This window comes from Beta vulgaris, chromosome 9, assembly GCF_026745355.1.
Source record: "Beta vulgaris subsp. vulgaris cultivar EL10 chromosome 9, EL10.2, whole genome shotgun sequence".
NCBI lineage: Eukaryota > Viridiplantae > Streptophyta > Magnoliopsida > Caryophyllales > Amaranthaceae > Beta > Beta vulgaris.
The window spans coordinates 3,109,171-3,220,635 of record NC_079210.1 but is presented as its reverse complement, the minus strand read 5'-3'; the positions used below and the strand labels follow the sequence as shown (position 1 = coordinate 3,220,635).

General features: G+C 36.7%; 8 protein-coding genes, 1 long non-coding RNA gene and 2 other non-coding genes across 13 annotated transcripts; 1 reads left to right on the top strand and 10 right to left on the bottom strand.

Annotated features, from left to right (window-relative positions):
- Nucleotides 1-7,993: 7,993 nt before the first annotated feature.
- Nucleotides 7,994-90,111, bottom strand: LOC130589973 (uncharacterized). Its single transcript, XR_008967488.1, has 2 exons — nucleotides 89,889-90,111; nucleotides 7,994-8,138 (listed from the first exon to the last, which is right to left on the bottom strand). It is a non-coding gene; the product is annotated as an uncharacterized LOC130589973 (long non-coding RNA).
- LOC125493903 (small nucleolar RNA R71) lies at nucleotides 11,124-11,230 on the bottom strand. Its single transcript, XR_007270229.1, has one exon. It is a non-coding gene; the product is annotated as a small nucleolar RNA R71 (small nucleolar RNA).
- On the top strand, nucleotides 18,647-24,064 carry LOC104902713 (3-hydroxyisobutyryl-CoA hydrolase-like protein 5). The gene is made up of 16 exons (XM_010690595.4): nucleotides 18,647-18,836; nucleotides 19,114-19,167; nucleotides 19,544-19,627; nucleotides 19,732-19,800; nucleotides 20,068-20,131; nucleotides 20,226-20,299; nucleotides 20,419-20,502; nucleotides 20,603-20,687; nucleotides 21,285-21,370; nucleotides 21,828-21,949; nucleotides 22,023-22,083; nucleotides 22,170-22,268; nucleotides 22,724-22,825; nucleotides 22,907-22,948; nucleotides 23,220-23,326; nucleotides 23,454-24,064. The coding sequence occupies exons 2-16, from the start codon at nucleotides 19,147-19,149 to the stop codon at nucleotides 23,509-23,511; spliced, it is 1,158 nt and encodes a 385-aa protein (XP_010688897.2). The 5' UTR covers nucleotides 18,647-18,836; nucleotides 19,114-19,146; the 3' UTR covers nucleotides 23,512-24,064.
- LOC104902712 (hypothetical protein) lies at nucleotides 24,625-26,496 on the bottom strand. Its single transcript, XM_010690594.4, has 3 exons — nucleotides 26,088-26,496; nucleotides 25,135-25,200; nucleotides 24,625-25,042 (listed from the first exon to the last, which is right to left on the bottom strand). Exons 1-3 carry the CDS (start codon nucleotides 26,317-26,319, stop codon nucleotides 24,747-24,749), a joined length of 594 nt encoding a protein of 197 aa, XP_010688896.2. The 5' UTR covers nucleotides 26,320-26,496; the 3' UTR covers nucleotides 24,625-24,746.
- Nucleotides 28,362-32,304, bottom strand: LOC104902711 (protein FATTY ACID EXPORT 2, chloroplastic). Its single transcript, XM_010690593.4, has 2 exons — nucleotides 32,026-32,304; nucleotides 28,362-29,381 (listed from the first exon to the last, which is right to left on the bottom strand). The coding sequence occupies exon 2, from the start codon at nucleotides 29,379-29,381 to the stop codon at nucleotides 28,617-28,619; it is 765 nt and encodes a 254-aa protein (XP_010688895.2). The 5' UTR covers nucleotides 32,026-32,304; the 3' UTR covers nucleotides 28,362-28,616.
- On the bottom strand, nucleotides 36,561-40,184 carry LOC104902710 (pentatricopeptide repeat-containing protein At3g16610). 2 transcript variants are annotated; one of them, XM_019251882.3, is made up of 2 exons: nucleotides 37,026-40,184; nucleotides 36,561-36,940 (listed from the first exon to the last, which is right to left on the bottom strand). In XM_019251882.3, exon 1 carries the CDS (start codon nucleotides 40,040-40,042, stop codon nucleotides 37,619-37,621), a length of 2,424 nt encoding a protein of 807 aa, XP_019107427.2. In that variant the 5' UTR covers nucleotides 40,043-40,184; the 3' UTR covers nucleotides 36,561-36,940; nucleotides 37,026-37,618. The 2 variants fall into 2 exon arrangements, with proteins under 2 accessions (XP_019107427.2, XP_048492570.1); XM_048636613.2 differs by lacking the exon at nucleotides 36,561-36,940 and having other exon boundaries at nucleotides 36,975-37,423; nucleotides 37,519-40,184.
- LOC104902709 (GDSL esterase/lipase At4g10955) lies at nucleotides 41,121-44,756 on the bottom strand. The gene is made up of 2 exons (XM_010690589.3): nucleotides 44,103-44,756; nucleotides 41,121-42,292 (listed from the first exon to the last, which is right to left on the bottom strand). Exons 1-2 carry the CDS (start codon nucleotides 44,258-44,260, stop codon nucleotides 41,302-41,304), a joined length of 1,149 nt encoding a protein of 382 aa, XP_010688891.2. The 5' UTR covers nucleotides 44,261-44,756; the 3' UTR covers nucleotides 41,121-41,301.
- Nucleotides 45,781-52,207, bottom strand: LOC104902708 (conserved oligomeric Golgi complex subunit 5). Its single transcript, XM_010690588.4, has 3 exons — nucleotides 50,890-52,207; nucleotides 47,636-48,109; nucleotides 45,781-47,089 (listed from the first exon to the last, which is right to left on the bottom strand). Exons 1-3 carry the CDS (start codon nucleotides 51,991-51,993, stop codon nucleotides 46,148-46,150), a joined length of 2,520 nt encoding a protein of 839 aa, XP_010688890.2. The 5' UTR covers nucleotides 51,994-52,207; the 3' UTR covers nucleotides 45,781-46,147.
- LOC104902707 (probable receptor-like protein kinase At2g42960) lies at nucleotides 54,006-61,773 on the bottom strand. 2 transcript variants are annotated; one of them, XM_010690587.4, is made up of 8 exons: nucleotides 61,129-61,773; nucleotides 59,841-60,588; nucleotides 59,642-59,746; nucleotides 59,371-59,493; nucleotides 59,000-59,170; nucleotides 58,783-58,912; nucleotides 58,357-58,566; nucleotides 54,006-54,711 (listed from the first exon to the last, which is right to left on the bottom strand). In XM_010690587.4, exons 2-8 carry the CDS (start codon nucleotides 60,497-60,499, stop codon nucleotides 54,571-54,573), a joined length of 1,539 nt encoding a protein of 512 aa, XP_010688889.1. In that variant the 5' UTR covers nucleotides 60,500-60,588; nucleotides 61,129-61,773; the 3' UTR covers nucleotides 54,006-54,570. The 2 variants fall into 2 exon arrangements, with proteins under 2 accessions (XP_010688889.1, XP_010688888.1); XM_010690586.4 differs by having other exon boundaries at nucleotides 59,841-60,585.
- Nucleotides 78,917-82,692, bottom strand: LOC104902705 (UDP-glucose 6-dehydrogenase 1). The gene is made up of 3 exons (XM_010690585.4): nucleotides 82,366-82,692; nucleotides 82,211-82,278; nucleotides 78,917-80,592 (listed from the first exon to the last, which is right to left on the bottom strand). The coding sequence occupies exon 3, from the start codon at nucleotides 80,581-80,583 to the stop codon at nucleotides 79,141-79,143; it is 1,443 nt and encodes a 480-aa protein (XP_010688887.1). The 5' UTR covers nucleotides 80,584-80,592; nucleotides 82,211-82,278; nucleotides 82,366-82,692; the 3' UTR covers nucleotides 78,917-79,140.
- Nucleotides 90,112-98,011: 7,900 nt separating the features above from the next.
- LOC125493874 (small nucleolar RNA R71) lies at nucleotides 98,012-98,118 on the bottom strand. The gene has a single exon (XR_007270201.1). It is a non-coding gene; the product is annotated as a small nucleolar RNA R71 (small nucleolar RNA).
- Nucleotides 98,119-111,465: the final 13,347 nt, after the last annotated feature.

Genomic DNA, 111,465 nt, shown 5'->3' with positions numbered 1-111,465 from the left:
GCCTAAAAATTTCAGTACATTTCTAACTATTCATTCTCTCTCTCCTCTCACTACAAATCTACAACCTATATTTTGAAGGAACCTAGCTAGTTCACCCAGTTCATCAAAGTATGCAATATACAATAACAAAATCAGGATATTTTCGAACAACATCAAAGAAATACATGCAATAGTAGATTTTCAAGTCAACATCAAAGAACAACATCAAAAAATCAAGCATTTCAATTCAAGTCTCATGAAGCAGTAGATCTAATTGGGTCGATTTTGTAACAAAGAAAGGTAATTTCTTAAATCATGGATTTTAGTAATTTTGTAACCGAAAAGTATAATACAATGATTTCAGTTTTTTTTCTCCTTTTCTAAATGTTAACACTTTGAGTTTCAATTATATTTGGAATAAAATTTTAAATTTTTCATACAAAATCTGATTTTGCATGAAATGGTCATTTTAATTTTTCTCCTTTTCTAAATTTTAACACTTTGAGTTTGAATTATATTTGAAATGAAATTTTGAGTTTTTCATACACAATCTACTTTCGCATGAAATGATCATTTTTAATTTTTCTCCTTTTTTAAATTTTAACACTTTGAGTTTCAATTATATTTGAAATGAAATTTTAAAATTTTCATACACAATTTGATTTCGCAAATTAATGTAATTTTATTTTTCTGAAAATGGATTTTTGGAAAAGTTGTTCGCAAAAAGGGGTATGATGCTTCAGTTTCTGATATGACTGTCAAAATCTTATGTTTTTCTCAGATTTGTGTTTATAGGTAATTTTTGTGAGTATGTAATTGTGAATGGTTTTTGAGAACAATGATTCGTAAGTGAATTTTGTGAATGTTTTGTATGTATTGACGTTCTACTATATTAGTTTTAGTTTGTAAGTTAATTTTTAGTTTTTTGTAAAGTTTTTGATCATGTGAGTGATTTGTGTGATTTCTTCAACATGATTTTCTCAATTCTTTGAGTGATTTGTAAAGTTTCCTGATATAAGTGATTTTTTAGTAATGTTGAAATTTAATTTCCGGTGGCTTTGTTTGAACCCCCATTTTGGTATTGATATATATTCTTTTTGTAATTTAGAAAGGAAAAGGGGGCAAAATAGTCAGTTCAAAAGAGGACACTATAGGTCCCCCCTTTCCCTTATGTAATAGAGATCACAGACCAAAGGCGAGCGTTTGCAATTGAAGTGATACTACAAGCAGTATATCGTCCAAGAAACTACTACCTAATTTACCTTGATCGTGATGTGTCGGATGATGAGGGGGTTGGGTTTGCTAAGTATGTTAAGTCGAGGCGGCGTGAGGCGGTTTAGGAATGTTAAGGTGGTTGGAAGGCGGATTTGATCACTTCTAAGGGTCCTTTTGCTACTACTTCGTGGAGAGAGGTGTTGTGGCATTTGCTTCATGGAGGAGGTGTGAAATAACAATTAACCTGTTATTACGAATGGTTGTAGGTATTACAGTAGCGGATCTTGGAACTTTTGTTATTGGGGCCAATTACCTACGTTAGATCTTTAGTTGATATATATGCTACACTGATAAGGGTGCAATTATTGGGTACCGATACAAATTCGACTATATGATAAGACCAATCCAAAGATGTTGAGACACCGACCTAAAGTAGGACATCGGTACACGTATACGGCTTTTCCTTTATAGATTTACAATATATATATATATATATATATATATATATATATATATATATATATATATATATATAATTCTTAAATAATTATAAGGTTTGCGATAAGACGAAATAGGGAAGGCAAAAGTTCAAAACTTTATATAGTGTAAAGTGAAAATGTAAAAAACTTGAATAAAGATAAATAAAAAATAATGAATGAAATACAAAGAAAAAACCCCCTTAAATAAAAAAAAGAAAGAAAGAAAGAAAGAAAAAGCTCAGCATTTGCACAACAGCACTCACGTGATTACAAAGACTAACACTCTAAACACATCATATCAAAAGCATCTTTTCAAAAAAGAAAAATAGAAACATCAAATGCAGTTACAGCGTGTCTCCTTTGAGGCCCATTTCCTCTTTCCCTTCTTTAACACCGGTATTCTACACATGCGATGCTATATATTTTGGGCTTTTTTTTCAGCGGGCTACAAATATGAAGCTGTTTATTTTTTCTCAAAAATCTTTTAGGGGCCAGGCCCAGTCCTGCCCCTGATAGGTTGTCGTACACCAGTCAAAAATAATTCCTACAAAACCTTCTAACAATGTAGTAGGGTAAGTAGGGTCGAATCCACAGAGAGATGGTCGTTTTAATCTAACTTCTAATATATGGAGAAACTAAACAAGATCAGAAATATGTGAATTAAGGTTCTAAACTAATAAATAAAGAAAATCAAACTAAAAAGGATCTAGGGTAATGGTTCACCATGTTTATAACTATAATATATCAAAATATCATCAATAGTTCAATCAATCAGATATCTAGAGCACGGTTAATCCTTGGTCAGGCATTAAGCTCTCAAATCAACATATGCTAGTACGGTCGCTCAACATAATCAGATTTGCTAATTGTAGGTAAGCCTCTAAAGAGTACTATCTCTCGATCTATGACTCGATATTAACAATATTTAATCAAACAATTGATCAGTTGCAAGATTAACAATAAAACACTAATCAATTAGAGAAATCAATAACTAATCAAACCAGAATAAAATATCAATCAAAATCATAGCATATAAACATGGATTCCCAAACCCTAGAAATAAAAACTACTCTATCATGAAATAAATAATGAAATCTAAATCTACAAAGAAAAGCATAATCAAAGAAATCAAAGAAAGAAACTAAAAGAAATCATGAATTAATGAAGGAGATGAAAAATAGGGTTTACTACAAAAAACTAGAGAGAAAAGAGGAGAGAAAACTAAAACCTAAGAAATGAAAAATAACGTGAAAGGGGAGGAGAGAAGAAAAGAATGAAAACTATCTAAATAATATTCTTTAACCTAATATGACTAGGAAATAATTTACAAGATAAGGAAAGTCTTAAATAAATCATTAATAGGCGGATTAGTGATCCGCGCGTACGCGTGGCAGATTCCAGCAGAAACAGTGAATCTTCCGAAAGGCATAACTCCTTGACTAGAAGTCTCCTCGGGGCGTGCCACCTATCGTTGGAAAGCTCTTCAAGTCTAGTTTTTAAATCTGCTGGAATTACTCGATTTTAAGAGCACATCAAAAGTTATGATCAGAAAGTAGACATGACTCTTTTTCACATTTCTTCTAATGATTTTCCGCTTCGTTTTTGCTCAAACTCGTACTATGACATATCCATACGATCCTTATGCATTGTAACTCCTTTCCAAGTGCTCCTAATCCTCAAGTTTAGCTAATCATACTCCAAATACGTCTTCAATGCCTGAAATTCATCAAAAACAAGAAAACATACCGAATAGAGTAGAAAGTATAACTTAAGAATATAATGCAATAATGAACCTAAATATGAAACTAAATGCTCTAAAATGCAACCTAAATGCACCTAAAAACTATATATAAAGACTTATCAAACTCCCCCAAGCTAAACCATTGCTTGTCCTCAAGCAATAAGACATAGACATTGGAAAAGTTAGACAACCTACAATATAGGACTATAACAAGGCTAAACAATCAATTGAGAACACGAGAGATATAATCACTACATAAACCAAGCATCGAAACAATCTCGAACAAAGCCGCATAGCATATCATGTATCGCAATCGACTCTCCAATCATACCAAAACCCATCTCCCCCAAGCTGGATTTAACAAAACCTGACAGACCTCACTATAGTTATGTGCACTCAAATCTCTCATGTGTTTAAGGGTTAAACAATGACTCTCAACCTAAATCAGTCGACTCAGATGAAGCAAATACTCTTTAACTTTGACTTTTTGACTCACTTAATACTCAAAAATACAATACATAATGATCAAGAGGACTTTTAAGGGTTGTAATGGGGCTGAGGTTAAAGGTATGGAAAATAATTTGGGAATTGTGGTGGAAAAACCGAGAAGGGGGAGCATCATATAACTGAAAACATGACCAAGATATATCACAACTCCATGCAACAACCAACAATCTCCAAAAATAATCAACAACCTTTTTCACTTAAGAAATTCAATCATAACCCTTTTATTTCACTTTATTCACAACTCTTTTTCACTTCTTTTTCATTTCATTTTTCACTTTTTTTTTCTTTTTCACACTTTCAATTCAATTTCAAAGCTCACTAAACATACTTTTCCATTCTTCTAACCACAAATAGAGCACTTTAATTCAATACAAACCAAACAAAACTAATACTCGCTCCCCCAAGCTAGGCTTGGGACAAGAATCCAATGAGGTCAAGGCTTGTAATGTAGGTATTAATCAAACAAAGTCAGAAAAGGCTCAGCGGGGCTAAAGGAAGGATAATATGAAAACAAGAATAACTCTGGAGCTAAGATAATCAAATGAAACGCCTCAATCATATCAAAATGTATGCACTATTAAATATCAAGGAGTACCAAGTCAAAGTCAAGATCAATGCAACAACGAGGAACTAATCACACATGAAAGAATAAACTGACACAGATACGTCAGTTTATAGGCACAAAACTCACTTAGGTTAAGGTGTCTGCATAGTAATGTTAAATCGAGTCAGAGAGAGATCAATCAATCTTACCACAAACAATCATTACGAAACAATCGTGCTATGAAGTATCATGAACAAGATGAGTGACACTCAACAAATGTAGTAAAATATCAACAAGGTTCTTAAAACGTCTTAGCAGTAGTCCCATAGATGCAACTAAAGTGAGATGAAATCTAAATGAGATAATATATATGTAGATGCAACTAAGAAAGCAGTACAATTTTTTTGGTTACACGTAAACTCCCACTCCTAATAAGCAGTACAAACCGTGCAACATCCTACGAAAGCAATGAAATCTACACTAGAAAGCAATAAAGGATAGAATATTCCTCCCCCAAGCTAAAATTTGCAGTGTCCTCACTGCAAAAATCAGTTCAGAAAAAGAACGAAAACCAACCCCTGGATCACCAAATCACCAAAGTTGCCCACCAAAAGCCACAATACCACAAAAATCCCAACAATCCAATCTTTCCAATCAATGGGTATAAAAGAATCTCAACAAGTTGGCAACAAAATAAAAATCCAAACAAAAACCAAAAAGTAGTATCAAGAGAAAGATCAATATAAAACATAAAAGCTTACTGTCCAATTAAATGTCGAATAAGCTTAATATATATCACATTGAAGTGTTTCTTTGAAAACCGACTTAAACCAATTTGTGCCCAAGTGCAGACGTCCTATAACAATCATTGGAGGGAAAACAATTAGGTGAATAGGTGTCATTAGGAAAAAGTAAAAACAAACAAAATAAAAAAAAATTAATAAAAAGAAACAAAACAAAACAAAAACAAAAGAGAAAAACAAAGAAAGAAAACAGGAAGGTCGAGAAGAAAGAAAAGACGAGGGAGAAGGGGGTTGGCGTGGCTGGTGCGAGAACGGTTGAAGGTGGAGAACCGCAGTGTGGTACTGGGCGGCGAACAGGATGGTTGAAGATGGCGGTGGAGGTATCGGCCGGTTTATGGTGGTGGTGTAGTGGGTGAGAAGCAGAATATAGGACGAAAGAAAGAAACAGGGGAAGAAGGGATTCAATGGTGGTCCGCTAGTGGTGGCGAATGATGCAGTGGTGGGGAGAAAGATTGAAACAGGGAAATTGATGGTTGGTGGTAGGGCAACTAGCGGAGTATGGGCGGCGATCAGGAGGCCGGCAAGAATTCCGGTGGCAGAAGGCGGGATGTGCGTCGCAAGGGTGGGAGAATCACCGGCGAAAATATGGAGGTAGGGGTCGCTTGTGGTTGTGAGTGAAGCTTGTCGTGCCGTGAAATCCGGCGGAAGTGGGTGTGTTGCGGCGGTGGGAAGCAGAAGGGCGACGGAGTAAAACAGGGGAAGGGGGAGCCTGATTTTTTTGTTTGATTTTTTTTTTTTTTTCCGTCAAGACTTCTTGAATTTTTTCTGCTTTCTTTTCTTAATCTCGGTCCACCTACAACAAGCACAAAAAAAATACACCAAAGTGAGTAAACTCACTCAAAAAGGAAGAAACAAAGAGAAAAATCATAAAAATAATAATAAAAAAAATAAAGAAAAGAAGAGAGAAAATAAGTTAATGTTCGGGTTGCTCCCGAGAAGCGCAAATTTAAGGTCGTGCATGACCGTTTAAACTAATAGATCACTCATAATAGTTCAATGCTCTAAGAAGTTTATCGTATGTTCCTGCAGACATCTCAGAGCATAATATATAAGAGTGAAAAGGAAAAATGAAAAAATTTAGTACTAAAAAATTACTAAAACTACAAAAAGAAAAATCAAAGGAAGAATTATATTTACAAGAAGAAGTAAAAGAAAAATTGTTAGTCTTTTTACATGACTCAAAAGAAGGAAAAGAAACTAATTGTACATTATTTATGTTATCATGTGAGTCATTCAAAAGGGGAGAAAGAAGGAACGATGGAGGATATAATATAGAAGATGAAGCAATAATGCCAAGTTTTTGAGAGAATGGAACATGAGACTCAAAAACAGTATCAGATGAAACTGACAAACACTCATGCACTATTTCACTCTCAACTTTAGACTCATATGCAGATGAAAAGTTTATCGAAAAAGTGTCAGACACTTCACTCTCAACTATGGATTCGTCAACATAGAGACACAAACTACCAACTCCACCAATTACACCCTTGCCTTCTACCAAATTATCGTGAGTCAAATCAATGCCTTTTTCTTCCGAATTATAATTCTCAACACTAATATCAGTATCATCAAGTATCACCTGTTGGTTAGTAGATTGTTGCACAACAAGAAATTCAATAGATTTCGCTATGTTTTGGTAATCATGAGCTAATTCATTTAAATCTTCATGTTGTTTAGCAATATACTCTTTCATCATATTAAAAAGTTCCTGGCGCTCTGATATTTCAGGTTGAAAATAATTATTCTCTTCAGGTTGATAACATTGGGTATAATCAGGCACATAAGACTCATTAGGGTAATGAGAATATTCAAAAGAATTCATGCACAGATTTTGTAAATTTTGACAATCATATGATGCATCATAAACATAATCATTCGCATTATAATACCCAGAATAATCATATTGCCCTTGATAATTAGAAAAAACATCCCCATCTGAACTATACTTATACGACTCCATAACAACACACTAAAACAGAGAGAGGAAAAAGATTATTCACAAAAGGAAGAAAAAAAATATATACAGTTTAGTATCACCAACAATAAAAACTAAATAAAACAATACCGTCTCCCCGGCAACGGCGCCAAAATTTGATAGGTTGTCGTACACCAGTCAAAAATAATTCCTACAAAACCTTCTAACAATGTAGTAGGGTAAGTAGGGTCGAATCCACAGAGAGATGGTCGTTTTAATCTAACTTCTAATATATGGAGAAACTAAACAAGATCAGAAATATGTGAATTAAGGTTCTAAACTAATAAATAAAGAAAATCAAACTAAAAAGGATCTAGGGTAATGGTTCACCATGTTTATAACTATAATATATCAAAATATCATCAATAGTTCAATCAATCAGATATCTAGAGCACGGATTAATCCTTGGTCAGGCATTAACACTCTCAAATCAACATATGCTAGTACGGTCGCTCAACATAATCAGATTTGCTAATTGTAGGTAAGCCTCTAAAGAGTACTATCTCTCGATCTATGACTCGATATTAACAATATTTAATCAAACAATTGATCAGGTTGCAAGATTAACAATAAAACACTAATCAATTAGAGATATCAATAACTAATCAAACCATAAATAAATATCAATCAAATCATAGCATATAAACATGGATTCCCAAAACCCTAGAAATAAAAACTACTCTATCATGAAATAAATAATGAAATCTAAATCTACAAAGAAAAGCATAATCAAAGAAATCAAAGAAAGAAACTAAAAGAAATCATGAATTAATGAAGGAGATGAAAAATAGGGTTTACTACAAAAAACTAGAGAGAAAGAGGAGAGAAAACTAAAACCTAAGAGAATGAAAAATAACGTGAAAGGGGAGGAGAGAGAAAAAGAATGAAAAACCTCTCTAAATAATATTCTTTAACCTAATATGACTAGGAAAATAATTTACAAGATAAGGAAAGTCTTAAATAAAACATTAATAGGCGGATTAGTGATCCGCGCGTACGCGTGGCAGATTCCAGCAAAAACAGTGTAATCTTCCGGAAGGCATAACTCCTTGACTAGAAGTCTCCTCGGGGCGTGCCACCTATCGTTGGAAAGATCTTCAAGTCTAGTTTCTAAATCTGCTGGAATTACTCGATTTTAAGGAGCACATCAAAAGTTGTGATCAAAAGAGTAGACATGACTCCTTTTTCACATTTCTTCTAATGATTTTCCGTTTCGTCTTTGCTCAAACTCGTACTATGACATATCCATATGATCCTTATTCATTGTAACTCCTTTCCAAGTGCTCCTAATCCTCAAGTTTAGCTAATCATACACCAAATACGTCTTCAATGCCTGAAATTCACCAAAAACAAGAAAACATACCGAATAGGAGTAGAAGAGTATAACTTAAGAATATAATGCAATAATGAACCTAAATATGAAACTAAATGCTCTAAAATGCAACCTAAATGCACCTAAAAACTATATATAAATATGACTTATCAGCCCCTTAAAAGATCTGTCCCTTGTAGGTAAGATCTGCATCTAACTCAATAAATGTTAATATAGGTACAAAGATGACTTGTTCAGAAATAATTCAAAAGTTGACTTAATTTGAAAAGATTGTGCAAAGGTTGATTTATTTGAGACAATTTTTCCTACAAAATTGGAGAAATGTAGATTTAAATTTCTATTCTTCTGATGCATGAATCATTTTCGGAGCATTGAAAGTAAAACACAAACCCATACTTATATAAGAATTACGAAGAAAAAGGCCCATTAATACAAAGGGAAACCTATCTGTTATACAAAGCTGATTTGAGATGACATTGAAGAACACATTCCAGCCCACTAAAAGGTACCTTAAAGAACACATATTAGTGAAACATGCACACATATAAAATCCACATGTTGAACCCAACAAAACACCCTTTCGATGGACGATGAGTGTGCTCCAAATCAAACCAATGATTCAACAGTCAAAGCCCTTCGTTCATCATACCAATTGCATATTTAGTCATCGTTTAGTATATATGAAAATTTAATTTTCATGGAAAGTTTCAATTTCTAGGAAGTTATTTTCCTTCTCTAATTGCTAGGTAATTGACTAGGCAACTATAACTAACAATATCATCCTCGTATTGTGACTAATTGTCTATTGTATTTAGCGGAAAAAACGTGATTGCGTTTGCGGTAAGGGTCACATTTTCGCGAGAACGGTCCATAACGGTCAATTAGAACGTTTCGCAGCCGTTGCGGCGTGAATTTTTTTGGTAAAATTCACATAATTGGCAACTTAATTTTGTTTTATGTTTTTTCTTTATATTGTGTCTAATAGTATTATTATAAATACACTGTTTGAGATATTAATATATTTTAAATATATTTATATATAAAAACGTTGTTATTTATGGAAAACCATAAAGGATGAAGAAGAAGCGAAAAAAATAGGCCCATGACCAATACATCTAACTTAAACTGAAAATTTAAATCTTACCTGATCATTAAATCTCAATTTCAATCAAAACCCCTCAATTAATTTCTTTGACATACTTCTTTTAAACCCTAAATTAGATCCCACTTTCATAGAAACCCTAATATGGGTGTGACACCGAGGGATGCAATTGACAACCACTAGGTCGTCAGTCAAGGAAGAATATGCCGGCAAGAGATGTCGGTCGGTTCTAGAACCATATCTGCTGGTGTAAGTTTCTTAGGTAAGTTCGCTTCTCCAACTCATATATCCATCTTTTCTCCTTCTCTCTCTTCTTTTTTGTTTTATTACTCCATAGTCTGTACTAATTGGTCATAGTGAACGCAGGGTGTCTATGGTTATCCCGTGAAGAGTTTTCTCCTTTTTCTCTTTTCTTTTATAAAACCTTTTTTCATAGTAATTTATTTTATAACTGTAACTTTTTAAAAACCTTACTTTTCTCCTCCATCTATTCAAGAATTCGACGCTTGTCTATTTTCCCAGAGTTTTTGAATTGGGTATTCTGTAAAAACAAAGGATTTTTTTTTTTTGAAAAAAGAAAGGATAGATTATCCAGTTTACTTATTGATTAATGAGTATTATAGTTTACTTATTGATTGGTTCTGAACGACCAATTCCGTGGATTTTTCCTGATCAGTAGATTGCTTTATTTTCTTTTGTTGCTTTTTGAGTTGCCGGATTATTTAGGTTAGTGGTCTAGTTAGGTCTTGTTTGACTTGTTCTTTTAGAATTGGGCATAAAAGAAACAAAGAAAAATGTGCAGTGAGATTGCCTCAATTAGGATTTGAAGTTCCAATGAGACAGTACAAATAGTTCAAATAATTAATCAAAAAGCTATAGAAACTAGTCATCTCCCCGACAACGGTGCCAATCTCCTAAAGTCAAACAAGACCTAACTAGACCACTAACCTAAATAAAGTGGCAAGCAAGGATCATTCTTCCTCAAGGACTAAGGAAAATCAAAATGTTTTAACTAATTAATAAGCTAGACCGAAAAAAGAGTGAGGAGGTGTCAACTACCAACTAAAGTCTATTAAACTAACTACCAAAGAACAAATAGGATAGGGAAAGGGATCCAAAACCAACCAATTATGATTTAGGCAATTAGAAGGGTGAAATATGAAGGAGAAACTCAAGCAACTAATTGAGGTTATTGACTCTTAACTAGCTTTAAGCACTCTCTCAAGGGTGCATAAGACTACCTAGATCAATTTACAACGATTTCAACAACTCTGTCGTACCGCTAAGTATCAAGGGGTCACTCCTGATCAATTGAAGGTCATGGTATTTGAGTTTTCTTTGAAAGACAAAGCGCGAACTCGGTTGAATAATGTCACAGAAACTGAATGGAGTGTTATTTCTGAAGCATTAGTGAAAGAGTATTACCTCCTACCAAAACTACAAAAATCAGACTTAAACTTACTACCTTCCACCAAGAACCTGATGAGACACTGAAAGAAGCATGGAATAGGTTCAAAGACCTGTAGAGAGAATGCCCACACCACAACCTTGATAAGTGGTTCATTACCCAAGTATTCTACAGTGGTATGCAACCCCATATTAAGAGTACAATTGACTCATGTGTAGGGGGTGTTTTCCTAGATAAGGAGGTGGATGAAGGATATGATTTTCTGGCCAACTTAGCAACAAATGATCATAGTTCTTCCAGAACTATTACGAAGAAAAAGTTTGATGCTGATGCATATGCACTATTGTCTTCACAAGTACCCCAGTTCAGCATGAAGATTGATGCACTGAAATCTTCGGAGTAAAGTACTCCTCCTATGAGTATCAACGCGATGTCTTCCATGGCACCTATCACCTTTTCCTACTGTGAGGTGTGTGGCATTCAAGTCCACTTTGGTCATGATTATTCCTACAATCAACCTGACTCGAATCAGATGGAGTATGCAAATGCTTTTCAGTAGAGTCCTCCGCACAACCCCTACCCCAAACAACATGGCACAACCGTCTTGGTCATCCTGACGACTAATCTTTAAGTTTTCTTAGGAGTAGTAATTTCATCGAATATAATAAGGAGCATGCTCCAAGTTTTGTTATACTTGCCTTATTGGAAAACACACTAGACTTCCTTTTACTACATCTCATACTACTACTTATTGTGCTTTTGATATTATTCATGCTGATTGTGGACCTCTCCAACACGGAATAGTGATGGATACACATATTATTTAGTTTTGCTTGATGATTTTACTCACTATGTGCGGACTATTCCTCTGAAATATAAATCTGAAACCTAGCCATCCTTTGTCAATTTCTAACACTATGTTATGACCCAATTTCAACGCCCTATTAAAGCATTGCAGAGTGGTCATGGTCGGGAATTTGATAATGACGCCTTCATTATTTTGCATTCAAAATGGTATTGTTTTCAAATATTCATGCCCTCATACATCCTCTGAAAATGGCATAGTTAAACATATGATCCGCACAATAAATAATGTCATTCGCTAACTTCTATTCCATCCTTCAACCCCCTCCTCTTACTTAGTTTATGCTCAAAAGACCGCCACATACCTTCTCAACATTTTTCCTACAAAAGCGTTCATACCATCTTATAACGATTGCCGCATTTTTGGTTTATGTTTTCCAAATCTCACGGTTACCTCTTAAAACAAACTTGCCCCTCGCTCCACACCTTGCGTTTTTTGGGGTGTCCTCATAACCACCGTGGCTACAGGTGTATTGATCTTGCTATAAATAAAACAATCATCTCCCTCCATGTGATATTTGAAGATTTTAATTTTCCTTTTGCAAATCATCAAAATTTACCTTTATCTCGCTATGATTTCCTTTGCTTTGATGATACTCCCCCTTTCTCACCCATATCCTCATGCGTCAGTCCCAATCCCCTGCACCATCTCCTCCTCACGCCAAGTCCAATGTCAATTCTCACCCCCTCCCTCTACTGCATCTCCTAAGACAAACCCTAGGCCCACGCGGCCAGCTCTAACATCCCAATCCCCTCCTCTACTCCAGCGCATACCCATCTGCTTGATTTATCTTTTGACCAAACCCCCTCTTCAGCCCAACAGAGGTACACCCCTCCTCCTCAACGTGGTCACCCCCTGCAACTCACTAGACCACCCCTTCCCTCCCCACGCATAACTAGAAGTCACCATGGGATTTTTAAACCAAGTCCTAAATATGGTCTAACTATTTTACCCTTCGGCCTAACCCTATATCGGCCTGCTTTGCCCAAAAAACACAAACAAGCCTCGTCTGACCTAAATTGAAATGCGGTTATGAATGATAAATATGATGCTATAATTAAAACAGGGACATGGGAATTAGTACCTAGGCCTCCAGGGGTGAATATTGTTAATTGCATGTGGTTTTTTCGTCATAAAGAAAAATCTAATGATGAACTTGAAAGGCACAAAACTCTTCTTGTTTGTGATGGCATGTCTCAGGAAATTGGTGTAGATTGTGATGAATTTTTTTGTCATGTTGTCAAACCATATACCATCCAGAATGTACTTGGTTTGGCCATGGCTCGCAAGTGGTCTATTCATCAACTTGATGTCAAAATGCCTTTCTTCATGGTGATCTCAAGGACATTGTTTATATGCATTAACCTCCGGGGTTTGTTGATGGAAAGCCCCTTATCATGTCTGCAGGCTCATAAAGGCTTTATATGGGTTAAAAGAAGCACCTTGTGCCTGGTATCAGCGATTTGTTGCACATGGGATTTGTTATTACTAAAAGTGACTCTTCTTTGTTCACCTACAGTCAGGGCCCTGATAGAGCATACTATTACTATATGTAGATGACATCATTTTTTATGAGAGCGCATGATTACTTATTTACAAACTGAGTTCCCGATGTCTGACTTGTGACATTTGAGTTATTTTTTGGGTGTTACTGTTTCCCGCTGTAACACCCTCAAAATCCATACACGTCTAAACTACGTTGCATCGACTTTGTGAGTGTTACCGCCACGGTGAAACGCAAAGCTTATCGAAATTAAAACATTAACTTACTCTTTATTATGAAAACTAAATTGCAGCGGAAATAAAATGTTAACTTAACTACAACTCGGGAATCACCATTGAACCCTTTTCATTTAAAATCATTAAATAAGTAAATCATAAACAAAACTCTAGAAAGTTCAACCAAAATACTTTAAAAGTTTATAAACCAAAGAGTATCCCATATATGTCCGAACTCATGCAGCATCATCATCATAACTAATTTTCTCCCCATTGAAATATCAATGATTCATAACATGTCAACAAGCAAATACAAATAACAAACGATCAGCTATGCTGAGTACGTACTTAAACAATTAAATAATACACTAAGCATAATAAAGATAATAGGAATGATTCCTAGACATGATACTACGAGAGTATTACATTTTGTTGCTTTTATAAGTTAATTGGCAACGAACGATCACTGTCATCTTTCTAGAATCATACGGGCTACTTAATCCTTAATAGACAACTTGGTCTAGTTGATGAAATATAAATGCGGTTTCGTTCTGCTTCACACCCATCACCTTAGTATGCATACCCCTAAGATCAGACGGAACCTTCCGCCTACTTGAGTTATCAAAATTTATAAGGACACTACTGTAGTCACAGTAGGCCTGCGTATGAGTGTAGAACAAGTCCCACACTCCCCCATTGTTCACTACTTGTAGGGATTCTAACTACAAGTTTTATCGCCAACTATCCTTCTTAGTGATACTCATTCATACAACATTTGACATATAATCATTTAATTTTCCTTTTTAGGTACATTGCTTAAGCCTTTAATAGGAAACCTCTTGTAACATCCTTGCTACAACAATTAATTATAAGATTCTAATTCAATTCTCGTTTCATGCTTGTGATACGATAGAGCTAATTACGCATTCCAATAAGAATTCATTCCAACTCACAAGTTATAAAACAAGGAAATACATTCAGATTTTCAATCGATTTCATGTTACCAAACAATCTCATCAATCATAACCATACGATAGTTCCCTATCATCATTCTAGGTTCCGATGAAAGAATTCATAACTTAAACATGATACTAACGTATCTAAGTGAACTAGTATGCGTACGTATCTTGTAAAGGAGAATCTTCGCTAACAACTTAAAACGTTCCGCCTATGAAATTGGGACCTGATCGAATAATAACAGTATTTCAGGGCTAAGTCCTTGATATTATTAATTAAAAAAATCAGCTTATCTAACTATGTAAAACATAGTGTTTCGAATAATAAAAATAATCAATCTTGTTGTTTTAACTTTCTGTTCATAATCTTTATCGAAACTAACATATTTAGGAACTAATAATAAAGTGTTTGTAAATCCGATTTCCTATAACTTATATTATACTTGTTCATAACAACAAAAACCTAAACTAGTATATGTAAGTATTATAAAATCAGAGTTGAGAAATAAAATCATCCTAAGAATTAATAGTATAAACATAAATCTTATTTCTTTTAACTTAAAATATGCTTTGTTTACAACAACAAAACTTAAACAGTTATATATACAAGTATTATAAAAATCAAATTTGAGAAATAAAGTTATCATATGAACTAAAAATATAATTATAAATATGATTTCTTTTACTTATTCTATACTTTGTTTATAATCACAAATATTAATCAAAGATTCATAAGAATTATGAAATCAAAATTTACATTTAAATTACATAGGAAAGAAGATAATTTTTATTTTTAGAGAGGTTATCGGACCCACTGAGTACGCACGGACTCCAGCGACCACTGTCTCGACTTACTAGGATTTGTTTTTCCAAATCAAATTCCTATTTCTTATTTTATTTATTTGGAAACAAAACAAAACCGAATTATAGTGTAGTTAGGTAAAAAAAAAATTAGGTTGTATAGTTAAATTATAACTGTAAACTTACCCAAATTATATTTCTCTGTGAATAATATTATTCGTTTAATAAAATTACTTTCAAACTTATTCTTTACATTTTCTTATTTATAAAGAATAACTCCCAAAAATACGGAGTATTACAGACTCCCCCCTAAAGGAAGTTTCATCCCGAAACTTTGAGGTAGTCAGTCTTAACGACGATCTTTTTGCATTTCTAATTAAGTCACAATATTTCACAAGCGCTTTCTAATTTTCGCAAGTCACATAAGCGATAAATACACATAAATAACAGACTCAACATACTTCGATAAACTTTAGTGTGGAAGCGCGAAATCCATACTATTATAAATCTGATTTTTTTACTTATTCTATACTTTGTTTATAATCACAAACAAGATACATAAGAATTATGAAATCAGAATTTACAATTAAATTAAGTAGGAAAGAAGAGAATTTTTATTTTTAGAAAGGTTACTGGACCCACTCGCCGGCAATAACCACCGACGACTAGGGATGGAAATGGATCGGATTCGGGGCGGGTGGAACATCACCCGCATCCACCACCCGCAATTGTTTACTCCACCCGCATCCATCCATCCTTCATCCATCGGATGAAACGGATGGGTCGGGTGCTAAACGGGTGATGATATTTAGTATATTTTTAAAAGAAATTAGTGACATAATATAAAATAATTATATCAAAAACATAAAATATAAGTAATTTACATGTAAAATTTAATAATTGGGTAATGAGTTGAATGTTAAACGGGTGATGGATCGGGTGACGGATGAAAAAATTCTCACCCACCACCCACTTTCCATCCATTTAAATTCGGGTTTTCATCCATTTAAAATATCGGGTTAAGCGGGTGATAGATCATCCGTCACCCATTTCCATCCTTACCGACGACAACGCACGAACTCCGGCGACCACTGCCTCCCGCCTCACACCACACGCACCACTTCGTATGACCACAACTCCCACTCGACCCCCTCAAGTCTCGCACGAAACCCTTCCAGCAGCACTGCCCTACACTCGCGTGACACGACCTGCTGGAGTAGTGAATAAGGTTTTTTTTCTTTTTGTTTCTTATTTATAGCATGAGAAACCTAGCTTTACTAGGATTTTGTTTTCCATATCAAATTCCTATTTCTTATCTTATTTATTTGAAAAACAAAACAAAACTGAATTATAGTATAGTTAGGTAAAAAATAGGTTGTATAGTTAAATTATAATTGTAGGCTTACCCAAACTATATTTTTCTATAAATAATAATATCCGTTTGATAAAAGTACTTTCAACCTTATTAATTACATTTCAACCTTATTATTTACATTTTCTTATTTATAAAGAGTAACTCCCAAAAATATGGAGTATTACACCCGCACACCATCTCATACGTTTCTTTCACATAAAAATGTGCACATGAAATATTAGAGCACGCAACCATGAGTTGTTGTAAACCTGCCGCTACCCTTGTGGAAACTAAGTCTAAGCTTAGTGTTGATTCTGGCCCTAAGTTTCAAGATCCTAGTAAGTATCGCAGTCTTGCAGGTGCTCTTTAATACCTCACCTTTACTTGCCCTCATATTGCTTATGAGGTACAATAGGTTTGTCTGTTTATGCATTTTGCGTTATATTCAAGGCACCATTGATCATGAGTTACATTTATTTCCTTCTACTTCTCTGAGTCTAATTACATATACTGATGCTGATTGGGGTAGGTGTCCTAATACTCGCCTCTCCATATCCGGATATTGTTGCTTTCTAGGTGACAATCGTATTTCTTGATCTTCAAAGCGTCAAGCTACTCTCTCTCGTTCTAGTATAGAAGCCGAATATAGTGGTGTCGCTGATGTAGTTGCTGAGTCTTGTTGGCTTCATAACCTCTTTCTCGAGTTACATTGCCCTCTCCGTCAGGCCACTCTGGTACATTGTGATAATGTCGGTGCTATTTATCCCTCTAGTAACCATGTACAATACCAACGCACCAAACATATTGAGTTGGATATTCATTTTGTTTGGGAAAAGGTCGTGTTGGGCGAGGTACAAGTTCTTCGTGTACATAACATGTATTAGTTTGGAAACATCTTCACCAAGGGCCTCCATTGACAACTCTTTATGGAATTCCGCTCCAATATTAGCATCCAACCTCCTCGTGCTACGACCGCAGAGGTGTAATAGAGAAAATATATCCAGGATAAATATTTTCTCTCCTAAGTAGGATATACTTTGTATAGTTTAGTGTTATATATTTCGGATTCTATTATGTTTAGGAAAGATAATTGTAAACGTTATAAATTGAGATCAACGGAAACACTCCATATTACGGAGTTTCTCATAATCCAACAATTTTGTTGAAATGCTTACATAATCCAACAATTTTGTTGAAATGCTTACCTCCTATAATGTCTACAACAAATATCAAAACCAATCGAAAGCCAACAAAAGAGAGACAATCAAGTAATCAAGAGTACACTACTATCAATTGCTTCATCTAAGAAATGTGCGTCGTTAATACTGTAATTAATCAAATATTAGCATATACAATTTATTTTTCTTATTTTATTTTCTTTAAAACTACATTGATACAAATGTAGAAAATCAAAGACCCATTCAATTCTAGAACTTACATAAATCGCAATAATTATTTTCAAAACCAATACAAAATCAAAGTTTGTTTTGAACATTCTTTGAATAAATAAACAACGTCCAGAACTTGTGGTATGTTCCACAGCCAAAGTTTAGTGTGGAAAAGTACACGAACTTACAAGTTATAATTGCTAGTTTGCTACCTCTTCTAGAAGTGGTGCATATAAACAAAAACAAAAAAGAAGTTGAAGTCTTGCAAGTTACAAAGGGGTGGCATTAAGCTGGGCCACGGACACAACAAGGTTTGGACTTTGCCACTACCAAAAAAATGAGATGTGGATGTGCTAGTACTAACTACTAGTACGTAGTAGGTACCGTATTCTTGGCTTGGTCCCACTAACAAATATACTATACTAATAATGACCCATCTACAAGTCTTTCTTCAATTACTACTATTTATTCCTATTTATATCACACCTCTTTTTCCCATCTTTCACTTCATGAAAATTGATAAAACCAGTTGAAAGTTAGCTGACAACTTCACCTACTTCAATTCATTTCTCATTTGCTATATTACCCAATTTTACTCTTTATATTGTTTGTTCAAAGAATCATCACTCTTCAGACTACCCTTGTGTTGGTTTCAGTTTCACTGGTAATTTTTTTGCCCAATTATTTTCACAAGTTCTGATTTTTTATTATGATCATATACATACGTTGGATTTTTGGGTATTCATGTTCTTTTCATTATATTGCTTCTGTGATGATTTGGGCACTTTTGAATTTCTGGGTGTTGTACTATTGCTATCTTCATTATTTTCTTGTGCAATAAGGCAATTGATCTGTGCTGTCAAATGTGATTTAAAAGCTCCAATTTTTATTGTGTTACCCACTTGGATTTTTCATGATATGTTTCTCATTTTCTTCTGCAGCCTTAAAGGTTTAGAGTTGAGTAATAATCAAAGATGGCAAACTCAGATGAACCAGTAAGTTCTCTGATTTTATGTGATTAGCACAATTGTTTGACATTATACTGCAGTTTATGTTCTTATATGCAATATGTCATTAATTTGAAGGACTTCTCTGAATCATTTTTTGTATGATTAATCAAGGACCATTGTAAAGCTTGAAAGATTGTTTCTTGGTTTTTATGGTTTATTAAGTCTGTCATGAGTTGAGTTGGAGAATGATTCATGGGTGTGCTACACTGCATATATTGTGTTAATGTGTTTTCTATCATCTTTGTGTAGATTTTTGTGTTATTATGAATTTATTAAGGGTGAATGAGATGGGTAGTCGTGTGATGTTCAATATTGTGAGGATGGGTTCTTATGCATTTGAATCTTTTGAAATGGTTATCAGGTTGTTATTGGAGAAGTAGCAGGCAATGTGAGATTGATTACTCTAAATCGGCCTCGTCATCTCAACGTGATTTCGCCAGAAACGGTGCGTAAGTTTTAGCCATAGCTAAGCTCAGTTAGTGCAGAATTAGGGTTGCTTTTGGGATTGTCTATTGAAGTGAAACTGAGATTATTTTGTGATCTACACAGGTTTCTCTGTTAGCAGGATATTTGGAAAACTGGGAGAAGGATGAGAATGTTGAACTTATATTAATCAAGGTTCTGCCTTTGAGGCCCTATTCTTGTTTTGAACTTTAATTTTAACTGCCGATATTATTTTCATTATATACCATAGAAGCTGAATTTCTTTACTCAAACAAGTCATTGCTCTAGTGGTTGATGAAACTATATTTCTTTGATACTGCACTTTAGTAATTTATCTTTGTAAATCACTATTCTTGAAGTACGAAAAGAGTTATATCTCTCTTATTAAACTATGATCATTAGTTGCTTCGATTATTGACCTTCTTCTATTGGCTTGCTTAGGGAGCAGGCCGTGCATTTTCAGCTGGAGGGGATTTAAAGGTGTTCTATGGGGGAAAGGATACAAGTAATAAGTTTGTACTTATGATTTTTTAGATGTGCTTTTCAACCTTGATGTAGATATTGGTAATGATGTTAGTCCTGTGATTTTCTGTTGGCAGAGGACTCCTGCCTCGAAGTGGTTTATAGGATGTATTGGCTTTGTCATCACATCCACACCTACAAGAAAACTCAGGTAGTCACAAAAAAAAAACGGTCGAGAGCCTAATTTAGTAGCTGAACAAATAGAATGCCCACTTGAGTTTGCTTATCCCAAATTATTTATTAGTAAGATTTGGTGAACATCTTATCCAGGTTGCTCTTGTTAATGGTATTGCCATGGGTGGAGGTGCATCATTGATGGTTCCGATGAAATTTTCCGTTGTTACAGAAAAAACGGTCTGTTCCTTACACTTAAAAAAATTGTTCTTTATGTACCTATTACTGAACTTTAACCTTGGATATTTATATCTTATTTAAATTAAACATCTTTGGATAGGTTTTTGCTACTCCTGAAGCTGCAATTGGATTACACACTGACTGTGGCTTCTCTTACATACATTCTCGTTTGCCTGGTCACTTGGGTAAGTGAAAGTATTTGTGAATTATTTTGCTAATATGTGTTGGAAGTTTGAGGGGAGCAATAGCATAGTATGTACGGAAGCAACAAGGGATGATATGTAATAAAGGGGGTAGAAAATCTGATTCGCCAAGAAAACATACGGTAAAGATGTGGGGCTTTAGGGCCTTATATATAGAGCCATTTTAACACAACCTTTTCTTTTTCTTAGAAAATAACTACTAGTATTATTTTGATGTTTTCCTACACGATCCTGCGGGTAATTGTATTTTTTAGTTCCATGTACAACTATGAGAAGGTGTTGTGTGCTAAGTCTTAACACCTGATAGAATCAGCTAAATATATAAAAGTGTATATACTTTCTTGGGTACATGTACGTCACATATAATTCATGTATATATGATCATGTACCACGCTTATATTATCATAAGTGTTGACGTCAAGCTTTCCATTAATATGGGGGTTGAGATGTTTCTATTAGCTTGGGCTGGAAATTATTATTTTCACAGAGATCAGTTACTATATTCCAATCCAATCACGTTTTTTTTTTAACTTATCTTTCTTGAGGCATGTGCTTGACATTCTAGCTGCATCTTTCCAGGTGAGTTCTTAGCTTTAACTGGAACAAGATTAAATGGCAAGGAACTGGTTGCAGCTGGACTAGCTACTCATTTTGTGCCTTCTGAGGTACATATATGCCATTATTTAGAGAATATGTTAGGACTGCACCCACATTTAAAGAGAGGATGCATGTTTTATCTATCAATGCTGGGATCTCAGAGAATTTCGTGGGTATATGAGTATCATAATGCTTAAAATACTGCCTAATGCGTATTTGCAAGTGTCCAATGCCTGATCTTTCCCCACAAAAAGAAGATATTCATATTAAGATATGCATAATGATCCTATTTATACCCAAGCGATGTGGCATATTACACTCCCATGCTGCGTTCTGTGATCCTTTGATCCTTCCATTACCTATTTGATTTAGCTACATGAGTTTAATTTCTTCTCTTTTATTAAATGGCTGTATGATATTTTCTGGAAGCCAATGTGTGGGAAGCAAATATCACGTTTCATGGATTTGCTAAAATTATTACTATTATATATTCGTATTGTTTACCAATGATATTTCTCAAAACAGAAATTACCTGAGCTAGAGAAACACTTGGTTAGCTTGAATAAGGGTGACAAGGATGCAGTGAAGTCATTGATTGAAGAGTTCTCTTCAGAAGTTCAGATTGATGCAAGCAGCATTTTGAACAAGTAACATATTCAACCTGCGTGTTTTTCTGAAACTTCTAACCCAAATGCTAATAAACTCTTGATAATGTTCCAGGCAGTCGATAATTGACGAATGCTTTTCAAAGGATTCAGTGGAAGAGATTATAGAATCATTTGTAAGCTTCCATTGATGGACTAGTTTGAGCTTCTTTAATGTTTTCATTGCTTGAGCATGTTCTTAGTGACAATATATACTATTCAGGAAGCTGCATCACTGAAAGAAGGAAATGGATGGATTGGCCCAGTTCTTAAGGGGCTGAAGAGATCATCTCCTACTGGATTGAAAATCACATTGAGATCGGTACTAATCTATCCTATCCTTGTTATGTTAATTTTGTTTGCTAGAGCATGAAATCCTTGAACTTTGCACTTTTCTTTCTTTCAAACCTTTTCTTTTTTTCTGTTTGAATCATCTCCATTCTTCTCTATGTTGGGAGCTTCCCGTGCGTGTTTGTGGAAAAGATTTGTCCCCAGTTGTATAATTTTATATTTTTATTAAGGTGACTAGACGACTAGTATACTAGTCTAGCGGGCTACTCTTCCTAATGTCAATTGGTTTTAGGATGAAACCTTATGGACTTGTTTGTTGTCTACCTCTCTGCATGATATGGGCTTGTCGCATCCATCTTGGAGTGGGTTAGACATTGACCCAACGATCTTCTTCCCATATCTCACTGATTCATTCTGACATGGGCTTGGTATAGGCTCGCCAATCCCCTTATTTTATTGATCCATTTTCTCATGAAAATTATTCAGGTACGTGAAGGAAGGAAACAAACTTTGTCTGAATGTCTTAAAAGAGAGTTTAGACTCACTATCAACATTCTAAGAAGAATTATATCAGATGATATGTATGAGGTTAGTCCCAAATGAATAATGTGGCTGCTATCTCTACTATCCTGGTATATATATGTATCCACTGAATCTTATTATTCACAGGGAATCAGAGCTCTCACCATTGACAAGGATAACGCTCCAAAGGTGTAGTTTCTTTCCCCCTGCATTCAAGATCTCTTTTTGTTTGAGTTTAGTTATGAACTCTGTTCTGTGTAAAATCAAATGGAAATCTACAAAGAACATTAAAGAATAAGACTACTATAAACATAAATTAATTGAATAACAGAACTTTTGGAAATATTCATGTTTGATCAAACACGAAATTTTCGAAGATAAGTTCCTCTGAAATCAGTAACCATTCCCGCAACATACAGTTTGCCAGTGCATTTATATAAAGTTCATGTGTTAATCGCAGTGGGACCCCCCAAGTCTTGACAAAGTGCTAGATAAGGATTTGGACACAGTATTCCATCCGTACGAAGCTCATTTGGAACTTCAAGTTCCAGAAAGCGAAGAAAGCAGGTTAGTTATAGCGGGCTGTTCCCCCCCCCCCCCCTCCTCTCTTCTTCTCCTTTTCAAGAGTGGCTCTGGATTGCTTTTAGTAGAATATGTCAGAGTTATAGTTACTGATGATCAACATTGCCTACAGATGGGATGGAAAGTACGAGAATTCAGCTTATGCAACATTGAAAGTCTCAGAAGTATAATAGAACGTTTTTTATGCTTCAGTGTATGGAATTGAACTGTCATCGAATAATCTTGTGATTAGTTATGAACAGAGATAAATTTGTAACAAGTATTTTCCCAAGTAATGAAAGTAGTATCAAATAACTTGGTGAAAACCAAAATGCATCTTGTATGATTTCTTATTTGTATTGTGAGGTGGCAGTTGAGGAACGTAGAATATAGTATCTACGATGTGTAGGTTGATTCCGTAGGGTTGTTACCGTTTGTTTGACATACTTGGGGCTGCGCAGTGCTGAATTTTCAGGAGTTTTAAGTCTCAGGGGTGTCAATGTCTCTTGTGTGTGTGCGCGCGCGCATACAAGGAATAAGCTTGAAACTTTAATCAAGTGTTTGGCTTTTGGATTTCCTTCGCATTAATGGTCTAATGGAGGGTGGCGTTTCTCATGACCAGTTTGGTAGGCAATAATGGTAGAAATATTTTTATTTGTAAATTTGTAATAGAAGTAGAAGTATTGTGACAATATTGAAGAACCTTAATGTGTGAATAACATGGAAGAAGGCTTATTTTGATTAGATTATCATCAAAGACAAAGAGGGGATCTTTGTTTAATCTTGTAAATGATTTGAATAGTCCCAACTAGCCGGTTTCTCCTTTCCCGTTTCCACTATATGTTGCTAATTAAATCCTTGTTTGGTTGACATAAAAACATGAGAAGTAAAAGTTTCTAGGAAGTGGAATAATGTAAAACTGTTTGGTTGACAAAAACATAAAAAATGCTATCACATGAGAAAAATGAACTTCCTATAATATATGACTTTCTGTATTCAACTAAACGACCAGTAAAAATGTAAAAACTTATTTAGGACAGATCAACTATGCGTGGGAAGTGATCCCAGACCGCAAAGTATAATATAGCAATAAAACCTTATATTCAGTGTGTAATCCAGTGTTCCCTAATTCCCCCGCGAATCGCGAATTGAGAAAAGCGAAGTATGGTTGGTTTTGGTTTATTTTTGGCTCATTTTGGGCGAATTGACAAATTCAAAAGGCAAATTAGATAGCGAATTAGGTAACACTGGTGTAATCAATGAAAAAAAAAGGAGGATGTTAACCTTAACTTTTCTGCTCATAAAATCAAGCAACTTTAATTGATATTAACATATATACAAGGAGCTAGCTTTGAGCTTAACTTTGATCATCCTTGTGTTTTGATCTTTGAAGATAAAAGTAGTATACTTTCTGTATCTTGTAGTGTCAAGGAAAGAGTTGTACATAGCCAGTTAAGATAGCAATGCCTAGAATAAGTAGAGGGGGCAGGAGAACAAACCCCCCTATGGTGGCAAAGAAAACTGAATCATTCCTTTTTGACACTTCATTGAGGTAGCTTTGTCTTCTTATGTTGCGTTTCTGTGATATGCTCAAGAACTTAGGACTCACTTTCTTCAGATTCTTCTTACCCAACGGAATCATGAAGTCGTCATCTCTGTCGCCTCCTACCAATTGCGCGAGCTGCTCTCTTATGGTTAATTTTCCAGAGTCACTCTCATAACCTGAGATATACATTGTATGAAAGTGAGCTTCATATGAGGTACTAAGTTTTTCTTAGGAGTGATCTTAGTTATTAGTTTCCACTTTTCCATACCAGCAGCAGCAGATGAAGTGAGTTGTTCCAGTAGACCCAGCTGTGCCCTTGTAGAAGTGAATTGCCCTATTTAATCAACATAGATAAAATATAGTTACGCCAGGGACCTTAACTAGTAGATACGTTATGCAGATACTTCGCTTCTTCATAGGTGTACGTGACATATCTTCGAAAATCTAATACTGGACATGGATACTTCGACACTTCATTTTATAACTAAATCATGGGCAAAAAATTCATAGAAAATTTGAAGTGGACAATTGACACGTATCTGCAACCAACATGAGTACCCAAGTACGAGTAACGTACCAGGACATCAAAAGCTGTTGTTCTAGTGTGTTAAGACAACTGAATGACCATAAGTACAGGACAAGATTAACCCATCTTCAAGAATGAACTCACACTTCGGGTTTTTTTTTCCTCTCTCCAAGAAGCCTCCTAATCTACTTAGGACGTTTCTATCATATCCCAAACTACTTAAGTAGAGAATTACATTCTTCTCGAAAATTAGATTTGTAGTCTAAACAAGAACTACATTATTGGCAATTCAGAGAAAAAACGGAGCATCATCTTAACATGTTCGAAACACAAACCACAAAAAAATCTAAGGTTTGCATATATGCGTAACAGTTAGATAACAGTTAAAAGTTAACTGAAAGGATCTAATCAGTTACCTTATCACTTCGAGCACCTTATTAGTTTCAGCTTTATCTTATCAGTTACAGTTTATTTTCAGCTAGTAATGCCAAACAGAACCAATGAAAACAAAACTATTATCACCTGAGAATTGAGAATGTGTATTAACATGCACATATTTATTTTCAAACCAGCCTAAAATTCAGTATATCAAAAGTTTTTGCAGAGTTCAATCTTTATTAATGCATTTACTCCTCCATAAGAAAAAAAGAGAATGATTCAATCTAAAAAAAAGAACAACAAAAAGGTAAACTTACCAGCATCATCAAAAGAATCTTGTCTCTCCTCCTCTGTTGTAATTCTTCCTTGACTTCCTTCTGATTGAGCAGCTGACGATCTTAGATGTGCTCCTGATGACGACGATGATGATGATGATGACAGTAATGATGGGTTGAGCTTAAAAAGGTCTTTATTTGATGATGGAAAGAATTTAGGAACACAACCAAACAAAGCCTTATTAGCACTGCTAGTTGTGAAGTTCAAAGCCATGGATATTTCTCAAGGTGTTCCCATATTGCAGAGCTATCTACAGAATCATTTGTGTCATTTTATGTATTATTATTCGTTTGGACTGAAGTTTTCGCATAAAATTGGCCTTTGATTTGTACCAACCAATACTTCATTTATGGTCACCTGGTGACAAAGTTCATAGAAAAAGAATTCCCACCACTTAATTTCCTGTGGCTGTTAGTGATTTATAAGTAGTCCCTAGATTCAATCTGGGTTCTTCTTAGGCCTTGATTTGCCTTGATGGTGTAATTAAGATATTCCTTTTGTTTGTTTCTGTCAATAGGGGCCTCAATTTTTTGGTCCAAGGGACATTACAATAGAGATTTTTAAAGTAATGAAGGGTCTGTTATCCACAACTTATTTTCAGTTTAATTCAGTTCAGCTGGACAATATTTAGACTCTCACATATCACTATTCATTTCAGTTCAGATCAACTCAGTTCAGTTCAATTCAGTTCAACTGTTTTATGCCGAAGAGAACAGGTCTGAAATCATTTTCCGTTGTTTGTGTTGTGTTATTGTTTGATAGAGTGGGAAAAAGTGTGATTTCCTTTACCTCCCTAGATAAAGTAATTTTCGACTCTTGAAAAATAAAATTCAACCCACATTTTGCCTTCCTTGATCTGATCCAAACCAAAGTGAGGAAAAAAGTTTCTTTGGAAAATACTTTCCTCTCAACCAAACTCACCTTAAAGTTGTTGATGTGATTCAAATGTTATCAAAGTTAGAAATCACGACTCATTACAATAAATGGTAGTAGCAATCACAAATTTATAGATAGTTCTAAAAAGTAATTCATGTAAAATATTCATGATGATGATTATACTACTTTTTCTTCGTAAATTCCCATTGTCATCAATTAGCATTTCTAAAGTACTACGGGATAACAATGGAAATTTCCCACAGTTTTTGAATGAACTTTTGTCCTCATAGGCCAATTCTTGTTACCTATAATTCCATTACCACCAATTTTTGTTAGATACCCGTAATCCCGTATGTCCCCTATCAAAATAATTTCATGTATGGATTGCACTTGATCCGATAATCATGTCGTGCCAAGTCCACGAGCCTCGTGTTGCATGGGGTCATACGACATAACACATAAGTCATACCATGCAAGGTTATGACAACTGTTTACGAGCGGGTCGTGCTGGGGGCCAGTAAACCTTGTGCTGCACTGAGTTGTACCTAAGAGCATGAGCAATGGGGTTGGATTTGGTTGGTCTAGCAAAAAGTAAAGCTAGCTTTACTTAGCTTTACCATTGGAGCAATTGGCCCTTGGAGTTGGTTGGTCTGGAATTCTAGACCAACCATGCCTTGGATGGTGTGCATAACAACAAATGGGGTGTTGCCATATGTATCAATATTGCTTTATTGTTGCTGTTTTTTTTTTTTACAAGGTTGTTTTTTTGTTTTAAAGTAAATAAATCAGCTTATAATTTTTTTAAAAAAATTACATTACAACTATTAAAAAAATTATCTATAAATTGAGCCTAAGTTTGATATATTTTATCATATTTTTTCACAACCTACTATTCTTTCTAATAACTTTCTCCTACCTAAAATTATTCAAATGTATATAAATTAATTAATATATTACTAATTAAAACATGAATAAAAATTATCTACTCTATTATAAGAATAAGAACATTTTCAATAGGAAAGAGAGTATATGATGGAGTATACCAAAAGTAAGAGAGAGAATTAGAAAAGCTAGTCTAGCCATTGTGAGAAAAAAAAGATGAGTTGGTGGAAAGTTAGTGGGATGTGAGGTGTAAGAAGGAGGAAAGGAGAGAGAATGGAAAAACTACAAAGACCAACAACAACCCACCCACCCATTGTAGATGCTCTAATACAAGCGACAAAAGTCATACCGTGCTAGCCTGTGATAATTTTCCAATAACAGGGTCATGTCAGATTGTCAGTTGCCCCCTTATCAAACCCATTCCAGGCCATGCCCGACACTAAAAGCCGGTCATAAATAACTAGTGTTACCTGCTAACTCATGAGTCTCAGTTGAACTAAGAAAACAACTGAACTCCATAGTCCTTGGCCAAATTCCGTATGATGGCGGGTTATTCCAACAAAGTAATTTACAGTACTACACAAAAATCCCGATACAAACGCTAAAATGCAATCCCACGGTTACACACTAGTTTTGGTAGACTAAACAGTTTCTACAGTTCACCCAGGATTTTCGAGTTCATTACCCAAAAGACAGTCCAACTAGGAGTAACAAAACTGTTTGATTTCAGCTAACAGAACTGAAACTTCACCTCAATGTGAAGTTTTCATAACTCCATGAACATACCCACCAGTCATTATCAGAGACACGAGTGAGACAACACCTGCAGGGAATACCTTTCCTGACTTCTTGAATCGTGATCCCATCACAACAAGGAGTGCAGCAGACAGGCCAAGACCCACCGAAGAAGCAAAGACAGGTCGTTTAGGAAGCTCAGTGTAGACGTAGTATAACAGCAGAGCAGACAGTCCGCCAGATGCTAGAGACTTCTGGCTTCCACTTTTCAAGTAGCCCATAAGACCTCCCAGTCCGACAAGGGCAGCATAGCCCAGGGTAAATTTCTGGGACATCAAGAGAGCCTTATTCTTCTTGGCATTAGCATCATCTGATCCTTCATCACCTTTGTTTCCACCATCATTATCACCTCCATCTCCACCCCCACCCCCACCCCCGCCTCCACCCCCGCCTCCAACATTTGCATCTCCACCACTATCACCACCTCCACTAGTAGTATAAGGTTCGTCAACAACCAGTCTTGGTGACTCAATGTCGAGACTCGAAGCACTTGAAACAGGTGCGGCACTAATGCCCTTGTGTAAGCGGGAATTTTGCTGAGATACAGCTACAGATGTTAAAGGAAGTTGGCAGGTCCTTGATTTGGTTGCCAAGGACAGATAACAAGAAACAGAGACTCCCCCATACTTTACAGATCGAAGCCTGCTTCCAGGAAAGGTAGCATGTGGCTGAAGTTGGGGAAGCAACAGTGAGGATTGAGAGCCAGTTATCAGCCTGGCCATCTGTCATAACAATAGAGTTTCAGGTGAGGGAAAGACATAAAATACACAAGATAACTCTATGTCAACTCTTCACAGACTTGAAAAGGACAGCCTCCAAAAGTACCTCATAGGAAGACAAGGAAAAGCTCTATTATTTCGTGTCTGGGAGGGTAAGAAAAAGCTCTACGACAACAATTATATACAAAGGGATAGCCTTAGTATTTCCAAAAACTTTGTAGACTATATACATGAATGTACGGGCTCTACAAAAATATGATCCATGAACAACTTCCAAGCCCTTAATTAAAGCCAGTGGTTATGTTAGAGAGAAGCCACATTGAAGCAATATCTTGAAAATCAGCCATATTTCAATGAGTCTAATAGAACTATGGACAGTGAGACTCCCTACCCCTCCAGACGTCCACATTTTGCAGAATATGGTTATTGGATCAATAACCAAAAACCACACTCAAGTGAATGTCAAATTCTCAAAACCATACCAAACTAAAAATAATAATTTGAAACCACGCCTAAGTCTTCAGTAACATCCTTAGATCCACCCCTTAACATTAATCATCCAAATAACTATAGAAATCCCTAATCAAGACTACTTTAAAAAATAAAAAAAATTGCAGGGGAGAGAGAAATTTTGAATTAAGCTGATGATGGAGATGGCATGAAAGGAGGAGAGGACATATCTGGAACTGTCGAGGGGAAGGGGAAGTCGCTGTGGTCGGGACATAAGAGAATGCAGGTGGGGTTGGGTACATGTTATCTAGTTAAGATTTTTCAATTAAGCCAATTAAGCGCGGTGTGATTAGGGTATTCTAATAGTTATTTAATTATTTAAAGTTAAGGCGTGGTTTTGAAATTTGACCTCCCCTTGGTGATGTTTTTTGGTTAATAATCCTAGTTATAGACTTATAGTTGTGACTGTGACTGATTAAGTCTAAATCTCGCAAAACCCTAAAGTCAAGGACAGGATATTGCTGTGATAAAAGGTTATTTGCCTGAGATTCTGGTCAATAAACTGATCTCGATAAGGAACAACATTAATCTCAACATTTAAACAGACATATGCATACACACATCTAGATCTGCAAGTAACAACTATGACATCTATAGTCAACTCCATCAAAAAATATCACTTCAGACTCAGGCGCACCCATCAATCAAAATCTCAACAACAGCTAATATATACTTCTTTCTTATAACCGCATCGAATCGCAAATTCAACACAAGATAGTTCACAAATAAAAATTCACATTGTTCGGGCACAAAGATTCATCTGAGCTACAGAGCTTCCCACATATTTTTTTTTTTTATGCACAGCCACCCGTGACATGACAGCAGAGTGATCAAGCCAGAAAATTTTAGTAAACTAGCCAACAACCTTTTGCAGAATACACCAAGATCGAATGATCATTCTTCATGTGACATGAAAATATGGAGCAACTTGCTTAAAATACGTGCAATAGCAATTAACAGGAAATGATTCTGAACTAACCCCCACAGTTAACAACTACTTAACGCTAACCAAAATAACCATTACACAAAATCCACCCAAACAAATCAAGAAAGAAAGGACAGCTCACAAGAACATTACAGTTTGATCTGTTTTTGCTTGGTTTCACTACTACAGTACAACCACCACCTCCATCCTATTACATCCTAAATTATCTAGAATATCAAACAGATCACAACTGATCTCAACTGAACTACATGTGTATTAAGACGTGTTACCATTAACAGAGACAGGTACAAGACCATGTGTCAAAAGTCAAAACTTTGTTTTTGGTCCAAAAATGGAATGTTAAGTGTCCGTCTTCATGTCAGAGTATAAGTAGTCAACACAAGTGCTTTACAATGCTAATCATTTTCTTCTTAATTTCAGACTTTTAGGGGAACTTCGCGTACATCTTTGCCACAACAACTCCTCAACTCCATAAATTTGCCAGCAAATTCTTGTTAACCTAATGATTATGATTTCACTGTTGTCCACGCACGATTATATATACTTCCACGTTTCATTTTACTCGTTACACTTCTCCATTCACGGACTTCTGGTCAATTTTTGAAGAAGAGAGAGGTAAAGAATAAAAAGAAAAGGGACCCATGTGGGAGGAGAGGGATAGAGAGAGTTTATTGCCCAAAAAGGAAATGTAGCAGGTAACGTGAAACTTCCCACAATGGAAAGTGTAGCGAGTATTATGAAACGGAGGAAGTAATCTTTAGTATAACTAGCATGAAGAGTACACTCACCAAAAATGGCAGGGTAAACAAAATCAACCTGAATTCGGCTTCAAATGTCCCTCTACATTGATCTATCCAATTGTTTAAGGTCATCAATAACACCAACTAAAGATTTGTGTAAAAATGCTACTTAAAATGATATTATATAAAAGTTGACATACAACAATCGATCACATATCAACCATAGTCCACAATGAACTATCTTCTGGACGAAGAACAAATTTTCCTACTGCATAACATATAATTCTCATGTTTTAGGGGGTTCAACTGAAACCCCAACATCTGTTTTTTTTTTTTTAGCTAAATAAATGGGGAAAAAAATCAAGATATAAATTCTAATTTTTTGCTCAAATTTGGGTAAGATACAATGTAAAATTTTACAGCTTTAAATAAATTTAAATCCTAAACGAACCTTCAAATTTTTGGAAGATCCAAGTTTCTGGTCTCGTTGACAAAGGATTGAATTGCCTGCAGCCCGTTTCTCACTCTTCTTATCTGTTCCTCAAACTAAGGAAAGGTAATTTGATGCTGAAGATTCGAGATTGTGAGAGATAAAGCGAACTTTTTAAGATGAAAAAGCTGCAATGGATGAACAGAGAGAGAGTATCGTGAAGTGCAAAATTTGTAAAGAGGGTTAGGGTAAGAATTTGCCCAATTCAGAATGTTGTATACATTTTGTTCAGATCACTACAAAAGGTGGTATATTTAGTTTTAAAAATACATTTTTAAATTAAATAATACTTTTAAGTTAAAACCATAAACATTCCCTTGATAATATACCTGTAATCAGGTTATATGATGGGTTTTTATATAGTAATCCCTCCATAACGAATTACTAGCAACAATTGAATGTTCTACCTCTCACTAGCTGTCAATTCAGTTACTCGAGTCAGGTTCAGGTTGGGTCATCGCGCGTTTCAGGTCATGTTCGGTCAGGTCGTATCAGGTCAATAAATCAAACAGATCGGATGCAAGTCGGGAACGATCGTAATTCGGTCAGGTCTGCCTCAATTTTTTCTTCTTTCGGGTTCTGGGAGGCCAATTTCAGGACAAGTCATCTATCGTTGTCATGTGGTGTCGGGTCGGGTTTATTACAAGTTTGTAGCGGGTGCTTTCAAGTTCAGGCCATGCGTGGGTCAGATACTTATCAGGTTAAGACACGTTTTTGGGTTAGGTTCGAGTCAAGTTGATGTCGTTAGTTATCGGTTTGTGTGTATGGGTTATGTCGTACTTGGTTTTGGATCGCTTCAGGTATGGAACGGGTCATGAAACTTGTGTGTCGCTGCTTCAAATTTGTATCATTATTTAATATTTTATTGAAAATCAATGCCTGAATAGTTCATCTACTTATATGCCTTTTTGTAATAGTGTTAGTTTATAATTTATGTTACTATGTGGTGAAATAAATAAACAAATAGAGAGAATATGTCGTCAATTGAAAATTTGTTAGATAAGAGTTTGCCCGATTCAGAATGTTCTATACATTTTGTTCACATCACTACAAAAAGGTGGTACATTTAGTTTTAAAAAATACATTTTTAAATTAAATAATACTTTTAATTTAAATTCATAAACATCACCTTGATAATTTTTTTTTATATATAGATAAGAAGAAAAAGCATTAGGAGACTCTTCGCTCAAGGGGAACTCCTAATGCGTTGGTTACAAAAAATACATGAGAGAGCCGGAGCATTACAAAGATCTATAGTAAAAAAGAATATACAAGATGATCGACATTTGCTATCCAGTTGTTGTCCTGTTTGCTTCCGATAAACGTGTAAGATGTCCCATGAGTTGAAATGCTGGAGGAGAATTTGGATATCTCGAATGATAGCTTGGATTTGCCAAATATTTTTCACGGTGTTGATGACGAGGATGTTATCTCCTTCGATTTTGAGGTTCATGATGTTATGAGTAATTTTTGCCAATAGGATGCCCTTGTGAAGACTGAAGCCTCGGCCACGAAAACCGGCGTTAAGCCAAGATTGAAGGCCATAACATGTAGAGGTTCAGCTTTTATGAATTCCGATGATGAAACCCCATCACTGGCGCTCTGCTTTTTACAGAGCCATCAAAGTTGAGTTTGAGGTAGTGTAGTGGTGGCCGGTGGGGGGAGCCATGAAACTAAGATGGGAGAGGATGTGGGGGAATGGGAAGGGGGTAGTGTTCCCTTTAAAGGATATCCTGCATAATGTAACTTATCAATATAGGACATGGTGATCCATTCTAGAATGGTTGAATTCTCCTCAATGTAGGACTCGATGGAAGGACCATGTTTCATTGGAGAATGTGGCAACATTTCGTTCTTTCCATAAATTATATAAGAGAAAAATAAATTTCCTTAAATTCCAGTTACTTTTGAGGTTTTGTAGCAATTGAAGGAGTGGAAGTGGGATATTAGGGAAAGACAATTGTAGCCATTCTTTTGTTTGTCGGGACGATCATAGTGAAGTGGCCTTATGGCAAGTGAGAAATAGATGGTTAAGTGTTTCACTTTGGATGTTGCAATTGGGACATTGATCGGTGGGGATGTTGTGCCGCTTGTGGAGAATATGTCTAGCTCCAAGGTTATATGTTGGGTTTTATATACTACTCCCTACATAACGAATTACTAGCACTAATTGTATATTTTACCTCTCAGAATAATACTAAATGTTGCTAGTAATTCATTACAAGGGGAGTATTTTTTTTAAAAAAAAAAATACGCTATTGTTTTGGCTAACTATACCACAGGAAAAGTTATCTTGAACAAAACTGTTCAAATTGGTTCTAATTTAGAAAATTTTCGGTTAGAAATGACTTCTCATTATCTCTTTCTTCATTACATGGGTCCTTCCTTTTCTTATATCTTTATCTCTCTCCTCTCCTAAATCCCCATGTTAATTCTCTATGTTTCATTAAAAACATAACAGAGAAAGTATTTAACGAATTTTAAAGATGAATGCTGATTTGAGATGTTCCTTAAAATTTGCGTTCCAAGTCAATTGAAAGTTGAAACCTTTAAAAGTAAACCAGTTATAATTAGGACCGGATAGTGTCTAATTTCATTTTTATTTCATTTAGGGGACACAATTGCCATATATGTCAATCTTATAGGCTATAGCTATGAGTTCTAAACTTGTGATTTAAGGTGGAAGCTCTACCTTAAAATTTCACTTGATTGTTGTCAATTTTTTCTTTGTAATATAACATATAATTACTTTTTTTTAACAATAATTGTGATGTTTGCCATTTTCTATGTGGTAACGCCAAATTTACGTCATAAAACTTGAACAAATTGGTAGATGACATACTCATTTTGAAGGAGACTAATTTCATGTAAACTCTCAACAAAAAACAGAGACGGATAGAGTAACCAAGCTTAATTGCATCTACATATACTAATAAGAATTAAGTTAGTAAAAGCCTCTCTTTAATCCTAATATTGATGTTACAAGTTACAACTTACAACTTACAACGCATTAAAGGCAATAAAAACGCTGTCACAAATGTTGGAAGATCGTGCATGATCGATCGTGCAAATTAATTTGTAGAAGTGGTCGTGCGACTGTATACGAGCGGTCGTGCATTCACCAAAATGTGCATAGTATGGGACTAATAATGGGTTAATGGCAATGCGCAGATCCACGAAAATGTGCAAAGAGCAAATTATAGAAGGCTTTTTCAGAGCCATTACTCCAACAGAAAACTCAAGAAATCCCCCATATTGATACAAGGAAGACATTATTAACAAGAGAAACTTGCAAGTCGTCCACCCTTGACTTACTCTCAGCTCAGAAAAAAAAATTCTAAAACCCATTCCTACAACCAGGAATGGTAATGGGTCCAAGACCCTACCCAGACCCACCCATTTTTTGAACCATATGGAAAAAGTTAGGGTATGGGTCCTAGTACTATCGGGTAAAGGATAGTGTAATGGTCTAATCCTCAAATATCCAGACCCTACCCATAGACCCACACCAATTAAAATATATATTTTTATTTTTAAAAATTAATATATATATATATATATATATACATACATATATATATATATACATACATATATATATATACATACATATATATATATACATACATATATATATATACATACATATATATATATATACATACATATACATATATATACATATATATACATATATATATATATATACATATATATATATATATACACATACATATAGTGTCACTCTCTCACTTAGGAACCTTAGCCGCAAATCGTAATCACGTCTTATCTTTCACTCTACTCTTACTCTCTCAATCTCTCACTATCACAGTGTCACTCTCTCGCTCTACTCGCACTCTCCTTCCCTACTCTTTGTCTCTCACTATCACAATGTCACTCTCTTTATTTATATTTTGATTTATGAGACTTTTGGGATGTGCAAAAACTATGTATTGCTATGGAATGTGAATATGTGATATTAAGTAAGCTAATTGCAAAATTAATATATAGAATTGTGCTTAAGAATTTTATATACACGTGAAAATATAAACGATTTTTTTTTGTATTGGACCCATTTTAGACCCTAGACCCTACTCTATCGGACCCTATGGGTACGGGCAAGGGTCCTAAAAAAATTTATCCTATGAGTACGGGTAGGGTATGCGTCTACTTCCAAAAATTAGGGTATGGGTTCAGGTCTAACCCTAGACTATCCAAATCCTATCCATTGCCATCTCTATCTACAACTTATGATGAATAATCGCACAGGTATAACAGCATCTCCCAAGTCCCACCAAACTAAGGTACAAGAAACAAAATAAAATGTGTCATTGCTATCTTCCAAACTTCTGAGCTAGCTGCTAGCTGCTAGGTTCCAGCAGATCTTAGTCGAGTTCTTCTTTAAGTTGAGATAATCCCCGTCAAGAAAAGAAAATAAAAGAAACAAGTTCAGAACAATTGGTCCAAATGAATGACAATCAGTAAAACCTCTTCCAAGTTGTTACTTTCAACTGCTAAAACCTCTTCAATATTCAATAGAGAACACTATTTGGCACTCTTTTACGAGAGTTATCAATGCTCTACTTCCATTATGAATGACATTAAAACTTTTTAGCGAGAAATAACCCATGCTCCTTTGAACCTCCATTATCCTCTTTCACACCGAAGCCTGTATTTGATGAATCAGGCACAAATGAGCACTCTAGTTCGAGGAGAGAAAATTCAATCATCTTATCTATTGCCAGGATCTCAGCTCCACTTATGTCATTCTCGTCCTATGTTATCGAAAGCAGCGTAACCTGTACATGAAGCATCCAGTCATCTAGAAATTTATTTTTGTCCCCCTATCTGTAGAACGGGTCCAATCTCCTTTGTCCTGTTTTACCATGCAATAATTTCTCAAAAAAAAATTTCGCTTCGCTCATCATAACAAATTATGAGTGACAAGGAAAGTGTTGTACCTCTTAGGATGTCATGCTAGCAGAAGAGAAACTCCACGGTTGCTAGCGTATAGAACATTGGGATTCATAATTAAATACCCATCTTGTACAACAGTTTCCAAGTGACTCTAATGGTTGATAATCGTGCTTATGTTGGAAATGATGAAGCAGCAAGCACCACGTTTTCTATCAAAAGAAAAAGTGATCGGCTGCTTGTTCCTTCTTCATTCAACCATAAACCCAACTACCTGGTTATCAACCTTCACATGGGAAAACATGGTTCTGAAGTCTAATCTGTTACTTCAGTTAGCATAGCCCGATTGAACAAGCAGATTTTGATATGGGACCATGCTGTTACACAGCAACCAACCTTGGCCGAGAGACTTCTATAAGACATGATTATGCTTCAATGTGCTTTCCTATCAACCACAAGGCCTTAATATGAGCTGTGAACTCTGATCTCCTTTAGTTTTGTCAATAGTTAGTGTAATCATAAATGAGAAGAAGATATTACCTGTCCTGAAACTCTATGATCTTGGCCTTCAGCAGAACAAGTCAGAGTAGCAAATATGTCTCTTCACAAGAATATATATCATTACGTTTGTCCCAAAAGGTTACCAAAAATCTCCACAATTGCATGCACCATCTTTAAAATGGTGGAAACGACTGGTATCCCTAACCGTTATCTCCCTCTTGGTGACAAGAGTGATGTACTTAATAGCATCATGACAGTCACCACAAACCCTCAAGTTCTTGGTAACAAAAATCGGCTGGCTTTGGCTCAGACTAATTGTAGCAAATGCAATAGCTAACTTTTCACTATGATAAAGAAGAATTTGCTCCTTTTCTTCTTCTTCAACATCCTGAAATACAACACCGGAGACTGCCTGATACCCCAGCTTTTTCATATCAGTCAGCAGCTCCTCTAATTTCTTATATATTTGTTCTGATAGTGGATGTGAATAGTCACCACCAACAAATGCATGTATAGTGCCATTTATCTCGACCCAACTACATCCTGGCCTTTTCTTAAAACCCTGATCTCTCTGTGTGATTCTAACAGAAGCTGCATCCTCCCATCTCCCAGCACAACTGTATATATTAGACAAAAGCACGAAATTTCCAGAACTTTCAGGACCCAGATTGTGGATCCTCTTTGATGCCTCTTCAGCCAATTCAACATCCTTGTGGGTTTTACATGCAGCGAGTAAGGCACTCCATACATGAACATTGGGTGTGCATGGCATATTGTCAATGAAACTTCTAGCCTCCTCTAGAAGACCTGCTCGACCCAATAGATCAACCATACATATACAGTGATCGATCCTAGGAACAATCTGAAACCCTCGCATAGCATTGAACCAGTATTTCCCTTCTACAACAAGACCTGAATGAGTGCAAGCAATCAAAAGACTAATGAATGTTATGTCATCCGGAATTAGATCTGTAGTTCTTAGTTCATCAAATAAAGCAAGGGCATCTGAGCCAAGGCCATGAATACCATAGCCGGCAATCATAGTATTCCATGAGATAATGTCACGGTTATTCATCCTATTAAAAACTTCCCTAGCAGTTTTGACCTTTCCGCACTTTGCATACATATCAATCAGCGCATTACAGATTGAAGTATCAGCCACAAAACCACGAATTACAGAATATCCATGGGCACATGCCCCATTTTTTAAAGCAGCCAAATGAGAACAAGCTGGTAGCAGGGAGAGCATAGTAGTCTCATCTGGATCAAATCCTGAAAACTGCATATTCCTGAAGAAATTTAAGGCTTGAAGAGTGTTACCGTTTTGGACACACCCAGAAATCATTGCACCATAAGAGACTCTATCTATTGGATTCATTTCTTGAAAAAACTTGACAGCATCATCTAATATACCACACTTTGCGTACATAGAAAGAGTTGTGTTGCTAACCATTAAATCTGAAAGATGCCCTGATTTCAAAATGCAACCATGGATCCTTCTCCCATTAGTTAGATCAATCAGCTTCGTACAAGCTCGAAGTGCACAACAAAGAGTAACTAGTGATGGACTTCCAGCTTCTGCGAGCAACATATGGTTGAACAACCCCAAAGCTTCATTCATGTGATCAGATACAACATATGCACCAATCATTGCACTCCAAGTGACTTCGTTTCTGACACCCAAAAATTCAAAGATCGTCCTAGCATAAGAAATGCATCCACATTTCCCATACATATCCACAAGCCCTGTCCCCACCATAACTGCATTGCTATATCCCTGCCTCACAGAATACGCATGGATCGCCTTCCCATGAGTCAAGGCACTAGCTTGAGCAATTGCTGGTAATATAGTCACAACAGTAGAGGAGTTAGGGCTTATTCCTGCTTGCTGCATTTCAACAACCAATCTCATCATATCATCATAAAACCCATGAAGTGAAAAACCAGCAATCATGGCATTCCAAGCCACAATATCCCTACACTGCATGCCATAAAAGACATTCTCAGCTCGAGCTATCTCCCCACATTTTGCATACAAATCGACTAAAGCAGTGGAAACGTACACATCCGAGTCAAACCCAAGTCGTAAAACATGATTATGAATCTCTTCACCGCGTTCTATTGCATTCAAACTCGAACATGCCTTAAGAACAAAAGGGAAGGTAAACTTAGTGGGGATGGTCCCAGAAATGCACATTTGGGAGTACAAATCAACAGAAGCTTCAAAGGGTCCATTCCAAGCATATGCCCGGATCATCAAATTCCACATAATAACAGTTGGGTCAGGAATTTCATCAAACACATGGCGTGCACTACCAATTCGGCCGCAAGTAAGATACAAGCGGCCGAGCTTTTCGAGCGCGAAAGAACTGACATTTCCATGGTAGTCGTCATTTTTAAGAATCTGCTGATGGATAATCTTGCCATCTTTAAGAGATTTAGTTTGAATGCAACGTTCAAGCAATTCTGGGTATTCTTCCAATGAAATGCCATGAAAAAAGCGAAACTTGCTGAGTAAAATAGGGAGAGAAACACGATTGAGTTGCATAAAGCATTGTACCATCTCTCTATCTCTCTCTTTCTTGCGGAAGTATGGCGTATTTCGTTGCTCAGTTCATTTTTCCCGCCAATTGAAGATGGATGAGAAAGGAAGAAATGTGTTGAATTCAACGATATTTATATTAACCTATGTTAGGTTTTTTCCTTTTTCTTTTGTCCTCTTTATTGGAGAAATTCTTATAAATCTTATGAGTATTATTTTTCTTTGATTATGGAGATGAGGCCTGAGGGTGAATACTAGAATAATACATCATGTTTGCCTATAGTCCTATACTATTACACGATAATACGGGGTAAAGTAGTTTAGTAATTATCTTATAAATGTTGCGTGATACGCGTTTCATTAAACCACACACCTCTTATCTTCTCCTCACTGTTTATCGAAGTCTTTTTTTTCTCTCCTTCATCTCTTAAGATTTGCGATCAAATTGAACCATAACAACCGTAATCAAATTGAACCATACGCGTTTCATTAAACCACACACCTCTTATCTTCTACTCACTGTTTATCGAAGTCTTTTTTTTCTCTCCTTCATCTCTTAAGATTTGCGATCAAATTGAACCATAACAACCATAATCAACCCTTTCCTTGTTCCAAGTTTTCATGTGAGGATAATTTAGAAAAGTTAAAAGACTTTATTTGTTCCTAATGTTGTATTGGTGGGTCTTTTAACAAGAAAAATGATGTTTTAACCATTAATAGCTACCAATAGATCATTCAAACTCTCTTACTGATATTCATTGAGTTGCACTATATTCACCCCTGGACACTCCTTATTCAATGGGTTTCCGATCTTAATTTTCACAATTATAGTGTGGATTCTTTAAGATCATTTGGTCCAAGCAAAGCATTGCCCAAGTTCAGAAACTAATTGATCCAATTCAATAAAATTTTATGTTTCATAATTTCATAATCCAAAATTGAAACTTGTAATTAAGTTGTGGATACAAATAACGAGAATGTATAATTTTTTTCAAATTTTTCATTGAGAGGGAAAGGATTAATTCCTTTTAAGAAATAAAGTTTTTGATTGGAATAGTAATCAAACCGGTAGCTCTTTGGAAAGGATGTACATTAGCTCTTTGCCAAACCAATAAGCCCAAAGTACTTGGACATGAATTAGTGAAAAGTGAGAAGAATCATGAGAATTCTGAGTTACACAACATCTAGATCACACTTGTGAAGAACAATATCATAAGATGAGAAAAGAAATTAAAAGTTATCAGCTAAAATTCAGCAACTGCAACAAGTCTCCAACTTTCCTATCTTGGCTTTACTGCTGGTGCCTGCTGTGATGCTGGGAGTTGATATAAAGATTTGAGTTGTCTGCTGATCAGCTTACTATTGTTGATAACAGTTTGGAGTTCCAAATCATCAGCCCACCATTGCTCCAACTTGTGAGCATCAAGAAACTTCTGATTTCCCTTAGACAATACAAAGAGCTTCGCGGCAGCACTAGCAGCATTACTAACTGGAGCCACATTCTCCTTACTCCCACTATGGATTTCTTCACCTTTCCCGGTTGGATCAGCATAATAGCAGCATACATAGTCGCTGTTATTCACGTACAAGTGTGGAACCCACTTTTTCAATGCTACATTTGCCGCGTTGTTCTGATCATCTGATATGGTCTGGATTTCACTCCCTGAAGGAAGCATTGACCTAATTCTCTTCCAACCAAAAACAGCCTTCTCTCCAAGATTCTTGAGGCTCATGGCTAGGGAAACCGAAGGAGGATTGAATAAGTGAGCCTCTACATATATTCCCTCTTTAGCTAGTGTCTTTCCGACTTGAAGGGCAAACCCGGCACCTAATGAATGACCGACAATGGAGACATTGCCGCTTCCATACTTGTCTGCAATCGATTTGAGTGCATCAAAAGCTACTTTAAATCTTACTGAACCCTTCAAACTTTCCCAAGCAAGGAAACGAAGGTCATCAGTTAAGTCCCTTCGGATTGTCACGCTCTTGAGAAGTGTTCCTCTTAGAGCTAAAACGGCCTTTGGGGCCCCACTTGGTCGAATAAGAATGAAGTCTGCCAAAGCTGCAGAGCGGTCCCATTCAAGTATTGCTCCGAATATGGATCCATCTCTCTCGTCAATTAAGGTCTTAGTTAGCTTGTACTTGAAAGGCAACCACCACTTTGGAGCTAAAGCATTTTCGGCTGTTCTGTTTTCTTGCCTGTCAAGCTCTAGCAGGTAAGCAGCTTGAATGAAACAGGCCATGACTGTTCTTTTGTAATTGCCATCTTTCCTGCATATTTCCATATCAATGGGTTTTTAGAGAATAATAATATTGTTATGCCATGGACAAATAGTTGTAAATTTAGCTGATTGCACAAGAGACACACCAGCAACATAATTCATTGTCAAAGGAGGAGAAAAATTATAAAAATAGTTTTGCTGTAAATACATCCAGGATAGCTAATTCATTGTTCTTTCACTATGAGAGTGTTTGGTTGGACGGAACACATTTTCTTGAAAATTGGTTTTCCCATTTTCCTTAGTTTGGTTTGTAGAGGTTGAAGAATAGTTTTCTCAAGGGTAGGATATAGTTTCCCCAAGGAATATCACATTTTCCTTTCTTAAGGGAGTAATGCCAAATTATCCTTACCTTCTCATTTCTTCTACTATCCAACCTCTCCCCACTTTTTCTTTTATTTTTTCTTCTCTCTACAACTCCTTGTAAAAAACAAACAAAAGAAAACTAATTACACTTGTGCTGTGTTTTTCCTTGGAAAATCATTTCCCATTGCATTGAAAATGCAATCCGTCCAACCAAACAAAGCCTTCGCTTTACTTTTACCTTAAGTATGTGCATAACCACATGATTCTTTCATCTGCACTTAGGAAACAAAGCTTCAATTTCGGTCCACAAGACCTATGTTGCTCAGACTCGGAACGGATACGTGTCCAAGTGTCCGACTCGGCTATTTTTTAGTCCAAAACAAAGTGTCCAAGTGTCCCACCCATGTCCGAGTGTCGAGGAACCGACACGGGTACTTGAGGTGAAATGAAGAGTCCGAACAACATAGCACAAGACATCTTGTACGAGTCTGAACTCTAAACTGTAAGTGTGTACAAATTGATCCTGATTGTACCAATTTCAAACCTTAAGTTCTCTAATCTCTAAATTGTGTGATGAATGCTAAAGCAACAAATCTCGGTCGAATATACTCATAATGATTCAAGGTACAGGACACTTGAAATGGTTACATTAGACATCTACAGATCTACAGAAGAATTGACAAGTTCCAACATACTGTATGTCCTAAAAATAGAAGGATAATTCTGCAACAGCCAACAATTTTATATAGAAACTTCTGGATGCAAATAACCTAAAAAAGAGTTAACTTACCTGGATCCAACATCAAATTATTAATCACTACTCATACTAACAAGCAACCCTTACTTTTTTTTTTTTTATCCATATGAGCCACGAAGGCAATACAAAGAAGGCAAGGGGGTTTCCAACCTATAACCTATCATTCACAGCACCTCAATCTAACCACTACGCCAAAACATCCTTGGTTACAAGCAACCCTTACTTTAATAGAGAAATTAAGCAATTCTCAAATCTTCTTAAGATATTGAAAAACTTTCCATTTTTTTTAATCATGCAAGTTTGTAACACATCAGATCTTAAAAGGACACCATTAGATTATGAATTTTAGGATATACTTGCAAGTTGCAACAACCAAATAAGGCAACCATATCCCATTAAAATTAACTGCTTCACATAGCACCCATCAACGTAATTAGATTAAAACATCAACCAACAAATTCCCATAAGCCAAGCAAATCATATACACGGTAGACGCCATATATCAATTTTGATCTATACTGTAGATGTCGTATGACTTCATATCATCAATTGGGTACTTAAAAAAAACATTTGTAGCACGGAAACAGTTGGGGTTTCAGAAACGAAAACATTAAAAAAAACGGTTTAATCATATATCAATTTTGATCTTTACTGTAGATGTCGTATGACTTCATATCATCAATTGGGTACTTAAAAAAACATTTGTAGCACGAAAACAGTTGGGGTTTCGGAAACTTACCATGTAGAACTAATAATGTCTCTCCAATTAGGAGAAGAAAGATTACGTGGGCCAGAAACATGAAATGCATAAGGATGAGCTTCTACATTACTTCCTTCCATCATTTGTATAGTTGTTGCTGCCATTTCTTGGAGATTTCCTTCAACTTCTTCTGCCATTATCAATAAATATTCACTGTAAAAGTGATATTGATCTTGAAGAATATGCTGTTATTGAAATTATGTATGGACCGTTCCTTTTTTTTGTTTTCAATGTCACATCATTTCTGATTAATAAAAAAGTTTCATTCTTTGGATTCGTTATTCTGGAAACCAAACACACCCTACTCTTATGGAAGAAAGAGGAGAGAGAAAATAGAATTTTTGGGGTTTTTATTTTTTTTTGTAATTCTTCAGCTTTCTAATTTTGGGTTTTGTGTATGTGATTCGATTTGATGATGGTGGAGGAGTGTGGGAGGTTTTGTATTAGTGGGTTGGATTAAGAAAATGTAATTTAGTGATTTATGTGAAAAAGGAAAGAGAGGTGCATTAGATTTTTCCAACGGTCATATTTCGCTCGTGTTGTCGCATGTCCGCGTGTACTTGACGTTGCAAGTTTGCAACTCAAGTTAAAGCCCACTTTTACCAAATTGGTGTAGGGGATTAGGGATGGTATTTATTTCACATCTATGATATTAACATTATATAATTTTTTTTAGATGATCCATTTTGATATTTGACATTATTCACATGTGTAATTTTGATGATTTTTTTGTAATTTGTACTTAAGGAGAAATATAGTTATGTGAGATCTTGTTAGATTCGTCTCAATGTATATTTTCATAATATTAATTTTTTGTAATTTTTGCTTATTGATAATTAGAAATATGAATGTTTTAAATAGTGCATTGGCATGTGTGCCCAAGGAAAACGGGTCAACAAAAAAAACAAAGGTAGTATACGTTAATGTATGTGAAAGCAGATAAAAAGCTTATTTGTATAATAAAAAAAATTATTCATAATACTGTAATTTTTTCTTGTACCGGTGAATAGATGTATCAATCTCCCCGTCTTACTACCAAAAAAATTATAGAGCTTTTTTTTTTTTTTGAGGGGAGGGGGGGATTATAGAGCTTTACATTGGATTAATCACTAATGGCTTGCCCTTTCGCATTGATGCTTTCTTTCTCGTGGAAATGGAATAGTATTAGTATAAGGAGCTCATATTTTCAACCCCTAGCACGGAGTAGCATACTTCTTCAGTTTGATGATATATACAACCAATACTTTAGCATGCGATTTAGGAAGATGATAGATAATGTAAACAAACAAATCTAATATCAAGTTTTTAAATATTTTATTTGAAAATCTTGCTTGTTTACCCTGTATATTCTTCAAAAACTGGATGCTAAAGGGTTTAGTTGCAAGAATTTCGAGATAAAGACAAAGTAACTGTTTTTTTTCTACCTTTTGGCTTCAGTTTTGTTCCCTTAATGATCAAATTTGAAAGAGAAGAAAAAAACAGCCCTTTGATTCAAAGGTTGCAATAATTACTCCAGTCCCACGGTTCTTTTCACATTCTAGATCGTTTCAGTGTTGCAAAATATTTTTCTCAGTGCTCTAATTTACAAAGTCTTAAGACACCAATATATAGCGCATAAAAGTGGGCAACAGCTTGCTAACGTAGCAAAATGAGCAGCTATCTCAAAAATCCAAGAATCACTACATTAGTAAGTAGTATATATAATATAGTATGGATGTATAACAAACACAGAAGAACCACAAGGCAGAAAATGTTGAATGGACAGTCTCAAGTACTGGGTATATGAACAGCATTGTATTTGTACTGACACAATGAGCCTACAATGAATCACGACTTACAAAAAAGTACACATTCAGTGACAAAGCACGTCGTTTCCTGCTCCGAAGTTGAGAGAGACCCATTATATCCTTTTGGCAGAATTTGCCCAACCAAAGTATTCCTAACTAGGCAATCAATCCGGTAGAAGGGCACTTGAGTTTGTAGAACATATAGTCTGCAGCTGTTGACAGCTGCCCATAAAAAATTTAAGTCCTCTCTGATTGCGACGAGTTTTCTGAAAGGGAAGATCCTATTCTAAGCATTATGGGATAAACAGGGTCGAACTCCTTGTCCCCTCTAGACCTCACTAACGTGGCATAATCGTCAAGTGTTGCTTTGATTCCCTTCCATATTTGATCCTCACCTTGGGAATCCAACCACAAGGAATACTGGAGAGGTGTGAGTTTATTCCTCTGCATTGGTGACTGCAATTCTTCTGGTCCTCGAGAATAGAGATGGTGAAGAATAGTACTAGGACGCAGATCTTGAAGCAGTGGCGATGCCTCGAGTTGAGAAGTATCCAAGAAGATAACAGGACGGAATGCTCGAAGGGCTCTATATGGAGCTCCAAGCTGTTCCACCGGGAACAAATTCTGACCCACGGCTAATTCCAACTCAGCCATATCCCGAGCCATCCGCAATTTACCCGACTCCGAAAGGGGTCTCACAAGAGAGGCATGCCTTATGAAGAACATTAGGACCCGTGACGCCATGCCGCGGGCGAGCTTGGTGGATATTGATTCAGTTCCAGTTGCTGCAGCGGTTTTGGAGGAAGGCAGCAACCTTGAGAGGAACTCGCTGCGGAAATGGAGAATGCATTTCTGCAACTCCTCCATGTAAGGTGAAGCATTATTATCCATGGCAGCATCCATGCCTATAACGCCAAAGTTGTGTTCGTGAATTTGCAAGATGCATGACTGAAGACGATCCAACATAGCTTGGAATAAGGATTCTACTGAATCACAGGCCACCCCATATACAACACCTAGTGAAGGAGACAGGACTTCTGATGCTTCAAGAGATAATCCTGACAACAACGCGGATATGCGGGTATGAATTTCTTGGAGATGCTGACACAACATGAAGTTCTTCAGTTGAGCTGGAGTTGCAGGACCGGTTATCTGCCTGGCTTCAGGTCCAGTTGATATCTGCAATTCAAGAACAATAATAATTTGCATGGGGCAGAAAAATGAGAGAAAGAAAAAAAAATTACATGCGTATGAGAAGAAATACCCAAAAACCACCAAGGAAGACTCAAAACTAAAATTGACAGTCATATTTAGAAAGGATATTTGGAGAACGCTCAACAGAAAAGAACAAGCAGGTAAATTGCATATTATATTATACCCCTAGTCACTTGAACATAGCCAACTGGTTACTGGCAAGCCTGACATTTTAGTTTCCAAGTTTACAGGCAGCAATATACATGCTTGTTCTCCAAAAACCATTTTCCAATAACCGGAAACTATCTAGTTCACTGAGAGGATTGGTATGGTATGTGAAAGTGTTTTCTTAGTAACAGGTGCTGGAAGTTTTAAAGACATGGAATCTTGTTGTAAGTTGTACGGTCATAAGAGCTACTTGATAAGCAGGAAAAGGAAATTTAACAAGGGAAACAAATCATGAAAGTAGAATGCTTTCACAACTGTAGGACTTTATTTCAACTTTGGCATTATTACACTAACTAAACATACCTGATATTCAGCTCTTTCAGCCAAGAGAAGCAAAACTTTCCCGACTTCTCGCAGGACCAAAAGAGTCAAATGTCCATCAAATTGAACAGCTTCAATCTCTTCCTGGATACGCAATATGATTCTTGATATGTGTTCCTTGGAGGGAACACTTCCACGGTTAGAAACCGGCAATATACTATTGACAAGGTCTGAGAGGCGACTTAAACATAGGGCCAAGAATGCTGTTCGGAAAATCTCAATTGCAGCACGCATTTGCTCCTTTCCTTCTGAACTGATAGCTGGTAAAACCCCTTTCACATCTGTTTCACGTGATACTCGTTCTAACACATTCTCGATCATAGAATAAAGTTTTGGGTAGCCTAATGTAAATATTTCCTTCACAAAGCTTGAGGCAGTGAATGCAGATTTCATCTGACTTGCAAACGACTTCACAAATGCTTCCCAAACTCGATCTGTTAAGATTGAATCACCCTCCTACAAAGTAAACAAATATTATAAGGTGAAAGGACAAACCAAATCGTCACCATTATGCTAATTTGAAATGAGTAGGTTGGGGGAAGATGCCTCCACAAAAAAATCAAGCTTCTGCAAATTTACAACTCGATAGCACTAGAAGAAAAAGCATCAAAAATTCCATCTATTATGATAGAAAATTGACTCAATGGTTTTACAATAAAACCACGCATAGGCTATCGTAATCTGTTCAACAAGGTGTTTGCCTACTAAATCGGTAAATCCACAACATTTATGGCACGCTGAGGAGAGGATCAAACACAAGCCTGGTTTCCAAAAGAACAAATATGGTTTATTCAAGACCAACTTAGCAAGCACAATATCACGACATTTGGCCAGGAATTTAAATAACAGCACTTTCATTTTATAAGTTCCTACACTAGGGATACCATATATTAGCATATTACTCTCCCCCACCCCCCAAGGCCCCAACACTACAGTCGCCACCTCACACCCCCCCAAGTCCCCAACACTGCAGTCTCCACCTCATACCTAGTATATTATCTATAAGCTTCTCATATGTAACCGCCAAACTTATAAAAGTTGCCAAAGCAGCTAAAATAGAATTGTATAAAAAAATCATTATTGATAATTTTACAAATGGGTAGAAAAGAAGGAGTTCTCAAGAAAATCAATAAAAGTACTAAATGTCCATTGTCTATCATACTTCACACCACTAAGAAAAACTCCTTAGAAAAGTTCAGATTAGCACCAAATGGATGATAGGTGCACTACTCTAGCTTGCAAAGCCTGTGGACGCATAACTAACAGCATGGACACTAACATTAGTACATTACCCCCAAATTTCCCCTTAAGACACTCAAGCCCAATGAGAAGTATGGGGACCAGATATATGAAGCCTTTCCTTCTAGATAACGGCCAAAGAACTGGATTGTTTTTTTTAAGGGGGGGGGGGGGGGGGGGGGGGGGGGGGTTGAGGGGTTTTGACAGAGTCGTACTATAAGAAAAAGATATATTGATATATTATATAGAGGCTCTTTAACAGATTGGTTTTATAAAAAGAAAAAAACTCTGACATCATGAAGTCTAAATCTGTGCAGAATTTTAAGGTTTTTCATGTCTTGAATTCCAACATCATATCAACACATAATGGTAACCTCCTCTTTCCACCCCTTCTCTTCTAAAAACACATTATCACTATTTTAAGTTGCTATGTCATATAGAAGAAAAAAGAGGAGGAAAGGAATATAGATGAGGTTCAAAGTAGTGTGATACTGTTCCAGTATCAAAAAGAACTTAAATCCAGCAAAAATTTAGGCTGATATGATGTTGTAGCTATTTTTCTATACCAATCTGTTAAGTACCCCTCTTTCTTATGCCATCTAGCAATTCACCTTTGCAATGGCAAAGAAGCCATATCCATTGCACTTCAATCCAAGACACAACAGTTGTTAACAAATGCACGATAAAAAAGGTCTCATTATTCATGCTATTATAATTTAAGACCAAAAAATAGTGAATTTGGCTTGAACATGGACAGCTCGAAACTCACACAGTAGAGCCATACTCTTGGACATTAACACTCATAGAACAGCTAACCAAGGAAGTTTCCTTCCCTTATTTCTTCCACACTTTACATAACAGACCTATTAATGTAATGATATGAAAGCCAAATGGAAACATATTCCAACCACTCCAAACAAGCCATTCATAAGATAAGTAGCCATCTCAATATGCCCTGTATCACAAGTTCACAACTCCAAAGACAAGGCAAACTTCTCAAAAGATATACTTACAGTGATGCCAAGTCTTTTCATGTCAAACTTTCTGACCAAAATGAAAAGACTTGGCACCAAACATCCCGCACTCCATTTCTGTCCCAGTATTCATCGACTACATCCTGACTTTACCTACAAATACAAGCAAAACCTAAGAATACCCCAATCAAAGTACCATAGACAAACATTTTACCAAGTAAATTAAGGATCTAAAGTTCTGTGATCACTGATTAGTCTAGGTATACTCTTTAAAGTCCGATATAGTCAACCTTATCGAATATAATCATAATAGAATAAGAGAATTGATGACTGTGAAAGAGTAGAGCCACTCTGAGTCTAAATGGAACAAATAGTTTAACTCTTATCTGCATAATCCAACTCAGACAATGGGCTATAATAATATTCTTATCTCATATGAATCGCTCTGCTCAGAATTTCAGCTACACCCAGGCAAATCATTTTTTTTTTTTTCAAATTCAATATAGAGTGTAGAGTATAGACCAACAATGGTTTGCATAGATCTCCAAGATCTTCCTCTGTACTGTACTAGCTCTAGCGAATCAAGATACTAGATTTTGAAGAATAAGATAACTTTTCGTAAAAAAAAGCTCTGTGATAGAGCTTTGGCATCCTCGATAGACATTGCAATTGACAAAATCAAACTGCATTTTCACAGCTCTGATGCTGTTTCCATTTGCATAAAGCAACCAGTGTTAGATGATGATAGTACATACAACATAGTGTATGTGCTTTGACGTTCGAATTGTAGATATGAGAAACCATATGCAGCAGTTCCTCTCTTGTTTCTTAGCATAAGTAAAAATTCCCTAAAATGCAGATCATAAGACAGCATCCCCAATTTTATGATCATAATAACAGTCATTAATTGAATTAAGCCGGTTCGTAAAAGAACAGATAAAACAGTAAACAAATGTGAAGCCTATAATAACAAAGATTATCATTCTCAAAAGAAACAAACAAACAGTCATTCAGCAAACACACCTGAATGACCTCATCCAGCAGCAAAACATGAGTAAAAGGATCCCTCTTCTTAGACAAAACCCTCTGCAACAACCAAACCGAAACCATAATCGAATGCAACTGATCCATACACCCACTCATCCTCTGCCAAAGCGCGTCTTTAGCTTTACCACTCCCTCCAATCTGAGGAGTACCACTCCTCTGAATCCCCCCAGGCCCACCAAACCCAGCAGCCGAAACAGCAGCCGAAATCGCCTTCATATCCAAAGCAGAAACAATACTCTTAACCCCCATTGTCTTATACTTAACAACCAACCCATCTACAGTCCCTCTAAGCTCTCCAAGATTATAAAACACCTGCAACCCACTTCCAACCTCAGCTTGATTCAACCCTTCCAACCCTCTCTCCAACACCTTCATCCCTTCAGACCTTAACCTCGCACCAGCCTCAGAAACCCACCTCAATTCCTCATCCACAGCTTCTATACCTGAAAGATCATTACTATTCGAAATCCACATAATCTCACAATGCAGCTGAGCTGCCTTAAGAATGTCCAACAATTCTTCACCTGTATTATTATTATCATCAACACACATAAGACTCCTGAGTTTGTTAATTAAACGAAGAAGCTTAACAGAGGACTGAAGAAGGTGAGAAGTAGAGTGGAGATTAGTTAGCTGAGTGGTTTGTGATTTGATTAGGTTATTTGGGTCAGTGATTTGAGATCGGATACGACGAACGGAGGATTGGAGAGAGAAAACGGAAGATCGAACGAGGGAAAGAGCGGAATCAGCGTCGTTAAGAGAGGAGAGTTGAGAGAAGAGATGATCATGGTGGGTTAAGACTTGAGATCGGAGTTGAGTTTCGAGGAGACGAATGGCGTCTTGGAGACGTTCGGCGGTGGAAGCGGCGGAGCCAGAGGAGAGAGCTTGAGAGGAGAAGTGGGTGGAGGAGAAAGATGGTGAGAGGAAGAGAGAGAATATTGGGTCAGAAGAGAATGAGGAGAGAGGGTCGTTGTTGTTGTTGTCAATGGAGGAGAGAGAAGATGGGTGTGTGTGTTTGAAAGGGGAAGAAGATGGTGAGAGAGGGGAAGACATTGTTGTTGTTGTTGTTGTTGTGTGCATCTAAGATTTCATTGTTTAGAATTTAGATGATGAAATTGATGATGATGATGAATTGATGAGAGAGTGTAAAGTGTTTGTTGTCTGTTGATGAGAAAGAAAGAAAGTAGTACTATACAGTATATAGAGTTACAGACAAGACAATGGCTTGGGCGAGAAATTCAGATCTGAAAATTGACAAACTCGGAAAAAAATAGGGATCGTTTGTTAAAAGATGGCAGTTGAGAGTCTTGAGACTAGTCTGGACTCTCGACGGAGGGAGCGTCAGTTTATGTCGGAGATGTAAAAAAAATTATATTTAGGCTCCGTTTGATTGGATGTAAAGTATTTTCAATGTAAAATGATTTTTTATGTAAAATGATTTTTTATGTAAAATATTTTACAATAGAAAATTCAAATGCAAAGCTAATTTTCCTTTGTTTGGTTCAATGTAAAAAAAGTTATGGGAAAAGAAAAATGGAAGGGGAAGGGAGAGGATGGATAAGAGGATAGTAAAAGGTTGCTAAGGAAGAGGGAGGAAAATGTGTTTTCCCTTCATTTTGAAAGGAAAATGATTTATGGAAATCTTGTTTTAAACCCCTTATTAAACCAAACAACGGAAAATGAAAAGAAAAGGGAAACTCATTTTCATGGAAAATATTTTACACCCTACCAAACGGAGCCTAAATTGAAACGGAAAAAGTAAATGAATGTCGGGATGTTATTAGTATTGATATTTGATCCCTACGATTAAATATCAGTAATATTTTGTTTACGAAAATATTATTTGATGTATAAAATTTGTACATTTTCGAGATGAATTAGCAATTTCTTGTCCGGATTGGCAGGATTTTAGGAAACTTTTGTTTAAAGATGGTGAAATGATGCAGATATTATGCAACTTCTAGAAAAGGGAAATGATGTAGGTATTATAAGAAAATAGATAAAGTATATGAGAGGTTGGTTGGTTGTAATAGGGATGAGGTTTGTAGGTTGATTTGAGAAAGATCATTTCATAAAATGCACTTTGAATAAATCCAATTCATAGAGTTATTTTGCCAAAACTACCTATAAATTCATTTTAATATCACCACATGGTTACATATTTCATCTAATTTTTCGACAAAAATGTCCGCTTATCTCCTCCAATGTTTTCCTCATTTACTTCGGTATTGTTATTCCGATTAATGCCAAGAAGTAGTCGAAACCATATTCAACTTGTTGAGTGTTGCTATCTTCTAGAAATGCAAATGTTAAAATCACTTGAATCAATATTCGATCGTCTTACAAACTGTGAGTTTAGTGATTGTAATTAGGGTGGTTCAAAAGTATTCGATCCGGTCGATTCGATCCGCTTTTTTAGTTTTAGGGTATTTTGGATCAGATATCCGAAAATTTTCGGACCGGTTACGAATCGGGATTTTTCATTTTCAAATATATGATCCGAAATATCCATTTTCAAGGGCGGACATCTAAAATATCTGATGATCAAATCCGATCTGAAACTTGTTTTATGAACTTTTCCTTTGAAAATTTCACCTTGTTTTAGTTTTTGGATATCCGATCCGAAAATTTCGGATGTCCGATCCAATACGATCCGAAATTTTTTGGATCGCATTTTTCCCGATCCAATTTCGGATCGGATATCCAAACTGAACACCCTTTGTAGTGAGTACCTATATGTGTATATCCCCGAGTGTTGGATGATTGATAAGAAAATTAGGTAAAGATGTGCATGAGAAACATTACCCAACAGTCCATAACATAATTTGCTGCCAAGCAAGCCTTGATTCACTTGCCAACATCTTACCTTTCCCCTACTCCCAAGCACCTAAAAGAAATTTGCTCGACTCGACTGCCATTCCAAGACAAAGTAAATGAAATGCAAGATTTACAATAATATCATCATCAACATAAACATGATAAAAAAATTCAGAATAGTTGTTGTTTAGAGATCAAAAGTTCCATGAAAGATCAATTTCAGGAATAGATTGTTTAGAATTGGTAGACATAGAAAGACGGGCAAGACAATAATCAATCAGAAGAAAAATTGTGGATAAGAGTATAGATTATCTTCAAATATAAGTTATAAAGGAAAGTTTTTCAAATACATAATCGAAACAACATAAGATGAAAAAAGTGAGCTAAAACGGGTAGAATCACAAAGACTCCACCATCCCACCTCAAGAATGTAGTCAAGGGGAGAAATATGCCACATAAATGATAATCATCAGCAATAAATTCAAAAATATAAAATATGAGGAAAAAAACAGCAAGATCTTTCACTATTTTCATATCTGTACATAGGTGCTCTTCTCCAGGTAGCATCTCCAATCAGAGAAGTGTGTTTCTCACCAACCTGCTTCCGCCGTCTCACTTCCTGGAAGTCAAATAAAGAAACATGTCATTCTGCAAGATCCCGGAACCGATTTTTACCATGGAGGCACCAGTATTCAAGCAGGAAAGCTGGAACCAATGCCAATAGTTGTTACTTGTAAGTATTTGTTCAGCATGAACATCAGTGGCTGCATCATATATATATATATATGTTCTGGGTTAGAGGAAATGACCAATATTTGCTATGCCATGTTACAGCCGATGCTATCCTTCAGTTGTACTGGGTGCATGGCTATTAGTATCTTCCACTTTAACAATACTAATTTCATCACCAACTGAGCTACAGGTCTCCTTTGCAATCTCAAATTCCATGCTCGTTGTACGGCTCTTTCTGTTCCTACGGTCCTGCAAAAAGTATAACTTTCAAGTCAAATTATCTCAACTCATATGGTAGAAAAACTTTAGGTGTAAGGTCTATAAATTGATCACAGTAACGGTAAGATACAACTTCTAAGAGAGATTAATGTTTGTCCAAGTCATTCTTGTCACTCTCTGTAATTCCTTGGCAGCAAAGTTCAGAATTTGAAAGAATGAAAGATTCTCAAATGGGGCCATTTCTGAACTTTGGTTGAATATGTACAGATAGAAACATCAAGTGCTGCACTTAACTGTGCGCTCTTTGCCATGAGATAATATGCCAGTAAGTTGTCTTCTGGATCAGTACTCAGTAGCCAATAAAAACAGTCTCTTAGCAAATTTGAGGGCAAAGCCACATGGCACATACATTCCCTGCCCCCCTACCGTGGTCAAGATAGGAGCCTTAAGAGTTCAAAGGCACTAGGGTAATTATATAGGATGGTTCACATGTATGTATGCAAGGAGAAAAGAGTCACACTGATGCTTTAAAAGTCTCTTCTGGAGTAATAATAAAGTAGCAAGGTGAATGTTAAGAATTAATCTTGGAGAGAAGCTCACAGCATCAACATGTCCAAATAAAAAAGTATACAATAAGGCTTCTTTACAAGTAATGTAACTTGTAGATCAACCTTTGAAAACATAATATAAGTTTAACTATCCAAAAATTATGCCTAATCGCCTACTCCTTGAATATTTGTAGATCAAGTATAGCTCTTCAAGACCTTGTGGTTATGGGTGGACAAGGTTGCAATTGGACATCACAAACAATTAACATCAACTTTTGACAATTCTAAAAACTTTATTTTCAGTGAGACTTTCTAGGCTGCTAAGTCACCGCCCAAAGTGGCATGCAACCCCTTTTCCATAGAGTCAATTAGCAAGCGTTTCTAGGTGCTAAGCAAGAAGACTAGGATAAACATTAGAATTAAGTTGCGTAGAGGATCACAGGACATCAGGTCCCATGGAGGAAAGTTAGTAGAGTTGGTAAAAGTAATGAAAGAGAAGAAATGTAAACATTATCTTTAGGGTGTCCCATCTTACATGAATCCCCCTTGACATTATGATAGGAATTTTGCATATTCTGGCACCATTCTAACGAAGGAAGCCCTAGCAACTTTTAAATAGTGAATTGTGATTGAACAGGCAGACACAATTTGGTTCCTTTGAACCCTGATAACAATATATGGAGGACAGACATTGACCAACATGTCAAGGAGCTTCACAGCTTGGCTTTCTATATCCGAGAGCTCCCAAACCATTTTGCTATTTCTCAAAACTAGTACATGTCTGAGCTTTCAGCTTCTCAGGTTGAGAAACCACTTCTAGCTCATGAGAAGTCGGATAGTGCGCATTGAGCAAAACTTTTGTCAACATGAATTATTCATACAGGAGATTTACAAACTGATAAAGACAACCAGTTCTAAAATTCAGAGCATCTCGGACATCCAAGTTGTAAGCATTTTGTTTTAGACACGGAAATATGGGTTGAGCTTACAAACAAAACTTGTTTTTAATGGGATAACTGATAAGTAGTAAACTACTAGTAATAGAGTACATTAGAAGAAAAACAGGATGCTGATCATTACAGAAGTTGGCTTACGGACAGAAAATAACAAAACCATCACAACAGAAAGCAGCAAGAAGGAATTCAACAACCTTAAAAATACTCCTTCCGTCCTATAATATACCTTTGACCGTCTATAATTTCAATTTCATATTAAATAAATATATGAAAAGTTGATAATATGAAAGTACACATTAAAGCGATTCTAGCAAGATCTTACATGTGCATGTTCTTTTGGTATCTATTAATGAGTTGGTGAAAGATCTTAAATTTCGACCTCGAAAAAGAAAATAAGCACTATATTATGGGACAGAGGGAGTACAATTTACGACCTAATAAACTGATATACTTCAGAACTGACACAAAATGCTCCAAACAAAGTGTTAGGCTCCAATTATACAGAAGCATCAAAATAAAGTAATACTTTGTTGGTCAGATACTAAAAGTAACACTCACAAAGTTATTGAAGCTAACAATTATTGCCCTCAACATAGGAAGAGGAAAAGACCGCCAACAAGAACTGCAGTTCATGAAGATGAAAAGAAAGCAGAGACTTGGAAATTCAAAATAAGAGGAAAGTGTGGTTATGAAACAATATCCAAGAATATTTGCACCTCGTACTAGCCTAAAATTTCTGGGGCTTGCTGCAGTTCATGACCTAAAAATATTCTTCTTCCCTGTCCACCTCTATTTCTATTGCTTTTCTTCCTAATACTCATTATTTGATAATATAAATGACATGAGAAATTTCTAGATCCAGTAAAATCTAAAGCTACCTAAAACAAATTCCAAAGCTTGGGAAATCTCACATGTTATCTACCACCAACCACATCTCAAAAATTTATCTATCAATATCCAACTTATTCTCCAAGCTAAACAATAAATACATCATAGTAATCATGCTTACCAAAAGCATGCTATTTTCAAACATCGGAACTTATTCTGCAAGCAACATCAGAAACACGTGAAAGACGATTTTTAGCACTAGGCTTCTGCATGGCCCAGCAAAATGCTTTGTGCGTACCTGTCTCCTTAATTCGACACAGTAGTGATATGTCACACAGCAACGCATGGCCATCGGATAATGCAAGCCCATATACTGTTCTACCCTTTTGCTTCTACTCTGCTTCTCTACTACAGATCCGCATGGTTTTGACCTTCATTCAGTATTTTCTTGGTGCTCTGAGCCTATGACCTTCATTCACTATGATATGATGGTAAAAATTGGTAATCTAGGATTTAACTCAACTTAGGTCCTAACTAGTGGTATCTTGCACGTCAACATTTTCCATTCATAATCTTCATTCAATCTTCTCGGTTGATTTGTTGTAGACAAAGCAGGATATTCAACATCTTTCTCGACACTGCAAAACCAGCCATAAGGGCGATTGACAGTACCATCACTATGATATGATGGTAAAAATTGGTAATCTAGGATTTATACTATACTTAGGTCCTAACTAGTGGCATCTTGCACGTCAACATTTTCATTCATAATCTTCATTAAATCTTTACGGTTGATTTGTCGTAGACAAAGCAGGCTATAAACATCTTTCTCGACACTCCAAAGCCAGCCATAAGGGCCATTGACAATATTGGCATAATCCATCAAATATTTTGCTTGTTTTCTAATTACATGTCCTTGACTTGAAAGTTCTGTCCTCTATAGTCTTCATAATACTACAAGGCTACAACATTAACATATACCTCATCCTCAAAGTAGCATTATCATAAGCAACTTCACCAACAGTCTGTGTATGGGCATAAGGGAATTCCACAATACTTAATTCATGGCACTTCCTAATCAAATAGTCCCTACCTAGTTCCTACCACTTGTATGGTCAAACTGTGAAAACAAACAAAAATTATTCTGAAAAGCAGAACCTGGGAGTAACGTCAAAACTGAATGTGAAATTACATTAGCAGGAGACATTGTTGGATGACTTAAATTACAAATGATTGACAGTTTAAGATATATGGGGAAAGAGCATTGATTACAAAAAAATTGTTTAGATCTAGAAAATGCACTCAGTCATAGGCAGCTGTCAATGAGAGTTAGAGTAGAGTACCTCGCGGTTCGGAACATCGTCAGCCTCTAGCATTCTGACAACCTGACTCATTTTGGGTCTTTTTTCAGGGTCAGGATCTATACACCTAAGAGCTACCAGAAGAGCACGTTTCAGACCACGAGTTGTAGGTTTTACTTCAAGGTTTGGATCCACGACTTCCTCAGACCTTCTAGTCCCCACCATGACTTTTAGCCATTCTACAAGATTGACCTGTCATAAGAAAAAGAGAAGCTAATCATTAATCAAGAAGAATTGTGCAGAATTTGCTGTATCTATTTTCTAAAGTCATTTTTACTATTATTAGGGAGGACACTGCATACAACGTTATGCTTAAATGGGGTTTATTGGCAGAGAATTAAGAAAAAATACAGTGACAAGTGAATTTGCAGAAGGAATGAGCATTAATGAAAGCATAAATTCTGATACCTCATTGGCAGGCCGGCTATAATCTACAGGGTCCCTTCCAGTTATGGCTTCTAAAAGCAAAACGCCAAAACTGTAAATGTCACTCTTCTCGTTCAACAACCCACTATTTGCATATTCTGGTGCCACATACCTATAGTTTGTGAAAGTGATAGCAATTAATTGCTTGAAAGTAGAAGCATTACAGCTTATAAAGATTGAACATTATTATGAGACTAACCCAAAAGTCCCCATTACTCTAGTGGTTATATGACTTTCTCCTGAATCCAAGAGCTTTGCCAATCCAAAATCAGAAACTTTGGCATTGAAATCAGTATCAATCAAAATATTGCTTGCTTTTATGTCTCGATGAACAACTTTCGGTTCTATTGACTCGTGCAGATAGGCAAGCCTGCAACCAACAAACACAATTTGATAGCATTATTAACTTACAATAGCCTCGAGATATACTTGCTAGGAATCTTACAAAACCCGCTCATCAAATCCAAAGTATGTCCATTAGCACAATCTTTCTCAGATAAAAATTCACCAATAATAGATATTTCATACTACATTTTCACTAAGAACACTGAGTTTTAATAGTATACTTACGCCTTAGCGGTCCCAAGAAGAACCTTGATGCGAGCCTCCCAAGTAAGGGTACCCTGTTGACGCATAGCTCCATGAAGCCATTCTTCCAAGTTGCCATTGTTGACATATTCATAAACAAGCATCCTGAACACCCAAAATCAAAATCTGACTTGTAACTGGGACATATTATGACTAATAGCAGTATGTAATTTATACAAAATATACACAAGGCAGTCAGTATCCATGATCATGGAAGAACGATATTTTGACATCAAGAGACATGGTGAGTCACCTATGAACTCCTTCAATGCAATAGCCCAAAAGCCGCACCAAATTCTTGTGTCGAACATGACCTATTGCTTCGACTTCTACGCTAAATTCTTTCTCGGCTTGTCCCCTGTTGAAAAACCAATCAAGTGCAGACTGATCATTAAAAGCCATCAATATATGTAAGCCTCCTCTGTAAGCTAGTAAATTCAAGATATACTTACAAATTGTTGACAAGTCTCTTAACAGCTACTTCGGTTCCATTGACTAACAACCCTTTATAGACGACACCATAACCGCCCTCCCCTATAATATTATTTGGAGAAAAATGATTTGTTGACATTTGAAGATCTCTAAGAGTAAACCAGTGTCCCCAACCAAGATGTGATATCTCTGGCAAACCAATTAAAGGAGAAGCTGTAACAACGCCATAAGATAATGAAGCATTCTTCGGAATAGTGCCAAAACTTCCATCTTCCCCAGACTGTGAGCTATACGCCCTATCGTGGGGATGCATCGAACTGCACTGGCTCATTGTGTCGACATCACTGGACTTGCTCCTACCCAAATGAGCAAACATCTTTCCTGAATTTCTGTCGCTCGATTTATCATGTACATGGAGAGATAAGCTATCATGACGATCACGAGGAACTGGCGCCCCAATTCTATCAACCCTTATATCCTTTGTAACATTCGGAATCTGAGAATGGGAGAACCTATCCAGCCGCCTTCTTGATTTCCTCCGGAATGTGACCCATACAGACAAGATACAAAGAATAACAACTATAAACAAACCAACACATAAACCAATTAAAACCCACAGCTTCAGACCCAGAGCTGTCTTCTGTGAAAGTTTTGCACTCAATGAGCCATTGGATGACATCGCTAATCTTCTATCAATACCAAAGCCAGATTAGCTCAGCCTGCCCTTAATAGACTCTATAATTTGTACAATCTACACATCTTCACCTGCTACACCATAAAATTTGGCTTCAGATTTTACATCCCCATAATGTCCAATAGTCCATCAGCAACAAAAAAAAAAAAACAATTTCCACCCATCTGACCCAAGACAAATTCAGAAAAAGGGCCAAATTTAACAATATAATACAGTAATGTGAATTTTGGAACAGATATTGCAAAAGGTGCCAACAGATATCACATTCTTGATAATAGAACAAAAGGGAACATTTTATACAGCTGTTTAACCTTTAATCCATTACATGGATCTCAAATATGTAATTGCAACATAGTGAAAAGAAAAACCTATACTTTACTTCCAGCAGATAAATGCTAAGTAAGAATTCCACATAAAAATCTGGCACATGAACCACATTTCCAAATCTATACACTAAAGAGATCAAACTCAGAGTTAGCATCACTTGTGATTGAAGTCAAAAGAAAAGAAAAAAAAAAAGGTCAAATACAAGGAGGAAAATACAACTACAAAAAGCATAGAAAAAATAAAAGGAAAATCAAAGAGTAGTTTAATGAGTGAAGGAAAGCATTTACCTTTTTAGCAAGATGATGAAATCAAATCTAACCTCCTTGATCTTCTTCCTTCAGAACACAGAATAGCAAACAAAAGGCTTGCTTTACACCCAAAACAAACTCAATTAGCATAGAAAATAGGCCAATGTAGACCTAAAGCAAGCAATTCACCCAAAAAGGTCACAACTTTAAAGGAGGAGTGATTTTGAAGAATTCAAACCCAAATAAATGAATTCAATGACAAAAAAAAAAAAAAAAACCCACAAAATATTTCTAATTGTTCAACCCAAATGTGAACAGGAAGACAAAAGGGTGTTCCTTTTTTTGTCTTTTTTTTCCAATTACCCAAGTTTTCAACAAAAATGGTTTGGTGGGTTGAAAAATCTAGGGATCCAATTGAAGGAAGCTTAATTTGTTAACAATGGAGGAAAGCCATAAAAAGAAATGGGTGAAAAACAGTGAAGAAAGAAGCAAATTTGAGAATGAAGTGAAATTATAGTTTTGCAAATACTGGGAAGTATATAGTATAATTCTGGTAGTAGAAAAAGGAAGAAGAAAAGGGGTAGAAAAGCAAGCAAAGGAAAAGGAAAAATGGGTCAAAATCAAGATAGAGAGATTAGAGAGAGAGAGAAGTTGGGAGTCAAAGGACTGAAAACGCAGTTGCCTAGCTGGAGGGAGCCAAAAGGGTTGCTGGAAGACAAAAACTATTCATTCCACCTGTTAATGCTTATACCTATGTCCTATGGACTACGTGGTCACCTATAATATGGATAGATTTGTACAACTCTTATGTTTTTAATCTTTTTCCACCATCAAAACTCTTGTTTGTGTACCGTTACAGTTTTAAGAGGATCAGAGCGTTGCTGAGTGCTTACTAATATTACCATTATTAAGTATTAAGGTATTTGCTTACACTAAAGTATTAAGGTGTTCACGAGTATTAAGGATTTCTTTGTACTTTGAACTGTCTTCGTGTTCATGAACAGTTTGAGTTCACCTTTGTCAAAATTTGTTCAAAGCTCGATTCGTTGTGGCTCCGCTTGAGTTCGAATCGGCTCAAAACTTTGATGAGCCGAACTAAGTTATGACAAGTTCAGCTTGAAAAACTCGTGAACACGCTCAGTTACTTTTTTATATATGGAAATAATGTATTATATATGTTTACATGAATGTATTTATTCTAAATATTACACAATAGTTTTATTGTCAAACAATAAATTCAAAAAACAAAAATATTCAAAAAAGAAACATAAAGAAGACAAGTAAAATAAAGATAATAATAGGTCAAACTTATTTGTGAACACCTGAATAATGGATCGGTCAACGCTTGGTCAAAACTCAGCTCGGTTCGGCAAGTTTCAAACTCGGCTCGAGTTCAAATAAACTTAATTGAACACGAGCCGAACTAACAAGAGTTCGGGCTCAACTCGATAAGCACCCCTAGGCAGGACCGTGGGATAGCTCAATAGCCAATAGGTCCACCCATCCGATTCGCAAAATTAGGCAGGTTCGGATAGCTTTTTGAAAAAAACTGGAAATTTATATGAGACAAGTCCATTCGTTAACGTTGACGGGAGCGTAGCCGCAATAAAAAGTATCGAATGAACAAGCTCGTCCGGCCGGTTAACTTTTAGTATTATGTATTCCACAAATTATATTAAATGTTACTACTGTCACAATTTACAACTCGTTGACATGTATCAAAGCATAATCTCCATTATTTTGAATGTTCATTCGGATATATTTCAAATTTTAATTCCACTCTTATATTTTCCTTTTCACTTAAATTAATATCTTTTTTCATAATTTTTTTAATGCTCATTGACAATTGAATATTACATAATTTTTTAATATTAATTATCATTGCCTTAAAAGTATTTTTTTTTCTTGATATAAGTTTCACTTGTCAGACAACTATGGCGCATGTTTTTTTTTCCCATAAAAAAGTATTTTAGACGCCTGTTTACACTTTACCTGCGTCGGTTCGTCCACTAATAAAAGGGCGAATAGAGGCAAAAAAACATACCCGTTTGCGATTCCCGACCCGCTTGACAAATTTTTGGAGTAAGCTTGACCCATTTCTAGTCCAGACTCGCTCACGATCACCTCTAGTGCTATTACACGGGACTGGAGAGGCCTTCTTAAATTTCTATCTATGACTGATTGGACTCCCATCTTAATTATGGTCATTTTTGCTAAGATATTGGTACTCAAAGTAGTTATATCTACACAAATTATCTAGAAAGACTACCTAACTTTAACATTAAAGTTAGACTAGCCCAGGCCCAATTCTAATAGAGAAACAAATTATCTAGAAAGACTGCCTACCTTTAACATTAAAGTTAGACTAGCCCAGGCCCAATTCTAATAGAGAAGCCCAACCTCAATTTTACACCTCTCTAACCACAACTTCTCCAGATTAGCTGCATCAGCAACTCTGTCGCATTTGTCAAATCCAACGCCATCAAATTCCGGCAATTCGCCACCAAAATCGTCAATTCATTCCCTGCGAAAAACTTCGACCTCGACAAATCGATGAATCGAAGAGATTTAGTCCACGTTGAAGCAATAATGAAGAGAGAAAAATCGGTGATTCTAAGGTAAAGACTAAAGAGTTAAATCTAGAATCGAAATTGAGGATAACGAGTAAGAATTGAAGGTAAGTGTTCAGAACGAAGAGGTTTTAGGGTTCTTCGATGTTTAGATTCGATTGAGTAGAATGATTTGTATATTGAAGAGAATGATTTCGTGTCTTGTGGATTGTTGTTGTTGAGGAACTCGTCCTCGAGTAAACTCAATGCGCAGGCGCCGAAATTTGTGCCAAAGAAGTCGATTCCTGCCGAGCATGATTCCTGCCGCCGATCCTAGAGTGATGATCGTTCCTCCTCCGCCGGCGATGGTTCATGTTTATCACTGTTATTGATCCTCCTCAGTTCAAAATCGGGGGAAGAAGTGTGAGGCCAAAATCAGGTCTTGAGAGAAGCAAAAGTGAGTCAGGAAAGCTGCTGTTGTTTCTAATGCAGCAAAGGAGTTTGGTGCTTACACTCCTCCTGCTAGATTATTGTAACTTCTTGAATGATTATAATGGTCACATGATGATTTATGTTGGTAACACAATGGTTGTTGTTGGTCACTTATTATTATTTTTAACATTTAGGAACTCACACATGTAATTAGAGTGATTTTTTGTTAGTGACTATGGTAATAAATATACTTGGTTCTTTCCATTTCACAATTGAAGTTTCTCCATTATTATTATGTATTTTGTCGTTTAATTTCTTAAATATTCAGTAAATATATTAAAGTGGGCACCAATTAGCTTAAATTAGGTACCAAATGAATTTAAATAGTGACTTTATTGAAATATATTAGATGTTCAACTTTGTGTTTTTTAAATTATTTATAGTAGTCCTATAATGGATTCATTTAGTTTCAAAATGTTAAACTAGTAACTAATTACAATTTTATTAGTTGTTCAACAATATTTTTCACTAACTTGAACTGTTTAGTTGTAAAATTGATTTGGAGTCAACTTTAATTTAGGCCCTAAATTTAAATTAGTCCCTTAATGAATTCAAGTAGTTATTTATTGAAATAAGCAAGGTTTCTATTTTTTCAATATTTTGTTAATTTTGTCAGTAGTGACATTCAATATGAGTCTAAATTAAAGTAATTAGCAAATGAATAGGTGACTAATTTTAACAAGCATCAAATGGAGTATAGTAGTCTCTAACTTGAAGAAATCTAAAGTCAACATAAAATAGTGACTAATTGGCATATCATGGTCTCTAATTGACATATAATAGTCACTTAAGAACATAAAACTTACTAATCAACATAACTTGTAAATAGAACATAAAGTTCAGTACCGCTCTAGCATAATATTGCATATAACAAACCAGTGGTAATTATTTTGTTTGTACTTCTACTAATTACATAAAGTTCTACTACAATGGTTCGGATTCCTTCACATGAGAGTTTTGCTTCAGTGGAGATGGTTTTCGCAAATTTTGCAAAACTACAATGGTTGTGTTTGGTACGTGTTGGTGTCTTTTCGATCTCCTGCAAAACGTTTGATTAGCTTCATCTGCTTGCTTGGTGGGAATTTGAGGTTGTTGTGTTTTTGGGTGGTATGTCGTGGAGCCCAAGTATACCCAAGTCAAATGAGGGCATGTCTGCAATTGCTTTCTCAATTGTTTGTAGTAGCTTCTCGATCTCATCAATTTGCTTCAACACTTCTGGATTTTCAAACAGTTGAGTCATTGTTGGCGATCCGTCTTGTGTAGGTTCAAAGTTCTCTCTTGCACTCTTTTTGAGCTCTTGTGTGCATGTTGTAGCAAACATCTAGGTCATCCCCAACTTCAATCGAGCTTGATCAAAGGGTTATGCAGAAAATAAAAGTCAAATAACAAAAAAAAAATAAGTGAAATCAGATTATACAGCAAATTCATTTAAAGTGAAAATCAAATGATTTAAAATGCTTAAAAATAAATAAATAAAGTGGCACCCAATGAACTTAAAGTGGTCACATAAGGAAGTAAACTAGTTACTTAATGAAATAAACTGCCGAAAAATTAAGCATCTTTCAAATAACAAGAACCCAAATGACAATTCATTAGGAGAGCAGTATGTTTCAATGAGAACTTGTTTAGCCTTGTAGAAAGCAGTAAGTAATTGAATTTTAAACTTCTCACTTAACGGATGGAGAATTGAGTTAAAGTGATCACAAATAAACCTAAACTGGTTACTAAATGAAATAAAGTGGATACTTAATGCATGTAATATGTTTTAGTTTCATTTGTAGTCTTATTAGTGTCCATATATTATAAAGGAGTCTAAGAAATGATAATAAGAAACTAATCAACAATCAAGTTATAGTGGATACTGAATTAATTAAAGTGATAATAGATAGACAAAAACTTACCGCAAAACTGATCACCAACCAAGTTTAGGTTAAATCACTTAAAGTGGTCACTAATCAAGTTATAGTAGCTACTAATGTATCTAAATAATCCTCAATGATTGAAATTCGTGAAATCAAGTTTGTAGTCTGTACATTTTTCATATATGAAAAAGAAGTACTTAAAATGTAACTAACTTAGTATTAAATCAGTAATGATATAATAATTTATAGTGAATAGGAATTTAAAACATAAAACCACACATAAAACAACATCAAAACATAATAATCTGCCATTTTGAAATAAAAATTCTTCCACATTGTTCCTACATCAGACCTACATATATACTAATAAGGAATTCATAAATACCTAAATCAGATTACCACACAACTCAACAACAGTTGACAAATTCAAATCATAACCTCAAAAAGCAACAAATCATTTACAAAAAATCAAGCAAAATAAAATGAACCTTCAGAACTTTGAGCTTCATGTTGCCATAAACACTCCAACAGAGACACGAGCTACCTATAACCAAAATTACGCCAAAAATATCAAAAATTCTCTTAAAATCTCATCAAAATTAAGCTGATGATAGATCAAGATAGTTTTACGAACAATTAGCTGAAACTTAGCTTCGAATTAGCATCTCCAAAACCCTAACTTGAGCAAATTTAACATATGCATGTAACTTGATGAAGGAACGAGCTAAGAATCAAATTGACATAAATCGGCTCGAAAATGCATAAAACAAGTAGTTACTTACCTTTACAATTTTTGAAATTGAAATTCTTTGAAAATCGAATGAAAATGTGCTTGAACATCACTAACTACAAGCTTTTTTGGATGTTGTTGGTTGAGATTTGAATGTCCTAGCAAATTGTGAGATAATGAGGAGTGAAGAAACGAGAGAGAGGATGAGAGAGAAACGCATGTGGGTTGATGAGAGTGAAGAGAGATAAAGGAAAGTGAAACACGCACGGTGTATATGGGCTGATTAGCTCATATTGTTTGGACTTGGGCCTGCCTAATTATAATGTTATAATTAGGCGGTCTCTTGCAAGACGAGCTGTTATATCTATATCTATTTGTCTATACAAATATATTAAAAGGTGTGCATAAGAACGTCTATGCGCCATGTGGCACCCTCATTTTGCCACGTATTTATTAATCAACAATAAGTCATGTGATCATTATTTAAAAAAATATATATGCTAAAGCTTGGGCTCGAATGTTGTTTAGCAATCTGTTGGTGTAATGTTGCATTGGTTTTTTTTTGGTAATTATTAATGAAGCTACTTACATTTTACCAAAAAAAAAAAAGCTCGGGCTCGAACCCCCGACCTCAGTTAAGGATTTCCAAAGACTTACCATCTCATCTAACATCTTTTAGTGGTTCATATTTTCACAAAATTATAGATATGTGTTGTAATTAGTAATGTGGCAATAAATTCCTACTTCCAGGCTCCAGCCATAAAGTTTATTTTTCTTATTTGATTTGTTTTTTGCATTCATACCATCTCCACGCTCCATCTCCCCTTTTCAAAATTCACCATGAATGTGAGAATCCTGTACTTCGTAACTAATGGGATAGTTTTACAAATTATTCTTGATGCTAATCATATATTATTGTTGTTGTTCGAGAATACGAATCAGGAAATGGAGTTTAAAGGTCAGCGGGCAACTCACGTAAAGAAGGTCAGTGAAATTGTTAATCATAACACAAATTCCTTGATTGTGTATATAATTTATTTCAGGTGTGCTTTTATGTGCCATGTGGAACCTTCCCTCTTGCACTAGAATTTTATCGTGTGTGCAATAAACCAATAGTATATTGGTCATCATATATTTTTTGGAAAAAAATAATGATATCTTGAATCGATCCCATGACCTATTAATAAGTATTAAGATACATTTACCGTTACACCAAGTGATATATGGTGTAATTATTTTAAAATCAAATTATCAATAGATGAAATATATAAATATCCGGGGCATTGTCCGGGCCTAAAACTAGTTAATATATTAAAAGGCATTATTAAGCAAGAAACTACGTCACCTGGCGTTATCCCTTAGAGTGTTTACATAAACGCATACGATAAAAAAAAAAGAATATACATCTTATAAAATTTGATCCTATAACCTCGCTCAAGTTTATACACTAAAGTCTTAACCATCAAACCGAGTGATATTTGGTATTACATTTTATAGTGAAATATTAATAAATGAATATTATAATTATTTGGAGCATATCCCGGATCTAAAAGCTAGTTGATACTGAAAATTAGTGCCAATCTAACATTTTTAGTAACAACTTTATCACTTGTGATACCAATTTTTAGTCGAGATAACCATAAAGTCCTTGGTGGGAGTTCAATGTATGGGAATTATAGCTATATTGCAGATGCTGAAAAAACCATCGATGTAAGTATTTATATAATAAAAATATTAGTAGATGGATAAGAATGATGAATAACATATTCTAATTACTCTAAACTACTTATCATGCCTGGACTCTATCCCGGATAAGGAAGATATTTATATATTAATATAAATATCATGTATCCTTGTTCTTGTTCTTGTTCTTGTTCCACCTGTGTTTAGTGTATGATTCTTTCTTTGCAACTCTTGGGTTGTTCCTGGCCATATGATGAACTTTAGGATAACATATCACTTGCCAGCACTATTCTGCTGCATGATTGTTTCTTCCAGTACACACCGTGCAAATTTCTTCAAATCCTCCTCTACCTGTGAAATTTGACTTTTCACGACCTGTAGTTCTGTCAATTTGTAATTCATGGCCGATGCTTCTAGGCTAAGGTTGCTCAGGTTTAGAACTTCTCTCTATGCTTCTTCTTTTTGAAGTGAGGCACGTGCAACTTCCATAGTTGGCAAGGGGCTTTGCATCAGGAGTTGGCTTCTTTGTGATGTGTAGTCATCATCAAGGCCATTCAGGATCTGGAATAAATGTTGTTCCTCCCGCTGTATAGCTTGGATAAATTCACCCACTTTAGGAGTGACTTAAGTGATTGGAGGATAGTTGTTCAAATCTTCGAGTTCAGCCTACAAAGTGCTCAATTTTGTGTAATATTCATTAATGGAAATGCCTTGTTGTTTACCTCATACATCTCCTTACTGAGTCTGTACTTTAATTTACAGAGCCATTGCTCATAGTGAATCTTTTTTCTAGTTGCACGCAAATATCCCTTGTAAAGGTATAATAAAAGACTGATTTTTTGACGGTTTCACTCAAAGAAGCATGAATCCAGGATATTACAACATTGTTGCAAGTATCCCACAACTCTTGTTTCTTGCTATCTTCTTTGTCTCTGGTTACAAGGCCAATGACAAATCCTAGATTCCTTTTTCTAGCAAAGACTATCTCCATTGACCTTTTTCATGATCTGTAGTTGGCGGTGCCTTAAAGATTCTCAGACACACTTAAACATCCTTCATTTGGATGCAGATTTAAAGGACTGGTGATTTCAATATTGTTGCTCTCCTTGTCCTTAGTTGCCATGATTATCTTCGGCTTGAAAAATTAAACTTTTTAATTGGCTTGTGTTTGATAATATTAGCTATTATGGTCTGATACCATGTAGAGTAAAATTACTCTAAATCTGGTGAGCTAAGCTTAACTTCTAGGAAAGATAGAAAGTTGTGCAGAAAGTTCTCACCTTTTGTGTGGCTATATATATTATATTGTGTGTATTGCGGTCCTTAGCCCCCATTACAATATATATACATGAATCACTCAGATAAACCTAGAGCTAGCTGTACAAGAAGACAAAATAGCATATCACACGAGATCACTCAAAAAGTTATACATAGGACTATACGTCTATACATAAATGTGCAGTAATACAATGTGAGGGAAAGGCCCATGAAGTGGGCTTTGTACAACTCTCTTAGTGGGTCTCATTTTACATATTTCTCATATATTGAACATCCTTCTGCCATTACTTAAATTTCTCACCTTCTTCAACCAAGTAAGGATGTTATTAATTCCAAATTTAAAAACTCACATTTGGAAAAAGATATGATCAATGATCCCCCTACTTTTTCATTATTTGCCTTGATTACTTATCTAGGAATATCCATGAAGTTTGTAATTCAAATGAATGGACCCCATTCAAGGTCGATCGGGGGTAGTACGGAGATTTTCCATCTTTTCTTCGTTGATGACATCCTACTATTTGGAGAAGCAAATACTCTCACTCTCTCCACTATGAGGAGTACTCTGAACTCCTTTTTGCCATTTCGGGCCAAAAGTCTAATGATGCTAAGAGTATACTTTATTTCTCCCCTAATACTAATATAAACATAAGAGACGATTTTGAACAGGAACTGAACATTCTAAGCACCAATGACCTAGTTTCTTTCCTTGGCTTTCCCCTATGTCATAAGAACCCGTCAAAGAATAAATTGAACTTCATCATTGATAAAGCTGCCACCAAGCTGGCTTCCTGGAAAGCCAAGAGTCTCAACAAAGCGGGGAGAACCATCCTTATAAATGCTGCCCTTCAGGCAATCCCTCTCTAATACATGCAAATCGATTTTCCATTAGCCATCAAAACATAAGGAAGATAGGAAAAGAATTACGTGGGTAGCTTGGGAAAAAATTTGCAATCAAAAGAGTAAAGGAGGTCTAGGCTTTATCACTCATAGGAACATGAATAAGATAAGCATTACCAGCCTCTGCTGGAAACTAGATAATGATCTCATGTGGGCTTCTAACATTATCAAAGAGAAGTATTTTAACAAAAGAAACGACCCCCTTAAGTTTAAAATAGGGTCTCACATTTGGAAATGCATAGGATTTGAGTAGGATACTTATAAACATAGCATAGCTTGGGTTGTGGGTAATGGCAATTGTAACCTTTGGAATGATAAGTGGCTCCATGACAATAATTTAAGATCACTTATTCATGGTCCTCTTAATATTAATGAAAATGAACTTTGCTTGAATGCTCTAAAAACCTTGATATTACCAATGTTTGCTCCATGAATCTTGCTCTTGAGCTAATTGAGAGAATTAGAACTATTGAATTCTCCTCCAAGGAGGGCTATACATACTCTCTATGGTCAGACATGGGAAAGTTCAGCTCGAAAAAAGCAACTATTTTTCTTTCTACCACCACTGAGGATGATTCGTGGGATTGGATATGGAAGGCCCCAGGCCTTCCTAAACATCATTTTTCTTCCTTTGGCAAACTTGGTGGAATAGGATGCCCACTAATGATAATATCAATTTTCGGATAAACTCCTACACTAAAAACTGTCCTTTTTTTCCACAAGAACTGGAAAATATGAACCATATTCTAAGAAGTTGTCCTAAGGCCTTAGAGTTATGGATCTGAACTTCTATACATCGCCCCACAATTACTTAAAATCGCCCAAAAAAATAGTTGAAATTACCTCTATAACCTTCTCTTTTTTTTCCTTAAATCATCACCACCCACCTGCCAAGCACCCACCACCACCACCACCACCCACCTAACAGACTGTCACCACTACCACCCACCTAACAGACTGTCACCACCACCACCACCCACCTCCGATCCTGCCACTACAAGCCCTTAAACCTGAGTTATCTCTCTCCTTCTCAAGCCCTTAACCCCTTAGTGTTCTCTCTCCTTCTCAGTTGCCGACCACCTTGCTGTGGCGTTGTACTCGAACTTTCGACGACTTCGCTGGTCCACCACCCCCGACGACCTGAGACCAAGGCAGACCGCTCTCCGTCGACCCACGTAGAATTGTTGCGAATTTTTTTTAGGATTGGGTGAACGTCCGCGGTGGACGTTCGCCCCATGGCCGGAACGTCTGGCCTGGACGTTCCGGCCATGGGTGGAATGTCCACCGCGGACGATCGCCCCATGGCCGGAACGTCCAGGCCAGACTTTCCGGCCATGGGGAGATCGTCCATCGCGGACGTTCGCCCAATCCTAAAAAAATTTCGCAACAATTCTACGTGGGTGATGGTGGTGGTTGGGGGAGGTAGGTGACGGCGGTGGAGGGTCACAGGTGGCAGTGAAGAGGTAGGGGGTGGTGGGGCGTGGTGGGGCGTGCGTAAAGGAGGAAAGGGTAAAATATTCTGAAAAAATAAATTTTGGGCGATTTTAAGTAATTTTGGGGCGATAATTAACAAACCTCTTATGGATGGATAAGAAGATGATTGTTAATAGCTCCATTTCCTTCAAAGAGTGGTTAAAAGAAAATATCATTAACGGCCATAATACTTTAATTTGCCTTCTTTAGTTCCCTCAAATGTTGATTTTATTTTCACAATATGGGGCCTTTGGTTAAGACGGAATGCCTGGGTTTTCACCAAGAAGAATATTTCTTCTTCCCTTTCTATTAAAAAGTCTCGTTGGGCTGCCACCAAATGGTTCTACTTTAGGGACCAACCTAAGGTGGGAAAAGCTCCCAACATTGCCACCCCCATCTCTAACTTCACCATCTAGTAAATCCCAGCAACATCAAGACCCATGGCCCTAACCTTAACTATCCAAATTCGTCAAATCAAAACTCTTTCCCAGGTTGGGCTCCCCCATCGGCATTGCTCCTAAAAATCAATGTGGATAGCTCGTTCCTTGTGTTAACTAAAAAAGCTTTTTTAGCTGCTATTTGTCGGGACTCGCGTGGTAGGTGGCAAGGAGGGGTTTATATGAGCACTTATTGCTCTAATGCTTTGGAGCAAAGACAAGAGGTATTCTAATGGCTGTTAAGTGGGCAGTAAATCAGAATTGGGGCAATTGCATCATCACCTCTGATTGTAAGAATGCGTTAGAGGAAATAAAAAATAACAGGAAGGTCAAGAGTATTTTGTATAATGTTATCTATGATTGTAGGGTGTTGCTCCAAGAAAATTCATAAATCGAGCTGAAACATGAAGGATGGAATACCAACAAGCTTGCGGATGCATTAGCAAAATATGCTCAAGGGAGGTTCGCAGGCACAAACAATTTGGAGGAATTATGTATCCCTCCCCCGGAATGTATTAAGTATTTCTCTTCAGACTTATCTAGTATTAATATGGAATCCATGACTGACAATTCTGACCATGGCTAAGAACTATGTACTTTGACATTTTATTGTATTATCGTTCTATTTCTACCAAAAAAATGGATTTCATCTCAATTCTGCACATAATTCATCCGTTTTTATTAGTTTACCCATTTTGACTTTTGACACTATTCACATACATGACTTTGACTGTCTCTTGTGAAAAATATAGTCATGTGAGATCTTATTAGATTCGTCTCAATGTGAATTATTCAAATATCAATTACTTTTTGTAATTTTTGCTTATTGCTAATAAGAGATATTAAGGTTTAAGTTAATATATAAACAAATATAACCTACAAAAATGGATAAACTAATAAAAATCGAACGGAGTAGTATATAAATTGCATACTGAATTCCAACTTAGATCATACGATCACTAGTAGGCAACCTACCTAGAGTGGCCGACTATGTAATAAGAAGTCAATTAAGAAGAGATAAATTGTTGCGAATTAATTTCTTATATCTTCCCATAAGCCTTATGCATATCCATATTAATCATACAACAAGGGATTTTGATCAACTTGTGACTCATGATTATATCGTTAAATTCAACTCCACCTTCCATGAAATCAGTTTGACTATTATGAACTACTACTATTTGACAGGACATTATGCATTCTATTAGTCAGAGCTTTAATCAAGAGACCATTACTTTGCTACCTACTTGCACCCCGTTTAATAACATTGACATTTTGACTCTCCTTCACACAAACATGATATCACATTTTATGCTATAGAATAGAATCTAGTTAGCTCGAGCCTTTTTCTACCAAAGTTTCTCTTCAATTTTATATAATCCAATTTTTCGATTCATTAGCCAGCTGCTTTGATCAATAGAAGACTCATTTATAACTTACAGTTTTGTATGGTGTATATGATTCTTAGTTTTGTCTTTTTTTTTTTTTTTTTTAATTCTCATTTCTATCTATCACGTTTGTCAATGCACGTTTTGTACCATTAACTAGTTTTTAGGCCCGGCTACGTTCCAGGTGATTATTTATTTCATTTATTAATAATTTACTTTAAATTGATAATATCAAGTAGTGAAAGTATTGGGTCAGACCGTCTGACCCAATAGGTTCCGTCGGACTGATGCCATACTCTCTTTCACTAACGAGAGAGTGCGAGAGAAACACCAATGGAGCAGAATGCGAATCTAGATAATGAGATCTCACAAAGCAAACATAAACATAAGGTAGAAAATGCATTTTGAAACCTTCATACTAATATCTATTCTTCACATATACCACAAGTATAAAGTTTGTTTCGTAGGATTCACATATACCAATGGAGCAGCAATCTTCCATAACTTCAATGATTCAATCCAGAACACTGACGCCGCCTCTTTCACGCTATTCACAGCCGCGTAATCTCCGGCGTCTCCGACTACAATGCTCCGATCTCTCATTGCCTACGACGTCGTCCAACAATGGTGCCTCCATTTCTTTTCGTAAGTTTGCCTACGACGTCGTCCAACAATGGTGCCTCCATTTCTTTTCGTAAGTTTCCTTTCAGTTCTAAGAGGAATGAAGAAGAAGGAAAAGTGAGAGAAAGCAGAGGTTAGTGTTTTGTTTTCTTTTCAGTTGGTCTTTGTTTTCTTTCAGTTGGACTTTCTTTTCTTTCAGTTAGACTTTCTTTTCTTTCAGTGACTTTCTTTTCTTTCAGTTAGACTTTCTTTTCTTTCAGTTGGACTTTCTTTTCTTTCAGTTGGACCAACTGAAAGAAATAATGGACTAACTGAAACAAAATGAAGACTACCTGAAAAAAAATGTAGACTACCTGAAAAAGAATAAAGACCACCTGAAGAAAAATGTAGACTACCTGAAAAAGAATAAAGACCAACTGAAACCCAAGTAAGTCTAACTGAAGTACAAAAACCCACTGAAAAACAAAGAAGACTAACTGAAAACAAAATAAAGACTACCTGAAAAAAATTGGAACCACCTGAAAAAAATGAAGACTACCTGAAAAAAATTGGAACCACCTGAAAGTCGTCCGACCAAGATTATGGTCGGACGAGTCCGACACAATATGTTCTCTATCAAGTATCACTTGGTTTGGTGGTTAAGATTTTAATATATATGTTTGTGATCATGAGATCAAATCTTATACAATGCATTTAAATATTTAACTCTTTTAAGTTGATTCGGACCTGAAAATTTCGGGTCTTCAACAAACAATATTCATTCCAACTTAAAAATAACCTAAACCCAAAGATCTAACTCTCCAGTTGACATGTCTACCCCTAATTTGTCCAAAAACACTCCTTTATATGTGTGTTTTTTGTTTGTAGTCGATAGAAGATTAGAATTGCAAAAGTGAGAAAAATAACCAAAGCCTCTCATCACTACCCCTCCATTTTTTTAGATGTAACATATTAAATTTGGACACTATTCATCTAATACACTTTGACCTTTAATTTTAATTGCTATTTATACATAAGAAACAATATAATCATGTGCGATGTTGTTTGATTTGTCACCGTTATGGTATACACTTTTCAAATATATATTTTTTTTACAATTTTTACTTTTATACAATTATAGATATTATCGGTCAAAGTTATACCTTGATAAATATAAAATGTCCGATGTTATATTAAAAAAAAAAAAAGAAGGGAGTATAATTTTTGCTAGCGGAGGGTCAAGATTGAAAGTTCAGCTGTTAGATTTGCAGTTTACAAAGTGGCAACCTTGTGACTTTGTGAGTATTACACTAATATATTTTTTCTGAGGAAAAAAGTGTTATACTATTACTTTAATCTTAAGTGATAACTTATAAAATGAGCTTTTGCCAATCCGGCAATGGGGGATAGTAATAAACTACCAAGTACACCACACTGCAAATGCAATGATATTAATTCTTTCGTAAAAGGTTCCACTTCACCAAGCCAGATCTGGTCAATTTTATACTACTATAGTTACTTTTTCTGTTTCAAAATATAAAGCATTCACGTTACGAAAATTTGCTTTAATCACAAATATTTTTCATAATATGATAGAAAAAATTATAAAAATAATATCCGTTGGATTCGTATTGAAAAATACTATAATAACATTATTTTTTAATTTTTTTTTATCAGCAGAGTAATTAACGATCAAAATTCGATCTCTAACATCGTATATGCCTTATATTTTGAATGTAGGATAGTATATATGACTCATGAAACAACGTACTATGCTAGAAGTAATTCTTAGAATTTATAGTCATCCAAGTGAGAAAGCTATTGAAGTAGTATTTTCATAGATAGCCGTTGTATTCATTTAGTGTCATGGTGTGGTCAACAATCACATTTGTCTAAAAACTTCTTTTAAATTTTTTTTTTTGATGGCTTGTTTAAAAGCTATTGAGATAACATCATTCCATGAACTTTTTGCCATAAACTGGAAGCTTTTGGCAAGATTTGATAATCATAATAATCCGTTTAAGATTCAAAATCGTTAATCTGGAACTTTTTTTGGATCTAACAATGTTTTTTTGTACAAGACATTAGTGATTCTCTGGTGGTCAAGACCTTCTATAATGTGACTAAAAGTGTCTTTTATAACTTGTTACATATCTAATGTATGTCTTGAAACTCCCCATTATTGCTTCACTTCCATTCATATGTTCTCTTTTGGCCAAGAATATGCTTTCAAATGGTCTATTACTCTATGATTTATTTCGATCCTGAAAGGTCCACAAAGTGTATAGTACATAACATTCAAAATTGGGATATTTCGATATATTCTGAACTCACAATAGATTTTATCGGAGACATTCCAGCATTAGCCTTAGCCACCGGCCACATCTAGTGTGGCGTGTTGATTTTAGTTTATCCTATGTCATTTGTAGTTTATTTATAAGGTATGTCATTTGTAGGGAAAAAGCTTGGTTAACTATTTCAGTGAGGCAAAAATATATCTTTGATGATTCCAGCATACATGATTGAGTTACAAAGACTTAAGGATAAGTATTTTCAAAATGAGTTTCTTCTGGATATCTTTATGATTGCTTTGGAACAATTACGAGATTTCCAAGAAGAAATAGGGGGTTGATTAGCTTTTGGCGACAACATGCTAATGGGTGATAGTTTCATTTATGGGTCCAAATCAAAACGTTTTAAGAAAAAATGATCGATTTTTAATCTCATAAATCCCATCGATCTCACAAGGATAAAATATGTTGTTGAAATTTTATCGCATATAAAAGTTGTAGCTTGGTGGTTGGATAATGTATTGCAAAGTGGTCACGATACGAGACCTTTGGGGCAGCACATGGTGGGTTGCAAGTCTTGCTCACTCGTTTCAATAATAATAATAATACTAAACTAGTTTTTGAATGATCTAGTATGAGAAAGTATTTGCCCATATCCGATATGGGACAACTTTTTCCATATCGGATACTTGATATAATTAGATGTAGTCCATATATGATTTAATAGCTAACTGATATGATATAAGATTTAAACTAATAAGCTCCAAAAAAAAATGAAATTATAATTTTTTAACATTACTTTTGTCATAAAAATTACATAAATGCCATGATATTGATCCATATCGGATATGGGCATATCATTGCTCGATCTAGTACTAATACATTTCGTACGAGTTTCAAGAAACTCAAATTAACATTGTACTTTTACCAGCTTTATGAAACAACATAAACTATTTCAGTCAGTGGTATAAAATTGCATAACCATATTCCCCACCTATAAAAACTACGAAATACCCAACTTATAGAATCTACCAAAATTGCCAAACACAATCATTTCACCAATTTGTCACAATTCGCACGAAATTTGGGAACTAACAATTATGCATCATCATGTAGTATATGCCTATATGGGAATCAAACAACATGCAATTGGGAGGAATAAAGATTGATGAAAGCTTCCAAGCTCAAACCATTCCTCTTTGAATTAGAACTAATTATAAAAATGAGATCGATCAATATAGAAGTAAGTTAGACAAAACTTGCCTGTAAAACAATTGAAGACAAAGAATATAAAACGGGGAAAAGTAAATAAATAAAAAAACTTGCTTCGCCAGATCATCAGATTATTCTATAAATTATCTCTGATTGTTGGAATTCTAATCCTCAGACTTTGTGCTTGGGTGCTTAGAATGGTTGATTAGGATTTAATCAAATAGAACCACAAGAGCGAGGTAGTGAATCAATGTAAAATATTTAGAATTTTGGATGAAATGTAATGAAAAAGGTCGAAGGCTGAGGTTACCATATGTAGGGGTGACTCGGTGATGATGAGTCTGACAAGCTCGTGAATAGCCCGGACTCGGCTCGGTTAAAGCTCGGCTCATTGTGGCTCAGCTCGAGTTCGATCTCGGCTCGCGATTTAAACGAGCTAAGCTGAAAAGCTCGATTATTTATTTATACTAAAAAAATATTTTATATAAAATAAATATTTTATATCAAAAAGTTATATTAAATATTTCTTTTAAAATATTAACTCAACTAAGATATATACAGATTTTTCGCAAAATAAATTTCCCAAATGAGCATCGAGCTCGAGCCCATAATCGAACCCTAGTTCGAGCCGAGCCTGAAAAGCGAGCTCGAGCAGCAAAAACCAATCACGAGCTCAAGCCGAGCTCGGCTCCCCCAAGCTCGTCGAGCCCATGAAAAGTACAACGAGCTCGAGCTGAGCCCAGTGCTATTCGGGCTCAGCTCTTTCGATAAGCACCCGTATGCATGGGAAACGAGGAGGGAAATAATACACATTTGTAAGTGTTGTATTTAGCAAATACTATGTTACTACTTATTTAAGTAATGATACAAATTACAATAAAACCATAAAATGGAGAGAAGCGTTCCTGTGAAAAAGGCAAAAGACAGGAGTGTAGCATCAAACATACAATGATACAATTCAAGGTAAAATATGGAGACACAACCAAGTCTACAAAGATGGTCGTGTTCCTGATTAATGATCTTTTTGTGGTGCCGGGGAACAATTTTAAAAAAGAAAAATAAAAGTACAACATTAGATATGAATGAATGAAACTAAAATTGAATCCTGATATGAACTCTCATATCCAAACCCCAGCAAAGACTATCAATTGATTCCCTAAGCCACGGCAGGCATGTCCTTAAGCCATGGATCTAAAGGCTTACCAATCGAGTATACGATGAACCCGATTGCCCTCAGTTCATCTGCATTCACAACATTTCTTCCATCAAACACAAAAGCTGGCTTCTGCATGTTGTCAAAAATCCTCTTGTAATCAAGTTTTTTGAATTCATCCCACTCTGTCATAATACACAGAGCATGAGCATCTTTGGTGGCCTCATAAGCATCCCAAACCACGCTCACTTGCTTCACAGTTGTCGGACTTGTGGGCTGGAGGTGAATGGGATGGTCCCAGTCAAACTTCTTCATGGTGAGATCTCTCTGAATCTGATCCTCTGTGACTTGAGGATCATAGATGCTCAACCTCGCCTTGTCTCCCAACAAACCCTTGCACACATCAATGGCAGGTGTCTCCCTGGTATCACCTGTATCCTTCTTGAAAGCAAATCCAAGAACAGCAACCTTCTTGTTTGAAACAGTGTTGAACATGGAGGCAACAACCCGATTCACAAAACGATTCTTCTGGTAATCATTGATCTTGATTACCTGTTTCCAGTACTCGGCAACCTCTGGGAGGCCATTGCACTCACAGATGTATACCAAGTTCAAAATGTCTTTCTGGAAGCAAGACCCTCCAAAACCAACACTAGCATTCAGAAACTTAGGCCCGATCCTACTGTCCTTACCAACAGCATATGACACTTCTGTAACATCTGCCCCGGTAGCCTCACAAAGAGCTGACATTGCATTGACAGATGAAATCCTCTGTGCTAGAAAGGCATTGGCAGCAAGCTTCGAGAGCTCAGCAGACCAAAGATTAGTGGTTAAGATCTGGTCCTCAGGAATCCATTGAGCATAGATATCCTTCAACGCCTGAACTGCCTTCAGGCCTTCTGGGGTTTCCCGGCCACCAATGAGAACTCTGTCGGGGTTGAAGAGATCCTGAATGGCAGTACCTTCAGCAAGGAACTCAGGATTCGAGAGGATCTGGTACTTGATTCCTTTGGTGTTGTGTGTCAGAATCTTTTCGATTGCCTCAGCGGTTTTCACTGGCACAGTTGATTTCTCGACAACAATTTTGTCAGACTTTGAAACATCAGCAATCATACGGGCAGCACTCTCCCAGTAAGTTAAATCAGCAGCTTTGCCTGCTCCAAGACCCTGGGTTTTGGTTGGGGTATTGACTGAGACAAAGATAATGTCAGCCTCAGCTACGTGCTTCTCCACTTCAGTACTGAAGAAAAGGTTCCTTCCACGACATTGCTTTACCACATCATCTAGACCGGGCTCATAGATCGGAAGCTGGTCACTGTTCCATGCATTGATCCGAGACACAGAGATATCAACCACTGCAACTTCAATCTTTGGGCACTTAAGTGCTATCACTGCCATAGTAGGGCCACCCACATAACCAGCCCCAATGCAGCAAATCTTCACCATTTTCACTATCTAAATTGAAGTTGAAAAAGTTATGCATGAGAATAATAAATTTATAAAATGACCAATCATGGTCATTGATCGATACAATACACCCAACACATAAAAAAAATACAACCAAAAGGTCCAGATCCAACAGAAGGATTTCTTTTTCATGACAAAAGCAATGATTATCAATACGGGTATCCCACAACAAACACATCTGAATCCGATGTTGCTAGATCAATAAGATGTATCTCTGACTATAATAGACAAGCAGTAAGATGATCTGACAAAATCTGACCTACTACTTTTAACTAAAAAATACTTCATGAGTTAGACTAGTTACGATGAGTGCATTGCTTGTCTCTTGGCCAAAGCATGGTCTTATTTAAACCTATTCTATTGACTGAATGTGAAAAAAGCTATATGCTATATAGCAAGTTGTCATAAAATTTTTTTGCATGATATGTGCTTGTGTCTATCGAAATTTTAGAACATATAGTAAATTTGGGTTGAATTGAGTTGTATTTTTCTTCCTAGCTAGTATGTATCTTTGGTTCTCATTATGGCTTATGCATATAGTGCCACAGAGGCTCAGAATTAACTCCTAGCTATTTTATGTGAACAACTTCAAAAAGCATTTTCCTCCTTCGGGTTTTGGCTAGTTAGCGCGAAATTCTAGATAGTATCAAGAGAAGGAAAAGATAGGCCTGAATTGAAACCTAAGAATGAATGTTCTTATCTTAGTAGATCATTTTACTGAACTAACAAAAAAAATGCAGGGGTAAGTCTGAATCACCAGGAAACTGAGCTGCTCAAGCAAAATTTAAGAGCATGCTAACTTAATTACAGATATTAGCTTACATAAGACAAGTAAGGAGCAGACAAAGGACAACAGTTGAAAAGACAAAGAGAGCTCTAATTTACAATAGTGCCGAATCTCAAATTTTCTTGCTTTAGTTCAAATTTGTTCCCTAGCTATTAGATTATTCCTGCCATGAGCATACCTATTAAGTTTGATCTACAAATCAGAACAAAGTGCTCTGCTTTGTGCGCAGTTCGCAATGACTTACAACAATTTCAGAAGCTGATATATGTTGTTCTAAATGCTGAAAAGAACAATCAATATGCGCAATTACAGCATCATGTATTCAATCACACATCTCATATGGTCTCTAACATTATGCTGAAACAAATCATAACTCTAAACTAGTTACAGATCCGTCCACCTCTATACTATAGTTATCATTATTATCGAATCACACTTCATTCCTAATCCATGATTAAGCATCGTATAGATCATCTTGTCCAACATCATCTTATCAACTCGATCTCGTTTAATCTACCACATTCGCGCCATTATAGTCAACCACACACACCAATAATAAATCTCATTTCATGAAATTAAAGTATTCATTACTATTCAATAATATTAGGTGAGATTTGTTAAATTCTCGTCAATTTTAGTCAAAGATCTGCTTAATCATAATACTAATCTAACCAAATCGGATCTACTCACTCAAATTCATTCAGATCAAAAATTCAACTAACTACAACATTACATCAGCATATAAACTTTTCAAAACCAAAATTCGAATCTTAGATCTTATAAATTCAAAAGATCTATTAAAACATCGAAAAAAATTACCTCGAATATAGCTTCAACCTTAGCTCAAATTGAAGATGAAAGTGAAAATCACGAACTAATTTACAACACTAGAAGAAAAAATCAAGACAAAAATGAGATTAGATCTTAGAAGTAAAAAGTTAACTTAGAAATTAAGACAAAAGATGGAGAATTACCTGGAAGTTGAGCTAAAGATCGAAGAGTGAGAAAGTGTGTAAATGAGAGAGTGAAATAAGAGAAAAACGTGGTATATGTATATGTATGAAGAAGAATATGGGAAGGGTAAGATGGTAAAGTGAGAAAATAACGTGGGGATGAAGGGTTGGTGATGAGTGATGACGCCTAACATGGTATTGGTAGGAGAAAGTGGGGCCCTTTGGATCTGGAAATTGGGAAATCTGGAATTGAATATTGTGATTTGTGATTTCTTTAACGTTGAAATTACTCTTATTAAAAAAGACGGTGTATGCATATTGATTATTTATTGCTGGATGAAGAAGCAATCGAGTGTTATTGTTGGAAATGATTTATGGGAATTTAATTGAATTGAGGAAAGAAAGGTGGAAATTTTATTAGTGCGGAAGTTCTTGCAATTGATTGAATAAGAAAGGAGGTTTTAGGTTTTGTTGTGTTTTTTTCCTTTTTTTGTTTTGTAGTGATGGTGTAGGGGGCTGACTGATGAGTGATGGATGAGAGGCGCGTGAAAGCGGTGTAGCGGTGTAGGTGAGGTCCGTGAGGATATGAAGAAGATGATTGGTGCACTGAAGACAATTTGGATGCATGTAAAGAGTAGAGACAATTTGAATGTATGTAAAGACAATTTGTTAAAAAAAAAAATTGATAATACCCTACTATGTTACTAGTATTTTAGTAGTAAGTAGTAGATCTGGACATGAGCCGGTCGGGCCTGTTCATGGACTCGGCCCGCGAGCTTGGGGAATTGGCGGACCGAGTTAGGTTCGAGCTCGTGAGTGGCGGGTCGGGCTTGAAATTTTCAAATTTTGTCCACTGGGGTCGCGGGCCAGGATCGTGTCTCTTGCGGGCCTGACCTGTATTTTTTTTTTTTTTGGGTTTTTGACAGTTTTAGGCTAAAAAACAAAGGAAAGGAGCATTCAACCCGCGAGCCATCTAGGCGGGCTCGTGCCGGTGCGGGCCTGAAATAATATTCCGTGACCGTGACAGGATCGCAGCCCACGTAGCGGACAACGGGACGGGCCGGCCCGTGTGCTTGCTCGTCCCACGCCCACCTCTAGTAAGTACTATTCCACCTAGGTGTGCTTAGGTAAAAACCCAATTCACTGAGGATAAGTGGGAATGTAAAAGTGAACCAAAAAAGATTGGGTAGAGCCGAATTTTAGTGTTGGCTTAGTAAGGGTCCTATAACAAGAGGAGTGGTTATGAACCCTATAGATCATCCCCATGAGGTGTGAAGGGAGGGCTCATGTAATAGCCCTAGTTTTAAAACAGCTTTAATTTGGAAATTAAATCATATTTTATTAAAGTTCTGACTATGTGATTATATTTTAATTAATAATACTTTGAGAATATGAGTCTTCTTTTACAAATGATCCTATTTATATTTCTAGGATATAAATTAGTATTAAGTGAAATTAGTTTTAATTATAAAAAAGGGGGTACTTGCTCCTAATTCTTCCATCCACTCGTGTCACCTTAAGCACAAACAAAATTATGACTACTTGGCAGTTCCTAGGTTCTTCTCAAGCCAAGTGGATTAACATTGTTACCCCCATTTTTATGTAATATCTAGCATTTATTATGATATATTGTATTAAGCCCCAAAGGGTTTAATGTTTATGTAAATATGGAGGCCCGGTCATACTAAGGAGCCTATCAATCAAGAATGGTCAAGAGGTGGAAGTCAAACAATGTCAAAAACGTAGACAATGACATGGGTGGTAATCAATCTGATCATGCCTGGTCATGGAGCATGCAAGTACATGGTAATGGGACGTGGTCACTGTGGCGCCAGAAGATAGCAGTTGTGATTTGTATCATAAATGATTCAAATCATTTCCCTCCAAAGAGACAAGGAAATTACGCATAGTCATGAAGTATAAATACAAGAAGAAGGATCAGAACAAAGACAACAAACACAACACATAACAACGTGCAAATTTACTTTCTTCTCTAGCGTAGCTTTAACCTAGATTAGCCAACCCCATTCCGAGGTTATAGTTAGTTCCTATCCTAGATCTACAACATGTACTAAGTGATACGTTTATTCAAACTCCAGTTTTAGCCGGAACTCATGGAGGTATCCATCTTCGTGTTTTCCTCTTATTGTCCAGCCTGGTTTATCTTCATGTGTGTTATAAAAGAATCTTTCTGGAAGTTTGTGATTTGAGTGGGAATTTTCAGCTTTAATTAATAGATTAATTATTGCGTTGATTGTCTTATTTAACACCTATCGCCTAAATTTATTAGGCATTGTAGTTTAATTACCTTAAGCTATAACAAAGTACGTCAGCAAGGTTTTATTTAATTAAAACCGCTAACCCCCATGGACTAAGACTCCCGTGGCGCTCAGTATCTAACTATTGGGTGTGCATTGACTTGTTTGCAAAGTCATCCAACTGATTTTGCACCAACAGGTTTTTTGGCGACCACAGTGGGAGGAAATTAAAGATTCATACTCAAATTGTGAAATTTTCCTCTTTGATAACTTTTATTTAAAGTAGCCTTTATTTAAAATAGCCAGTGTTAGTTTTTCTTTCTTGTCTTATAAATGCCGAGTACACGTTCTCGAAGACATAGACTGTAACACCCCCAAATTACTCACTTTTAAATAAATAATTTAGTAAATAATATTTGAGTAATTCAAGACTATTTGAAACACCCCAAAACTTTGTAACTAAAACTTTATAAAATATTCACTTTTCATTAAAATATTTGACCAAATCTTTAGGGTGTTACCGCCGCATCTATTGTAAAAAAATAAATGCAAGGCTAATTATTAAGAATAAAAATTTAACTCACAAACCAAGGTATCAAAATAACCAAACTAAGTTGTCTATAACCAAAACTAAACAATCTCAAATGACAGTACTGTAATGTTTATTAAACTAGGTGAACTTAAAAACTATAGGTTCACTCATTCCTGCAACGTAGTCCCTTTCACCAACCTGCACAATATAAATAGGAACAGAACAAAGGAAAACAAAAACACAAAAATTAGCGAAAGCTAAGGAATTACAACTCCATCCCGTAAAATAATAATAATAATAATAATAATAATAATAATAATAATAATAATAATAATAATAATAATAATAATAGTTATATTTTAAAAATAATTTTTATAGCATAATACAGACAAATATAACGTAATACAGACAAGTATAACATAATACAAACAAGTATATAATATGATTAACCATTTCAATTATTCAAGTTTATATGAGTCATACACAACAATTTTATTTATTAGAAGGGAATTGAACGTCAGTAGGCCGGGACTAATCCCAGTAACCACCTACTTCAACATGGGTCGTCACCCAGATAAATAAGAGCAATGGCCAATATCGTTTTGCAGAACGTCCCTAGTGTGCACACCCCTCACGCACTAATCTAATGGGTATCCGCAATGCGCACCAATAGTATTAGGAGGAAGACAATAAAGAGTTGTAACAGAATAGAATCAAATACTGTTCATCACCTATGGAGGATCCAAGTCCACAGGCTATTTCCCTCAATAATATTTCCACTTTACGTGATTAATATATTTTAATAGTTATGACACATCAAGCACACACGTTAACATTAACAGGAACATCTTCAGTACGATAAATATTTTTCACAACTTAACCACTTTATAGAATTATAATAATCAACGTACATAATTCATAGTAACCAATATATCCATCATTAGAGCCTCATAGAGTCACAATATATATATCAACTTATAATACCGTTCGTTACATTATTAACACACTAGTTATACCCATTAAGTACATTATCAATAATATTAGCATAATTTTAATACGATGGTATAATTAGGTACATTATAAATCCAAATTCATAATAACAATACCAGTAGATACATATATATTATACGCAGGGATAATAGTACTATAGTAATAATAATAATAATTTTAGTCATAGAAAGTACTATACTATTCCTGTCACATAATATACATCTAACATAAACATGGAATCACATAACCACGTGTATTACACATAGCACATACAATTCCTAACGGAATTCTAATTGTTGATGGACATTGTGAATTACCTCAAACGCTGACCGAATATAGCAATATCAACTAAAAGTCGCCTTCTACGAAGTTTCCGTCTACAACAAATAATATTACCTAACGTTAGTCACTTGATATAATATCCCGAAAAAATAATTAATCAAAATTTACAAGGTTAATATGAACCAAAATCCGAAAACAGAAAAAGGTAAAAACATAAAAATCTCTACTAAAAACACGTGACATGTCACTATTGAAAGAAAAATTTGTATATGGTTAATGGTTTGATGTGTGACAGAACACACTACCATTCTGTCGCTACACTACACCTTTCTTTTATTATTAAAAACTTTTAAAGCTTGACCAAAAACTTTTAGAGAACTGATGCACGCAGCAGCGAGAAGCAGGAGGAAGAAAGGAAAGAAGAAAGAAGAAAAGAGAAGAAGAAGAAGACCGGCGTCGGACTCCGGCCAAGTCGTCGGAGTCGCGATGTCTGATTTTAAAAATATATTATGATTTTTTTCTGGTTGAAACCTTCGAAATTCAACAATGGTGATTCTAGATCTGAAATTTAGAAGTTACCAAAAAATGAAAAAAGTGTATTACGTGGGGATTTTTAGGTGTTTAGGGTATATATATGTGTGTGAATCTAGGGTTTTCACTAAGAGATAAGTATTTAAAAAAATTCAGAATTTTCTTTTCTCTCTATCTTTCTTTTTGAACGAAAAAATCTGATTTCGAATTTTTTTTTTTTAAAAGATAAAAATAATCTGATTTAATAAATAAATCAGTTTCATATAAATCTGATTTATTATGATTTTACTTTATTTTTCAGAATTTTATATTTATAAAATCTTATTATAACAAAATAAATTTTATAAAATAGTTACAAAAATTTGGGATATTACAGTATTACTTCACGTGACTAACACGCTTTCGGCAAGCAACTATTAACTAACCAAAATAACTTGCAGAGGAAGACTTAACCAAAAATAATAGTACTTCTTTATTAATAAAAGTAAATATTGTCTCAAAATTCAATATAAATGAAACACTCTAATCTAGGTGAATATCCCCTTCCTAGTATGCTCTCACGCACATCCAAAATTCACTTGCAAAACTGCTTACCAAAAAGGTAAACAGGGCAAAGCCAAATAGGAAAAAAGAAATATGTGTCAGTATAAAACTGAGTACGAAATGTACTAGATAAGTAATACATTTGTTAATTCGTAATAATTTTTCATTTCGAAAACTCCATCACCAATAATTCAAGAATAACTCTTTAAGAATTAACTATTTTCAAACACTTAATAATAATTCAAGAATAACCTTTTAATTAAGAACAAACTCTTTCCAAACATTTGAATAATAATTCAAGAATAAATTTTAAGAACAAACTCTTTCCAAACCACTTGGATTAAAAATAATCCTGAAAACAATTCCTCTTCTTATCTCCTCTTCTATTTTGCTAAGTGTGCACACCCCCCCCCCCCAAGCTAGTCATCCCATCACGGAGCTATATCAAGGGGTAACATAATTGTCATCAAGTGGACTTTGAATCTCTTGATATTAATCAAGCGCAAATAATAATAATATGACTTGTAAGTCATGAATAAACCTCCTTTCCTCATAAACAACTTTTTGAACATTCAAAGTTCATAAAAACCAATCAACCTTTCATTGTAAAAATAATTTAATTTTTCAAAAAGGATAACAAAACTTCTATATAAAAATGATTGATAAAATCATTCCTTCTTTTCACTTCCAAGAGTGAATAATAAAATATTGTAACCATTTCAAACCAAATTTCTAAACCAATCCAACCATTAAATCAATAAACAACTTTATCACATAAAATCATATTTCAAAAGATCTAGCTACATAGCGTACCTTGATCTTGTACAAAAGTATACTAGTATCTTCACTTATTCTTATACTTGAGCTTTCTCATAACCAACCAATAAGCAATTTACCACATGAACTTAATCATGAATATAAACATGAATGACCTATCATGAGCATAATATTTTTGAGTAAGAAATATGAAAATATTTTTCTTAAACCAAAGAAAATTGAAACTTGAATAAGAAATATAAAACTAGAAAAGATAGGAAGAGAAAGAAGAACTTTGAAGTAAGAGATTATGGATTCTTCAAATTTTTGTGTGGAAAAGATGGCTTAAGGTATGGGGTATTTATAGGAGTAGAATAGGTAGTACTTAATTTCAAAAATTAAATAGTTTGTAACCTTCACCATAAATTAGGAGATTAAACGAAGATTTGTAACCTCCATCATAAATTTGGAAGTTATAGGAAAACAAAACTCCCTCCAATCACCATAAATCCCGTAGGAATATATGGCCCCAAAAAAAAATTCTTTTTTTTTTTGGTTTTCTGAAATTTTTTGACTAGGTTTTAATACCAAAAGGTTAACAAATTCAATTTTGGCGCCATATTCCCGTCAAAATAATTAAAAATCACTGAAAAATACTAAAATACCCTTTGCTTTAAATATCTATTTAAAAAATAAATATAAAATAAATATTTAATTATTTAAATAAATACAAAATATATGGGGTACTACATAGAGAAGGTCCTAGAGTTGAGCCAGTCTCCCAAAATATGGAAGATAATAATTCGATACACTCAGAATCTAGGGTGCCTGAGGATGAAGGTGGACCAATTCATCATGCTTTAGGAGAATTGATAGGCTGTCGTACACCCGTCAAAAATAATTCCTGCAAAACCTTCTAACAATGTAGTAGATAGGGTACGTAGGGTCGAATCCACAGAGCGATGGTCGTTTTAATCTAGCTTCCAAGATATGGAGAAACTAAACAAGATCATGAATAATTGAATTAAAGTTCTAAACTAATCAAACTACGAAAATCAAACTAAAAAGATCTAGGGTAATGGTTCACCATGTTTATAACTATAATCTATCAAAATATCATCAATAGTTCAATCAATCAGATATCTAGAGCACAGGTTAATCCTTGGTCAGGCATTAACGCTCTCAAATCAACATATGCTAGTATGGTCGCTCAACATAATCAGATTTGCTAATTGTAGGTAAGCTCTAAAGAGTACTATCTCTCGATCTATGACTCGATATTAACAATATTTAATCAGACAATTGATCAGATTGCAAGATTAACAAGAAAAACACTAATCAATTAGAGAAATCAATAATTAATCAAACCATGAATAAATATCAATCAAATCATATTATATAAACATGGATTCCCAAAACCCTAGAAATAAAAACTACTCTATCATGAAATAAATAATGAAATTTAAATCTACAAAGAAAAACATCATCAAAGAAATCAAGGAAAGAAACTAAAAGAAATCATGAATTAATGAAAAAGAATAAAAACTAGGGTTTACAACTAAAAACTAGAGAGAAAGAGAGAGGAGAAACCTAAAACTAAACCCTAAAAAAATAACGTGAGAGGGAGGAGGAGAGAGAAAAAGAATGAAAACCTATCTAAATAATATTCACCTAATATGACTAGGAAAGTAATTTACAAGATAAAGAAAGTCTTAAATAAATCATTAATAGGCGGATTAGTGATCCGCGCGTACGCGTGGCAGATTTCAGCAGAAACAGTGCAATCTTCCGAAAGGCATAACTCCTTGACTAGAAGTCTCCTCGGGGCGTGCCACCTATCGTTGGAAAGCTATTCAAGTCTAGTTTCCAAATATGTTGGAATTACTCGATTTTAAGAATCACGTCAAAAGTTATGATCAGAAGAGTATACGTGACTCCTTTTTCACATTTCTTCTAATGATTTTCCGCTTCGTTTTTGTTCAAACTCGTACTATGACATATCCATACGATCTTTATGCATTGTAACTCCTTTACAAGTGCTCCTAATCCTCAAGTTTAGCTAATCATACTCCAAATACGTTATTAATGCCTGAAATTCATCAAAAACAAGAAAACATACCGAATAGGAGTAGAAAATCATAACTTAAGAATATAATGAAACAATGAACCTAAATATGAAACTAAATGCTCTAAAATGCAACCTAAATGCACCTAAAAACTATATATAGAAATGACTTATCAAGAATCACAAGGAGAAACTCCCCAAAAGGAAATTTCATCTCCAAGTAGTACTGGTCGCGCATTCGTGCACCAATTGTATGGGAAGCTCACTGAAATAGTGCAACAATTACTATTGGAGGCCAGAGAGAGTCAAAGACAACAATTTGATTCTAACTACAGAAATTTAGCTTATGAATCAGCCAGAGTCTTTACAGATATCCTTCAAAGGATAAGTGGGGAGAACAGAGATATTAACTCTAGGCAGATAGATCGAATACTCGTAGATATTAATGATACTATGAGTGTAACCTTTATGGCAATGTCAACATCTCTTGTTACTGATCGAAGTAGTTACTCGCCTGGAACCATTAGTTGAAAAACACTACCAACTCAATGAGAAACTACTTAAGGCTTTAGAAGAAGTCCCATTAAATAGGACACAAGGAGATCGTGGAATATCGTCATATCCCAATAACTTATCCATCAAGGGTACATCTTTTCCACGTTAAGAATAGAGACCCACTGGTCTCAAGTGATCCACAAACTTCCTCTCAAGGGTGTCGAACAAGGGCAAGTCCCTTGAGTCTTGGATAGAATAATGGTCATGGGAATTTTAGGAGAAGTGATGAAACGACAATGGGCGTGGAGCCAGGGTGGCACCAGGCGCCAGGACGTCACCAACCTTCTTTTTCTATAGGTGGTGGACAGTTTGGAGATAACATATACCAACCTGTACCATCACATGGAGGTCAGAGGCAAGGTGTTTTTGTTGCAAACAACAATAGTTCACCTCACGCATATGTGCCTCTAAATCAGCCAACTATGGTTAGGAACCCTTCATTTGCTACCTATATGCCTTACCAACCACCTATCATTGGGACATCTCATTATGGGAATGCCCCAGGTTATGGTTCTAATAAAGCTCCATTTTCTCATGCAATTGGAACTTACCAACAGAGAGTACCCACTAATGGGCGCACATTTCAACCACAAATGGCACAGGGAACAAATAATCCTAACTATGTGCATCGCCAGGATATGCCTATGGGAGGTTATCATAATCAACCTTTCAGTCCCTATCCAAATCAAATGTATGATCAAATGGGGAATATGGGAAATGGAAGTCCAGGTCATCTAGAGAGAAATCAAGATCTCATAGCAGCACAAGTTGAGGCGCTAGTCCAAAGACTAGTGGTGGATAACTCTAGGAGGGGTCATAGGCAGATAGGTCAAAAGCCTTAACCTGAATGGATTGATAGATCCAATCCATTCCCTAGGACATTCAAGATACCCGACTTTACCTTATTCTCAAGCAATGATAGAGTGTCAGCCGAGTAACATCTAGTAGGTTCAAGTGTAGGGAGGAGCTGACAATGAATATTTGAAATTAAGAATGTTTTCTCTGTCTCTAACTGAAACAGCTTTTTGGTGCTACACAAATTTACCACCCAATTCTATCCACTCATGGCAGAATATGCAAGTGCAATTTACTAATCATTTTGCACGCACTAAAACTGGAGTGACTCTAAGTGACTTGGCCAGAATCCAACAAAAGTTAGGAGAGTCTGTAGAAGACTACCTAGCTTGGTAGAAAATGGCTAAGATTAGGTGCCATGTTAGCATCCCTAAGAGAGAATTTGTACAAAATGGCTCAAGAGGGGATGTTGATTCAGTTTCGAAAAAGGTTTAATGGCCATGCCTTTGGCGATTTTGTAGAATTAGCAGAATTGTCCGTAAGGTATGAAAGGAACCTACAAGCTAAAAGTGCAGCAAGGCACCAGAGTTTCTTTGCTCAGATGGAACAACCCTTCCACTATGAAACAACACCAGAGGTTGATGTGGCTGAAATTGTCCAGGGAGTACCTTATAAGTGTTCTCCCCTAGAGAAAGAGAATTCTTCGCGCCAAAAGACTTAAAGTCTGGGCAGAAGAGAACATATACTTTTGATGCTAAAAAATCCAACGCTGTCTTTGACTGGTTATTATCTAATTATAAGAAAATAAAGTTGGTAGGGAGGCATAAATTGAAAACTGTTGATGAAGTTAAAGGGAAAAAGTAATGTAAATGGCATGATGCAGTTACCCACGATACTTCTGAATGTATTGTGTTTAGAAATAAAATTCATGATGAGATTGATAAGAAAAATATCATGTTCCCTGATGATGAAAATGCTAACATGAGTGACGTGGAAGAACCATTCCATTTATCTTGTAATATGGTGGCAATTAATAATGAGTTTACCGTTGTTTCACAGGCATCTCAGGCCACTGGAATTGGTAACCAACTATTTAATAGGCTGCTTGATGAAGGAGTCCTGATCATGCCAAAGATAATTAATGAAGAAGGACTAGAAGACATGTGCAGATGGCATATGAATGGGTCGCATACAACAGACCAATGCCAAGTCTTCAGAGGGTTCCTCACTAAGCAATTGAATCTCAAAAGATTGGTTGTGTCAGAGATAGAGCATTAGGCCATGGAGTTAGAAGCATACAAGAAAAGCTTAGCCAAAGCTAAGGTGCCTGCAAATGCTAAAACAAATCCAAGTCTGGCGATGCCTGAGAAAAAAGCTAAAACTTATAAGGAAGCTGCTCGAAAATTCCCGTTGCAAACCAGCGCAATAGAGGGATTAAAGGCTTTAAGGGGAGGTATGTGTTCATCATGCTCAGATAAACTAACTTTTGAGATGATCAGAACACAGGTCATACCAAATGACCCTACATATGTTCCTGCTTACCAATGTCCATTCTAGAAGAGGTCCATAAGTCAAGGACCAAGAAGGAATAATGGATATGGGCCACACTTTTTCTCAAAAGAAAAGGAGGCAGATGTGAGTAAAATCCCAGTTCCTAAGATTCTCAAGAGAAAAGAAAAATCCAAGAGGAATCAAGGGGAAACAAGGCTTAAATCAATGGTAAGGATAGCTTCATCTCAAGATGGTCAAAACTTGCAATAAAGCAAGTCGTAAAAGACGAAAGAATTGAGCCTTAGGGCTGCTACAGCAAGAGCTCAGATTAACACTCAAAATGTGCAAGAGTCTCTCATAGCAAATGAATTGATGAAGAAGCTCTTCAAGCTGGTACCACAAGATTGCTGCCTCCAAAAGAAAATCAACCTAGTTCGTCATCTCTAAAGAGGAATACCAGCAGCATCATGGAAAAGATTCTCTTGTGAAAGAGTCTGAAGGAAATGGTGTAAATGAAGAGTATGACTCAGAATTTGGATCCGAAGATCTGGATTTGTTGGTGTCAGATAGTGACTTATTGTTAGATGGAGACCCATTGATAACTGAATCTCAAGCAGGACGGTCAAAACATGCAATGCAACGTAGTCATGCTGCAAACGGAGTTCAAGATATCAGAGGAGCAGTCAACATTGCCAAATACTGCATCTTGGGCAGATGAAGTTGATAAGGAAGAGAAAGCAGGTAAATTAATTACTTCTTCTCGAAGTTTATCCTCCTATTCAAATCCTCAACAAAAAGAGAATGCCTAGTAAAAACATCTTTAAGAGATGATTTGGAGAAACTAATCATAGATAAGATCTTTAGATCAGAGAGTGTTGATAATAAACATACTAAGGCTTTATTCTTAAATGTGGATTTTGAAGGGGTACGTTTGGGTAAGTTATTGGTAGATATTGGAGCCACTGTCAATATTATGCCATTGTGTGTATTTAAAAAGGTAGGAAAAACTAGAAAAGATTTGCATAACATCCAGATCAACATAACTGATTTTTTCGATTTATTCAAAAAGGTTGAAGGAATGGCCATTTTAAAGATTAAACTAGGTACTAAAACTACTTTTACTGGTTCCTTCATAGTAGAAAATGGTACTAATTTTAATGCCATACTGGGAAGAGACTGGTTACATCATAATTATGTTATTCCATCATCACTCCACCAGGTTTTAATACTGTGGAATGGTGATACCTTTGAAATGGTACAAGCGGATGAGGAAGTTTGTCTAATTACATTTCCTGATTATGTTTTTATCAGGGACTCTCTAAAGTCAGTTCCTAACATAAGGATTGAGGTTGCTCTACAACTTGAGTCACAAACTCACCAAGAGATAGAAGACTCAAGTGCAGTTCTCATTGAAGAAAACAAAGACATCCCAGAAGTTGAAGATATTCAATCAAAATATGAATTTACTCAACAGGCGTCAAGTTATGATCAAGCCCTAGCTCTAGTTAGTTTATAGAGTTATATTATATTTTTCTAAAAAGTTTATCATGTCTGTAAACCTTGAAGAATATTGTAATGGGTTTTCCCCTATCGTTGATCAAGTCATGAAAGATTTAGTTTTTAAAAGGTATCAAGAAAAATTTTCTCAAAAATTCTAGTACATTTTGTTCCACCTTGTATGACTCTGAACCTCTAGAAGAGGAAAACGAGAAAGTGTGGGCTAAAAGTGAAGATATTAAACAAGAAGTTCATGATTCACTAAAAGAAGTAGGAGATAATGAAAATCCATGTTTTACTTACATAAGTAAGCTTCTCACTGATCAAGAAAAACATAAATTAATTGACATTCTGAGAGAATTTAAAGATTGTTTTGCTTGGGAGCACCATGAAATGTCTGGTATTAATAGGACAATAATAGGACATAAATTACCCATCAAGGAAAGATACAAGACTATCGCTCAAAGTCCTCGAAGACTAGCATCAGAACTAACAGAACCTATACAAGAGGAGATAAACAAACTCCTCAAGGCAAAGTTCATAAGGCCTTGCTAGTATGGTGATTGGATTTGTAATATAGTTCCAATGGTTAAGAAAAATGGCAAGATAAGAATCTGCGTTGACTTTAGGAATTTAAATAAAGCAACACCTAAAGATCAATACCCCATGCCTGTAGCTGATCTCCTAATAGATGCAGCATCAAGATATGAATATATATCTTCCATGGATGACTCCACAAGTTATCATCAATTAAGAATTGCATAGGAAGATTGTAATAGAACAACTTTCAGATGTCCAAAGTCATTAGGCTTATTTGAATATGTAGCTATGCCATTTGGTTTAAAAAATGCTGGTGCTACGTATCAACGAGCCATGGACGCAATTTCCAAAGATATGATCGGTAAGATTATGGAAGTTTATGTGGATGACATACTTGTGAAGCCAAATGATTTTTTAAAACATAAAAAACATTTGGTTAAATCATTTACAAGAATGAGAGAATATCACCTAAAGATGAATCCACTAAAATGTTGATAAGTGCGTTTCTAACGCACTTTATGACCTTCTTTTGGCTTGTTTTAGCTCCCTTTCTCTCCTTTTCTTCCTTCTTTCTCCTCACTTTTCCCTTCTATTTCACTCACTTGATCATACTTGGTCATAGTGACATTTTGCTAGACTTTCGATCTATTTTGATCGAATTTCTAGCACATTTGCTTTCACCATGTTTGCTCGTGTTTCTATAGCAGGTATGACCCTTTTTGGGGTCGAGAAATGCGAGGCATGGCACGAGGGAACAAGCTAGAGGCTGAGAGTTAGCCTGAGGTGCGTCTGGTGCGCCCGCACACGCTATTGGTGCGCCCGCACCATCAACCAACATTGCAGCACAAAACAGACGACATTGGTGCGCCCGCACCAAGTACAAGGTGCGCCCGCACCTGCGTCTGGTGCGCCCGCACCAACTCTATGTGCGCCCGCACATTTTGACGGATGAATTCAAGCTGAGGCAGAAGCTTAGGTGCGCCCGCACCTTCACATTCGTGCGCCCGCACCTGAGCATGGTGCGCCCGCACCTACTTATGGTGCGCCCGCACCATGCGTTCCGAAACAAAAGTTTCGATCATTAAAGCCTTTTTCCTTTTCAGTTTCGAACTTACGCTTTATTCTATCTTTCACACAATATTTTAGGGTTTTGTATTAGAGAGAAAACACTTGAGTTTTCATTTGTAATTGAGATTAGAGATCATAGTTTGTGATTCGATTTACATTCAAGGTACTTTTTATTCAATTCAATTCAAAGTTTTAGTTTTTATTTCATTCTCTTGGTGTTTGTTTATGTTCTCATATTATTTAAGATCTTCATTCTCTTAGTTTATGAATTGCGATTTTCATTAGTTTAATCATTTCTTAATCATGTTTAGCCTTAGATTAGTCATAGATTTTATGTTTAATTGCTTAAACTCCATGATTAGTGAGTAATTCATATCTAGGGTTAGGGTGAAAGTATGAATTAGGGTTTTAAATAGGTGTTGATGTGATTGTGATGAATGGAGAGGTATATGCATTGATCTTGGTGTTTTGAGACCTTAGGATAGATATTGATCACATTTATACTTTGGTATTTTGATTTCAAACGTTCTTAAATCGGATTTTGAACTCTTTTATCATCCCCAAGAATCAACTTAATTTCATACCAAGATATTGGATGGAAATTAAGGGGATCCTTCATTAGGGGTTTTCCAAACTTATCGAATCTCTTAATCAATTAACTAAAGACCATTCGAGAGAGGATTTAGTTGATAGATTAAGATTACTCTTGAGGACCATTCGAGAGAGGACTCGAGTATTTAGAGGAGAACTAAACCTTGCATAATCGTCTTGTTCGTTCCACAATCGCATTAACAATCATATCCGTTCTTATTCATACTAGTAACCTTAACTCTAGTGTCTTTTATTTGATATTTAAACTCGTATATTTGCTTGTTCTTGTTATTAGTTAGTCTTAATTGTTACCAAAATCTTTCAAACCCCCAAAACTTCTTCAATTAGGTAGTCTAGACTTGTAGACTTTAATCAATCCCTTTTCCCTGTGGATCGACCCTTGACTTGCCCTTACTATTCTCTTAGTAATTGCTTGTTAGGACTATAAATATTGTTTGGAAAGCGGTTCTTAGTGCCTTAACGACACACTAAAAACCTCTTATCAAAATGGCGCCGTTGCCGGGGAAATTGTGCTATTGATTGAAGTATATTTTAGTTTAGTTTGCTTAGTTGATTTTTCTTTTATTTTCTTTTTAACTGTGGTTGTTATTTGCTAATCCTCTGCTTAGCTTTGTTGTGTTACATGAGAAGAAGAACTCACGGTTCACCCACATTGCCTCTAGATCTTGAAATCGACCGTACGTTGCGAAAGCTTCGGAAGAATTTGGGAAATCTGACTTTGGGTTCCGAGCCTTCTTCACCAATCTCAAGTACATCAAGTGAAGTTGAATCAGAAATGGGTGAAGAAAATCCACAACTGTTTAGGGATTTCGGAAATCCGGGTTCCTATGTTCTTCAAGGTGGAATTCGACTCCCTACCACCACTACAAATTTCAGCATTCACCCTCAGTATACTCGGATGGTGAAAGCAGAGCAGTTTTGTGGGGGTCAGATGAAGATCCTCTAGACCATCTCGACAGGTTTCTTGAGATCTGTGCCATGATAACAACTAATGATGTCTCTCCTGACTACATCAAGATGCACCTGTTCCGGTCCTCTCTTACCGGAAAAGCAAAGTCATGGCTCAAGAGCTTGCCTGCTAATTCCCTCACTACATGGGAAGAAGTCACGATGGCATTCTTGAAGAAATACTTCCCGGAGTGGAAGACTGCGGACATAAGGAGGAAGATCTCCTCATTTGAGCAAGAGAACGATGAGACACTTGCCGAAGCTTGGGAGCGGTTCAAGGAGATGATCCGTTCATGCCCACACCATGAGTTCAACAAGAATCTACTCATGCGATTCTTCTATGATGGTCTTGATCCGATTTCACGGGCCAATCTTGATGCTGGAGCGGGAGGTCAACTATCTAAGATCCCGCAAGAACAACTTGAGTCCACAATTGAGGAGGTGATCAAGAACTACTCATGGGGTGGAAGACGAAGAGGTGCTCAACCTAAGAAGAGCGGAAAGTTTGAAATTGACCCCATGGATCAAATTCAAGCTAAGATGGACCAACTCGATAAGAAGCTCTCCAAGATCAATCTTGCATCGTCTACTCCTTCACAGGTAAACTCTTTTTCTTGTGATATTTGTGGTGGTACTAACCATGATACTTCTTATTGTGGAGGTACCCATTCGGAGCATGTGGCGGCAATCAATTCAAGAGGAGATGGATATCAGGGAATCAAGGGTATAGGAACAATCAACAAGGAGGTTGGAGACAACCTCAACAAAATACACCCAAGGATTCAACCAACCTCAACAAGGATGGAATCAACCTCAACAAGGGTACAACCAAGCTCACAACCAAGGGTTTGCGCAAGGGTATAACCAAAACCAAAACTATAACCAAGGTGGTTCCTCCTCACAAGGGTCCAACACATACCAAGCTCCACATCAAAGGACCAACAACCCAAAACCTCCCTCCAATCCTCCCTATTCCCAAACAAAATCCCGAACCTACACCATCTTCCGATCCAACCTCTCTCCAAATTCTCCAACAACTCCAATCCATGAACCAAATTCTCCAAAACCATGAGCAAAGGTTTCAAGAGCTACAAGCCCACAACAAAATGCTTGAAACCCAAATTGCCCAAGTAGCTGAGAAGAATCCCTCCACCCCCACAAATCAACTTCCAGGCCAACCCATTCCTAACCCCAACCTCCATCAAGCCAAAGCCATTCATTTGAGGTCGGGAACAAGTTATGCGGGTCCTAAGATGCCGAATGGGGAGTTAGAGAGGATAAAGAAGCTGAGGTTGTTGAGAAGGAGATGGAGCTGAGGAAACTGAGAAAGAGGAAGTTGAGGAGAAAGATAGTCACATGTTCAAGTTGGTGACAAAACCCATTGCCATCACCTCCACCAACCAAACCATATGTGCCTCCGGTTCCCTATCCTCATAGGTTGGTAGAGAGAAAGTTGAGTGACAAGTTCACTAAATTTCTAAATGTGATGAAGAGCCTGCAAATCAACATCCATTCCTTGAGGCTATGTCTCAAATGCCAGCTTATGCTAAGTTCTTGAAAGAGATCCTCTCCAATAAGCGAAAACTTGAAGATGAGCTTATCTCCCTACCTTACCAAGTGAGTGCTCTTGTGCAACGAACTATGCCCAAGAAGCAAAGAGATCCCGGGAGTTTCACCTTGCCGGTGAAGATAGGTGACTTAGAGCCTAAGGGTGCACTGGCCGATCTGGGAGCCAGTGTCAATTTGATGCCCCTTTCTATTGCAAAGCACCTGAAATTTCCTCTTCATCCTACGCGCAAAACGATTCAATTGGCGGACCGCACTGTGAGAGTCCCTTGTGGTGAGTTGGAGGATATACGATTCAAGTTGGGCATGTGTTTGTACCATGCGACTTTGTGGTGATGGATATGGAGGAAGATCCTGAGACTCCTCTTATTCTGGGAAGAGAAGCTCTAAAGACTTTGGGTGCCGTGATAAACTGCAAAAAATGACACAATCACGGTTGAGGTAGCTAATGAGCGGGTGGTGTTTGAGTTCTCTAAGACACTGAAGAGACCTATGATGGAGAAAATTTGCCGGGTAAGCCTAGTGGAAGATGAGGTAGAGGACACCATGAGTGTGGATATTCTGGGGACGATTTGTATGCTGCACTTACCGAGACCCTTAACTTGGACATGGAAGAGGAAACGCAAGATGAGGCATTTGAGGTTCTAGCTGCATCATCCACTGATAAAGAGGAGTGTTCTAAGCCTCCTCCCAAGGTAGAGTTCAAACCCCTTCCCTCCTCTCTTAGATATGTTTTTCTTGATGATGCATGTACTTATCCTGTTATTGTCAATTCGAGTCTTGATGACATTTCTATATCAAAACTGATTGGAATTTTGCAAAAATATAAAGATGTCATTGGGTATTCGATTGATGACCTTAAGGGGATAAGCCCTTCTCTTGCTATGCATCGTATCCATCTCATCGATAGTAATGCCTCCTCCATCGAGCATCAGAGAAGGCTCAATCCCAACCTCAAAGAGGTTGTGAAAAAGGAGATCTTGAAACTACGTGACGCGGGAATCATCTATGCTATCTCAGATAGCAAGTGGGTGAGCCCGATTCACGTGGTTCCAAAAAAAGGAGGCATGACTATAGTTGAGAATGAGAAAGGAGAAACAATCTCAACTAGGACTGTCACTGGGTGGAGAGTCTGTATTGATTACAGGAAACTGAACAAATCCACCCGGAAAGATCATTTCCCCCTTCCCTTCATTGACCAAATGTTGGAGAGGCTTGCTCGTCATTCACACTTCTGTTTTCTTGATGGTTATTCCGGATTCTTTCAAATCCCCATTCATCCGGATGACCAAGAGAAAACCACCTTTACTTGTCCGTATGGGACATTTGCATATCGAAGGATGCCCTTTGGTTTGTGTAATGCCCCATCCACTTTTCAGAGGTGTATGACAGCAATCTTCTCTGACATGCTAGAAGATTCCATTGAAGTCTTCATGGACGACTTTAGTGTGTGTGGTTCGTCTTTTGACACATGTCTGGTTAATCTTGAATGTGTGTTAAAAAGGTGTCAAGAGATGAACCTTGTACTGAATTGGGAGAAATGTCACTTTATGGTCGAGGAAGGCATTGTACTTGGGCATAAAGTGTCGAAAAAGGGTATTGAAGTAGATCCGGCAAAGGTTTCGGTTATTGAGAAGCTTCCGCCACCGAACTCGGTGACGGGAGTTGCGCTTTCCTTGGACATGCTGGTTTTTACCGACGTTTCATCAAGGATTTCTCTCAAATAGCCAAACCATTGACGAATCTACTTCAGAAAGATGTTGATTTTGCATTTGATGAGTCTTGTACTAAGGCTTTTGAAACTCTTAAGAAAGCCCTTACTTCTGCCCCCATTGTGCAAGCTCCGGATTGGAGCTTGCCTTTTGAACTAATGTGCGATGCTAGTGACTTTTCAGTGGGAGTTGTTCTTGGGCAACGCAAGGAAGGGAGGCTACATGTGATAGCCTATGCAAGTAGGACTCTGGATGATGCTCAACGGAACTATGCAACTACGGAGAAGGAAATGTTGGCCGTGGTATTTGCTTTTGACAAGTTCCGTTCCTACTTGACATGTAATAAGCGGTGGTGTATACGGATCATTCTGCGGTCCGGTATTTGATGAGTAAGAAGGATGCTAAGCCTAGGCTCATTAGGTGGGTGTTGCTTCTTCAGGAGTTTGATTTTGAGATGAAAGAGAAGAAGGGGACGGAGAATGTGGTAGCTGACCATCTTTCACGCCTCCCTCCTGACAATCTGGAGGAGATTCCTATCAAGGACGATTTGAGAGAAGAAGCCTTGTTCGCCATTCTGAACAATGAGGTTCCATGGTTCGCTGATTATGCAAATTATTGGCTTGTGGGATTGAACCTCATGGTTTTACTTCCCAACAAAGGAAGCGGTTCTTTAAAGAAGTTTCGAGGTTCTACTGGGATGACCCGCTCCTTTTTAAGAAGTGTGCTGATGGCGTGTTTAGGAGGTGTGTTCCTAATCATGAGATGGCCTCGGTTTTGCATCATTGCCATACTTTGGCATGTGGAGGACACGGTGGAGCAAGCAAAACTGTTGCTAAGGTGCTCCAATGTGGTATGTTCTGGCCAACATTGCAAAAGGATGCCCGAACATTTGTGGTGGCTTGTGATAGATGTCAACGGAGTGGTGGCATCACAAAGCGACACGAGATGCCTCAACAGAACATTCTTGAGGTTGAGCCGTTTGATGTCTGGGGGTCGACTTTATGGGCCCATTTGTTCCTTCCTGTGGGAATGTATATATTCTTGTTGCGGTCGACTACGTGACCAAATGGGTGGAAGCCATTGCCTCTCCCACCAATGACCATAAGGTAGTCACCAAGCTTTTGAAGAAGATCATCTTCCCTCGATTTGGGGTGCCCCGTGTATTGATCAGTGATGGCGGTTCACACTTCGCCAAAAAGCAATTAGAAGCACTATTGAAGAAATACGGGGTGAATCACAAAGTAGGTCTTCCTTATCACCCCCAAACACAAGGCCAAGTTGAGGTTTCGAATCGAGAGGTTAAGAATGTCTTGAGAGAGTGGTCAATAGGACACGAAAGGATTGGTCTTTGAAGCTTGATGACGCTCTTTGGGCTCTTCGCACGGCTTTCAAGACGCCCATGGCACCACTCCCTATCGCCTTGTGTATGGCAAGGCATGTCATTTGCCGGTTGAGCTTGAGCACAAGGCTTGGTGGGCAGTTAAGGAGCTCAACATGGATCTACACTTGGCAGGAGAAGCTCGAAAAGAAAGGCTAGTAGAACTGGAGGAACTTCGTTTTGATGCTTATGAGAGTTCTAGACTGTACAAAGAGCAAACGAAGAAATGGCACGACAACCGGATTCAACAACGAGATTTCCGGGTTGGGGACAAGGTCTTACTGTTCAACTCAAGACTAAAGCTTTTCCCCGGAAAGTTAAAGTCCAAGTGGTCGGGTCCCTTCTCTGTGTTGAAGACTACTCCATATGGAGCTTATGAAGTTATGGGTGAGAACGGCCCATTTTGGGTTAACGGCAAAGGTTGAAGTTCTATCATGATTCTCATGCCGTTGGTTCAATTGGTTGCTTGATTCTTCGCTCACCTGAGCGACTCTTGTGATGGAGTATCCTTTTTAGTCTAGCTAAAGACTTAAAACAAGCGCTATACGGGAGGCAACCCGTTTCTTTTCTTCCTTTTCTTTTATTTTGGTTCATTTTTCTTTTGTTTGTTAGTTAGAATTTTGATTTATCAGTTAGCCATGAGAGCTACATTGGGACATCTGAGTTCTTGTGAAAAGTTAAGTGAAATGCGTGATTCGAAAAAAAAAGAAAGAGTGAGAAAACAGATGGTTTTGTGCGTCCGCACCTCCTCCAGGTGCGCCCGCACAAAGGAAAAAACTTTTCGAAAATTTTTTGGTGCGCCCGCACCAAATCCTCCGGAACTTTTGAAGAGAAAAACAGAAGGTTTTGTGCGCCCGCACCTACTCCAGGTGCGCCCGCACAAAAGGAGAAAATTTTCGAAAAAAAATTTTGGTGCGCCCGCACCAACTTTTCCGGAATTTTTCAAGAAAAAACAGAAGGTTTGGTGCGCCCGCACCTCGGGATGGTGCGCCCGCACCAAACGCTTTGAAAGTGTTTAAAAATCGATTGGTGCGCCCGCACCTGACGTAGGTGCGCCCGCACCAACCCGGCTGGGCGAAAAAAAACGAAACCCCAACATTGTTTTTTTCGGCCCTCCTCCCTCTTTTCTTCATTATTTCGAACTATCTCTCACACTCACTCACTTTCTCTCTCTTGCTCCTCTCTAGATCCGGCCACCACTACCCTTTTCCGGCGACTTTCAACGGGAAATATCACCGGAATCTTCATCACCATCTTCTCTACAACATTCAAAGCACAAAAAATTGGGGGTTTTGCAAGGATTCGATTTCTAGGGTTTCAAAATTGGGGATTTTCATCTCCATGTTGGTAACTCCCTTCTAATCTTTGCTTTTTATCAATAATCAACTAAATTGGACCTCTAGTGTGTTTTCTTTTTGATTGCATGCTTGTTTTCCTTAATTTCTTTTGATTGTTCATGAACTTTGGTCATATTTGTGTTTGGTGATGTGGTGAACAAGTGCAATTTTTGTGGTTTGTGATAAATTCATAATATTCTTACTTTTTGAGAACTACATTGCAAAATTTTCGGTGTTGTTGATTTTTGTGCATAATTGTGGTTGGTTTGGTGAAATTGGCTTGAAAGTCTCTTTGAGTGGTGAAACTCTTGATTGCTAGCAACTTTGTTGCTACTAATTGTGGATGGCTAGCTGGTAGATCTTAGGCTTAGTTTTTATTTTTCTTTCTTTTTGTGTGTTTTCCCTTTTGTGTGGTTTGATTTTTCTTTTTGTGTGGTTTCGTTTTTTTTCTTTTTGCGTGTTTCTTTGTGTAGAGAGAACGCTTTGTGGTTGTGTCTTTGCAGCAGATCATCACTTCTCCTTCCCTTTTGCCAAACAAAAATTCTTTTTCACCATGGGAAGAAGTGGTGGTGAAGGCTCATCCCGGTCTAAGCGAGCAAAGACGGGGTCTTCTTCACAAGGACCTTCGTTAGCTCGCATCCCCCTCCCCTATATGCTCTAAAGTTTCCCAATGCCGCTCACAAACAAATTTTTCAACAACTTTCTGAGCGCACACTTCGTCCAACGAAGTTCTATGACTCCACTACCTGCAACTACCTTGGCATCAACTCGATGATAAGGGAAATGGCAGATAATGTCGGGTTATCGGACTTCCTTTCTATTCATGAACCTACTTATGATCAACTCACTCTAGAATTCTTGAGTACGTTGCACATAAGTAATGTGAGAGGTGCTCTAACTATTCAATTTCGCATGTTTAATCAAGCTAGAGCACTGTCTTTTGACGAATTCTGTGAGGCGTTTGGGATGGACCCTCGAGCTCCCTGCGATGCCCCTCTGAGCATCATCTGGCAGGGATACAATGAGCAAGAGTGGTGGGCAAAGATCACCAACGGTACGACTTCGTTTCGAACGAACTCGTCCAAAGCGTCGGAGATCATCCACCTTGCTCTCCGATACTTCCATAGGATGTTGGTTTACACCATCTTTCCTAAACAGGAAGTCGGGCAGTTGCGGAAGGACGAGCTGTTGGTTCTCTGGTTGGCCACTGACGGGGCCCACCATAGAGCACGCATTAACTTTGCTGCTCTCCTCCTCAACCGACTGCAGGAAATTCGGGGGGCACAACGGTGACTGGGGAGATCCTTTGTGGTGGCATGGTCACCCGACTAGCGTCCTACCTTGACCTGCACGATGACCTCGCTCGCTTGGAAGCGAGCGTGCCTCCTGTTGGTCAGCCCAACAAGTTGGATGGTGCCAGTTTGCAGCAGATGAAATTTCTGCGCGGTTATCAGAAGGAAACGGAAACCTGGCTTGTGGGGGGGGGGGCAACCTTACTGTTTTATAGGGCCCGACTTCAACTGGGACCTCCCCGCTGACGCTGAAAACCGTTGGCGGATTCCCCCTGCCCATGACATCCCACGGGCTATCCCTGAGCCCATTCATAGGGAGCGCATTCCACGCGCTCCGAGAGGTCCAAGGCCCGACCACCGCATTCCTGAGAGTGAGGTGGCCGAAGCTTCCTCCTCTCAATCCTTCGACATGGGCTCTGTCATGGCAGCCATAGCGCAGATGCAGGCCTCTCAGGAGGCCAATCACCGTGCGGTTACGGCTACTCTTGCCGGTATCCGCACCGGCCTGGACCATGTGTCTAGGGTGGCTTGGCGCACTCACCTCGCCAATGTCCACTCCGGACATGAGCCTCCCTTCCCTAACCATCCCCACTATCCTCCATCTTTCGACCCTCGAGAAGGGCCGTTTGAGGAGCCTTCATTCCGTCCTTACCCCCACTACCCATCCTACTATGATGGGTCCTCTGGTGGGTATTTCCCCCCTTACCCCCCTCCCGATGGGGGGATGGTGGGAACTATTAGGAGCTTTTCCTAACCCCCTCCCTCTCCCTCCTTTTGCAACTCCGAGCGCGGAGTTTTGCTTAAGCTTGGGGGACTTGCTTGTATGTCTGTATCTTAGGGAGTTTCGGGGTCATAGATGGTTAGAAGTTAGGGGTCTCATTGGTTTTCGGTTGTTCTGGTGATTGTTTCTGTTGTGGTATTGACATCCTCCACCCCTGCTGACTTCTCTTCACCTGTACAGCTGTGCTTTGGTAGTTTCTTTTGGTCATTTTCTTTTGCTTTACATATTTTTATAAAAAAAAAAATAAAAAAACAAAACAAAAAAAAACATTTTTCTCTTTTATTCTTTTTCTTCCTTTTTTTTTTTGTTTTTTTCTGCATTTAGGATAGCTTGGTTGCATGCATGATTTGTGGCTAAAGAGTTCATGACTTGATTGGAAGACCTTCCTTATATTAGACTTGATGATTTTGGAAGCCCTGTTGTGACTTTAGGCATCTCTTGAAACCGATAACTTTTGGTAGAGTCTCTTTGAAATTGGGCGAGTTGGATGAATGGATTGCCTTGCCCCTTGTGCGATGAATCCCGAAGGAGGGCCAAGAACCTCGTAAGACTCACTCACAACCCTCACCATTGATCGCCTAACTTGTGACTTGCATTTTAGCTCCCCAAGATTACATAAGACGAGCCTCTAGGAGAATGATTTAGGGCGTTTCTTTTGCTAGTAATAGGAGCTACAAAGCCAAAAGCTTGAATACCTGCATAATATTCGCTTCTCAACCCATCTGAGCCTTTCTATCCTATTTTTGCTTAACCCACATAATGAGTCATGGCCAAACTTTCCCCAAAGTGGAGTACATGTGTAGTTTTTGTTGAGTTAAGTGGTTTTGATATTAAGTCTTGGTTGAAAGAGAGTTAATGTGCTTGTATGATGGCAAAAGTTGAAAAATTTTGTGAAAAAGAAAGACAAAAGAAATAAAAGAAAGAAAGTTCTTATTGTTTGATTTGGTTTATTATTGAAAATGAAAAGAAAGAAAGATCAAATTGATGAGAAAAAGGAAAAAGTTCACGAAGTGAAAAAGAAACAAGTGAAATTCAAGGATATGTGTGAGAGTTCTTTAATTGAGAATAGTGTTAGGACTAGCTTGGGGGAGTAATTACCCCTAGTTTGTACTCCACTTACCCTTTTTGCACCACATTCCTAGAATATGATCCACACCCCTAACCTAGCCCCGTTACAACCTTAACAAAGCCCCTTTTGACTTCTAGATTGGACTTGATCTATTTAGTAGTGGCGGGTGAGATTTTGTGCAAGTCATGATGAGGGTCATCAAAACATGGTAGAGGCGAGCAATTATGGTTGAGCATCCCTAGGGAGGAGTCAAACTTGGGTCTTGGAAGTGGAGAAGAGTGAGAAATCATTCTTGGAAAGCTTTCTTTCAAAAAGACTCGGTTGATCGGTGGATTGAGACCTTAGAGTCACTCTTGTGCTTCCTAATCATCTTCCCTCTTGTGTTTGGTTGGTCTCCTAAATCTTGATATGAACTCATTTAGCTTGCATGTCATGTTTGTAACCTTGCATTTAGAGCATATAGGTTAGGTTGTTTCATGTTTCCCTTTTCTTTTTATTCTCCTTTTCTTTTTCTTTCCTTCACTCTCATTCTTGGTTTACTTGAGGACAAGCAAAACGCTAAGCTTGGGGGAGTTTGATAAGTGCGTTTCTAACGCACTTTATGACCTTCTTTTGGCTTGTTTTAGCTCCCTTTCTCTCCTTTTCTTCCTTCTTTCTCCTCACTTTTCCCTTCTATTTCACTCACTTGATCATACTTGGTCATAGTGACATTTTGCTAGACTTTCGATCTATTTTGATCGAATTTCTAGCACATTTGCTTTCACCATGTTTGCTCGTGTTTCTATTGCAGGTATGACCCTTTTTGGGGCCGATGCGAGGCATGGCACGAGGGAACAAGCTAGAGGCTGAAGTTAGCCTGAGGTGCGTCTGGTGCGCCCGCACACGCTATTGGTGCGCCCGCACCATCAACCAATATTGCAGCACAAAACAGACGACATTGGTGCGCCCGCACCAAGTACAAGGTGCGCCCGCACCTGCGTCTGGTGCGCCCGCACCAACTCTATGTGCGCCCGCACATTTTGACGGATGAATTCAAGCTGAGGCAGAAGCTTAGGTGCGCCCGCACCTTCACATTCGTGCGCCCGCACCTGAGCATGGTGCGCCCGCACCTACTTATGGTGCGCCCGCACCATGCGTTCCGAAACAAAAGTTTCGATCATTAAAGCCTTTTTCCTTTTCAGTTTCGAACTTACGCTTTATTCTATCTTTCACACAATATTTTAGGGTTTTGTATTAGAGAGAAAACACTTGAGTTTTCATTGGTAATTGAGATTAGAGATCATAGTTTGTGATTCGATTTACATTCAAGGTACTTTTTATTCAATTCAATTCAAAGTTTTAGTTTTTATTTCATTCTCTTGGTGTTTGTTTATGTTCTCATATTATTTAAGATCTTCATTCTCTTAGTTTATGAATTGCGATTTTCATTAGTTTAATCATTTCTTAATCATGTTTAGCCTTAGATTAGTCATAGATTTTATGTTTAATTGCTTTAACTCCATGATTAGTGAGTAATTTCATATCTAGGGTTAGGGTGAAAGTATGAATTAGGGTTTTAAAATGTGTTGATGTGATTGTGATGAAGGAGAGTATATGCATTGATCTTGGTGTTTTGAGACCTTAGGATAGATATTGATCACATTTATACTTTGGTATTTTGATTTCAAACGTTCTTAAATCGGATTTTGAACTCTTTTATCATCCCCAAGAATCAACTTAATTTCCATACCAAGATATTGGATGGAAATTAAGGGGATCCTTCATTAGGGGTTTTCCAAACTTATCGAATCTCTTAATCAATTAACTAAAGACCATTCGAGAGAGGATTTAGTTGATAGATTAAGCATTACTCTTGAGGACCATTCGAGAGAGGACTCGAGTATTTTAGAGGAGGACTAAACCTTGCATAATCGTCTTCGTCGTTCCACAATCGCATTAACAATCATTATCCATTCTTATTCATACTAGTAACCTTAACTCTAGTATCTTTTATTTGATATTTAAACTCGTATTAGTTGCTTGTTCTTGTTATTAGTTAGTCTTAATTGATACCAAAACTCTTTCAAACCCCCAAAAACTTCTTCAATTAGGCAGTCTAGACTTGTTAGACTTTAACCAATCCCTGTTTCCCTGTGGATCGACCCTTGACTTGCCCTTATTATTCTCTTAGTAATTGCTTGTTAGGACTACAAATATTGTTTGGAAAGCGGTTCTTAGTGCCTTAACGACACACTAAAAACCTCTTATCAAATGTGCATTTGGGGTTAAAGCCAGTTGCTTCCTAGGATTTCTCATCCATAAAAATGAAATGGAAATTGATCAAAATAATGCAAAAACATTTCTGACAGCTAAGCCACCTTCTAATAAGACGGAGCTGCAAAGGTTCCTTGGACAAGTAAATTATGTTAGGAGATTCATGGCTAATCTAGCTGGGAAGACTAAAAAGTTTTCACCATTATTAAGATTAAAACATGAACAGATTTTGAATGGAATGAGGATCATCAAGAGGCTTTTGATCAAATCAAAAAAGGTTTGACAAACCCTCCAGTATTGATTCCCCCAAGGCAAAATGGAAAACCATTAAGGTTGTATGTATCAGCTTGTGAAGATCCCATTGGTAGTCTCCTTACTCAAGAAAATGAGAAGGGACACGAGCAAGCCATCTTCTACCTAAGTAGAATCTTGCATGATACAGAGCGAGGGTATACCATGGCAGAAAAATGGTGTATGTGCTTGTATGATGCACCTGTTAAGCTTATACATTATTTCACGGCCTTCACTGTGGAAGTGGTGTCTCCAATAAATGTTATAAAATATATGATATCTCAACCTTTCATAAAAGGTGGATTAAGTAAATGGAGTCTACATCTACTGCAATTTGACTTAGTATACATGCCTCAAAAGGCAGTAAAAGGTCAAGCTCGCCGACTTCCTAGCAACTCACCCTTGTTGTGAATCTAGGATCATTGATGAGGATATTCTCCCATGGACATTATTCTTTGATGGCTCTAATACTAGAGAAACAGCAGAAGTTGGAATATATATTCTATCTCCTGATGGGGTTCTAACTAAAGTAGTAGTAACTTTAAGAGGTCCATGCACTAATAATTAATAGGGATGAATATGAAGCTTTATTGATTAGACTAGAGTTGTTAATAGAATTGGGAGCTAAGAAAGCTAGAGTATATGGAGATTCGCAGTTGGTTATTTATCAAATGACTGAAGAATTTAAATGTATTTCATCTGTATCCCGGGAATATAGCAAGAAAGTACAAGAATTGTTTAAATAGTTTAAAGTGATTTCTTTCATACATATTCCTAGAGAAGAAAATGGAATAACAGTTCAGTTGTCCCAGATAGATTATGCTAGAGAGTTGATACCTTCACCAAATGAAGATATCATCCTTCAAGAAAAGATCCTAAATCCTATTAATGGAACTGATAAAGAGGTATCAGAAAATATATTGGAAGTCTATAGAGTTTCAATATTAATAGAGGATCAGGATTGGAGAAAAGAAATTATTTAATATCTCCAAGATCCAACTAGGATAAAAGTGCTAAATAGAGTTAAAATCGATGCAACTAAATTTTGCATGCAATTTGGGGAACTACGCAGAAGAGTAGGGCTGAAAGTTATTCGGATAAAATCCAAAATCCAATCCAATCCAATCCAATCAAAATTAGTAATTCGGATCGGATTCGAACTGTGTTCGGATTGGATTCGGATTGAGAATTTTTGAAAAACTGGATTTTCGGATCGGATTGGATTGAGGGTAATTGGTCCAAAAATCCAACATGACCGAATAGTAATATGCCTTGTATTATGTATCTGGATTGGGCTTAAGTGCTTATTATAAAAAAACTACTCCATAGTCCAATACACATAGCACTTCAATGGAGTTTGATGGAAAGATTGTTAACTTTAATATATTTGATTTAAAGGAAAGGAGTTTAGATCATGACTTTGTTTGTGCTAACATGATTGGTTGTCGGTTGAATGAACTTAGAAGACGTCGAGCGAGCGACGTTAAACAAAGCGCTCTTGGGAGGCAACCCATGTGTCTTGTTTTCTGTTTATTTTATTTTATTTCTTATATTTTCTTGGACTTGATTTTGAAGGCTGATTTCGCAGTGCATTGCTTCTGAAGCTTACTGCAGCACCTATTTTTGCCTCTGCTTGTAGCTGTTGCAGTAGGTGTGAATGTGTGATCCAAATGTGAGGCTCTCCACATCTAGCTAAAGCAATCTGACAGTATTTACACCCATGTCCATATTTTTATTCATGATCAATGACGCTTATAATCAGTATGTAAGGCTGCTTGGCAAGAAAAAAAAATAAGGTAGTATGGAATTATCATCTGATTTGGAGCATATTTGGTCTGCAAATATACTCCAGCAGACAACCCTTGTGTCCAAAGCTCGTGTCGTCCACCAGATTGTGTCTCTCCTCACTCATCTCCTTTTATTTTCATCTCTTCTTTCGTTCTTCTTTTCTTTTTAACATTGATGGTTGGAAATAAGTG

Coding starts and splice junctions, on each gene's coding strand:
- LOC104902710 (XM_019251882.3), bottom strand. CDS start 40,042: ATGGTACAATGCTTTATGCAACTCAATCGTGTTTCTCTCCCTATTTTA.
- LOC104902711 (XM_010690593.4), bottom strand. CDS start 29,381: ATGGCCAGGCTGATAACTGGCTCTCAATCCTCACTGTTGCTTCCCCAA.
- LOC104902709 (XM_010690589.3), bottom strand. CDS start 44,260: ATGGCAGAAGAAGTTGAAGGAAATCTCCAAGAAATGGCAGCAACAACT. Junction 42,293..44,102: donor GACATTATTAGTTCTACATG/GTAAGTTTCCGA, acceptor GGAAATATGCAG/GAAAGATGGCAATTACAAAA.
- LOC104902705 (XM_010690585.4), bottom strand. CDS start 80,583: ATGGTGAAGATTTGCTGCATTGGGGCTGGTTATGTGGGTGGCCCTACT.
- LOC104902712 (XM_010690594.4), bottom strand. CDS start 26,319: ATGGCTTTGAACTTCACAACTAGCAGTGCTAATAAGGCTTTGTTTGGT. Junction 25,201..26,087: donor AGATTCTTTTGATGATGCTG/GTAAGTTTACCT, acceptor TTGATTAAATAG/GGCAATTCACTTCTACAAGG. Junction 25,043..25,134: donor CACTTCATCTGCTGCTGCTG/GTATGGAAAAGT, acceptor TGTATATCTCAG/GTTATGAGAGTGACTCTGGA.
- LOC104902708 (XM_010690588.4), bottom strand. CDS start 51,993: ATGCACACAACAACAACAACAACAACAATGTCTTCCCCTCTCTCACCA. Junction 48,110..50,889: donor TGCTGGATGAGGTCATTCAG/GTGTGTTTGCTG, acceptor TTTACTTTGTAG/GAGGGTGATTCAATCTTAAC. Junction 47,090..47,635: donor CTGAAAGAGCTGAATATCAG/GTATGTTTAGTT, acceptor CTTGAATTGCAG/ATATCAACTGGACCTGAAGC.
- LOC104902707 (XM_010690587.4), bottom strand. CDS start 60,499: ATGTCATCCAATGGCTCATTGAGTGCAAAACTTTCACAGAAGACAGCT. Junction 59,494..59,641: donor TGCATTGAAGGAGTTCATAG/GTGACTCACCAT, acceptor TTGGGTGTTCAG/GATGCTTGTTTATGAATATG. Junction 58,913..58,999: donor AGAGTAATGGGGACTTTTGG/GTTAGTCTCATA, acceptor CACAAACTATAG/GTATGTGGCACCAGAATATG.
- LOC104902713 (XM_010690595.4), top strand. CDS start 19,147: ATGGCAAACTCAGATGAACCA. Junction 19,801..20,067: donor TTGAACTTATATTAATCAAG/GTTCTGCCTTTG, acceptor TGGCTTGCTTAG/GGAGCAGGCCGTGCATTTTC. Junction 23,327..23,453: donor CCAGAAAGCGAAGAAAGCAG/GTTAGTTATAGC, acceptor CATTGCCTACAG/ATGGGATGGAAAGTACGAGA.